This window comes from Nerophis ophidion, linkage group LG11, assembly GCF_033978795.1.
Source record: "Nerophis ophidion isolate RoL-2023_Sa linkage group LG11, RoL_Noph_v1.0, whole genome shotgun sequence".
In the NCBI taxonomy this organism is placed as follows: Eukaryota; Metazoa; Chordata; class Actinopteri; order Syngnathiformes; family Syngnathidae; genus Nerophis; species Nerophis ophidion.
The window spans coordinates 43,031,366-43,164,477 of record NC_084621.1 but is presented as its reverse complement, the minus strand read 5'-3'; the positions used below and the strand labels follow the sequence as shown (position 1 = coordinate 43,164,477).

The 133,112-nt window shown below is 41.0% G+C and overlaps 7 protein-coding genes across 12 annotated transcripts in view; 2 read left to right on the top strand and 5 right to left on the bottom strand.

The window, feature by feature from the left end:
- The window catches only part of LOC133562144 (zinc finger protein 665-like), a 21,296-nt gene extending 14,809 nt beyond the window's left edge, over window positions 1-6,487 (bottom strand). Inside the window, exon 1 of the mRNA XM_061916056.1 lies at window positions 6,033-6,487. Coding sequence (XP_061772040.1) covers window positions 6,033-6,435 — 403 coding nt within the window. The 5' untranslated portion in view covers window positions 6,436-6,487. The remainder of the gene's footprint in view (window positions 1-6,032) is intronic.
- Window positions 6,488-12,578: 6,091 nt separating this feature from the next.
- Window positions 12,579-20,537, bottom strand: si:ch211-261d7.3 (uncharacterized). The gene is made up of 4 exons (XM_061916046.1): window positions 17,846-20,537; window positions 17,003-17,592; window positions 16,500-16,922; window positions 12,579-14,092 (listed from the first exon to the last, which is right to left on the bottom strand). Exons 2-4 carry the CDS (start codon window positions 17,259-17,261, stop codon window positions 13,296-13,298), a joined length of 1,479 nt encoding a protein of 492 aa, XP_061772030.1. The 5' UTR covers window positions 17,262-17,592; window positions 17,846-20,537; the 3' UTR covers window positions 12,579-13,295.
- Window positions 20,538-21,775: 1,238 nt separating this feature from the next.
- LOC133562140 (trypsin-3-like) lies at window positions 21,776-22,960 on the top strand. The gene is made up of 5 exons (XM_061916055.1): window positions 21,776-21,916; window positions 21,996-22,158; window positions 22,235-22,488; window positions 22,561-22,697; window positions 22,772-22,960. Exons 1-5 carry the CDS (start codon window positions 21,877-21,879, stop codon window positions 22,919-22,921), a joined length of 744 nt encoding a protein of 247 aa, XP_061772039.1. The 5' UTR covers window positions 21,776-21,876; the 3' UTR covers window positions 22,922-22,960.
- Window positions 22,961-29,704: 6,744 nt separating this feature from the next.
- On the top strand, window positions 29,705-30,916 carry LOC133562139 (trypsin-3). 2 transcript variants are annotated; one of them, XM_061916054.1, is made up of 5 exons: window positions 29,705-29,859; window positions 29,935-30,097; window positions 30,174-30,427; window positions 30,500-30,636; window positions 30,711-30,916. In XM_061916054.1, exons 1-5 carry the CDS (start codon window positions 29,820-29,822, stop codon window positions 30,858-30,860), a joined length of 744 nt encoding a protein of 247 aa, XP_061772038.1. In that variant the 5' UTR covers window positions 29,705-29,819; the 3' UTR covers window positions 30,861-30,916. The 2 variants fall into 2 exon arrangements, with proteins under 2 accessions (XP_061772038.1, XP_061772037.1); XM_061916053.1 differs by lacking the exon at window positions 29,705-29,859 and having other exon boundaries at window positions 29,889-30,097.
- Window positions 30,917-31,955: 1,039 nt separating this feature from the next.
- si:dkeyp-84f3.9 (zinc finger protein 585B) lies at window positions 31,956-42,580 on the bottom strand. 2 transcript variants are annotated; one of them, XM_061916042.1, is made up of 3 exons: window positions 42,235-42,580; window positions 41,294-41,419; window positions 31,956-35,736 (listed from the first exon to the last, which is right to left on the bottom strand). In XM_061916042.1, exons 1-3 carry the CDS (start codon window positions 42,235-42,237, stop codon window positions 32,407-32,409), a joined length of 3,459 nt encoding a protein of 1,152 aa, XP_061772026.1. In that variant the 5' UTR covers window positions 42,238-42,580; the 3' UTR covers window positions 31,956-32,406. The 2 variants fall into 2 exon arrangements, with proteins under 2 accessions (XP_061772026.1, XP_061772027.1); XM_061916043.1 differs by having other exon boundaries at window positions 42,295-42,580.
- Window positions 42,581-43,257: 677 nt separating this feature from the next.
- Window positions 43,258-59,591, bottom strand: LOC133562132 (uncharacterized). Of its 2 annotated transcripts, XR_009808844.1 has the most exons (3): window positions 59,266-59,591; window positions 45,547-50,366; window positions 43,258-45,230 (listed from the first exon to the last, which is right to left on the bottom strand). XR_009808844.1 is itself a non-coding variant. In XM_061916044.1 (2 exons), the coding sequence occupies exon 2, from the start codon at window positions 45,171-45,173 to the stop codon at window positions 43,689-43,691; it is 1,485 nt and encodes a 494-aa protein (XP_061772028.1). In that variant the 5' UTR covers window positions 45,174-45,230; window positions 45,547-45,774; the 3' UTR covers window positions 43,258-43,688. The 2 variants fall into 2 exon arrangements, 1 of the variants encoding a protein (XP_061772028.1); XM_061916044.1 differs by lacking the exon at window positions 59,266-59,591 and having other exon boundaries at window positions 45,547-45,774.
- Window positions 59,592-79,875: 20,284 nt separating this feature from the next.
- Window positions 79,876-129,917, bottom strand: znf1035 (zinc finger protein 1035). 3 transcript variants are annotated; one of them, XM_061916040.1, is made up of 6 exons: window positions 129,513-129,917; window positions 128,336-128,446; window positions 123,355-123,386; window positions 119,444-119,553; window positions 88,960-89,021; window positions 79,876-88,882 (listed from the first exon to the last, which is right to left on the bottom strand). In XM_061916040.1, the coding sequence occupies exon 6, from the start codon at window positions 88,845-88,847 to the stop codon at window positions 80,337-80,339; it is 8,511 nt and encodes a 2,836-aa protein (XP_061772024.1). In that variant the 5' UTR covers window positions 88,848-88,882; window positions 88,960-89,021; window positions 119,444-119,553; window positions 123,355-123,386; window positions 128,336-128,446; window positions 129,513-129,917; the 3' UTR covers window positions 79,876-80,336. The 3 variants fall into 3 exon arrangements, with proteins under 3 accessions (XP_061772024.1, XP_061772023.1, XP_061772025.1); XM_061916039.1 differs by lacking the exon at window positions 123,355-123,386; XM_061916041.1 differs by lacking the exons at window positions 119,444-119,553; window positions 123,355-123,386.
- Window positions 129,918-133,112: the final 3,195 nt, after the last annotated feature.

Here is a 133,112-nt window from a genome sequence, read left to right as displayed (position 1 = left end):
GATACCTTGGTTGCCATTTTATCACAGGAAAGATTAGCCTCAAGAATGGAACCTAGGTAGGTGATCTCCTCCTTCCTGGTAATAACAATGTCACCCACTTTTATAGTGAAGTCACTGACCTTCTTAAGTTTGATATGGGACCCAAATAGGATAGATTCCGTTTTACCTAAGAGTATTGTTGTCAGCGAGCCAGGTGCAAATATTGAGGAGTTCCGCACTGACGATATGTTCCACCTGTGACTTGTCCTTGCCGGATACCAGCTGGGCCGAGTCATCCGCAAACAGGAACAGTTCACAGTGGCATGCTGATGGCATGTCATTTACGTATATTAGGAACAGTAAAGGTCCTAGTATACTGCCTTGGGGGACTCCACAGCATACTGAGAGGGGAGGGGACATGGTGCCGTTCACCTCTACAACCTGTTTCCTCCCCTCCAAGTAAGATTGCATCCAGCTCGATGAGGTTTCGTCGAATCAGATTGCTCGGAGCTTATCCAACAGTATAGCGTGGTTAACGGTGTCAAAGGCCTTCTGAATGTCCAGCATGACCATGCCGCAGTATTTGCCCGCGTCCACCTCATGTTTGATGTGGTCGGTCAGATAGAGAAGGCATGTGTCAGTGGAGTGGTTAGTTCTGAAGCCGGATTGGAATTTGTACATTAGTTTATTAGTAGCAAGGTATCTATCAACCTGTTCATAAACTATTTTCTCCATTACTTTCGAAATGGAACTGAGAATAGAAACAGGTCGGTAGTTACCAGGTTCTAATTTGCTTCCTTTTGTATAAAGGGGGGTTACTCTTGCTATCTTGAAATCCTTGGGTACTTGGCCTTGTTTGATTGAAAGGTTTATTATATGAGTGATTATTGGGGCAATGGTGGTGGCAGAGTTCATGAGGAATCTGGAGGGGATATTGTCAAGGCCGGTGGCCTTGTTTGGGTGGAGCGCGCTCAATTTATTAAGCACCTCCTTAACTGAGACCATTTGTAATTTGAAATTGTTGTTGACTACTCCTAGCTTTCTGTAGAAGGCTTTAATGTGTTCTACACCAAAGCGACCAGAATGTTGGGATAGCCTGTTTACGAGAGTTGTGGCTATGTTGGTGAAAAAGGTGTTAAGTCATTCATTATTTTTAATTTATTTTGAAATTCATTATTAGCCTGTGGAAAAAGTTTATTTTGATGTTTACCTCAGAAGACTGAAAATAGAAGAGGCATTAAATTTGTATCCATCCATCCATCCATCCATTTTCTACCGCTTATTCCCTTTCAGGGTTGCAGGGGGCGCTGGCGCCTATCTCAGCTACAATCGGGTGGAAGGCAGGGTACACCCTGGACAAGTCGCAATTTGTATTTAAATTTTATTTGATATGCAATTGATATTTTTTTATTATTATTATTATTTGAAACTCGATTTTGCATGTCACTATAAAGTTACATAAGCCTTGCTTGTTCAATATTTAATGCAAAACGTGTTTGGGTCCCTATTAAAAGGTTAATTTGTTCAACCTTGGCCCGCGGCTTTGTTCAGTTTTAAATTTTGGCCCACTCTGTATTTGAGTTTGACACCCCTAGCCTAAACTATAGTCTTAACAAGCTGCTCTGCTTAGTTCGGCCTCTGCCAGTACGTCTCTGCAGCACCCAGCATTGTCCTACCCACAGAACCATCTGATTGGTTACACGCAGAGCGGTAACAGCCAATCAGCAGTGCATATTCGGAGCGCATGTAACAGCCAATCAGCAGTTTGTATTCAAAGTGCATGGAGTCAGTGCTCCTGAGCAGAAAGGTGTTTAGCACGTAAGGCAACGGACTCTCCCCAAATTAGTTAACACCTCTAAGTCAACTACTAGTAACATCACTATGAGCCTGTTGACGTTCTAGAAATATAAGCGGCAGCTCAGCTCGCTTGCAGTCCTTGAGGTGAAGGCTAATTGGCTTTTAGCGTAACGTTAGCTCATTTTGCGGGGTGTTTGCGTGCGTGTGTGTTACAGACAGCAAAGCTCTGTCTGTCTGAGAGAAAGGAAAGCATTATTGACCTACAGATAACAACTATGTTATTTCACTTTACTTTTTTCTGTGTTGAAGCAGCAAAAAAGGGCATTATGTTAAATGGGGGCGGAATGGCGTAGTGGGTAGAGCAGCCGTGCCCGAAACCTGAGGGTTGCAGGTTCGCTCCCTGCCTATTGACACCCAATCGCTGCTGTTGTGTCCTTGGGCAGGACACTTCACCCTTGCCCCCGGTGCCGCTCACAATGAATGAGGGGCCGTAGGCGCAAACTGTCAGCCACGGTTCCGTCAGTCTACCCCAGGGCAGCTGTGGCTCCAGATGTAGCTTACCACCACCAGTTGTGAATGAATGATGGGTTCCCACTTCTCTGTGAGCGCTTTGAGTATCTAATAATAGAAAAGCGTGATATAAATCCAACCCATTATTATTACTATTATTATTATCAAATGAAGAGTTTCGGTCTCTGACAGTCGATACAATAATGTAACTGTCATAAACCCTACATGAACCCCATGGTGTTCAGGGATTAGTAGTCTCTCCTATTGCCATTGTACTATTTTTTCAGCTATAGTTACATTAATCATTAGTAATGTAGCAGCCTAGTTTTGAATGGTTGGGTCCCTGCTATCACATATTGATAAAAATATAACATTTGCATAATTAAAATCAACTACAGGCTTCCCAAATGCTGTAATAAATTAAGCATGATGAGTTGAACATATGTCAGCATGTTAGTTAACAATACTGCAGTCATCTAACCACTCCTCAAAAAGTCCAGCCTAGACCCAGAAGTGCTGGCCAACTACCGACCAATCTCCAATCTTCCATTCCTCTCAAAGGTGCTGGAAAAGGTAGTATCTGCCCAACTTCATGATCACCTTAAAACCAACAACATTTATGAAAAACTCCAGTCTGGTTTCCGCTCTGGCCACAGTACGGAGACTGCTCTGATCAGGGTCACCAATGACTAGCTGATGACTGCTAATGCTGGCTCACCATCTCTTCTCATCCTCCTTGACCTCACTGCAGCATTCGACACTGTTGATCACCGCATCCTCCTATACCGCCTACACTCCACCATCGGACTCTCTAGCACTGCCCTAAACTGGTTAACGTCCTACCTCACCAGCAGAACAGAGTTTGTCTCTCTGGCAGAGGCAAAGTCGGACACACTCTCTGTCACCTGTGGTGTCCCTCAAGGATCAGACCTCGGCCCCACCCTTTTCACACTCTACATGCTCCCCCTTGGCCGTGTCATCAGCCAGCACGGAATATCATTCCACTGCTATGCCGATGAACACTCAACTCTACCTGAAAACCTACCCAACCCCCTCTGCAGCCCTGCCATCATCCACACCTACCAACAGCCTGGAGGAGATAAAGGCGTGGCTGAAACACCATTTTCTTCAACTAAACAGCTCCAAAACTGAAGCCATTCTAGTCGGCACCCCACATCAGACTCAGTCGTACACCATCACCAGCATCACCTTCTCCGGCCACGACATTCACCTGCCATCCTCTGTCACTAATCTGGGTGTTAAAATGGACCCTCACCTGACCGTTGAGGCTCAAATAAAACAACTGTGCAAGACCTCCTACCATCTCAGGAACATTGCAAAACTCCGCCCCTCACTCACTTTCTCTGATGCCGAGAGGCTCCTCCACGCCTCTGTCTCCTCCAGGTTTGACTACTGCAACGCATTTCTTGTCTGGATCCCCAGCAAGAAGATTCAGAAGCTGCAGTACATACAACATAGTGCTGCTAGGATCCTGATGAGAGTGTGAAAACATGACCACATCACACTAACTCTCAAATCCCTTCACTGGCTTCCTGTTCCACTCAGGATTTAATTCAAATCCTCCCTAACTCACCAGTGCCTCCATTGAAATGCCCCCCTCTATCTCAAAGAACTGCTCACCCCCAAATCCTCCACACGACACCTCCGCTCCAAACAGGCTAACCTCCTCCAACCTCCACGGACAAAGCTACGAACTATGGGAGACAGGGCTTTCTGCTCCGCTGCTCCCAGTCTGTGGAACGCTCTCCCTGACCACCTGAGGGCACCTCAGAGTGGGGATGCTTTTAAAAAAAGGCTTAAAAACCCATCTTTTTAAAAAAAAAAAAAAGCCTTTTTATAGACATGCGTACTGGTTCTAGCTATTGGGCTGTTTATAGTTTTATATTTTATTTATTTTTATTATTACTATTAGTTACTATTTTTTTTTTTTTACATTGTGGCACTTTGAGGTTATTTGCTCAACGTAAAGTGCTTTTTTTTTTACAAATAAAATCTATTATCATTATTATTATTGTTATTAGTAATAGTTGACAACTAAGTTATTTCACTTTACCTTTTTCTGTGTTGAAGCAGCAAAAAAGGACATTATGTTAAATGAAGAGTTTCTGTCTCTGATAGTTGGTACAATAATGTAACTGCATCATAAAGCCTACATTAACTCCATGGTGTTCAGGGATGAATAGTCTCTCCTATTGCTATTGTACTATTTTTTCAGCTAGTTACATTTATCATTAGTAATGTAGCAGCCTAGTTTTGAAAGGCTGGGTCCCTGCTATCACATGTCGATAAAAATATATCATTTACATAATAACAATCAACTTCAGGCCTCCCAAATGCTGTAATAAATTAAGCATGATGAGTTGAACATATGTCAGCATATGGCCCACCTTTTAACTCTTTTTTTCAAACGCTTACTTACAATAAGTCATTATTTTGACTTAGTAAGTCATTATTTTGACTTAGTAAATTACTAAGTCAAAATATTGACTTAAGTCATAACATTCTAAGTTTAAGATTTTTTGCAAAAAAAAAAAGCTCCTCTGTTCGATCATGACATATCTTGTCTTTGCAGACTATTCAATTGAATATAAGTTGAACAAGATTTACAAACAATTGTATTCTGTTTTTATTTACGATTTACACAACGTGCCAACTTCACTGGTTTTGTACATACAAACATCCATCCATCCATCTTCTTATGCTTATCCGAAGTCGGGTCGCGGGGGCAGCAGCCTCAGCAGAGATGCCCAGACTCCCCTCTCTCCAGCCACTTCATCCAGCTCCTCCCGGGGGATCCCGAGGCGTTCCCAGGCCAGCCGGGAGACGAAGTCTTCCCAACGTGTCCTGGGTCTTCCCCGTAGCCCCCTACTGGTTGGACGTGCCCTAAACACCTCCCTGGGGAGGCGTTCGGGTGGCATCCTGTCCAGATGCCCGAACCACCTCATCTGGCTTCTCTCGATGTGGAGGAGCAGTGGCTTTACTTTGAGTTCCTCCCAGATGACAGAGCTTCTCACCCTATCTCTAAGGGAGAGCCCCGCCACACAGCGGAGGAAACTCATTTCGGCCGCTTGTACCCGTGGTCTTATCCTTTCGATCATGACCCAAAGCTCATGACCATAGGTGAGGATGGGAACGTAGATCGACCGGTAAATTGAGAGGTTTGCCTTCCGGCTCAGCTCCTTCTTCAGTACAACGGATCGGTACAACGTCCGCATTACTGAAGACGCCGCACCGATCCGCCTGTGAGGGAAGAGTGGATCGTGAGATCGACATACAAACATGCACACAAATATATAGTTGTTCGCCTTCTTTATCAAAGTGGTGACTTTTGCAACTATTATGACAAGGAGTTATTTTGCAGCCCTACTAAAAAAAATATTGTTTGTGCTCTGAATGCCTCAGAATGATTTGCATCAAACGGGCCCTTGTATTTAGTTACGCGTTACTGGCTGTCTGGAGGAGAACAGATCGCGTCATGCGATAACCAGGGCAAACTGAGGTACCACGGTATGACGTTATTATAGCGGTTTTAGAGTCGCTGACGTTTCAGTCAAAAAGGTGAACTGGTGAGGTGATTTAAAAGACATTGGAGAGTTACGGTGGGATCATTAAAAGTATGGACTGGACATGTAGCTTAACTTGTATGCTTCAATTAGCTTAGAGTAGACCAAAGCTAAAGCTAGCAGTAAAACAGAATAGTGTATAGAGTATCACGCTCGGCGTACCATACTTGCTCTTTTCCTCCTTGTGAGTGTGGGACTCTTCGCCGCTGGAGTCTTCTGTCTCGGAACAATCGAAAGCCCGCTGCTCACCTCCCGGAGACTCGGCCATTTTTGGCTCCAATACTCTGTCCTTCGGTGACTTACATGTTTGGTCGCCTTTAGCCTCACACTCAATTATCTCAGAATGGCTGGGGACAGAAACTCTTTCGTTGTCAACATTTTCACTCTTTTTCCTATATTGGCTTACTCCGGGATTTAAAAAAAAAATGTTTTCCGTCTGGTTCGAGTAACCTTTTAGTCCCGGTGCGTCAGTCCTGCTCGCAAATGTGTGAACATCCTCCAGCAGGGAGTCCCGTCGTTTTGGAGACTCTGGTGGTGATATGGCTGCCATGTTTCCTCCACGCATCCCTGGACCTCTTGCATGTTGGTAATCAAGCTTACACTGAAATTGTATTTCCGCCTAGGAACTTCAAAATAAAACATAATCGCTTTCTTACTTTCACAATAAACACAGAAAAAAATCATCAACAAAAAACATCATGGTCAGTCTATGTTCCAGGCATTGAATTTCGTTTCATGAAAAACAAAAAACGTTTGGATTATTTGAATATTATTTTGAAATTCAAAAATAAAAACATTTTTGTTTTCAGTGTCAATCTGCAATAACAATTTTCAAAGTGTTTTTACTAAATAAAAAAAATGAGTAAAAGGCAGCAGGAACAAAAAACTGACTAAAAATAGAGTCCAAACCCAGAAACGGAAGTTGATTTTTATGGGCTGTCGAGAAAAAAATTCAATCTAAAATTAAAATAACTTTTTTTTTAGATTTTTTTGAAAAACACACACTATTTTCACCCTAAATTACTTGTGTTTTTCAAAAATCCATGACCAAAAGATGGCCCATCACACACAAAAAATATCACCATTCTCATCATCATCATCTTGCTTTCCTAAATAGCCTCTAATCCTCTCCGAAATGTTAACAAAGACTTAATAGCCATAATTTGTCACTGTCCAATCGTCTTTGTCGTTGCCATACGAGAATACACCCACCCAAAATGCCCGAATGATATCACGTGATGGAAAACCGGCCATACTTGCCAACCTTGAGACCTCAGAATTAGGGAGATATTCAAAACGCCTGCTGTTAGGGTGTGTGTATGTATGTATGTATATGTATATATATGTATCCATCCATCCATTTCTACCGCTTGTCCCTTTTGGTGTGGCGGGAGGTCGTGTGTGTGTGTGTGCATATATATATATATATATATATATATATATATATATATATATATATATATATATATATAATATATATTTATTTGTATATATAATTTGTTCATGTATCTACATCTGTATATAAATATATATACACATATACATCTATATATATATACATAGTTTAACACACATTCATTTCTGGCGGCCCGCCACGAAAGAATTACGGCCGCCACAAAAAAATAAAAATAAATAAAATATGTAAATAGTATATAAATGTGTATATAAAGTGTTGTAATTATATTCCAACTCCGCGTTCTTCTTGGTCATCGCATCTCATAAGATTGACAACACACTGTCCAATGTTGTCACAAAGATAAAATTAGTAATATTTTTGGTTCGTTTAATAATTAAAACAAATTTACATGATTGCAATCAGTTGATAAAATATTGTCCTTTACAATTATAAAAGCTTTTTACAAAAATCTACTACCCTGCTTGCATGTCAGCAGACTGGGGTAGATCCTGCTGAAATCCTATGTATTGAATGAATACAGAATTGTTTTGAATCGGAAAAGTATCGTTTTTGAAACGAGAATCGCATTGAATCGAAAAATAAAAAACGATTTATAATCGAATCGCGAGCCCAAGAATCGATATTGAATCGAATCGTGGGACACATAATTTGCAGCTCTAATATATATATATATATATATATGTATATACACACACACACATATATGTATATTTACTGGATATGCATTTATAGATACATACATATATTTACATGCATATATATAAATATATATATATATATATATATATATATATATATATATATGTATATATATATATATATAATAAATACTTGAATTTCGATACATTGCTTAAGAATGCTTCTTACTAAAAAAAAACAAAAAAACACTCACCTTTCACTATTTGAGTAGCCTCTGCTGTGCCATTTGCGTACTGGCGTGCAATCTCTGAATTCGGGAACATATCTTTCACGGATTTGTTGAAAACATCCGCAAATGAGAACGGGATGTTGTTTGCAGCTATCAACATTGCCATCTTCGTCTCGGCATAAGTTACACCCTTGGGGGTCTCCATTTAGCAAGGTGGCCCATAATACTGGGCTGTGACTGGTGCTGCATAGCCGCAGCCTTGTGCTTCTCTGACCGTTCATTAGTGATTATATCTATTCGGCCACCGTGTTCAATGGAGAAGTCTGATCTACAAAATTTGCAGGCAGCATACCCCTTCCCCTTCGAACTATCCTGGATGAACTTAAATTAATTTCTCCAATTATTTTGGAACTTGCAAGCGTACTTCTTCTTACTTTTCGTCGCCATGTCTCTTCTTTTGCTTCCTCTTTTGTTCTGATTGCCGCGCTTGGCTTCGAGGTCTAATCGTTATCATTGTCCGGCCAGAAACTACACCCAGTTACAGATGGTTTAGCAATATTGTTGTCCAGGTAGAAATCGGGAGAGTCATGAAAACGGCGGCCCCCGGAGATTTTCGGGTGGGACACTACCGGAAAAATCGGGAGGGTTGGCAAGTATAAATCCGGCTGGTCAAGTTTGTTGCTATAGCGGCAGTTCTCAACAAATGTTATCTCAAAGCACTTGGTGGAAAACTATACTCTAAGTTACTTGTCGTTTTGTGTGTGATTACCGATCAATAAACAAAAAAAATCCCAATTGGTACAGTAAGTATTGACAAAATAAGATAGTGGGTTCCCTCCGGGTACTCCGTCCTCCTCCCACCTCCAAAGACATTCACTAGGGGATAGGTTGATTGGCAACACTAAAATTGGCCCTAGTGTGTGAATGTATAAATGAATAAATATTTCAATTCAATTCAATGTGAGTGTGAATGTTGTCTAACTGTGTTGGCCCTGTGAAGAGGTGGTCACCATGTTGCAAAAACACCATTGACCATCTACAAGAAGCTGGGCATCACAGTCTTTTTCGATCAGTTTAATTGTTGCTCGTTATGGTTCTAATCATATCTACAGGTGTTTTCATCACCTGATTGAAAATTCCTTATTCAAATTCTATTCTTAAGAGATATGATTTTAAAGGGGTTGAATAATTTTGTCATTGAGATATTAAGAGAAATGGCACTGTTTTGTATGTTACAAAATATAATGTAATTCAAGTTGCTTTTGTCTATTTAATGCATTTTTTTTTATATATGACTATAAACAAAATACGGAATAAATGTCTAACTTGCCAAAACACCAAAATTGTGTGGGGGTTGAATAATTTTGATCACAACTGTATTTATACATACAGTATATATATTATATATAGTGGGGCAAAAAGTATTTAGTCAGCCACCGATTGTGCAAGTTCTCCCACTTAAAATGATGACCGAGGTCTGACTGTATATATATGTGTGTGTGTATATATATAATGTGTGTATATATATATATACACACACACATATATATATATATATATATACATATTTGCAAATATACATACATACAAACACACACACATATATATATACACACACATATATTTACATACATATAAACATATTTGCATATATATATTTACATATATACATATATATTTATATGTATATATACATATATACACACACACACATATACATATATGTGTGTGTGTATATATGTACATATATATATACAAACCCAGTTTCCATATGAGTTGGGGAATTGTGTTATATGTAAATATAAACGGAATACAATGATTTGCAAATCATTTTAAACCCATATTCAGTTGAATATGCTACAAAGACAGCATATGTGATGTTCAAACTGATACTTTTTTTTGCAAATAATCCTTAACTTTAGAATTTGATGTCAGCAACACGTGACAAAGAAGTTGTGAAAGGTGGCAATAAATACTGATAAAGTTGAGGAATACTCATCACTTATTTGGAACATCCCACAGGTGTGCAGGCTAATTGGGAACAGTTGGGTGCCATAATTTGGGTATAAAAGCAGCTTCCGTGAAATGCTTAGTCATTCACAAACATGGATTGGGAAACGGTCACCACTTTGTGAACAAATGCGTGAGCAAATTGTCAAACAGTTTAAAAACAACATTTCTCAACAGGCTATTGCAATAAATGTAGGAATTTCACCATCTACGGTCCGTAATACCATCAAAAGGTTCAGAGAATCTGGAGAAATCGCTGCACGTAAGCGATGATATAGCGGACATTCGTTCCCTGAGGCGGTACTGCATCAAAAAGCGTCATCAGTGTGTAAAAGATATCACCACATGGGCTCAGGAACACTTCAGAAATCCACTGTCAGTAACTACAGTTTGTCGCTCCATTTGTAAGTGAAAGTGAAAACTACTATGCAAAGCCATTTATCAACGACACCCAGTAACGCCGCCGGTTTCGCTGGGCCCGAGCTCAGCTAAGATGGACTGATGCAAAGTGGAAAAGTGTTCTGTGGTCTAACGAGTCCACATTTCAAATTGTTCTTTGGAAACGACTGTTCTGGGTGCAAAGTTGAAAAGCCAGCATCTGTGATGGTATGGGGGTTGCATTAGTGCCCAAGGCATGGGTAACTTGCACATCTGTGAAGGCACCATTAATGCTCAAAGGTCCATACAGGTTTTGGAGCTACACATGTTGCCATCCAAGCAACGTTATCATGGACGCCCTTGCTTATTTCAGCAAGACAACGCAAAGTCACTTGTTACAACAGCGTGGCTTCATAGTAAGAGTGCGGGTACAAGACTGGCTTGCCTGTAGTCCAGACCTGTCTCCCATTGAAAAGGTGATGAAACACAGTGGTGAACATGCCTTTTCCCAACTACTTTGGCACGTGTTGCACCCATGAAATTCAAAGTTATTTGCAAAAAAAAAAAGTTTATGAGTTTGAACATCAAATATCTTGTCTTTGTAGTGCATTCAATTAAATATGCTGTTGAAAAGGATTTGCAAATCATTGTATTCCGCTTATATTTACATGTAACACAATTTCCCAGCTAATATGGAAACGGGGTTTGTACATACATTTATATACACACGTTTATGTATATATACATACCGTATTTCCTTGAATAGCCGCCGGGCATGTAATATGTGCCTGCCTTGAATTACTGCCGGTCAAACTCGCTCCCCAAATTTATAAGCGCATGCTTACTTTTACCGCAGGGTCAGATTTGTAACGTCACGAGTGACGCTTCCCCTGTCGTCATTTTCAAAATGGCGGAGGAGTTCAATTTTGCTTTTACGATGTGTAAACCAGGGGTCTTGTTCCACAGCCACAGATCCTGGGTAGGATTTTTAAACAATTTCGAACCTTTTTCCGACTTTTCCTCAATTTGTCCCCCACTTTCGCTGGTTCACTTCTGGGTGCCTTTTGTTCATTCCCGGGGGTCCCGGGGCTCGTGCAGCTCGCTGCGGGACTTCTGGAACTCCATCCTGGGTGTGATTTTTAACCCATTTTGGACCATTTTCCGACTTTTCCTCAATTTGTCCCCCACTTTCGATGGTTCACTTCTGGGTGTGTTTTGGTCATCCCCGGGGGTCCTGGGGCTCGTGCAGCTCGCTGCAGGACTCGTGGAACTTCATCCTGGGTAGGATTTTTAAACAATTTCGGAACTTTTTCCGACTTTTCCCCATTTTTCCCCCACTTTCGATGGTTCACTTCTGGGTGTCTTTTGGTCATACACCCCGCTAGCACCAACCCCCCCCTCTCCGTGCGTCGGTTGAGGTGGGCGGGGTTGGGGGTGCGTGTATAATATAGCCAAGAGTCATGAATGCATGGCATTCTGGGTAATTCTTATGTTGCGTTTGTAATGTGTTACAGAGCCGATGTTCTACCGAAATGTGTTTGTCATTGTTGTTTGGTGTGGGTTCAGAGTATGGCGCATATAAGTAAGAGTGTTAAAGTTGTTTATATCACAACCTTCAGTGTAAACGGTATGGCTGTTGACCAAGTATGCATTGCAGTCTCGTATATGAGAAGCAGCGAAATGCATGCGTCCGGCCGGCACGCAGATAGCATGGTGTAAAGGTGGGCGTGATGACATGTTGTAGAGCAGTGGTCCCCAACTACCAGGCCGCAGAAGATTTTTTAAAATTTTTTTTTAATCACACTCAATTTTTTACTGCATGCCATTGGTAAGCGCAGAGGTGAGAAGAGGTTTTAAAATTATTAGCGCCTTTTTACTTTTACCGCATGCCTTGAATAAGCGCAGGAGTGAGAAGAGGTTTTAAATTAATTAGCGCCCCAGCGGCTATTCAAGGAAATACGGTTTATATATATATATATGTGTAGGTATGTATATATTTTTAAACATTAAATTAATAGGTAAGCAACCCAATGAATGCAGCCCATGTCATACTTTTATTTGAGCGTTAGTACATTTCATTGAAACAATAGCTATCTACAAAATATAGCTTGTGCAAAACTATAAAGATGGCAATATGCAGTTGAAGACAACTATCTGCAAACACATCAATGTGCACCCCATGCAAGAATATAAATTCCCTAAATATTCATGTATATTTTCAATTCATTATGGGGCTGGACTTCTGAAGCCTACTGCAATGCTTATGCTTCAGGCATGTACGCCATGACAGGCAAGTCTGGAATGGTTTGTCCCAAAAATGCACTGAACATGACACATTATTCATCTGCCAAAGCTGTAAAAAGACTCACTGTGGAACTGTTAAAACACAGGCATACATTAGCAGGTATGTACGATATATGGCAACAAGTACTTGACATTACAGTTACTGTACACTTTATACAAGCTCTGCTGAAAAGCATGACCTTAAACAGCTCCTACAGTATCTAAAGAATTTGTAAATAAGTGATGTTTCGTTGCACAATACATTATGTACATTAAAATTTAAGGCCACCCTATAATCTCATGTGTCTAACAGTGCTTAATGAGGACTGTTTGAGGTGCACAAAGGGAGGTTTGAAGCAAAATATTTCTACCGAAAATAGAAAAAACAAGAAATATTGTCATCTTCATTCATTAATAAGTATGCAAAGTGTGTGTGCTTTTAATTTACCTCTCCCCCCTTTTTTTGTTCTTAGCGTCGTCTCCTGCGCCTGTGATCGAAAGCTCTCCCTCGCCGTGTTTTCGGCACGCTTCCATTTAAGTCTGTGGTGGGATGAGAGGCAAAAGTGGCTTGAGCGTCAGGTAGCAACGGCAAAGGGACCATGGTTCCAGCGGAAGGACTGTTTGGATGCTGTAGATGTAGTTTTGGTTGTCGTTGTTGCACTGCATGCTGCTGATGTTGTACTGGCTGTGGTATTTCCACCTGCTCCAATTGCTGCTGTGTCTGAGCCACCTGCGATGTCTGCGACTGTCGCGTCTGCTGTATACGTTGCTGCTGCTGCTGGGCCTCCAGCACTCCTAACAGTCTTTGCAGGAGGACATTGTTCTGCTGTAGACTGAGTGCCAACGCCTCTTGAGAAGCCACAAGTGTTCTCATGTCTTGGGTGAAACACTCTGCGAATTCCCGTAGGCTCTTCTCCATGCGGTTCCCAAGCTGAATCGCTGCTTCTCCTAACCCCCGCAGCTCGTCTTCAAGCCAGGAGCTGCGAGGCGGGGCTTCAAACGGACCCTGTTGTGCACCCAGTGATGGCTGAGGACTGCTGGGCTGAGGGCTGCCGTTTAGAAAAGGGGCGCTGTAGAGCGGGGAGGGAGGCAGCCACCGTTCTGAGGGTGGAGGTGGTCCGATGCCCAGACCAAGTCCTAATCCTAGTTTGTCCTCCAAGCTGTTTTCCTCATGTTCGCAGTCTGGCTCTCCCACATCTCTCTCGTGCTCCGGATTGTCCTCATCTTTTTCTAAACAGTCTCTCTCAGACCCCTCTCCTCCAATACCTGCACATATTGAAAAACTATTAGATGTGGTTTCAAAGTAGCTCATGCGCACTTTTCCACAGCACAAGGAGCTGAATGGCAACATTCCAAGGAAACCAGGTGTCCATCCATCCATCCAATTCTCTACCGCTTGTCCCCTTTCAGCCGCACTCAAGCGGGGTGCGGTACCTCCTGGAGTGATCCATAAATGGACCATACAATATCCTGGTTGACGTGTTGATAGTAATAACTAATGAAAAGTCACTAATGCCAGGATTCAAACAGTGTTGTAATTTTTAGAAGGAAGTGGCCACAAGAGTTGCTTGCCAGAAATACATTTGGACCGACAAATGGATTTGGCGCTCTACATTTATGCAGAGTATGGATGTAACGATAAAAAGGTAAGAATAATATTGTCCCGCAGTAATGGTTATACATTGGTTATATATGGTTAACATTTCTATTTTAAATTAAAATGATTGAAAAAACGTGATTAATAACTGCTCTTTGATAGACGCACATGTAAGCTCGCTATCTTACATGCCAACACGAAAACAAGAAACAATGACATCTTTCCGCATAAACAAACAACATACCCCAACCTAAACTAATATAAACACATTACTGTCTGGGCAACTAAGATATTCAATTGTGCACATTGAACCTACAACCTGTGCTCTCATAGACAGAGTAATCGTTCAATATACTCAGACGAATACGATGCATTTAAGGACTGCAGAACAGAGTAAAACACCACAACTCCCACCAGAAATAATAATGAATAATAGATTTAGTTTGTTACGCAGTCTTTATTTAAATAAGTCTTAAAAGTGCTACAGTACAAACCAAAATTTAAAACAATAAAAACTGGGCAAATAAAACAGATACAATACAAAGACTAAACACTATGAGTGAATCAAAAGAAACAAAACGTGCAAACTAGTGGCTTTTCTAACATTGTGTCGATTTATTTTACTTATTTAGAATAAAAAAATAAGCTGGTCAAAATAATTCAGTATGTATAATAACTGATAATTTGTCACGATAATGGTTGTGTTACATTTTTATATTGTTACATCCCTAATTGATTGTTTTGAATTATAAAATATATGCTGTGAATTCATATAAAGCTAATTATAGTACTTGAGTTACTAGAATTGACAATGAACAATTTGATATTTTGTTAAAAGTTATATAAGGATATTTTCTTTATTTTATATTGCTTCTGCTCCAGCCACCCCCACGATGGATGTTAGTACATGTGTTCATGTTCTGTCTCTTTAAAGTGGAACCGCATTTTTTTTTTACTTTTGACTATCATGCATAATCATTATGAAAGACAAGAAGACAAAAGTTTATTTTTTTTTGCAGTCTAACATGTAAAAATCGGCTTGTTTGAGGTAGCTCGCAATGCAGCTAAAAGGGAGCAATCCAATCCATTCTACTTCTAAATCACTTTAAAAATGCATTTAAAAACCGGCAACAACACTTAATTTACTTTCCGTAACCTGTATAAAAACCAAACTGTAGCGACATTGTTATTGTCAGAGCCAACACTTAGGAACTCTTTTTCCAGCAGTTACACTTGCTTCGGTATTAGCCGTAGAAGCTAACTACTGAAAGAGATAGTCTGGCTTCTACAACACTAAACGCATTTGAGTTTGTAATGCCCAATACTGCGATAAGACACCAATCTGTACTGACTGAAAACCATGAACAATCATATTACAGTATCTATAAAGTTGTTAATCCTCATTTGTCCAAAAATAGTCATATTTATTTTCTATTACCAAGTCTGCCATGGTTAGGAAACACTTGCGTTTGATTCTGGAAGTAGGAACACACATTTGTTGTCGGAAATGAGATGCTATGGAAACGGAAATAAAAGTGCTAAGGAATTCAATGATTGAAATGACCAAAATGCAGTAAATATTCTACATTACATATTGATATAAACATGTCTGTTACTACATTATATGTATATACTTGCAGTGTATATAGAACATTTGAGGGTTGTGAAGTTGTTTTAGAGGGCCCATTAGCCACATCTTTCAAGCGTTTATCATCTTTAAAATCATTAAAAAAAAAAAAAAAGACATTCATGTTCTTGTCTCTCATGATTGTGAATAGGCGAAATTCCAAAAAAGTGTGGTTCCTCTTTAAGAGAATGCATCTACTCCGGTTGATGAAAGCTACATGTTTTATCTTTGTATTGTTTTGCTTTGCATTATAGGTTATGCATAATACTCCTGTGAAAAATATAGAGCTACGTGGATTAAACTTTTATTTTGATTTTGCATGGGAGTACTGTGGCAGTTCTTTTAAAGATCAAGTGGAGCAAAGGTGTAAACGAAGGCACCTTCGAATCTCGCACATGCACATGCACACAGCAGTTCTGTGGCAAACCAAAGTAAGAGGCATACTTTACCTGGGTCAGATTCAGGGAAGCATGGGAAACTTGGCCTTGGTCTGGAGTTTTGATTTTGCCGGCCGTGTTGATGCTTGGGGCTGGACTGGGAGGACTGTCCGAGCAACGACACCTTGCTGGGCGGCAAGGACCAGCTGCGGTGGCGGGCGTCCGCTAGCCGGCCCCCGTTGCGTCTCTTCAGATCATCCCAACGCTTTTTAACTTCACGGAGAGTACGCGGCACCCTGGACACGGCGTTGACCCTCTCGAGGATCCCAGCCCATATGCGCTCCCGCTCTCGCCGTCGGAGCCTCCCCGCCGGGCCGAACAGTTCCCCTTCACATTGGGTGACCTCTGACACCAATACCTCTAGCTCGGCGCCGCTGAAGCGACTCTTTCTTTTCCCTGCACCGTTGGCTGCCAGTGCGGCAGACATTGCTCGGTCTGTAGCGGAAACAAGCAAAATATTAGGGTTCAAATTCCAGGGTGAGATGAAAAACATTAGAGATTATTTGATGGTTTACTTTGCTCAATTGACATGAGGTCGTCTGAGGACATGCCAGGCGCCATCAAGTTGGGGTGCACCACCACCACGTTGAAGGGCAGCAGACCCCCACGCACCCCACTGCTCTGGTCACAGCTGTCTTCCGAGTCGTCGTCATCCCTGGGGAAGCCGTTGTCAGACGCCCCCCCTCCAGAGTGTCCCTCGGGAGACTCCACTTTGATGTGCATGGGAGGTGATTGCTCATACAGCAGCCCCCCCTCCTCGCAGTACTCCGTCATGGGTTTAATGGAGACCTGACTGAGGGGCCAATTCTGGTACTGACGAGTGAGGCCCCATTAACACCGGTTGAAGGTATCTCTGGGGGCTTTTCAAATACTTAAGACATGACAACTACTACATTGGAGAGCTATGAATTCCCCATTATGCTACCAATCCAAGAGATGTCAGATGCCATTGTAGGACAGTGTAATTGTCCCAAGGCATGTGGCCCTGACAGCCTAACATTGTATTAGGATCATGATGTTATGTAAATGCCTCAAAGGGAGGGTGTGTACATTTCACCGGAGCCCGACAGCGGTGCATCATCTAGCCTCGGAATCGCCTCCAAAGCTGAAAGACAACAAGCATACGTAAAACATTCCTAAAATAAGCTACTTTAAAACACATTTATGTTCGCAAAAGGCCGCGTCGCTGCGCAGTTTTTGACTGCACTCCAACGTCATAACATGGTGATAGCGCCAGGAAGCTAGCTGTTAGCCTGTTCGCTAACACACGTTCTGTCAAAGGGGGCAGATATGACGTGTCACAAAGAACAGAGTGGACATTGTTATTCTTGAAATGTAAACTTTGCCGCTGCTCCTACCTCATGACACCGCCGCGTTGTGAAGGGAGGGACGGAAACAGAATCCAAAGCACGGTCGGTGCAGCTGTTAGCTCTGAAACGGGAAAACATACTGAGGACCATCGCGCTCAGATGACGTCACGCGGAAGCGCCGCTCCAATACCTTCAATGTTACACAACTTTATCACAAGAAAATCAAAAATGACTATTAACTGTAAATGTTACAATGGAAATAAACTGCCGACTAACAACAGTCAAAAATAAACATTATTCCAAATAAATACATTTGGCTTTGTGTCTATTTGTTTGTGGGCTTTCATACTAGGATTATGAAAATCCATCAGTCTCTTGCTGGATTTTCACACTGAAAATTTCTAAGACTACAGTCGTGGCCAAAAATATTGGCACCCATGCATTTGTCAGATAATGCACCGCTTTTCCCAGAAAATTTTAATTACAAGTGCTTTGGTATTCACACATTTATTTATTTTTTTTGCAATGGAACAACTATAGACTTGTTCCTTTACTTACACAATTTTATAAAATATCAGAAAAACTGTTTAACAACCGGGCAGCACAGTGGCGGAGGGGTTAGTGTCTCACAATACGAAGGACCTGAGGGATTTTCTGTGTGGAGTTTGCATGTTCTCCCCGTGACTGCGTGGGTTCCCTCTGGGTACTCCGGCTTCCTCCCACCTCCAAAGACATGCACCTGGGGCTAGGTTGATTGGCAACACTAAATGGTCCCTAGTGTGTGAATGTAAGCGTGAATGTCGTCTATCTGTGTTTGCCCCAGCGATGAGGTAGCGACTTGTCCCGCCTTCCGCCCGAATGCAGCTGAGATAGGCTCCAGCAACCCCATAAAGAGACAAGTGGTAGAAAATGGATGGATGGATGTTTAACAACCGATTGGACAAACTCAGGAATATAAATTAAAGACTCAGACAACTAAAGAGCCAACATCCATTCATCCATCCACTTTCTACCGCTTGTCCCATACATTCAACACCAATGGCATTAATCGAAATAACGGAAGAGATCACCAATGCAATAGATAGTAATTATGCTGCTGCAGTGTTTATTGATCCATTTGACATAATCATAACATCTTAGTAAACAAATTAGAATGGTATGGCATCAGAGGGTTGGTCTTGAACTGGGTAAGAAGCTACTCAACCAACAGGAAGCAATACATAAAACTAGGCAAACCTTTCTACAGAGCTAAACATATCTTGTGGCATAACTCAGGGTTAAATATTCTGACCAAAATTGTTCAATCTTTATATAAACGACTTTTGTAAAGTTACAAAGGACTTAAAGTTATTATTATTTGCAGGTGAGACGACTGCGTTCTGTGCAGGGGAAAACACACAAAAGCTAATACAAATAACAGAAGAAATTAACAAATTAAAAAGATGGTTGGACAAAAAACAGACCGACTATCTTTGAATCTCAGTAATACTAAAATACTATTCGGTAATAGAAGAATGAAATGTCAAACAAAATTACAAAATAGACGCAGTAAGATATTCCATTCATCCATTTTCTACCGCTTTTCCCTTTCGGAGTCGCTGGAGCCTATCTCAGCTGCGTTTCGGGCGGAAGGCGGCGTACACCCTGGACAAGTCCTCACCTCATCACAGGGAGTAGATATCGAAAGGGTAAAAGGAAACACATTTTTTGGTGTAACAATAAACTATAAAATAACTGGAAACCTCATGTAAAAATAAACAAACTCAATAATGAATAAAGCTAAATATATTACCATATCTGAGTTATTGTGTAGAAATATCAGAAACTAACAACAAAAGTATGCCTCATTCACTAACAATGTTACAAAAATGATCAATTAGAATAAATAAGATTTGCTATAGAGAACACTCAAACCTTTAATTTATTGAATAGACAATAAGAAAAAAATAACGATTTGGTGCATTTGCAAACAGCTAGATCTGTTGTGTAGGACTAGATGTTACAATGCCCTAATGCATACCTGAGACACCTATGCCACTCTGTAGGATGGTCAAGTGAGTAAAGGCATCCTCTGGGTTATCAAGTGGGCACCCCCCTTCCTCAGTGTTTTGCTGATATGCCTCCAGAGGTTTCAGCACTAAGTCCCAACGTCCCAGGATCACTCCCTAGATGCCATTAACTCACTTGAAAGCCCAGGTGCACAAAGTACAAAGTATAAAGCAAACTATAACCTGCTACCCAAGAATGTACAACAATTATTCTTAAAAAAAAACCAGTACAACTATAACCTCTATAAACATCTGATTGCACATACAACACTGAAAACATTTAGCATAACAATATTTGGAATTAATTTATGGAATTGATTAAGCAAAGATGTCAAAGTACTAATATAATCCAGTTTAAGAAACAGTTCAAACTTAGTGTTCACAAAGTACAAAGAAGAATCATAATTAAAATCTTGAACATTCTCTTAAAAAAATAGATAAGCTCATTCATCTCTAAGGTGAACCATGAATTACCTATATAAGAACTTCAATTATTGTGTATATGTTTGTATGTCTAATATTTATGTATGTATTTGATATTTTTTTACTTATTGTATATTAATCTATTTACTAATTTTTTTCACTGTTGTATTACAAATAGAGAACAAACAAATGGGATAAAACTGCTACGATACGAAAAGGGGTGGGATTAAATAAGCTCTGCTTCTTCCTACTACTTTCCTACTATGTCCTGTAATGAAACAACTGATGTTACAATGTGATGTTTCATATTGTAATAAACTGAAACCAACCAATGAAGTAGAGGAGATCAAATACCTCTGAGTCTTGTCCACAAGTGAGGGAAGAGTGGATCATGAGATCTACAGGACGATCAATGCAGCATCTGCAGTGATACAGACCCTGTATCAAATTGTTGTGGTGAAGAACAAGCTGAGCCATGAGGCAAAGCTCTCAATTTATTGGTAGATCTATGTTACTATCCATACCTTTGACCATTAGCTTTGGGTTATGACCTAAAGTACAAAATCACAGGTATAACCGGCCAGAATTACTCTCCTCCGTCTCTCCCTTAGCGATAGCATGAGATGCCCCGTCATTGGAGAGGAGCTCAGAGTGAAGCCGCTGCTCCTCCCCATCAAGAGGAGCCAGATGAGGTGGTTCTGGCATCTGGTCTGGCCCATAGGAGACCACGGGGAAGACCCAGGACATGTTGGGGGGACTATGTATCCCAGCTGGCCTGGGAATGCCTCGGGATCCCCTGGGAAGAGCTGGACAAAGTGGCTGGGGAGAGGGAAGTCTGGGCTTCTTTGGTTAGGCTGTGCACTTGCGACCCGGCCTCTGATAAGCACAAGAAGATGGATGGATGGATGGATGAATGGAAGATTGTACTTGTGTACATGAGCTTTCATTATGTTTAATTATGAGTTAATGCACATGTTAACATCATCCTGTTAGGTGAAGCAATTTTTAAGGTACACAAATGACCTGGACTGAAGATTACAGGAATGTCTCTCAAAAAGTACATCCTTGAAGATTGTACCTCTATTTTTGCGAGTGTAGTATCAGGACGCAAAAAGAGTCGCGGGTCAGTTTTTACGGGGTCACGGAATAATGCTGAAAACTATTGCAATTGCAATTTTTTGGCAGATATCTTTTTAATTTGCATATAATGCTTTTTTAATAAATGCATCAATTCTATTTTCCACCACTTATCCTGTTGGGGTCCCCCATGGATAAAAAACATTCACACCAATAGATAATTTAGAGCAAACAAACTAATGTGCATGTTCAAAAAATTAACATGCTGTTATCTAGACTGTGAGGCAGCAAACTAACTACTATTCCACTGTGCTGACAGCAATTATGGTTCTTCAGCTAAAAACGTGGAAACCCCGTGATAGACCAGGCTTGTGCACTTCCCAGGTGGGTTAATGATTAATAATTCTGTACAGCACATGGGAAAAAACCACAAGAGGGTCTTAGATAAAAAAGTTGTCAGTGTAGACAGTTTAGCGGTATATAAACCCACCACACTTGTTCCCCACTTGTGTCGCTGCTTTGGGTTCAGTCATGAAGTACTTCATTGTTCTTGCGCTGTGTGCTGCAGCTTGTGAGTATATTCCCCAGCGGGCATTAAAATGTTATTTGATTTTGAAATGTTAGATGTAAATGTTTTGCTTGCATTGTAGTTGCTGCTCCCATCGATGATGACGACGACAAGATTGTCGGAGGATATGAGTGCAGAAAGAACTCCGTGGCCTACCAAGTGTCTCTGAACGCCGGCTACCACTTTTGTGGAGGTTCCCTGATCTCCAGCACCTGGGTAGTGTCCGCTGCTCACTGCTACAAGTCGTAAGTGAACGCCTGACCTTCCAGAAAGCTGCCGCCACGACTTCCACTTCGGCTAACCGCCGCGTATTTCCACCAGTCGCATCCAGGTGCGTCTTGGTGAGCACAACATTGAGGTCAACGAGGGCACCGAGCAGTTCATCAACTCCGCCAAGGTCATCAGACATCCCAAATACAACAGCCGCAACCTGGACAACGACATCATGCTTATCAAGCTGAGCAAGCCCGCCAGCCTGAACAGCTACGTGCGCACCGTGTCCCTGCCCTCCAGCTGTGCCGGCTCAGGCACCCGCTGTCTGATCTCTGGATGGGGCAACACCAGTGGCTCTGGAAGTCAGTAAAAGCATCCAGACTTTCACTTGTGTCTTATCGACACTTACACGTGGGTTCTTACCTCCTCTTCAGACTACTACCCTGATCGCCTGAGGTGCCTGGATGCTCCCATCCTGAGCGACAGCAGCTGCAGGGGCTCCTACCCTGGTCAGATCTCCTCCAACATGTTCTGTGCTGGATTCCTGGAGGGAGGCAAGGACTCCTGCCAGGTATGAGTGTACACATCATTCCTTTTAAAAGCAAAAACAAAAAACATTTGTGCTGAATTTTTGTACCTGTGCAGGGAGACTCCGGTGGACCCGTGGTGTGTAACGGCCAGCTGCAGGGTGTGGTGTCATGGGGTTATGGCTGTGCCCAAAGGAACAAGCCCGGTGTCTATGCCAAAGTCTGCAACTACAACTCCTGGATTCGCAGCACCATGTCTTCCAACTAAATAACTTCTGTTTAAATGAAATAAAACAATTAACATCCATATCATCTATTCATATATTGTATGTTTGCACCTAATATAGGACACAGCAAGCAGGAAGAATCATCTTTAAATGACCACAGAGTAAATAAGAATAAATGCACATATTATGCACCTACATAACACAAAAAAATATATAGAACACTTCATTGAACCAAAACAATCCATGTTTATGTATGGAGACAGTGAATACTTGTATTACATGTCTATCTGTGTAATACATTTTGGTGAATGACTGTTTAACGATTGTAGATTAATTAACAAGTACATATTGGCAATATTTGACTCCAAAAAGAATTACATTATTGTTAGGGGAATATTTTCCCCCCTTTAAAGCAAAGTGGAACGCTTTCATAGTTACTAGCTTTAACCTTGGTTTTGCTCGAAGAAGATAAAAACAAGTGATCTCACACAGTTTATTATCTATACAAACACACACATATTATTTCCTCTAGTTTTAATGTTGTTAGGATTTACTAAGTGCGGAAAGTGAGAGGAAAAAGTGTTTTTCGCCAAGGTAAGCAGAAGGATGGACAAAAGCGTATGCGGAGAGTGACGAGTTTAGAGAAAGCTCCAGACAATAGATGGGTCGGTCCTCTCTGCAGCGCTGGTATTGTTGTTTGTTGTACCTATAATTGTTTGTGATTATACACATGGTTAAAGGCTTACTGAAACCCACTGCTACCGACCACGCAGTCTGATATGTTATATATCACTGATGAAATCTTAATATTGCAACACATACCAATACAGCCTTTTTAGTTTACTAAATTGCAGTTTTAAATGTCCCGCGAGGTATCCTGTTGAAAACGTTGTGTAATGATGACGCGTGACGCCACCGGTGGTAGCGGACATGTTCTCCCAGCACCGATCACAGTTCAAAGTAGTCTGTTTTTATCGCATAATTACACAGTATTCTGGACATCAGTCTTTCATCCAAAGGCAAAACCCAGTAACTCAATTTTGGTCAAAACTGAGCTAATAACAATTTTGGAGTTACTAGGTGATATACTTTACCTTAGTGTATGCGATATTGTAATTTGTTCCGTGCATGGCAGGACCTAGCAACTACCACATAACCATGTAGATACAACAGAAAAACCTAGTATCTCAAGGGACCAATCAGATTGTACGCTGTAGTCATGTGGCAAGATGGCGGCGCCCAGCAGCATATTCACTGATTGAGGTTCTCAGACGAAGCTTATATGGTCCAGCGACTTACTTGTTTTATTCGGAAGTATGTCTTGGAGCAGAGGAAAAAGATTAGTGGCTCTAGCCCTGGAAAATGTAAGGTGAGTGAAATTAATCCCTTATTTTTGCGTAGAATGGCTATTATAATTCTCATAATACGCTAACTGACTGATCGACGGGCCCACTTGGTTTATTTAATTAACATAAGTACATTTTAGGGGTAAGTAATTGCTCCTCCTTTTGTCTGCTGGCAGATTCAAATCCACAATCTGTGAATTATGTTAGCCTAAAGACGATAGTCGAAGTCGATCGCGACTTATGAATTTACTCGCTCGGTTTTCAAATTTTTTTTTTACCTAATTCCGTTCAAGCCGTGGTGCTAAGGGGCGTGTGAAATGTAAGTGTATCTGCAAGCACATGAACAGTTAGAATAAAACCCTGACTGAGGTAATTGACAGGGAGCCGGGCTTAACTATAAGTTCAATGTGGCGTGAGTTTTGCGAAACACGACAAAAGGTTTCCTTTGAACTTTACAGGCAAGTCTTTGAAAGCGAACGGATAACTTTTGTCAACCCTCACAGCCTATAAACAGCACTGCGTCGAATCAAGTAGCATGGATGATCATGATTCGCAAGCATGTGAGGTGTGCATTGATGGCCGCGCCCATGAACGTGCGTACAAAACGGCTCGAATTGAGTATCAAAAGGAAATCCCCCCGGAGTTTAATGTTTATACTGTCGATATGCAAAAGGTAATACTTTTGCCCAAGCTTTCGACCAAAGAGAGCTTCTTTGTTAGTCGCCTTATTGTCTTTAATAAAACATTTGCACGAATGGGGGCCGACGGTCAACCTGATTATGTGATATTATGGCACGAGGGGATAGCTGGAAGATTGGCCAAGGACGTTGCAAGCACCTTCATTAAATGTATTCTTCCCCTAGCATACTCTTTTGGGCAGATAACTGTGGAGGTCAAAATAAAAAATGGACGCTGAACACGGCTCTTGCCCAATGTGCAAACGCAGAATGGGGCCCACCCGAGCTTGTGATAAAATATCTGGAGAAAGGGCACACGTTCATGAGAGCAGATTCAATCCATGGCTCAATCGGCAAGAAAATGAAAGCTCAAGAAAATATCTATACGTTTGATGACTTTGTAGATCTTTGTAAGACAGCATCCAGAACCATCAAACCCGTTGTCATGGAACATCGTGAATTCTTTGAATTCAGCGGAAAACAACGTGCTCGCAGTGGGAATAAAACAACGATGCCGCTGTTGGGGAATGTACGTGAAATAAAATTCACCAAAGGAAGGCGCTCTATGCAGTACAAAGTGGACTTTGCTGACCATTACACTGAAGTTGATTTCTTGACATCGAAATCCGATGTCACAGCGGAATTTCCCCCCCAGACGGACAGAACCACGTGGCATTCCGCCAGCAAAGAAGGAGGGACTAGTTAAATTGTTACACGTTGCTCCTCCTGCAAAGAGGCTCTTCTGGTTGGATATTCCTGACCGAGATGTCAGTGACTTGGCAGGATCCGTAAGATAAACAGTATTGACTATTAAAGCGGCAAATTGGCTTAACCCTGATAAAATGCTGACGCTCCTGTCATGTGTGCATGTAAATGTGGATATATGGTTCAGTCGAAATGCAACATTGTAGTTCCCATAGTGACACGTTCGTTTTATGTTCTAGAAACATCTTGAAAAAATAAATCAGTGTATTTTTCACTATACTAGGATTTACCTTTGTATTATTTCTGATGCCTTCCATGATTTACTATGACAAAACCCAGTAACTAATTTTCCCGCCAAATTTTAGGGACATTCTGAACAAAAATTGCAGGCGGGAATTGCGAATACCAATTAAGATCAACAAAGCAGAAATCAAATCTCTGTGGATGGATGGGACTTTAATATAAAATAGATTGGTTGTCCTTTGTTTTATCAAAATCAGCTAGAAGTGAGTTACTAGGTTCTGCTTTTGTGTTGCTGAATCTTTTGCAATTTGTTCAATTAATAACGGAGACTACAAAGAAGAAAGATGTTGGTGGAAAGCAGTGTATTGCAGCCGGCTGTAGCAACACAAACACAGCCAGTGTTTCTTTGTTTGTTGTGAAGCTTTAATATGGAACAGAGCGGTCAAGCGAACATGGTTCTCTACCACATGTCAACCGGCAGGTTTCGGTGAGAAAATTGTGGTAATAAGTCAGCTCATACCGTAAACATGAGCAGGGCTAGTGTCGTTCCTCCTGCAGCTGTCAAAGAGGCAGCTGCGACTTTCTTGGCTCTTCCATGGCCTCCCTTAGAGACACTGGCGGTCACCACACCCCTCTGACTTTCAGGTATGACCATATAATCTCACTAAAACACTAGTAACACAATAAGCAGATAAGGGATTTTCCAGAATTATCCTAAAAAATGTGTCTAATAACATCTGAATCGCTCCCACTGCCCTAATCTTTTTTTTTTCTTCTAGTCCTTCACTCTCACTATCCTCATCTACAAATCTTTCATCCTCGCTCAAATTAATGGGGAAATTGTCACATTCTCGGACCGAATCGCTCTAGCTTCTGGTGGCCATGATTGTAAACAATGTGAGGATGTGAGGAGCTCTACAACCAGTGACGTCACCCGCACATCGTCTGCTACTTCCGGTACAGGCTAGGCGTTTTTATTAGCGACCAAAAGTTGCGAACTTTATCGTCGATGTTCTCTACTAAATCCTTTCAGCAAAAATATGGTAATATCGCAAAATGATCAAGTATGACACATACAATGGACCTGGTACCCCCGTTTGAATAAGAAAATGTCATTTCAGTAAGCCTTTAACTTATTTTTGACAGCCCTACTAAAAATACAATCTTTGTTGACAAGATTACATCATGGTAAGGTTCAAAGTACAAAACCCAAAACCAGTGAAGATGGCTCTTTGTGTCAATTGTAAATAAAAACAGAATACAAATATTTGCAAATCCTTTTCTACTTATATTCCATTGAATAGTCTGCAAAGACAAGATATTTTATTTTCGAAATGAGAAACCACTTTTTTTTTTAAATAATTATTAACTTAGAATTTAATGGCAGCAACAAATTGCAAAAAAGTTGTCACAGGGACATTTTTACCACTGTGTTACATGGCCTTTCCTTTTAACAACACTCAAATGTTTGAAAATTGAGGAGACCAATTTTTGAAGCTTTTCAGGTGAAATTATTTCCCATTCTTGCTCTATGTACGGCTTAAGTTGTTCAACAGTCCGGGGTCTCTGCTGTCGTATTTTAAGATTCAGAATGCGCCACAAATGTTCAATAGGAGACAGGTCTGGACTACAGGCATGCCAGTAGAGTACCCACACTCTTATTTTTTAACTGCATTAGGCCCGAAAATCCCTTATCATACCATGGAGGCATTGCGGAGATATTAGTAAAACAATCTTGCCGTCTTTCATACTGTACTCTGGGAAATGAGACGTTTGGAATTTGACCCATTGGTGACATTTTTGCCATTGATTCAATTTCAATTCTTGGGGTGACTATTTGATTCAGAATCCATTCTCAAAGCAAACACAATCCTTGCAATATATTATTTGGGATCAAAATGATAAAAACATTTTCAAAACAGGTAACAGGTTAAAAATAGCCTCACAGCTGCTGACATATAAACACAAAACGATTAAGTACAAAAGTGGCCTCAAAAAAAACTCATTTTAAAAGGTGGTTAAAAAATAAACATCAAAAAATACATTTTAAAATAAATTCTGGAAAATTATGAATTAAGAAATAAAATAAGTACAAATTGTGATTCAATTGTGAATAAATGTTTTAATACCCCTAAAAATGCTGTTATGGGTCATCAATGAGGCTCACAGTTTCTTGGTATAAGACTATCTGATTCATGTTGTAATCAATTGATGTAATGATTATCATTAGTTTGTGTACAGTATATGTCAATATTATGGCAATATGGGAGACGTTTTTGTACATCGGGGACCTGGAGGATCTTTTGATTGGGTCTCGGGACTGGAAAGGTTGTATAAAGCTGCATTACATGTATGTCAAAAACAAGATATTGTATTAGTTGTACAGAGGACAAAGCGTTAATATTAGTGTTGTGCTTGTGAATGTACACGCACGTCTCTTTTAAACATTTCCCAAATTCTAAAACGACGCCATTAGTTTGGCTGTTTGCGCTTAACTTATCAAATGCTTGCCCTCCATTCCAGATGTGCTTTCACACATCTTACAGAGAGAGACAGAGAGAGAGAGAGAGAGAGAGAGGTAAACCTGGAAACATGTGACCTTGCCTAAACAGATAAGAGAAGGGCAGCAGATTTATGATTTTCATGATTATATGATTTTAACATCTTTATAAGCCCTTCACATTTATCAACTCTTTATATATTCTTAAAATACTTGACACACTCTAAAACATACATTTTAACATGAAAACTTAAATGTAATTAATGGTACTTTAAGATCTCTGATAGGTGAACCAGAAAAAGGTGAGGGAACACTATACTTGATGTCTATTAGCTGCACTTTTGCATTGTTCAATACATAATTTTTTACAATGTTGCAATGAGGTCACAACATAAAATTCATAAGGTTTTAATCTCCTGGAGAAAGACAAGCTCAAGAAATGAACATTCAAGTTGAGTGTTAAGGATATCACAGAAATGCTTAACACAATGTCTACAATTCATAGATCAAAATTAAAAGCCGTATTTTGTGTTAAAAGTAAGACTGTCAAGCATTGTTTTTGTAAATGGCTCAAATAAATTGTAAAGTTAGTATAAAAGGCAGATACTAAAGAAAAGCTGCTTTGTGAAATGTGAAAATACTGTTATTATTTAGTAATAGGGTTGTTTAAAAATTGATCCACATCCGAACTGCAATTGACAATATTCCAAAACATATAATAAAGAAATACTTTAAGAATATATTTTTAAAAATATGTTTTTTAGGCCATCTCCTTGCTCAGTCGCTACACATATCCGTCAGCAGCGAAGAGGCGCTTTTGTAACCGGTTATCTGTTTTGAAAAGGTTTTAATTTTCATACCAAATATTAATTTGCGAGAATCGTTTAGATTGCAGTCTGAAGCGATTGTCACCCCAAGAATCGGAACCGAATCGTGAGTTGTGGAGATTGAGTCAAAACAGACATTCATTTTGACTATGTATTAAAAACAAAAGGGAAAACCAATACTTGAAATTATTCCTAAAATACTACCTTATACTGAACTTACTGTACTCATACGAAACACAATATAAATCAAAGCTTTTTGGAATCAAAATATTTCTTGCAGCCCTACCTCCAACTTAGAAATCTGTAAATTACCAGAGTAAAATGACCAAAAGAAGTGGTGATTGAGTTGAGGTATAATCAGCTACATACTGAAAGTTATTTACACACACAGTGAAATTTGTGATTCGATAACCTAAAAGATCAATCTATAAAACTGAGCTTATGTTTAAAGATTTGTCTTACATGATGCATGTTGGAATCTGAGTGTAACTTGAAAAAAAGTCTGCTGCTTTCCAGGTGTGTGTTCACACACAGTGAGTCAAGATAAGGTTAGAAAAAGTGTCAGATAGGAGAGAAGCAGCAGGCTTTAAAAGGTGCTGCAGGTGAAGTGAGCAGACACTGAGGCTCAGACTAAAACCACCATGAAGGTTTTAATTTTTCTGGCTCTGTTCGCAGTGGCTTGTAAGTATTATTCTGGGATATTTCGTATTATGTGTCCAATATTCTCTGTAAAATACATTGGTCATTCATCAACAGTTGCTGCTCCCATTGATGATGAGGATGACAAGATTGTCGGAGGATATGAGTGCAGAAAGAACTCCGTGGCTTATCAGGTGTCTCTGAACGCCGGCTACCACTTCTGTGGAGGTTCCCTGATTTCCAGCACCTGGGTAGTGTCCGCTGCTCACTGCTACAAGTCGTAAGTGAACGCCTTACCTTCCAGAAAGCTGCCACCACGACTTCCACTTTGGCTAACCGCCGCGTATTTCCACCAGTCGCATCCAGGTGCGTCTTGGTGAGCACAACATCGAGGTCAACGAGGGCACCGAGCAGTTCATCAACTCCGCCAAGGTCATCAGACATCCCAAATACAACAGCCGCAACCTGGACAACGACATCATGCTTATCAAGCTGAGCAAGCCCGCCAGCCTGAACAGCTACGTGCGCACCGTGTCCCTGCCCTCCAGCTGTGCCGGCTCAGGCACCCGCTGTTTGATCTCTGGATGGGGCAACACCAGCGGCTCTGGAAGTCAGTAAAAGCATCCAGACTTTCACTTGTGTTTTATTGACACTTACACGTGGGTTCTTACCTCCTCTTCAGACTACTACCCTGATCGCCTGAGGTGCCTGGATGCTCCCATCCTGAGCGACAGCAGCTGCAGGGGCTCCTACCCTGGTCAGATCTCCTCCAACATGTTCTGTGCTGGATTCCTGGAGGGAGGCAAGGACTCCTGCCAGGTATGAGTGTACACATCATTCCTTTAAAAAAAACCCACACAAAACATTTGTGCTGAATTTTTGTACCTGTGCAGGGAGACTCCGGTGGACCCGTGGTGTGTAACGGCCAGCTGCAGGGTGTGGTGTCATGGGGTTACGGCTGTGCCCAGAGGAACAAGCCCGGTGTCTATGCCAAAGTCTGCAACTACAACTCCTGGATTCGCAGCACCATGTCTTCCAACTAAAGGGACAAATATCTTGGAGGGACTATTGTCCCATTAAACAATTGATGACCCTTGAACTTATCTGAGCTTGTCTTAATTTTGTAATGTTCACTGCAACATTGTCACTTGAAACTTGAGCTACATCAACACATCATAGGACCTGTCAGATCAACAAGCATAATCCCTAAAATATGCCTTAGTTTAGCTAAAATCTTCAAAATATACAGGTATCTTATCTAAGTGACTATACCACTCACATTTTAGAAACATTTATGTGTATAGTATATCTTCTCAATGTCTAACATCCACTTTAGTAATAAAAGAGTGGACAAGGATTTTACTAACAGCCTGTGCAGTTCTGGGGAATTCCAGTGTTAGATAACATAGTAATATAATATACAACAATGATACATATCTTATATATTGACACTTTGGACACAAGTTAAACATGCCCACTTTAAGATACACTCACTTGTGTTGCTGGATATTTAGACAACAATGGCCATGTTGACTTATTTCCCCCAGGACAGTAAATCCACACTGCTTCACCAAGCTACAAACACTGACTACTCTAAATTATATTCTAGTTTAATTACTATATTTCTATTCAATTGGTGGCCTGGGGGCCAAATACTGTCCCATGAATGACACCAGACAGTCCCCCCTTTCAACACCTGCGAAGGACTAACATTTCTGCAACAAATTCCTAAGAACACTAAAGCCTTCCAATGTAAACACATTGACAGATTCTTGCATTGGCATGTTAACATTCTACAGAGCAGAGTACATCCAGTAAACATTTTTATTTTATTCACTTGAACACTTGTATCATATTCTGTGCGGAAACGTTTTCAAAGAAACGACTAATCACAAATGTCCACTTCGCTGGTTCTCAAAGTATGAATAGTGAAGGAAGAAGCGAGTGATTTCTAAAAATGTGGACCCTCGAACAATTTAGTTGAACACCTCTGGTATTGTCACTTAAGATATAATAAAACAGTCGCCGAAATTTGAAGGGTGTACTCACTTTTGTAAGATATTGCGTGACCAAATGCTTATATTCTTGGTGTTTTGATGTCTAAACAAATGTATCAAAAAAGTGCAGGAGTGACATAATGCTAATACAAAACAGACCTTTATTGGTGATGACAAACATATACTGCAGGATTAAAACCGGAAAAATGTAACTATCAGCAAATGAACACATGAACTTACAAAAATGAACTAATGCAGTTACACTTTTGGGTAAAGGTTGTGTTAACTATAGCATATGTACATGTCTTAAAAGCCTCTTGCCTGACATTATGTTGACATTATAGTCTGAAAGGATAATGCAGCTGGAGGGGATAAGATTTGAGATGTTATCAATAACTGACAGTATGTTGTGTACAATACATACTGCAATGTCATGTAAACATATTGTGATTGTGGTTCCATTATGTACAGCTCTGTCAAACAAAATGTCGTAGCTCTTATTTTTACAATCAAATAATGGCTACAATGTGCTCTAATTCAGTCCAAAAACATTTCATTTGATATAAAAAGTTATCATGTTATATCCTACTTTTTAGACCAGACCTCTGGCATGCTCCAAATAATGCTGATAAATGTCTGAAACTGCTGTATATTCCTTACCACACATAGCACACATAAGGCCTTGTGAAGACTCTTTTTGGGGGGTTGAAGGTTTGTCTACAGTTCTCAACGATGCGTTTGGCTTTTTTGTTACTTTGCCTTCAAGTCTGTGGCACTTTGATGTTTGGTCTTGTGTGATATTCCGTTTTTTTGGACAATGAGCAGTCGTATCCAAACCAAGATCATGATCTTGATGAAATGAATTTAAAGTCAGTATAGGGGAATATTTTTGTTGCAAGTCTTTGTCTTGTGGTGGCAAAAGAGAGTTGTCTTTCTGGACTGCTGACACAGGGTCCTCATGTTCAGGACACAGCGTCATTGCATGATGGTTTATGGTCGGGTTATTAGATGTACAATTATCATCTAAGAACAGGTTAAAGTCACAGTCTTTGTGCATGTCGTCTGCTGAGAAATGACAAAGCTGGTGACCGAACAGCAAATCAAGGGTTTTAAAACTACATCTGCACTGATCACAATTATAAGGCAGAAGCACGCTCTTAGACTTTGACAGAATCCAGCGAAAGTCCTTGTGCTCGCTCATGTGTTGTTTGTACGACTGGACAAATCTGAATCCTTTGGAGCACAAGGGACACTTGAAGCGTCCTTGTCGCTGACGGTGGATTCTCTGATGACGCCACAGTTTGGTCCAGTTTTCAAGAGTCTTGCCACAACAAGAGCAGGCGTAACTTTGCTGGGGATTGTGAGTAAGCATGTGGGCTCGGAGCCTGCCCATGTGCCTAAAAAGTCGGCCACAACTAGGGCATAAATACTTCCTGGGGTCCGATCGGTTGTCCAGTTTGTTCAACTTGGACACAAAACATGAGAGCTGACGAGATGGTGCCGCTTTTGACCGGAACATTTTTTTTGACTTGGAGGAACATATTTTGGAGTTAAGTAGGGAAGATGGTAGTTTGAGGATTTCATAATTACTTTTGAGATTGGAGTCCGATTTTTCCTCTGATAAAAACTTATGTTTCGCTTCGGTGTACTCTACTAACGCCATTTCCTCTCTCGCTGCAATACCGGAGACATTTTTCTCGCCATGGCACTGACCACAATGGGCATTAAATTCAGACAGCTCACCAAAAAGCTTTTCACAAAGCAAACAAAGATAAAGGTTTGTCCCAATGTGATCTTTCATGTGTTTTTTTAATTTTGGCAGGGTGTCTATAATAGCTTTGCAAATGGGGCATGTGTACATTAGCAAAGACTCTTTTGCTATTCGTTTGCTGGGCTTGCTGCTTCTAGGTCTACATGTATGGTTTTTCGCATTGCCGTAGTGGCTGAAGGACTTTCTACAGCCTGTGCAGTTGTACTGCTTCACCGACCAATGGGTCATCTCATGCCCGCGGAGCAAATAGCTGAGGGGAAAGGCCTTGTGACAGAGATCACATTTGTAAGGTTTTTCTCCGGTGTGGGTACGCTCGTGCCTTACAAGGGCAGACTGAAACCTGAAGGATTTCCCACAGTATAGACACACTTTGCTTTCATTCTTGTCAGGGTCCAAAGCTCTCTTAGGAGTTTTACCGGGAATGACATCTGTGTTTGTGTTTTCCATTTTCAAAATGCCTTCATGTTCCAGCGCTTCCGCATGAATCTTCATGTGGATTAGATATTCGTCAGGGGAGCAAGTCTTCCCACAAGACGTACATTCCTTAGTTGAGATATTCTTCTTGTGTGTCTTTAGATGCAGATTTAAGTTGGAGTTCTTGCTAAAAGTTTTGCCACATTCAGGGCATACAAAGGGCCTCTCTCCTGTATGAACGCGTTGATGTATGACTAACTGAGACATGAAATTATATGTACGACCACAGAAACCACATTTCAACAGAGTTTTTGACCCTTTAGGGATGTAGATGACATTTATGTTGTTGTCCGTATTTGTGTCTTTGTCTGCTTTAGTATTTGATACGTGTAGCGAAACATTCGATAATCTCCGTCTCCTCTTGCGTCCTCTTTTGCGCCGGAAAATGTTTTTTTGATGGCTGGGCTCTTGTGAACCAATCGTCATTTTGGTATTTTGTAAACATGTACGGTTATTTATTGACTTTGACACAGGACCCAATTGATCCAGCTCTACTACTGTGTTCTCAAGTTTGATGTCAGTTTCAGGGAGATCTGCAGAAGGTGCTACAATGTCATTGCAACCTGGCCCTGTCTCTTGTGGAAGGCTGGTGGTCTCTAAATTATAGAGATTGCTCTGAGACTCTGACTCTTCAAGATCATTCTCATCCACTGGCTGTCTTTTTGGGTTTTCAAATACCGGACTGTCTTTGTCATCGGAATGAGCTTGAGGATACTTGCTATCCATGTGCTCAACAGTTTGTCTTACTACAGACTGCAGGGACAAGTTTTCTCCATCTCCATTTGGTATCACCTGTACATTTGCACACTTTTTTCCCACCTGTTTAACGGTGTTTTTTGCTTCAGGAAAAAGGTACAGGTGGCTTGAGTTATTATTCGTGTGACGCTGCTCTGTGTCCTGAACTCCCTGCTTGACTATGTCTTCTACAGCCATAAAGTGTGAGTCAGTGGATAAGCAGGCCAAATTGGACACTATAGTAGGGACCTTCTGATCGATTCGCAACTTTGATCTTCTTCTTCTTTTATTTCTCTTTGGAGTCTGTGAGACCTCCATTTCTTTTGGGTCAGCTATAACATCGGTGTTTTTATCCATTGCTTGTTCCCTGTTACTACTCCGTTTTCTAGAACTCCTAAGGTTATTAACAATTGGAACCTCTGAAAATGTGTGTCTCCTTCGTCTGCCTCTTTTTGGTTTCTCCAGCAATGAAACATCATCTTCAGGTTGTCCAGCCGATATTTCATATGTTCCAGGCGTCTTATCAAGAAGTGAATCACTTAAATTGTTGGACACAGTGTCACCATTGTATGTTGGCTCTGGTGCTGCATGGGCGATATCTTCATCTTGACCTGCCACGAGTCCGTCAACATTTGCTTTGACTTCGATCTCATTCAACAAAGGTTTTTTCTTTTCAGGACGGCCAGGTTTCTTCCAAACACTTACATGTTGTCTACATCTTGATTTGCACACACTTTCAGGAGTCAATTCCGACTCCCCTTCCATCCCTACCTCTGAGACGATAGGTTCATCAGATTGCTGGATGGTGTCAGCAGGTTCTACAGATTTAAGAGTGTATAATGGACTGGGATCAGTTGAAGTTTCACTCATATTTGTTACTTTAGTTTCCTCGTCCCATTTGGAATCCTGACTCTCCTCACTACACATTGTACCACCAGGTTCCTGTGGGAAAACACACAGAAAGACATTACATTAAAAGCATTATCGCATTTCTTAAGTATGCAAATACAAGTAAAAACATGCAAATGTAGTCTATGTATAACGCATGCTTGAACATGCGTCCCCAAATGCCCTCTGACGTCGAGCAGCGCTATCCAGTAGGCTAAAAGCCCAGGCTGTTAATCCGCTGTCCAGCGCATCTCTCTAAGGCATCAGGGAGTGACATGCACTCAACTTACTTCTGCACTGCTAAGCTCGCTAACATCTATTCATAAAGTATGCACAATATCTGCTTCAACAAAAGAAATTTGTACCTAGAGATGTGACGTCCGCAAAAGAAACCAGTCTTTTGAACAGCTTTATTAAGTGAATGACGACAACCATTTTTGGGCAGCCGTTTTTATGCAGGCAGATCGGCAATTGCCCACACTACAAAAGCATGCCACTTAACTGGCAACGAACTACAAAATAAGTCTGATTCAAAAGAAAGCGTAGCAGCATTTAGATTCACTTTTCTGATGCATTGTTCTGATGTGGATATGTAAAGTAGTTTAAGTGTACACACACCAGGTAGGGGACTACCATTTTTGCATTCACATTTTTATTACTTCGTACTTTTTATTATTATTTGATTTGTACTTTTTATATACATGTATACATTTTATTCATACTTATTATTTGTGTAATTTTTTCCTGTATTGTTAAAAAGCTTTAGTGCTACAAAGTGTATCAAGTGAAGGAAAATTCCAAAATAGTGATGTCGCTGCCAAATCATGGAAATAAGGTACCATCTCATGTATTGTTTACAATGAAAACAACTAAAATTAAATTATAATCAATATGTCAGGGTACTTTCTACCAATAGAGTTTAAAACTATTCTGATTTATATATTATCTTATAAAGGCTACCAGTGATCGTTTCCCTGATACAAAAAAAAAGAAAAGTTAAAAAACAATGAAAAAAAACGCAAAAGTAATGAGCTAGTATTTTGAATGACTCTTTGAGAACGGCTGTTCATCATCTGGCTCCCGTCAAAGAGGGAGGTCAGGATTATTACAACTAAAAGGCATTGTAGAATTGCATACTCTGATTGACTGATATTTTGAACATCACAAATAATCAATCAATGTTTATTTACATAGCCCTAAATCTCAAGTGTCTCAAAGGGCTGCACAAACCACCACATAAGGGCAAGGAAAACTCACACCCAGTGGGCAAGGAGAACTCACACCCAGTGGGACATCGGTGACAATGATGACTATGAGAACCTTGGAGAGGACCACATATGTATATTATATATAAAATAATAATAAGAAATAAAGTTCTTCAGAAGGACTTACAAAAGTTATTTGTGTTCACATCTGAAGATGAGAATCACAGAAGGCCGTATGACTAAACATCCAAGAGCGCAAACAAATTTGAAACAAATGTGCTTATCTGTTGCTGGTGTGAAAGCATGGAATCCTCTAAAGAAAGACTTTAAAAGTTGGAAGAATATTTTTTTATTTAAAAAGGGTTATAAAGAGACAACTGGCATTATATCAAATTGATTTTTATTTTGATTGGACGTGTCGTGAAAATGCTTTAACGAAAGTTAAAAAATATGTTGGAGTTCGGGTGTTGGTGGAGGGAACAGTGATAAAGTCATCTAAAATTGTTTGTGTTAAAAAAGGGGGCAGATAATTATATGAATATTATTCTTCCATCTGCTCCTTTATGATCATGGAAATTTATCCATCCATCCATTTTTACCGCTTATTCCCATTGGGGTAGCGGGGGGCGCTGGTGCCTATCTCAGCTACAAAATAGGGCGGAAGGCGTATTACACCCTGGACAAGTCGCTACCTCATCGCAGGGCCAACACAGATAGACAAACAACATTCACACACTAGGGCCAATTTAGTGTTGCCAATCAACCTATCCCAAAGTGCAATGTATAAGAAACAAAAAACCATGATAGTGTGAACTGTACATGGCTTGTAAATAAGCATTTTCATAAAAGGAATACAAATAAATGATGATGATGATGATAAAGATCCATAAATCCTGACAATAACAGCAACTGGGCTTGAACTAAGTTGGCATGAACAGTAAAGTTGCAAAACCCCTAGGTGGTCACTACTAGTTGTATCATTTTAATTTCATTTTAATTTCATTTCCATGTTATCTTAAATAGAAGTACAGACAATTAGATTGTCTTCTGCAGTCGCCAGCTATATTAAATATATGTAAAATGTAATTACATAATTCGATGTCAAAATCACAAAACCAGCCTGTTTTATATAATTATTTATTACAACTGTGTATGCTGATCACCTAATCTGTGATCGCAATGCTTTATGTCTGCATATTTCAAAACAAATTGAAGAGGGAAATTTGCTAAACATGTAAAATACAGTACAAACTGAGGTAAATCCATATTTTCAAGAGTAATTAAAAATCCACTGCTACATGGATGCTCAAACAAATACACACATTATGACACTTTTTTTTCGCCACACAGCAGAGCGTTCATTGTGACATAACATTCTTTTGCCCCAAAATAACACTTTAGTTTGCATTGACTAAAGCAAGCTATAACAGACTACTTCAACTTTAACAACCTCCATCACATGAAACCCTGATGACAATGCAATATGAAGTATAAACGATAAACCGTTGAATATTAAAAGTATGTGAAAGTTTGACGCCTACTTTGTTTACTTCCATGACGAACTCCGAATCATACCAAGCAACTAGAATGCGCCACACATTGAGAAGTGCGGAAAGAGTGTTTTGCATCTCGCCCATCAATAAAAGTACATTCTATCCATCATGCAATGTAATGGATACGTGTTTAATAATGTCTACAAAGTTCAATGAGCAGGAGGTGTGTTATATGAGACAGGGTGTTGACTTTATTTGTTGGTTATAGTTCATTTACACCATGAGTGAGGAAAGTTGTTTGGATTGGGTCATACATATAGATAATCTGTTCAAGTCACTTTCAAAGGAAATTTGTGGTCATTGACTGTTGCTTCTATTTTCACCCTCAAGATGGCGGCAATGTCACTCCAATTCAATCCAGAGGGAACTAAATTTAAACAAAAACACGCCATGGGACAGGACAATCTTCATGTTAAAATTGGGATGTCTCGCGAGCAACACTAAAGACTCTGGTGGGCCACACTTGCTCCGAAGGCCATAGTTTAGACACCCCTTGTCTAGGTGCATCGATTTAAACTCTGCAAATTACCATAACCTGAGGACTATACAGACTCATTTCTGTAATTTCTGACTCCAACAATAATATAATTAGATGCATGTTTTGGAGTAATCCAAATACAAGGCAAATAAATTGTTCAATTATCAATCATTTAGTACAAAATAACAGAATCTTTTTTTTATTTTCAACAGAAAACTTTCCTGCGTAATTTAACACTTTTTTTTTTTTTACATCTTTCTTAAACGTCCTGCTTAAGTTAAAAAACAGCATTAATTCAGTGTCCAGTTTATTTATGATAGAGTAGGTCTCCAACTTTTATCACTTTGATAAGAAATACAATGTGAGATATTTGTTTTTCATTTATACAGTATGTAAGACTTGCAACATTTAAATAGTTCTTGATTCATGAACTTTATAGAGCATTTCTTATATATTCTTATTTTTAAACCTTAAATTTAAGAGGTTATTGTTAAGGGTAGAATTGTGTTTACATTGATAGATTGTTTGTTCGCATATACAGTGTCATGAAAATGTATTTGTTCACTTCTCAAATGTTTGCATAGTTTCCCCATTTTAATGTTTTAGATCATCTAATAGATGTAATTATCAGACAAAGATAACCCAAGTAAACATGTAATGCAATTTTTAAATATTGATTTGATTTGACAAGGAAAAAAATTACTCAAAAGTAGTCCTGTGTGAAAAAGTAATCGCCCCTTTAACCTGGTTGTGTCACCCTTAACACAAACAACAGAAATTAAGCGTTTTCTATAACTGTCGTTCACATCTATCTTCGTAGAGATATTTTGGCCCACTCTTGCTTGCATAATTATTTAAATTCAGCAAAACTGGAGAGTTTTTGAGCATGAATACCAATTTTAAGGTCATGCCACACCATTTCAATGGGATCCATGATCTATGACTTTGAGTAGAGCGCTCCAAAACCATAATTTTTTTTTTTAAGCTATTCAGAAGTTAACTTGCTGGTGTACATTATTTTTGGCCAAAAAAATTCTCCTTCAGGATTTTCCAGTAAAGAGCACAATTCATGGTCCTATCGATCTCAGCAAGTGGCCCAGGTCCAGAAGCAAGAAAGTCACCCCAAACCATCACACTACCACCATGTTTGACTACTGGTGCGATGTTATCATTCTAAAATGTTGTTCCAAAAAATTCAACATTCGTCTCGTCAGTCCATAGAATATTCAGTCCGTAGAATATTTTCCCAAAACATTTTTGTTTTTGCAGAAGTAAGACAAGCCTTTGTGTTCATTTTGGTCGGTAGTGGTTTTCGCCTTGGAACTCTGGCATAAATGACATTTTTGCCCAGTCCCTTTTTTATGGTTGAGTTGAGATGCCTTGAGTTCCTTTGTGACCTCCTGATTGAGTCGTCACTGTGCTCTTGGCGTAATTTTTGCAGATCGGCCACTTCTAAAAAGGTTTACCACTGTTCCATGTTTTGTCCATTTGTGAACAATGGCTCTCACCGTGGATGGCTTGATTCCCAAAGCTTTAAAAATAGTTTAGTAACCCTTTCCAGACTAATTAGGTAAATTACTTTATTTCTTATCTGTTCTTGAATTTCTTTGGATCGAGGCATTTTGTTGCAACTTTTTAAAAACCTTTGGCTGACTTAAATTTTGTCAGAGAACTTATTTTTATGTGATTTCTTGATTAAACAGGTCTGGGGGTAATTAAGTTTGACTGTAGTCAATGAAAGTAAACAGAGATCCAAAACATTTAATTGGCTACAGTAAATTCATGATTTAAAAAAAAGGGCAAATATTTTTACTAGTAGGGCCAGGTAGGTTTGGATATCTTTTTTCCCTTACAACATTAAATAATTTAAAAACTGCACTTTTTTTTGCTTTGGTTTTCTTTGCCTAACATTTAAATTTAAAACATTTAGTGGGGAATATTTTTATTTTTAGAAAGGGAGTAAATATTTTTTTACGGCAGTGTAGTAGCTCCCAAAAATGAGTACACACCTCACATTTCCGAAACTATTTCACAATTATGTTTCCCTCTTAGTATTAGAGCAGTCAGTGTACAGTTTATGTAGCAGCATTGCATCATTGTCTACTGACAATGACTCAACACACCATTATTGTCTATATTGCTGGTAACACAAGTGAATACCAAAATTGTGTCCGAATGACAAAGAAACATCACAGTGATAGCATCAATATATGGGGTTGTATGAGCACTTTCAACACTGGGGACCTGTGAATCAGTTATTGAAGGAAATGCGAATTCTATTGTTATTGTTATTTCTGTTGCAAGTTTATGCAGGCTTAGTATGACGGATGGATAACAGACGGACGGACAAATGAACACATATCCTACACACTAACCTGTTTGCTGTCTGTTGGTACAAGAAAGGAGCTTCGAGGACGCGATGTCACAGGTGTCAACTCAGAGACTGTGTATTGCTCACTGCTTCTTCTGCTGAAGGAAATTTTACTCCCCATGTCAGGAGTCTGTGAATTAGACAGTGTATATTACAAAGTTGTGCGTCATGAAAATATATACTGACCTAACTTTATATAACATATAAAGATATGCCGTGAGGGTACCTGATACATATAATAAGATATTTTAGTCATTTGGAAATAGGTTAACAGTGATAACAGTCGAATAAATGTGAACGTTTTATTTCAAACCCTCCTGCACTGTGTTGGTATTATTGTTGTAAGCACAATACCAATGGCGCGCATTTTGCAAATCTAATGTCAAATCAAATCAAATGTTAATAGGATTCATCACTATACAGTGTACATCCACGACTAAACTACTGACTAAACTACGACCACAACTTGGTTTACTATTTATTAAATAAAATAATGTAGTCTTACCCCGAACTTGAAATAGGCCACCCAGCCTGAATCCACACTTGGTAGTAGTTTAGTCAGTAGTTTAGTCGTGGATGTACACTGTATAGTGATGAATCCAATAAACATTTGATTTGACATTAAATTTGCAAAATGCGCGCCATTGGTATTGTGCTTACAACATTATACAGCAACCCATGCTTGTTGAAATGTTTGCACAAACGACTGAAATGCTAAAAGTATTTGACTGTGTCAAATGGAGCTGGTCAAAGTTAATTTGGTCCACCTGACGACTTTATGCATTAACATAATAATTGCAGCCGTTTTTCAAACAATTGCAAGGTTTTGTTAGGTATTTTTCCACCCTAATTTAGCATTAATAATGGCGTTCTCAACGTAGGCCAGCTAGCAAAAAATACAAACGACATTCGAAGCACAAAAACCGTCACGTTGAAAACGCTCACCATATTTGCTGATATTGTTCAACGACTGTAGATGAAACAGAAAGAAATAAAGGTGCTTGCCTGAGCGGAAGAGAGTCAATGTTTGTTCCTTCGTGCTAATGCTGCACTGACCACTGCTTGGCTAGCTAGTGCTAGCTAGCTCAAAGCAACCAAAGCAACCATGTTTTACAAACATGTAACCACATTAATTACTCTGACAATTATGTCTACAAAGTAAACCACACTTTGTCATCTGTTACTGACTTTTAAGAAGCCGTGTGTAAATCGATATGATGGTACAAAGCACCACGGGAGACTGCCAATCACCACCTGCATTGAAAGTGTGTACTTCACATGCCGTCGGAATTTGGGATTGCGTTGGAACTTTTCGAAGCGTAACGGAGGGTTTTTTTAATCACATAAAAGTGATGTGTATACCAGTTATGTTCAAATATGTTTTAATTCATATGCTCGTGTCCGCCGTAGAATCTCTTGCACAGTGCACTAAAACATGGATTTGTAACTCTTGAATGACAACCTCATTGTGGCGTAGTATGTGCGTAACTTCTAAATGGTGCGTTTGTTAACGACGCCCTCTGCTGCACAGATTAGAGACACAAACAACTACAACAACTGGGGCAAGACTGGACCAGTTACTATTATTCTTTATTGACGTCAACGTGACATTGTTATAAATAAAATCAGATGCCATTTGTTTAACGCTACTTGATATTGCAGGAAATATTTGCTATTTTAAATACCTACTGCATAAAAGGCTGGTCAAATAGCCTTCCTTGCATTTTTTTTTGTCAAATGTACAATGACAAATATATATTCTATTCTAAATTTAATCTGATGCAAAAATGTATGTTTCTCCCAAGTTTAGAATCAAACTCCCAAGACAGACTGTCAATCTGGTGCTGGATAGGTGTATTTAAGAGTATCAAAGACCATTTCAATTTAATGATAAACACATTGGATAACAAGGAAAGTGTGTTGAAAAGCTTGATTGTTACTGTAAATATACAAAAAAAAACCTGCGAATTTGAAAATATATTTTAATACATGTTTATTTGAAATACAACAGAGGGAAGTAGTATGCCATGGGGGTGAATTCATACAACCTAACACATTCGGATCACGCTAAAACATATTTAGAAAATAAAAGAACAAGAAAACTATTATACATTGCCTTGCTGCATGGTGCAACCGCACACACTTTGATCACATAATCCATCATTATCATAACTTGAAAGTATAAATACACTGGTAAGTATACATAACTTTTTTGGTGGATGTTTGTATTAGTGTGGGTCCAGCAAATTTAAAATGCATATTTAGTTCTATCCAAACTACACGCGTACAAGGATGCTTAAAAGTTCAAAAAGTGTCAGAAAACAGGATATTCCTTTGGAATGGACACAACCAGATGATATTTGGGCCAATATTAGCTCAATGTTGGACATGTACACTGGTCAAGTTTTAATTGGGACAGATGAGGTAACCTGGTAGATCACTTCAGCGGGTTTCTCTGGTTGGCTCTCCACAATGTAACAATCGTCTTCCAGATCCCCTCCTGCATCCTCAGCAGCACCTTGCCCCTTGTCGGTGATGACCTGTTCTTTCGTGCCGCCGACTGGGAACGTGCAATTTCTCTCACCGTTGACCTGAGTGACGTCAGGATTTGGAACCGCCATCGTGTTGATGCGCCTGGGCTTGATGAGCTTGCCGAGCCGCCCGTGTTTGGCCATAAACTCCTTGGCTTTGGCACACTTGTGCCTCTGGAGCTGCATGGTGCTTTCGAAGGGGATGTAACACACTCGACATTTGAACTCATTCCCATCTGAGGGGGTTTGGATTGGTTGGCTGAGGAAGCTCATCGCTGCAGACGTGGAAGAATGCTTCCAATTGCTTTTGATGGACGCATATGTGTTATGAGGCGCGTTGACGAGAGAATTCTGCTTTTTCATCTGCTGGGACATCGAGGCGTGAGGTCCCTGAGCGGATCTGCTGTATGTTCGGACGTTTAGATTTTTCAACTGCAGCGCTGAAGTGACTTGAAGCACCTGGCTGCTTTTGTTCCTGTTGACGGCGGACGTCAGGTGATGCCTCGGCGACTCCTGAGTCAGGTCGATTGACGGAATCGGGCTCTTGTAATTGAGCGGCCTGGCCGTGACAAGTTTCAATTTGGTCTGAGTGATGGGGGAGTTACAATCATGGAAGCGAGGCACTAACTTTCGGCTGCAAAGCAGCATCCCACATCCAATACAGCCGGAAACTTTATCCATGACGTGGATGCTAGCGTGAGAAACAAGCGTGCGCTTGGTGATGAAACCCTCGCCGCATTTAGCGCAAGTGTATGGCTTCCACTTGTTAAACTTGCGGACTGTCTGCACCAACACCACAGGTTGGTATAGTGTCCAAAGATCCACTGTGGGTGAGCCTACCCCGGAAAACATGTTTTTCATATCTATTCCTTTTTGGCGAGGCTTTGAGAACAAGGATGACGATGGATTCAAGGCAGGCACTTGGGAAATCTGCGGGGAGCGCTTGGGATTTGTAAGCAAGGAAGCGGATGCCCCAGGTGCTTGTAGTGATCGCTGCCCCAAGGAAGTTGTGGGACCACCATCCGCTTTTTGTGAACTCCACACGACTTGACCTGACTTGAATCGTTTCAGCTTCTCCTCCTCTTCAATGTGCTTCTGAAATCTGCGCTTTCTTATCGTTTCGTGATCCAGCACCTGCTGTCCAGGTTCGTGAGTGCTGTTGTGGAGCAGCATATCGGCATATTTGCTGAACTCCGTCCCGCAGGAGCAGATGTGATTTGCAGAGGGGCAGATGTGCTCCTCCAAAAATGTCCGACTGGAAAAGATCTGCTCACAGCAAAAGCAGATCCCGCCAGTGCTCAAACCGACGCCCGGGCTGGATTTCAGAGCCTTTGGACGATATTTTTGATCCATAGTGAAACCAAGAATGGATGTGTTCGCTTCACTTCAACGTGGACCCTTCTGTGGTACCTGTGAGAGACATTCAATATCAAAAATAGAATGATGTGAGCACTCTTACTTTCAGGAGGCTCAATAATTGTGATGTTCATATTAGCCTAGCTAAGTACGCTAGTGAGTAGCTAGTTATATATATATAAACAACCAGACGCACAATTCAAAACTTGCAAAAAGAGGTAACAGTGGTTACACGATGGCGATGTAAGGTAATACATTTTGAGCACATTAGTTTGATTGATAGGCGAGAATGTTATTCGGATGGACCGTCAGCATGCTAAAAATGCTAAGTAGAGCCGTGGCCGGCTAGCTCACAACAGCGCTGTCTTACCTTGCTAGGATATCGACAGTACCGCCGAGTTGAGACTTTACTTGGTCACCCTTTCCACAAATGGGGCACAAACGAACCGATGTCCTTTAGGGGGAAGCTGCAATGCCGTGCTTTTGGCACAGATAGCGTCTGACCAGTGACCACACCATGAAAAGAAGAGTTTCTGCTTCTTCGACGAATGGCGCGCTTTGGTCCAGCAGATCCGGTGTTTACTGGCTTATACTGCCCCCTACTGACGGAAGGCTGCAAGTACCTTTGATTATCATTTTAACGTTCAGAAATACCGTCGATTGTGTGCATGAAAAACGTTGTCTTATGTTTAAATATTTTATTGAAACGTTTATTTATTGAAAGGTGTTTAATTACAATTGTTATTGTAATTATTGATGTTATTTTCATGTCAAATGCCTGTGTGACGATACTTAAAGACGCATGCACATCCAATTTGAGCAGGAATTTTCAAAGCGTGAGGCATGACGAGGGAGGGACCAGAAGACTTCCAAAGAAAATTAAAAGCCAAACTTTTTGTATAAATGTATGAATGTTCATCTCCAACAACGCAAATACACAAAGTTTTATGACCCTAAGGTGACTGGCTGCCAAATTAACATTTAGCATACTTATATCAGCTGTCATATGACACACACAAATATATTACTGCAAAATTAGCTTTTAAAAAAGTAAACATGCTAATAGCTAACATATACACATGTTTCTAATGCCCTGACTTATCAAGACTTTCAGGGTGAATGGGGGAAAAACAATAGGGGCTCGGCCCGGCCCTAATCATATAACTCCGACAGCGAGAATAAGCAGTTTCATGACCCTGAGGTGACTGGCTGCCAAATTAACATTTAGCACTAATATCAGCTGTCGTATGACACAGACAGGAATATGACTGCAAAATTAGCTTTTAAAAAAAGTAAGCATGCTAATACCTAACATGTTTCTAATGCCCTAACGCATCAACACTTTATAGTGAATGGAAAACAAAATGGGGGATGGGGTAAGCCCTATCCATCCATTTTCTACCTACCACTAGTCCCTTTCATGACAGGAGGGTGCTGGATTCCGTCTCAGCTACATCCTGGACAAGTCGCCACCTCATCGCAGGGCCAACACAGAATGCCCTTATCATATAATATTCTATGTGGTGCTTTGAAACCCCCCTTCTTCCAAGTAGTACATAAATAAATATGCAAAGCTTTAATCAATTGATATATTTAATAACATCCAGAACAAGCTAGCTACATTACAACTATTGGATAAAATTTGATCTCTAATTATTTACAACCTTTAACCTGAAATACCGTACAGTACTTGACAAAATGGTTGTACACACATGGAATATTTCATTTTACGACAGAAAACTGCTATAAAGCCTAACATGTTTCTCCATTTCATTCAAAAAAAACAAAAAAAACAACAACACAAACATCAATGTAATCTATTTACATTTGATACAAGTACAATGCAAAAAGTGGAATTTTCTGAAATACACCTCATCCATTTTACAACTTAGTAGAAAAGAAATTAAATTAAGTCAATAATTCTTGCGACTGATGCGTCACATTTGTAGCCATGATGCGATGGATCCTCCTGCGATGGTTTTTCAGTGATTTCAGACTTGGGTATGTTCCGTTACAAATATCACAGCGGTGTGATTCTGACTGTTTGTGAGTCAGGAGGTGCCTTTGCAGAGTCTCAACTGTTCCAAACCAGCGGAGGCAAACGGGGCAACGCACAGGCTTGATGGCAGGTTTGCAGGCGCCGCTCCTCTGGTGAAATAGAAGACTGACCATGTTGGGGAATTCAGAGCTACACCGGGAGCAGCGATAGGCTTTGGGCACAGTTTGAGGCCGGCTGCCCTTGCATCGGTTCCATGCCAAGTGCCTTCGAAGGGAACATCGGGAGGCAAATGAATTCCCGCATCGCGCGCATACAGACCGTTGCTTTTTCCCCACGCTCACCCGCACAGGGACTGGTTGTTTTTGTGGAGGCTGATGCACAGGAGGAGTTGGAGGCTGTGGTTGAGGGGGAGGTTGTTGGATCCGTAATACAAGGGGTTGTGACCGTTGTGTATGTATCCCCTTCAGCAGTTGGTGGTGAGGATGCATGTGGATCTGCAGGTGAACTTCATAGTCGGACCAGGAATTGACAGTCTCGCCACAAGTTGGACAAGTGTAGGATTCCTGTGCATGCTTTTGTAGATGCTCTAGAAGCAGTCTTGGAGATGTAAATCCAACCCCACACTCGCAGGTCACTCTCCTTGGCAGCACAGAGGGGAGGGACATCATGCCCCAGTTGTTAGCATCATTATCCGAGCTCTCTTTAGCACCACCTGACAAAATGGGCTGTACCAGCTGTTGGTTTGTGTGCTGTTGCAACTGACATTTTCGCCTGTGCGCCATCATATTGTCTTTACGGTTGAAGGTTCTTCCGCAGACAAAGCAAGGATACATTGGCTTGGTGCCACTGTTTTGTGAAGGCATCCACTGACCACCACCACCACCACCACCACCACCACCACCACTCGGTGATACAGTTCCAGGAGCCTGAGGCCTCGACCCACAGAGGAGTAAATGCCTTTCCAGGGTAGAAAGACGACTGTAAGTTTTTTGACACCTGTGACAAGGGTAACGTTGGACACCATCACTGACAATATAACTCTGATTACCCATCGCATCAGACTCAGACTCCCCCGGTTTAAGGTTGTTAAAAGTGTTCAGTGAGGGACTAAGGAGTTCGGCTTCATCATCCAAAGGCATTGTCCACTGGCCTTCATTGCTGCTGTCATTATGAACTGACGCTGCATCCAAGTGACTGTTTTCCATGACACTATGCTGATCCCTCGTTGAATGCGTGGGCAGAAACGGTGGGAAGCTTTTGGCAAAACCAGACCAGGCCATATCGGAAATATACGACTTTTCAGAAGTGGTAGATGTCACCTCTACTTTAAGCGGACTGGGTACATCAGTGCTAACACACATGTTTCTGGAAAGTTGAAAGCGATCGTCCCTCGGTGTTCCTGCTTGACTGCTTGATCTTAAGGCTAGCATTTTATCAGCGGTGCAGTGAGATACCTGGATTGGGGCCGTTTTCGGACCCTGACACTTATGCTTCTTCAGGTTGTACCTGCGGGCATAGTTGTGCTTGCACACCGGACAATAGAAGGATTTTTTTGTATTGTTTAAGCCATGTAATGGCATTATTTTTGGAGCTAGTGGCAACGTGCTTGACAATTGATCAGACTTTTTCCCAGATGGAGTGCATACATGATTGTCAGTGAAAGGCAGCTTCCCAATGATGAGTTGTTTGCAGCGACGACAACACTTAATCCTCTCCTTTTTGTGCAAGAAGTGATGCTCGGTTAGTCGGTCTGAGTTTGGAAATGTGCGACGACATCGGCCGCATTGATATTTCCCAAAGAGGCCATTGTTGCTAGAATCTCTGAGCTTCTGACGGGTTTCTAGAACCACAACGGGTGAGAGCATTTTTGTCAGAGAGACTATCTTCTTCCTGCTGCTATCGATAATTTTGCTAATAGTTGGCGCTTTGGTCTTGATGCCTGGCTGTGCAAGCAATCGCCTAATTTTTGCCACAGAGAGATCTTTGATAGGTTCAGGTTGGGGTCCAGGTATTTGGACTGGTGTGATATCAGTAATATCAACTGGGATGGCTTCTTGTTTGAGGGTTATGAACTCATTATTTTCATTTGGACACGGAGACACTGAGTTGCACTTCATGTATGCAGATGCCAGTAATTTCATTACTTTGTCTTTTGAGGCCAAACTCCCTTCTTCACCACTGATAACAGGCTTCCGCAAGTCCTGGCTCTTCTCTTCGACATTTTCGACTTTCGCATTGATTGAGTGACTTGTTGCCAATGTTTGGTCACATTGTTCACCTATTTCTGGCGCTGTTTGATGTTCTTGTGGAGTATTTTCAACTTTCGCATTGATCGGGTCACTTCTTGACAATTTTTGGTCACATTGTTCACCAATTTCTGGCGCTGTTTGATATTCTTGTGGAGGATTTTCAACTTTCGCATTGATTGAGTCACTTATTGCCAATGTTTGGTCACATTGTTCACCAATTTCTGGCGCTGTTTGATTTTCCTGTGGAGGAATTCCTGGAGCTGCATCTCTTTCTTCCAGTCTTTCATTTTCTCTATGCTCTTCTTGAACAAGAGAGGACCCTGAAGTAGATGGACAGCTCGGGACAAATTCTTTTTGAACAAGAGTGGACCCTGAAGTAGATGAACAGCTCGGGACAAGTTCTTCTTTAACAAGAGAGGATCCTATAGTAGAAAGACAGCTCGAAACAGGTTCTCTTTGAACAAGTGAGGACCCTGAAATAGACTGAGAGCTCGGGACAAAATCTATCATTGGGCTTGGTGTTACATTCTCAGTTAGACCAATATCAGCCTCTAATGCACCTGCGAGGACTGTACCGTCTGGCTTCTGCGGTCTCTGTGCTTGAGAGACATGCAATTGCTTATGTTCAAGCATAAGACTGAAGTCATGAAATTCCTCGCCACAATCACAGATATAGAGAGATACTGAGGAACTGTGCGCCTCACTGGACGGGTTTTGGCTGGCCGTCAGGGTGTCGTGCGGGCTCATGTCAGTCTGTGTCGTAGTGGGAGTGTTGACCTTAGGGAGCGTGTTGGCATGGGTTGCTTGGTGCACGAGCAAAGAGGCCAGACCACTGAAGGAAGCCGAACATGCCACACAATGGTAAATTTTGGACGGTGACGAATTTCCCTGGAGTCCAAGCATCATGGCAGTCAAGAGGGACTGTTCATGTACTGTAATTTCCTGTAGAAAACACAAAGTCATGTTAGTTATTGCATTTTCAACAATAAATCATGTAGCATTTAATGCAATGTCAAAAAAGGTGTCTATTCTAATCCATCCTAATTCTAGATTATGGCAGGCTGTAGGTAATATGTAAAATAAGTACAATAAAAAAATCCCAAATAGTTAAATGCCTGTTAATTTTAATTTCAATCTTCTAAAACTGTTTTTGAGCACAATAAGAAACATGTTTCATGTACCGTAAGATTTTCTGTTAAAATAAAATCGATATAAATTTTTTTGGGTCCCTTGTATTTTGAAAAGTATTGAAATACTGTACATATTGGTACAGACACCAGTACCAAAATGTTTGAATCAGGACCACCCTAATTTTACAAAAGTAACACCCATTAAAAAAAGAACACTGAGGACAGTAAACAAATGCACGGTTTATAAAATCACAAATGGTTAAAATTATGGATCTGGTGAAATTTAAAACCCTACAGGTAATATTTAAAGTCGGGCTGCAACGATTATTTTCGATAGTCGATTATTGCTCATGATCTGCTGTACGTGTTTGAGTTTGACGTTGAGTCCAGGACTTGATTTTACCTCCTTTTTATTTCAGTAAATACTAAATAATACTAAAAATACTGACAACTGAATGTTTTACCTTATTCCACAAAGTTTATATAATCAGTGAAACACAGAATAGACTTTAAGTGCTAGATATCCTGTAAACATGACATTCAGAGGAAACATTTGTATTCAATACTGTTAGGGTTATTTAGCTTCAATTTTTTACCTAAGGGAATAAAGTGTAAACTTAAACATTCATGGATCTCAATCAATTAAAATTATATTAAGCAACTTGTCAACAACAACAAATCTTTGAATGGTAATAAGTGTCATTTGTCAATTTTCTTGACTAATAATTGCAGTCCTAATTCCAAGCAATAAATAATCTGCTATCACCAAACATTCAAAAAATGTTTGTTGACAGAAATTGAACTTTTTATTTATAGGTAAATATTATTTATAACAGCCTATTGCACACACTACTCTTAAACACATATGGTACATATCGGTAGGTGAGATGAGTGTGGAATCAATCTCACAGAGCAACATCATAAAACAGTTTGTTTTTTTTCAAAGTAGGAGGGAAACATTATATAGCTTGTGTGTGTAATTTAATTTTTGAAATATGTGTGAAATAATGGGCGAGTATGTAAATGTGAGCAGATGAGGATGAAACTAAGTATGATTGTGTAGCATGTCATACACAACACATTGTTATATATGAGGTAATTTAATCTTGATTGTAATTTAATTATGAATCACATTATGTACAAAAAACTAAGGTAAAAATGTTTAAGATTGAGAGAATTTTAATTCGAGCAATGTTTTTTCCTGTTCCTTTTTGGACACACTACTTGTTATATTTTGTTTTGTTTATTATTATGTGTGAAGATAATTATAAGTAATGTTTTGTTTGAATTTATCTTGACATAGCTCATTTTTGATATTGTTGTTTTCAAAATAAATGCAATAAAATGAAGAAGATAGCTTCCAGTCCCTTGGTGAACCTTCAAATACATTACTACAATGTACAGTGTGTTTTGTTTTTTCTTCTTAATTTTGGATGGGTGGGGGTGACAGGAAAGGAAAACTGTGTAATAAACAGAATAGAAACTAAAATGTACGTATTGATAACACCACTAGGTGACAGTATCACCCTGCAAACACCTTCCTGTACCATCGCCACTATGTGCCTGTCTGGCATCTTTAGAGGGTGAGTAGTTTTACAATATTTTAGCTTTTATAATACAGTAATTAACTACTTTTTATACCTAGTGGTATAATACTACTTAAAACATTGTATTGTTAAGAAAATGTCTAATTTTTTAATGGATTTTTTTTTATTAGGACAGTCAATCAGTATCACAGAGCAGATTGTGTTTGATTTTTAATGTTCCATTCTATAAGTGTTATGTTCTTTCAGCTCATATTGTGCTATTTATTAGAACTAAAACCCAAAACATCCAAAACAGACAACCTTAATGTCGTCACAATCATGCTGAACTCCTAACAGTTTTGTAAAACGTAAATATATATAATGATTCCTGTTCGTTGCAGGTGTGATCTGAAACTACAGGAAACATTTGGTTGAATTAATTGCTTCCAAAGTAGGATTAACTAGTTCTTAAATACATGGTTTCACTTGCTTTACACCTTCCTTTCTTGTGTTTAAATAGATAGATAGTACTTTTAAAATGTTTAAAAATTAAAAATGTTATGGTCAATACAAATATGTAAATATAATTGTGTGGTATTAGTAAAAAGCAGATTGTGTTAATTCTTGTGATTAATACCTTTGGATACAAAAAATGTAAAAAGTTTTTAGAGGGTTCAAATTAAGGATGAACAATATGGTCGGAAATCTATATCGCAATGTACAATATATTGAAGCCTCCTGGAATAACAGTACATACCACAATATAATATTTGGTGGGTACATGATAGAGGTGGGGGAAATAATCGATTTTTAGATGCATTGCAATTTGGACATGGACGATTATAAAATCGAATAGTAAAGGTTAATAATCGATTTACTTATTGTACGTTAAATATTGCAGGCAATTCTAAAATTTGGCTGAATACAGCGAGGTACCCCACCGAGAGATCCGACCAGCTCCTTTATTCTAGGGCATCTAGGGTCCAGTTTTGCACACATTTTCATTAATTTAATAAATGTGGGAATTAATTTAACTGTTTCTTACTACAAATTAATTGTTTTTTTAAGTTGCAAGTGATAAATGCTTATTTAGTGAAACTAAAATAAATGTAAAACTGCATCAATATACATAAGTTAAAGATGCATCGATAATCGATTTTTTATCGAATCGTAGTTCCTGAATCGTAATCGTCCTCGAATCATGAGGTGCCCAAAGATTCACACCTCTCGTAAATGATAATAGAACCATTTAAAAAAACTATTTAGAGAAGATCCTGATTTGGCTGCTGACATTTGGTAACATATTGATTTATTTACAGTTGTATTATTTTGTCAAAACTATTATTGATCTACTTGCTAATTTACGATTAATTTCTTGATTCTTTCTGTTGGAACAAATGTTTATCTACACTTCAGGTAAAATGTAATAAAAACGTATTATTCTATTGCTTGGATACTTAACATTAGTTTTGGGTGATAATACAAATGCAAGTATCGATCCAATGCTAGGGTGCAGTATTGGTCATACTAATACTTAGAATGTTCAAGATCATTGAATGCTTAAACTTTTGATCACAATTATAAATCAGACAAAAACGTAATATGTTGGTGTAAAAATATCAAAATATTTACATAATGCTCTACTATTGGCCTGATTTAAATCCTTCTGTTTTTGCCCATAAAGTCCTCCTGTGTCAACATACTTATTTCCTCAGTTTGTAATCAATAACCAAAATGACAAAATATTTTTGATAAGGAAAAAATCCTGATCTGACCTGTGTAGTATGAAACATTTATTGATAGTATACTTGGTGTCGTTAGTCGATATTTGAATCAATCCACCCACCTTTGTTTACTTTCAAGAGCTCTAGCTTAGCGGGTAGCACGGTTTATTGTGCTAAAGGTGCGTTATTCCTCGTCCTCCAAAGATAACACTTGGAAGAATTGTTTTATTTGCCACCATGGAGGTGAGTATTACGGACTGACAAGTGGCTTTTGTGTTGTGGACGCATTTGTTCACTGGCAAATTTGCGGGATTTCATCAACATACATTATCATGAAATGATAGTATTAAAAACTCTATCGTCAAATTAACAGCATTTATATAATACTTTAAATGAACCAGAGTTCATACTTTTCCTCCCACTGTATAGTGTAGCTACCCTCATGGCACGTGTGACATTAGTTCTGTTTCGTAAAACTTGTGAACTTGTGAAGGTTTGACCGTCTCAGGATGGGCCTGCTTGTGTGTGTTGACAGCTGGAATTTCAACATTAACTGTGCAAAAAAAACCAACAATCAATCCAGTTGATTTGAACTTGTAGTTTTTCTATTATTCTGCTTGATGCATTCTTGCTGATAATTGTGTTCAATAAAGCGATTGATGGTGACGACCTCATCATTTTTATAGCGTCTGACTGATAACACAATATGTATGTATTAGGGCTGGGCGATATAGCGATATAATCTATCGCGGGTTTGTCTCTGTGCGATATATAAAATGACTATATCGTGATATTCAAGTATACGATCTTACGCAGTTGCTTTTAGTTGCTGTCATTACACTACAGGCTCTTCCTACTCTGTTGTCTCTCCTCACAGACAGCAAACGAACTTTCTTACATACGTCACATGCTGTCACGTAAGACGTCACATACGTATACGCCCTTGCGGAGCAGAGAGGTAGCGGACACGTTAGCCGTGGTGGGAGTGATAATACGAGAGAAAGAAGGTGCAAATCTGGTAACAAATGAAGGAAGAATTAATTCCAGAGAAAAACAGCAGGGGGTCCATCGTCTGGCGGTGGTTTGGCTTCAAGTGGGAATATGTCGAACAGACAACCGTAATTTGTCAAGTGTGGGGAAAAGCGTAGCTATAAAAAGTAGCATTACTGCTAATATGTAGTATCATTAGAAAAGTCACCTGCTAGATAGAGAATGAAGAGTGCTTACTGCGCATTTCAACATCTCCGTTCATATTTGATTTCTTATTATGCAGCTCATTTTAATTTGACAGTTATTGTAATAGCTTGTGTGACATCATGCGCAAAAGTGCACTTTATTTGCTTTAAACTATTGTAGTGGCGTTCTGTACAAAAAGTGCACTTTAATTGAGTGTTGTTTTGATACGTCATCTTAGTGACATCATGCACAAAAGTGCACTCATAGCTTGTTTTAGAATGTCTTTCTGTTTTGGAAATGACATGAATGATAGTGCCACTGCTTAATAGATAGAGAGATAGTACTTTATTGATTATAGATAATAGATTAATTAATAGTTAATAGTAATACAATTAATAGATAACTATTTAATAAATACAGTTTTGGTCAATTGATTTAGTTGTGATTTCCTTCTCTGCATGAAAGTGTAAAATGAGCATATATTAATGCAGTATGAAGAAGAATGTTTTAATCCATCCATCCATGTTCTACCGCTTATTACCTTTGGGGTTGTGGGGGCGCTGGTGCCTATCTTATCTACAATGTACACACATAATCATCATACTGGTGTGATCATATGTATCAAGTGTTCATTCAAGGCTAAGGCAAAATAAAGATATATATCGTGTATCGCGAAATGGCTTAAAAATATCGAGATATTTAAAAAAAGGCCATATCGCCCAGCCCTAGAATGTACGTATTTTCTATGAATATATTGAAGTCTCTTGAAGTATCTGTCTATGGTAGATTTGACAGGGAGCGGCCACATTTTAGGGTTACTCCTTTCAGACCGCACATTTTAGATGAAGGCGAGTGGGGACAGACAGACATCTAGAGGGAGAATGCGGCCAGAATCCACACAGCTTGCTCCCTCTTACACGCATGGCTCCAGCCCAAGACTGAACCTCCACCACACGTACAATCACTTATTAAAAGTTAAAAGTTTTCTTTTTGTACATTTTAATTTATAATTTTAATTACCGGTGAATAACTTATATTTACACTTCTTTGAAGCCCTCAGATTTATTAAAACCAGTGGTAAAATTTACATGACAGAAATCCTATGGTCAACACTAATGTTGCCTTTACAGAAAATAAAAAAGGTGATTTCTACTAATGTTACATCCTATGGTAAACATGTTGTGAAATGTAAACAAATCAGAGGCATGACCAGTGGCATGCAATAAATGATTATCTTTGAAGAGTAACTGAACGTTTTATGGAATTTTGCCTATTGTTTACAATCATTATGAAAGACATGACGAAAGTTGTTTTTTTAATGCATTACAAATAATAAATAAATGTAAATACAAGTTCACTTACAGCTGAGCCAATGGGACCTCCACTATTTCGCCCACAAAATCCAATAAATAACCATTGCAAGCAGAGCCAAAGGGAGCTCCCCTATTTCGCCCATAAAATCCAATTAATAACTATTCGAAAACTGCCAACAATACTACATTTACATTTTGTGATCTGTATATTAACCAGGTATTAGTGATATTGTTGTTATAAGCGCTAAGACCGTGATCATCAAGTGGTGTGCTGCTTTCTTGCTTCTTCTAAGTTTATTCTAGATCATAAGTCATGCAAGTCACTTGGACTGAAGAAGTCTGGATAGGTAATCCGACAAGTTGGTACCCTTTGACAGCCATTTAGGACTCGAAAATGGCCAGAACGATACGAAAAAACGATTGTTCCCCCCACCGAGCCCTGTTTCCTTGTGTGGATTATAAGACATTCTTTATTTATTGGGAATATATGAGCATCCAAGCAGTCGCCATCCTAATGACAGCATACCTACTACAGTAAGTGATATTTGATCATATTTGGTAGCCCTCATGAAGTCTGCAGTGAGTAATAATCAGTGACAAAAAAAAAGAGTTTTTGAAATGAATGCGCCGCATATACTTAAAATGATCAAAATACGTGAATATTAAATATTATAAACGTGCCCGCTACTGCATTACATATATACTTACATCATGTATATACAACTTCAATAGAAGTGTTTGAATGTTTTAAAGGCTTTGGAGGTGGAATTTTGCAGCTCTTTTAGGCTCCATTGTAAGCAGACCTATGATTGCATTTATTTAATAAAATACAAATACATCGTCAAGTCTTTCATGATTGTGAATGATAGGCAAAATTCCAAAAACAGTGCAGTTCCCTTTTAAGGTTCCCAATATGTGCAATGCATTTATTACAATTTATTCTTCATTCCAGAATGCCATGGATAAAACATTTAACATTTAAATCCTAAGGTGTTAAGGTGGAGATGTGCATGATGCTTTTTAACTAGGTTTGATTCTCATTAACAAGTAGGGGATCTGACTTTAGTTACTAGATGGCAAAGGTGTTCTTTTTCCGACCCATCAGTTCCATCCCGTAATTTGCTACTGGCCTCCACTGCAGTGGGACTGCAGCTATAAAATATTTTTAGTAATTGTGGCATCTATCAATTAATCACATAAAATACACTTTATAGCCTCAATGAGTTTTTAATAGAATAGAGTTGAACTAAGATTTGTTTTCTTTGCCGTAACCAACATTTTTTATATATAACGGTATAGCTCGATTGGTAGAGCGGCCGTGCCAGCAACTTGAGGGATGCAGGTTCGATCCCCGCTTCCGCCATCCTAGTCACTGCCGTTGTGTCCTTGGTCAAGACACTCTACCCACCTACTCCCAGTGCCACCCACACTGGTTTAAATGTAAAATTTAGATAATGGGTTTCACTATGTGAAGCGCTTTAAGTCACTCTAAAAAAAGCGCTATAAAAATATAATTCTCTTCACTTTATCATCAACATTAAAATTGCATTTTTAACAAGGGATGCATTAATAAAATGTAAACTCTTCCCTTTTAGCCGCCACACATCAACGCTTTTATGTGCACCCTATTACAGCAGCCGTGTGGAAACTACGTACGCGTATTTACAGTTCCGGGGGACTCCATGCGGATAAGATTGTATACACCCATCCATCTTCTACCGCTTATTCCCTTTGGGGTCGCTGGTGCCTCTCTCAGTTACAATCGGGCTGAAGGCGGTGTACACCCTGGACAAGTCGCCACCTCATCGCAGGGCCAACACAGATAGACAGACAACATTCACGCTCAGATTCACACACTAAGGCTCATTTTAGTGTTGCCAATCAACCTATCCCCAGGTGCATGTCTTTGGAAGTGGGAGAAGCCGGAGTACCCGGTGGGAACCCACACAAAAAGATCCCGAGCCCGGGATTGAACCCAGGACTACTCAGGACCTTCGTATTGTGAGGCAGACACACTAACCATACACTAACCCCTCTTCAACCGTACTGCCTATTCTACACTAAAATATTATTTGTAGCAACAGACCATAAATGAAAGCGTTTTTAGTTAAGCAATTTGAATCCCTTTTAGTAATTCTAACGCTTTATACCTATTGTTTTACTGCGGAGGCCACTAAACAACAATCGAAAGTATTGCAACCTCTCCAATGTCAACAATAAAACACAGCAGGTAGCATAAAATGCACGATGCAAGTATTGTATGCATGTGCACCTGGCATGGTGCCTGCTGATCGGCTACCTTTGTTCTTCAAAAATAGGTTTGGTTCGCTGTTCTGCTTCTTAAATAATAAGGCATTTAATGGATTGTTGGCTATCATAACTTGCATTTGATTTGCATTTGTTTACAATTGGGGATCGCGTGATGGCGTTTGAGGTGCAAACACACACACATGCACGTTACTGTACTATTATTGTTATTGCGCATTACTTGAACGCATTTGTTTAAGGGCGAAGTTTGGAAAGCACGACGTGAAAACATGCACGTATGAAAACATCATATAGCGAATACAATGGCGGAAAAAAAATATATAATATGCATGCTAGGCTAACGCCATTTAAGGCTGGTAAATGCCGGCGTATCTGCTAACATAGCAATGCTAGTGCTCAATTAAAATTCAACGCTCTGTACGTCGTGTCGAGCTTTAACCATTTAACAAGGATTTGGTATTTTAAAACGTCTTTGTTAGGCAGTATAAGGGGCGCTAGTGGAAGCTAAGCGAGGGGAGGGGAGGGGAGGTGGCTGGCAACCCTCCCGGGAGAGGCCACACACACAACGGATATTAGCACGACCGATTGTAGCTGAGATAGGCGCCAGCGCCCCCCGCGACCCCGAAAGGGAATAAGCGGTAGAAAATGGATGGAGCTACCGCCGTTTATTGCACCACAGCCAGAAGACTCATTCAAAGACTCACCCTTCACTCGAGCATGGAGGTGACAAGTCTTTCGACGATCGATTCCCTCCACGCTGGTTCCGGAGACATCTATTCGCGTCGCTGTGTCTCTGCCGCCAACGCTCGCAGAATCTGTGCGAGCTAGCTACCAGGCAGAAGAAGAGGAGGAGGAGGAAGAGGAGGAAGAGCAACGTCCAACTGCGAGGTTGAAAAGCAAGGATCCGATAAGGCGCATGCGCGACAGACGCGCTCCTGCAGTGCTTGGCTGCTTGTCCTCCTGCTGCTGCTGTTCCTGTTCCTGTTCCCGGGCAGCTGGGGGGGCAAGTCTTGCTCACGTGACTGCCTCAGCCCGCCTCTAGGTGTCCACTGTTCTGAACCACCGTTGACTGCATTGTCTTTGTATGGAAACACCAGTCAGCCATTTTATTTGAGAAATTACACAGTTTGGCAACCCCTGCGCCCGCCCAACCCCACTCCGCCAAGAAGGAGGTTTGTTGGTTTTTGCTTTACATAACCATCCATCCATCTATTTTCTACCGCTTATTCCCTAATGGGGTCGTGGGAGGCGCTGGCACCTATCTCAGCTACAACCGGGCGGAAGGCGTGGTACACCCTGGACAAGTCGCCACCTCATCACAGGGCCAACACAGATAGACAGACAACATTCACACTCACATTCAAACATTAGGGCCAATTTAGTGTTGCCAATCAACCTATCCCCAGGTGCATAACAATTGTCAAAATCACAGTCTTCTCCAAAGTGGGCTGTGCAAACAACTTGCACTGAGCCTAGTCTATAAAATCCGCCACACCTCCCTGATACCGAAGTACATGTCAAACTAAATGACCGCCATAACCACAACACCAGGGGGAGCTCCACAAACCACGTTAAACCCAGATTCCGATCTAACAAAGGTCTTAACTCATTCTCTTTACCGACGTCCCACTGGGTGTGAATTTTTCCTTGCCCTTATGTGGGCCTACCGAGGATGTCGTAGTGGTTTGTGCAGCCCTTTGAGACACTAGTGATTTAGGGCTCTATAAGTAAACATTGATTGATTGATTGATTGATTCTCTTTCTATGCCACATTAATGTGGAATGCACTCCCAACAGGTGTAAATGTAAGTGCATCGCTTTCCTCCTTCAAAACCGCTCTAAAACAACACCTCCTGGCAACTTCAACCCTTTACTAATACTCGCCTCCATTTACATCCCATCTCCCCAGATCGTAAATAACCTAATGTAAATAATTAAATGTATTACTAATGTATATACTTGTTCTTATGCTGTCTGAACTCAATATGTTCTCTGCTGTCTGTACTTATCCTACTAAGTAAGACCTACCCTGTTTCAATGTCCATTTCTCTGTTGATGACTGAAGTACTGATATCAACCAAAGATCCTTATTCCACCCCCCGGATTGTAAACAATGTATATATTATGATGATTTACTTGTGTGATGACTGTATTATGCTGATAGTATATATTTGTACCATGAATTGATTATCGTGGACCTCGACTTAAACAAGTTGAAAAACTTATTCGGGTGTTACCATTTAGTGGTCAATTGTACGGAATATGTACTGAACTGTGCAATCTACTAATAAAAGTTTCAATCAATCAATCAATTATCACACACTTGGCTCACTTTCTAACTGTTAGGCTAACTGACACAGTGTGGTCATACTTGCCAACCCTCCCGATTTTCCCGGGAGACTCCCGAATTTCAGTGCCCAGGGACATCCACCCTCCCGAATTTCTCCCGATTTCCACCCGGACAACAATATTGGGGCCATGCCTTAAAGCCTTCAAACCTGTCATCTGCGATGAGGTGGCGACTTGTCCGGGGTGTACCCCGCCTTCCGCCCGATTGTAGCTGAGATAGGCACCAGCGACCCCAAAGGGAATAAGCGGTAGAAAATGGATGGATGGATAAACACGTCGTTACGTCCGCTTTTCCCCCATACAAACAGCTTGCCGGCCAACTCACAGAATATACTGTATGCGGCTTTTACACACACACACACACACACACACGCACACACACACACACACACACACACACACACACACACACACACACACACAAAAGTGAATACAACGCATACGTGATCAACAGCCATACAGGTCACAATGAGGGTGGCCGTATAAACAACTTTAACATTGTTACAAATATGCGCCACACTGTGAACCCACACCAAACAAGAATGACAAACACATTTCGGGAGAACATCCGCACCGTAACACAACATAAACACAACAGAACAAATACACATAACCCCTTTCAGCACTAACTCTTCCGGGACGCTACAATATACACCCCCCGCTAACACCAGATCCCGCCCCCATCTCCCGAACTCGGAGGTCTCAAGGTTGGCAAGTATGAGAGTGGTAGGTTGGTCAACAAATCATGATGTCTCTGTGAAACAAACAGTATGTTAGGTTATCTTGTAACAAATGTTTCCCTGAAGTTTTAGGTCCAGGTTCTCTCTACTGTTGGATTCTACTTTCATTGGATTCTAAAGGCACATCTGCATCAACATTATTTAAACAGGTTAAAAATGAAAATTACAGCATTGGTCTCATTGAGTAATTAGCTATGAAGAAGCCCCGATTGGTAATTATTCGCTCTTCTTATAGTCCATAGAGCAGCAAGTCCTTTGGGTCCTGAAGGACAAGGCGAGGCCAAAAGAGTCTTCACAAAGGTGGAGGCAAGACCAAGGAATAATAGTCCAGGTGGCTTTGCCACAACAAGGCCATCAGGAAGCGCCTTAGAGAAGCCATCGAACATTTATGGGATGCATATATTTTAAACTAATATTAGTTTTAAATTTACAGTATTAGGGATAGCCATAACAGCTTCATGGTGTTTTCACAACAAGATGGCCTTGCTAGGAGCTAGGCTGACACATGGAGTGTGTGCTCCAGGCAGAGCAAAGGTTGAATAGGAAGTTTGACAGAGTGAACCTACATTTTGTGTATTGAAGTGTACATTTCCTAAAATATTTTAACAATAAGACCATCAACCTAACAGCCTGGCATCCCTAGGTGGAGAGGACGCCGTCATCGTCCTCGTCGAACATTCCATTTCTTACACTGCAGACTTCAGGAACAGTTCCACTCACCATCCATCCATCCATCCATTTTCTACCGCTTGTCCCTTTTGGGGTCGCTGTAGCTTATCTCAGCTGCATTCGGGCGGAAGGCGGGGTACAGCCTGGACAAGTCGCTACCTCATCGCAGGGCCAGTTCCACTCACTCACCTGCAAAATCTCTCTGATAACTCTGTCATTGTTGGTCCCCTCTTACACTTAGACTTAGACAAACTTTAATGATCCACAAGGGAAATTGTTCAACACAGTAGCTTAGTTACAATGATGGAAAGTGTAAGGACGGAAAGGACAATGCAGGTATAAATAGACTAGGTATAGCAATGTAAAATATAACATATCTGCAAATATATACAATAACAAAGAACTGACCTATGTGGACTGGAGCCTAAAGAAACCATCTTCTAATCAGGGTAGCAAAGATTGTGGTGCCAACCACCCAACCATATCTCTTATTACTTTGTATTCTCAAAGGACAATACTTTAGAAATTAGTATAGATATACCACCCATCCTTTATTTACTGTATATAATCTACTTTACTCCTTTGGGGGACAGCATAGGAGGTGTGGAGTTTGCACAGGCCCCTATGTGTGTGTGTGTGTGTGTGTGTGTGTGTGTGTGTGTTTGCTTGCTCCAGTTTACTCGCACATTTCGAACATATGCATGTTAGGTTGACTGGAGATTCTTAATTAGCCAGTGATGTGAATGTGAGTGTGAATAACTATTGTCCCCTGCCATTGGCAGGCGACGAGTCTAGGGAGTACCTCGCCTCTCGCCCAAAGTCAACTGGGATAGGTTTGAAGGTACCCCCCACAAACCTAGCGAGGATTAGCGGTATAGAAAATGGATGGCTAGATATCAGAGTTTGTGTCTTGCTTTCAACATATGCATGAGTGCAGCTCACACTGGGGTGCTGGAGTTCATTAAAGGGCCCCTTTAATGTTGACAACAGTGGGACTTATTTCATAGTTCTGGACCTGAAAATTATGGTTAGGTGTGAAATACTTCCCAAAATAGGTACAGTGGTGATTTTACACTTGTTTTTCCAATTACTTTCAGCACATTTTGGAACGCCCGGTCTTAGCTACAAAATGTGGGTAGGCCTGCATCAGCCTGCTGATGTCTCCTACAGAAGACTGCAGGAGGCAATATCAAATTGTCTAGTATGTGTTTTGGTAGCATCTTCAACTTGAATCACGATATTTTACCATAGAATTTGAAGAAATTATCAAATATGGTTGTTAAAGAAGGGGTCAATCTACATACCTTTCCAAATGATATCATTATAAGGAAAGTATGAACCTCTCCGGTCAAATTGACTCACGCAAAATGGGGCGGACCAAGTGAGAGGAATGTGATTTTCATTGTAATGATTCTGACTTTGAAGAAGAAGAGTTTTGGTCAGTCTAGATGGAAAAATGTAAAAGACTCAAGTCAAATATGATCCGCAAAATCAGAAGACCGAATCAGAACCTGGGGTGAAATGAAAAAAAGAACATGTGATATTCTGAAACGGCACATGATCTTCTCCTTCAGGAAACTGGACGACATTGCAGTTTTTCAACATTTAAGCCCAGACACACCTCAGAGATGAAAAATTTCCCGCTGCTAGAAATTAAAGTGACAGAGTGGCCTGTAGGACATCCTCAAGCAGAAGGTCACAGAACTTAGAGCCCCCAGCTTTCACTATGGAGATACATTTCATTGCGGGAAACATGAATGCCTACATGTACAGTGACATTTTGAAGTAGAACATTTCCTTCCGGAAACTGTATCGTGGGACAGTATTTCAACATGATTAGGAGCCCAAACACAACTACAAGAAGACCACTGCCTTGCTAACCCTATTGATCGTCTGTGGGTCATCCTCAAAAAAGAGGAAAGAGCACAAGGTCTCGAACAGCCACCAGCTCAATGATGTCCTCTGAGTGGAAGATGACTTTCACTTAGGGGCGTAATCACCTCTGTTTCCAGTGGTTTATACATTCATGGTTGTACATGAGGTGTTTCTGAATTTACACAAACATTCCAAGCTGTTTACCAGTGCTATCTGGTGGGCATTGGACCAAATCTGGTCCACGAATGATACCAGAACAGCCCTAAGTACAGTAAAAAACTTAAACACTATACTAAAGCACTCCTTTGTATAGAGAAACTTGGACAATGGTAAACACAATGACAGAGCCTTGCATTGACATTTTAAATTTCGGAAACGTTAGTGTCTTCTGCTGTGGACACTTGCATTTTAAATATCAGGGATATTTTGTCTGTAAATTGTATTTCTGACTAAACAAACTCTCCTTTCTAAACTGCCACCTTATCGTGGTAGAGGAGTTTGCGTGTCCAGATGATCTGAGGAGCTATGTTGTCCAGGGCCTTCTATGCCCCCTGGTAAGGTTTCCTAAGACAAACCATCTCCGCTTGAGATGGTTTCCTGTGGACGGGACTCTCGCTGCTGTCTTGGATCTGCTTGAACTGAACTCTCACGGCTGTGTTGGAGCCACTATGGATTGAACTTTCACAGTATCATGTTAGACCCGCTCGACATCCATTGCTTTCGGTCCCCTAGAGGGGGGGGGGGGTTGCCCACATCTGAGGTCCTCTCCAAGGTTTCTCATAGTCAGCATTGTCACTGGCGTCCCACTGGATGTGAATTCTCCCTGCCCACTGGGTGTGAGTTTTCCTTGCCCTTTTGTGGGTTCTTCCGAGGATGTTGTAGTCGTAATGATTTGTGCAGTCCTTTGAGACATTTGTGATTTGGGGCTATATAAATAAACATTTATTGATTGAGGTGAAGGATCAGACAAAGACCAGCCCAAAGACTGTTATGAAAAGTAAAAAAAGAGGACCTAGATTTCCCTCGCCGCAGGTCACAGGGGCTCTCCTCTGGAGCCAGGCCTGGAGGTGGGGCAGGATGGCTAGTGCCTGGCCGGGCACAGCCTGAAGAGGCAACATGGGTACCCCTCCAATGGGCTCACCATTCAAAGGGGGGATCATAGAGGTCGGGTGTGATGTTAGCTGGGCGACAGCCGAAAGCAGGGCCCTTGGCGGTCCAATCCTCGGCTACATAAGATAGCCCTTGGGACGTGGAACGTCACCTCGCTGGGAGGGAAGGATCCAGAGTTGGTGCCCGAGGTGGAGAAGTTCTGGCTAAATATAGTCGGACTCACATCGACGCACAGCACAGGCTCTGGAACCAGTTCCCTCGAAAGGGGATGGACTCTCTTCCACTATTGCGTAGCATGCAGTGAGATGGGCTGGGATGGCAATTCTTGTTTCCCCTCCAGGCTCAAAGCCTGCACGGTGGACTTTAAACCCAGTAGACGAGAGGGTAGTTTCCCTCTGCCTTTGGGTGGAGGGGACGGGTCCTGACTGTTTGTGCTTACGCACCAACATTCAGCTTAGATAACCTCCTCTTTTTGGATTCCCTTGTTCTACTGGGGGACTTCAACGCTCATGTTGGCAACGACAATGAAACCCGGAGAGGCGTGATTAGGAAGGATGGCCGCCCGGATCTGAACCCTAGTGGTGTTTTGTTATTGGACTTTTGTGCTCGTCACGGATTCTCCATAAAAAACACAATGTTCAAACACAAGGGTGTCCATATGTGCACATAGCACAAGGACACCCTTGGCCGCAGTTCCAGGATCGACTTTGGAGTTGTGTGATCAGATTTGCATTCTTATGTTTTGGACACTCAGGTGAAGAGAGGGGCAGAGCTTTCTACCGATCACCACCTGGTGGTGAGCTGGCTCTGATGGTGGGGCAGGATGCCGGACAGACCAGGCAGGCCCAAACGCATTGTGAGGGTCTGCTGGAAACGTTTAGCAGAGTCTCCTGTCAGAGAGAGTTTTAATTCCCACCTCTGGGAGAACTTTGAACATGTCACGAGGGAGGCACTGGATATCGAGTCCGAGTAGACCATGTTCCGTGCCTCTATTGTAGAGGTGGCTGATTAGAGCTGTATCCGCAAGGGGATTGTGGTGCCTGTTGTGGCGGTAATCCTAGAACCCGCTGGTGGACACCAGCAGTGAGGGATGCAGTCAAGCTGAAGAAAGAGTCCGATCGGGTCCTTTTGGCTCATGGGACTCCAGAGGCAGCTGACAGGTACCGACAGGCCAAGCGGTGTGCGGCTTCAGCAGTCGCGGAGGAAAAAAACTCTGACATGGGGTCTAGCACCTCCAAACTTTAGAAATTATTTCTGGGCCTGCAATATTAACAATATTCTGTACCTGGTCCGCTGCGACTCCCCAGCCGCATGTCCACCTTGGGCTCACATAGAGGTGGCATCGTCTAATGGTTCCCTGCACGCAGTGATTTACTCACAACTACACTTATGTCCATTGGAGACCTCTCTAAACCCAGTTGTTAAAAATACAATTGAAATTTGGACCCAATTTAGAAAACATCACGGCTTACACAAGGCTTCCATTAATGCTCCGATTTTGAACAATCTCACCTTTCTCCTTGCCCGCTCCGATCCCGCGTTCCGCGTCTGGTTGGCTAATAGCCTTAAAATTCTCAATGATCTGTACCACGATGGGGTGTTCTCTTCCTTCACTTCTCTGTCAACAATATACAATCTCCCTAATACTAATTTCTTTCGATACCTCCAAGCTAGGCAATTTTTAAAAAAACAATTCCCTCATTTTCCCAACCGCCCCCCCAGATGCTGAAATCGATCGGTTTCTCTTCTTTCACTCTGACCAACGAAGTTTGATATCTGCTACATATAATGAAATTGGCCTTCTAAATCCACTTAACACTTCACTTCACTTGCCATGACCTTGGGGCACCTATATGGGCAGTGGAGAGAGGCTCTGAGGCTGGTACACTCATCATTTATACGTGCCAGGCATGGCCTAATACAGTGTAAGGTACTGCATAAAGCACATTTCACCAATGCTAGACTGGCTAAAATATACCCCAACCACAGCGACGCTTGCAACCGCTATAGACAATTTGCATATATTCTGGACCTGCCCAAAACGTTCTACTTTTTGGTCTCCTAATTTTGACACTATCGGGCAGGCTATCGATAAAACAATAACACCCAGCCCGCTAACTGCCCTTTTTGGCGTTCTGCAGGTGAACGGCTCACCTGCTACCGCTCGTCATGTCATTGCATTTACGACTCTGCTGGCTAGACGTACAATTCTCTTTAAATGGAAGCTTGCGTCTCTGTCAAGCCATAACAGTTGGACACAAGATCTTGTCTTGCGGTGTCTGCAATTAGAGAAGCTTCGGTTCTCACAGAAAGGATCTGTGTCATCTTTCCATAAAACTTGGGGCCCCCTCTTAGACCTTATTAGATTGGTTGCTCTGCTGACCTCAACTGCGGATGTTGTGGATCGGTGGAGGGAATACTTCAAAGACCTCCTCAATCCCACTAACACGTCTTCCTATGAGGAAGCAGTGCCTGGCGAATCTGTGGTGGACTCTCCTATTTCTGGGGCAGAGGTTGCCAAGGTAGTTAAAAAGCTCCTCGGTGGCAAGATCCCGGGGGTGGATGAGATCTGTCCGGAATTCCTTAAAGGTCTGAATGCTGTGGGGCTGTTTTAGTTGACAAGACTCTGTAACATCGCATGGACATCGGGAGCGGTACCTCTGGATTGGCAGACCAGGGTGGTGGTTCCTCTCTTTAAGAAGGGGAATCGGAGGGTGGGTTCCAACTATCGTGGGATCACACTCCTCAGCTTTACCAGTAAGGTTTATTCAGGTGTACTGGAGAGGACGCTACGCCGGATAGTTGACCTCGGATTCAGGGGGAGTTGGGAGTTTGCCCAACCAGTCTACATGTGCTTTGTGGACTTGGAGAAAGCATTCAACCGAGTCCCCCGGTAAGTCCTGAGGGGAGTGCTCAGAGAGTCTGATTGTGGTGGTCCGCTCACTGTATGATCAGTGTCAGACCTTGGTCCGCTTTGCCGGCAGTAAGTTAGACCCATTTCCAGTGAGGGTTGGATTCTGCCAAGAATGCCCTTTTTCACAGATTTTGTTCATAACGTTTATGGACAAAATTTCTAGGCGCAGTCAGGGTGTTGAAGGGATCCGGTTTGGTGGCTGCAGGATTATATTTTTGCTTTTGGCAGATGATGTGCTCTTGATGGCTTCATCTGGCCAGGATCTTCAGCTCTAACTGGATCGGTTCGCAGCCGAGTGTGAAGCGACTGAGATGGGAATCACCACCTCCAAGTCCGAGTCCATAGTTCTCGCCCGGGAAACGGTGGAGTGCCATCTCCAAGTTGGGGAGGAGATCTGGCCCCATGTGGAGGAGTTCTAGTACCTCTGAGTCTTGTTCATAAGTGAGGGAAGAGTGGAATTGTGAGATCGACAGGCAGATCGGTGTGGTGTCTTCAGTAATGTAGTAATGACACAGTATAGATCCGTTGTGGTGAAGAAGGAGCTGAGCCGGAAAGCAAAGCTCTCAATTTACCGGTCGATCTACAATCCCATCCTCAACTTTGGTCATGAGCTTTGGGTTATGACCGAAAGGACAAGATCACGGGTACAAGCGGCCAAAATCAGTTTCCTCCGCCGGATGGCAGGGCTCTCCCTTAGAGGTAGGGTGAGAAGCTCTGTCATCCTGGAGGAGTTCAAAGTAAAGTCGCTGCTCCTCCACATCGGGAGGAGTCAGATGAGGTGGTTCAGGCATCTGGTCAGAATGCCATCCAAACCCCTCCCTAGGGAGGTGTTTAGGGCACATCTGACCGGCAGGAGACCACAGGAAAGACCCAGGACACGTTGGGAAGACTGTCTCCTGGATGGCGTGGGAATGCCTCGGGAGAGAGGGAAGTCTGGGCCTCTCTGCTTAGGCTGCTGCCCCTGCGACCCGACCTCGGATAAGCGGAAGAAAATGGATGGATGGATGGACTAAACACACTGATTAAAAACAAATGTCCACTGCATAAAATGCTGGTTCTCAAAATAAGACTAATATCAAAGTTTCCTTATACAACCCTTATTTACAAATGTCTCAAAGGGCTGACAACCCACTACGGATCCCATATCAGAGCAAGAGAAAAACTCAACCCAATGAGAACAATGTGAATAGTGAAAAAAAAAGCCCAGTACCCCCAGTCCTTAGTTATCTGAAAATGTGGCCCACAGAACAGTTTCGTTAAATAGCCTTGCTGTACATGGACTACTTTACATTATATCAAAGTATCATTTCAACATTGTTGTCCCCTGAAGAGTTACAAAGAAATATTTCTAAAAATGTGAGGGACGTGCTCACCTTTGTGAGGTACTATACCTGCATATACAAACACTTGAACAAACATATGGGGATATTGTTTTCAATTTCCCATTGCTAGCTCATTACCAGGCTGTTGTGCACATTTGTTTTTAAGCTGCACCCACATAATTTTTCGAACAAAATTCTAGTCTGTATATGTATTGGTCGCAGGTGTACATGATCAAACAAGTATTTACACAGACACCTGCGTTCATTCGCAAATTTAAGAAAAGATGGTGCCTGTAACACGCGTACAGTACAGCCTTCCAGAGAGCGCCTTTTTCGTCCGCCCTTTTGGGGCCTGTTAGTGATGGATTTGTCCTTTTTTCAATAGCCCGGTCAATCTTCTTCGGCTTTAGGGTCTACCGTGTGCTTTTTGTTGAGGTTCCAGGGAAAAAACATATTTAATCAACCCGGAAGTGATGACGCGGATTGGCCGGCAGGGAGAACACAACATGCCAGGTAAGCTGTGTCCCCTTTTTAGTTTTAATTACACAGTGAGATTGCGTAACTGGTGTTTCTAAAATAATGGCCTTGACTGCCGGCGAGACATGCGAGAGAATAAAAGTCACACCGGAAAATCTATAAATTAGCCACAGCATTGTTCTAAAAGCACATGTTTAAAAAGTTGGAAAAATATAGCGGCTCGTGTACAGTATACCCTAAATAAAAAGGCCTACTGAAATGAGATTTTCTTATTCAAACAGAGATAGCAGGTCCATTCTATGTGTCATACTTGATCATTTCGCGATATTGCCATATTTTTGCTGAAAGGATTTAGTACAGAACATCGACGATAAAGTTCGCAACTTTTGGTGCTGATAAAAAAACCTTGCCTTTACCGGAAGTCGCAGACGATGACGTCACAAGTGTGAGGGCTCCTCACGTCCTCACATTGTTTATAATGGGAGCCTCCAGCAGCAAGAGCTATCCGGACCGAGAAAGCGACAATTTCCCCATTAATTTGAGCAAGGATGAAAGATTTGTGGATGATGATATTGATAGCGAAGGACTAGGGGAAAAAAAAAAAAAAAAAAAAATTAATGCATTGGGAGGGATTCAGATGTTTTTAGACACATTTACTAGGACAATTCTGGGAAATCGCTTATCTTTCTATTGTGTTGCTTGTGTTTTAGTGAGATTAAATAGTACCTGATAATTGGAGGGGTGTGTCCACGGGTGTCTTGAGGCCAGTCTCTGAGGGAAGTCGACGTCAGCTACATGGACGGCGCAAGCTCAGTTGATTTCCGGTAAGAGGCGACTTTTTACCACAATTTCCTCACAGAAACCTGCCGGGTGACAAGTTCGCTCGACCGCTCTGATCCATAGTAAAGCTTCACCTCCGGGAATTTAAAACAAGGAATCACTGTGTGTTTGTGTGGCTGAAGGCTAAAGCTTCCCAACTCCATCTTTCTACTTTGACTTCTCCATTATTAATTGAACAAATTGCAAAAGATTCAGCAACACAGATGTCCAGAATACTGTTTAATTGCGCGATGAAAAGAGACGACTTTTAGCCGTAAGTGGTGCTGCGCTAATATTTCCCGACAGTCTGTGGCGTCATCATTCTGCGACGTTTTCAACAAGAAACTCCGTGGGAAATTTAAAATTGCAATTTAGTAACCTAAACTGGCCGTATTGGCATGTGTTGCAATGTTAATATTTCATCATTGATATATAAAATATCAGACTGCGTGGTCGCTAGTAGTGGCTTTCAGTAGGCCTTTAAGGTAGATTTCCCATTTTTTGCGGGAACACCCAAAATAAGACACTTAAACTTTTTAATTTGACCATTAAACTTAAAATATTCAACAGGATTCATAACTGCAGACTACTGTATATCTTGCTATTGCAAGCCCAGGAATGCAACATTGGTTTGACTTTGCTCAGCAGACCTGCTGCGGCAGCATTTGGTTTGCTGACATAGGAACTCTACAAAGACAGAAACTTTGTTTTACTTCTTTTTACAGACTTTAGTACAGCTATACAGTGGAAGAAATAAGTATTTGATCTCCTGTTGCTTTTGTATGTTTACCACCTCACAGAGATAGGATCAGTCCACAGTTTTATTGTACAAACCCCGTTTCCATTTGAGTTGGGAAATTGTGTTAGATGTAAATATAAACGGAATACATCCATCCATCCATTTTCTACCGCTTATTCCCTTTTGGGGTCGCGGGGGGCGCTGGCGCCTATCTCAGCTACAATCGGACGGAAGGCGGGGTACACCCTGGACAAGTCGCCACCTCATCGCAGGGCCAACACAGATAGACAGACAACATTCACACTCACACTCACATTCACACACTAGGGCCAATGATTTTCAAATCATTGTCAACCCATATTCAGTTGAACATGCTACAAAGACAACATATTTGATGTTCAAATTGATAAACGTTTTTTTTTGCAAATAATCATTAACTTTAGAATTTGATGCCAGCAACACATGACAAAAAAGTGGGGAAAGGTGGCAATAAATACTGATAAAGTTGAGGAATGCTCATCAAACGCTTATTTGGAACATCCCACAGGTGTGCAGGCCAATTGGGAACAGGTGGGTGCCATGATTGGGTATTAAATTAGCTTCCCAAAAAATGCTCAGTGTTTCACAAGAAAGGATGGGGCGAGGTACACCTCTTTGTCCACAACTGCGTGAGCAAATAGTGAAACAGTTTAAGAACGTTTCTCAAAGTGCAATTGCAAGAAATTTAGGGATATACGCTCCATAATATCACCAAAAGGTTCAGAAAATCTGGAGAAATCCCTCCACGTAAGCAGCATGGCCGGAAACCAACATTGAATGACCGTGACCTTCGATCCTTCAGAAGGCACTGTATCAAAAACCGACATCAATCCCTAAAGAATATCACCACATGGGCTCAGGAACACTTCAGAAAACCAATGTCACTAAATACAGTTCGTCACTTCATCTGTAAGTGCAAGTTAAAGCTCTACTGTGCAAAGCGAAAGCCGTTTATCAACCACATCCAGAGACGCCGCCGGCTTCTCTGGGCACAAGATCATCTAAGATGGACTGATGCAAAGTGGAAAAGTGTTCTGTGGTCTGACGAGTCCACATTTCAATTTTTTTTGGGATCATTTCGACATCGTGTCATCCAGACCAAAGGGGAAGCGCACCATCCAGACTGTTATCGACGCAAAGTTCAAAAGCCAGCATCTATGATGGTATGGGGCTGCATTAGTGCCCAAGGCATGGGTAACTTACACATCTGTGAAAACACCATTAATGCTGAAAGGTACATACAGGTTTTGGAAGAACATATGCTGCCATCTGAGCGCCGTCTTTTTCATGGATGCCCCTGCTTATTTCAGCAAGACAATGCCAAACCACATTCAGCACGTGTTACAACAGCGTGGCTTTGTAAAAAAAACGTGTGCGGGTACTTTCCCGGCCTGCCTGCAGTCCAGACCTGTATTCCATTGAAATTGTGTAGCGCATTATGAAAGGAGACCCCGGACTGTTGAACGACTGAAGCTCTACATAAAACAAGAATGGGAAAGAATTCCACTTTCAAAGCTTCAAAAATTAGTTTCCTCAGTTCCCGAACGTTTATTGAGTTTTGTTAAAAGAAAAGGTGATGCAACACAGTGGTGAACATGCCCTTTCCCAACTACTTTGGCACGTGTTGCAGCTATGAAATTCTACGTTAATTATTATTTGCAAAAAAAAAAAAGTTTATGAGTTTGAACATCAAATATCTTGTATTTGTAGTGCATTCAATTGAAGATGGGTTGAAAAGGATTTGCAAATCATTTATTTCGTTTAGAAGCATTTAAGTCTCACCTTAAAACTCATTTGTATACTCTAGCCTTTAAATAGAGTCCCTTTTTAGACCAGTTGATCTGCCGTTTCTTTTCTTTTTCTCCTATGTCCCACTCTCCCTTGTGGAGGGGGTCCGGTCCGATCCGGTGGCCATGTACTGCTTGCCTGTGTATCGGCTGGGGACATCTCTGCGCTGCTGATCTGCCTCCGCTTGGGATGGTTTCCTGCTGGCTCCGCTGTGAGCGGGACTCTCGCTGCTGTGTTGGATCCGCTTTGGACTGGACTCTCGCGACTGTGTTGGATCCATTATGGATTGAACTTTCACAGTATCAGGTTAGACCTGCTCTACATCCATTGCTTTCGTCCTCTCCAAGGTTTTCCTAGTCATCATTGTCACCGATGTCCCACTGGGTGTGAGTTTTCCTTGCCCTTATGTGGGCCTACCGAGGATGTGGTAGTGGTTTGTGTTGTGGTTTGTGCAGCCCTTTGAGACACTAGTGATTTAGGGCTATATAAGTAAACATTGATTAATTATATTTACATCTAACACAATTTCCCAACTCATATGGAAACGGGGTTTGTAGAGAAACACAATGAGAAAATATAAAAAAATAATTCAGAAAAAAATCATTTGTATTTGATTACGGGGAAATAAGTATTAGATCCCCAACCAATCAGTAAACATTCTTACCCCCACAAACTGGTCATGTGGCCATGAAGCAGACTAAATAGCCCTTCAGCAAGAAGCCTTTTGAGCAAGAGACCACAGTCTGGAGCGGCTTGCAAGATTTCCTTTCGCTGGGTATATTTCTGATAAAGGTTAGGGACCGGCCCAAATTTACACAGGAGTTTGTTATTAAATCTAATTGAGATGGACCCACAGTCACCAAGCTCTTGGAACATCGCCTGGCTCAGCTGGAACCGGTCATAGACACCCAACTTCCAGACGAATGGGCAGGATTCCGTTCTGGATGCAGTACTGTTAAGCAAATTGCGAAACTCAAACGACTTTTGATGACAGCTTTGAGAAATGCAAGAAGGCAGATGTAATCCTGGAGGACCTAACTGCAGTCTATGACGCTATGTGGAACCAGAGCTTGACCTTTTAACTACTTTTGGTCACACCCAAATGCCAACAAGTGTGGTTCATCAAAAACATCATAGTCAACCGCAATATCCTCCTCAAGGACACGGTACTACACAGTCTACCAAGTCCATCCATCCATCTTCTTCCGCTTATCCTAGGTCGGGTCGCGGGGGCAGCAGCCTAAGCAGGGAAGCCTAGACTTCCCTCTCCCCAGCCACTTTGTCCAGCTCCTCCCGGGGATCTCCCGAGGCGTTCCCAGGCCAGCCTGGAGACATAGTCTTCCCAACGTGTCCTGGGTCTTCCCCGTGGCCTACCGGTTGGACGTGCCCTAAACACCTCGTTCGGGTGGCACCCTGACCAGATGCCCAAACCACCTCATCTGGCTCCTCTCGATGTGGAGGGGTAGCGGCTCGACTTTGAGTTCCTCCTGGATGACAGAGCTTCTCACCCTATCTCTAAGGGAGAGCCCCGCCACACGGCGGAGGAAACTCATTTCGGCCGCTTGTACCCGTGATCTTGTCCTTTCGGTCATGACCCAAAGCTCATGACCATAGGTGAGGATGGGAACGTAGATTGACCGGTAAATTGAGAGCTTTGCCTTCCGGCTCAGCTCCTTCTTCACCACAACTGATCGATACAACGTCTGCATTACTGAAGACGCCGCACCGATCCGCCTGTCGATCTCACGACCCACTCTTCCCTCACTTGTGAACAAGACTTCTAGGTACTTTAACTCCTCCCCTTGGGGCAGGGTCTCCTCCCCAACTCGGAGATGGCACTCCACCCTTTTCCGGGAGAGAACCATGGACTCGGACTTGGAGGTGCTGATTCTCATTCTGGTCGCTTCACACCCAGCTGCGAACCGATCCAGTGGGAGCTGAAGATCCAGGCCAGATGAAGCCATCAGGACCACATCATCTGTAAAAAGCAGAGACCTAATCCCGCGGCCACCAATCCGGTACCCCTCAACGGCTTGACTCCGCCTAGAAATTCTGTCCAACAAAGTTATGAACAGAATCGGTGACAAAGGGCAGCCTTGGTCCAACCCTCACTGGAAATGTGTTCGACTTACTGCCGGCAATGCGGACAAATCTCTGACTCTGATCGTACAGGGAGTGGACTGCCATAATAAGAGAGTCCGATACCCCATACTCTCTGAGCACTCCCCACAGGACTTCCCTAGGGACACGGTCGAATGCCTTCTCCAAGTCCACAAAGCACATGTAGACTGGTAGGGCAAACTCCCATTCACCCTCAAGAACCCGGCCGAGAGTATAGAGCTGGTCCACAGTTCCACGACCAGGACGAAAACCACACGGTGCGCTGGTGCCTATCTCAGCTACAATCGGGCGGAAGGCGGAGTACACCCTGGACAAGTCGCCACCTCAGTGGCCTAGTGGTTAGAATGTCCGCCCTGAGATCGGTAGGTTGTGAGTTCAAACCCCTGCCAAGTCTAACCAAAGACTACAAAAAAATGGGACCCATTGCCTCCCTGCTTTGCACTCAGCATCAAGGGCTGAAATTGGGGGTTAAATCACCATAAATGATTCCCGGGCGTGGCACCGCAGCTGCCCACTGCTCCCCTCACTTCCCAGGGGGTGAGCAAGGGGATGGGTCAAATGCAGAGGACAAATTTCACCACACCTAGTATGTGTGTGTGAGAATCATTGGTACTTTAACTTTTAACTCATCGCAGGGCCAACACAGATAGACAGAAAACATTCACACTCACATTCACACACTAGGGCCAATTTTAGTGTTGCCTAATCAACCTATTCCCAGGTGCATGTCTTTGGAGTGGGAGGAAGCCGGAGCACCCGGAGGGAACCCACGCATCACGGGGAGAGCATGCAAACTCCACACAGAAAGATCCTGAGCCCAGGATTGAATCTAGGACTACTCAGGACCTTCGTATTGTGAGGCAGCCGCACTAACCCCTATCACACCGTGCTACCCCTGGATTGGCTATTGACATTCAAATACCATCTTCAATCAATCAATCAATGTTTATTTATATAGCCTTAAATCACAAATGTCTCAAAGGACTGTACAAACCATTACGACTAGACATCCTCGGAAGAACCCACAAAAGGGCAAGGAAAACTCACACCCAGTGGGCAGGGAAAATTCACATCCAGTGGGACGCCAGTGACAATGCTGACTATGAGAAACCTTGGAGAGGACCTCAGAGTCTCTGACTCTTGAGTCTCTGAAAGATGAAGAGTTATCCAGAAACAGTTTCCTTCGCCAGCGAGCAGGGTCATCCTTAATAGCTAACACATATTCTCTGATCTACAGTGCTGGAGAGCATGCTGTGCCAGTGTAAAATAGACACTACATTTAATGACACACTGCGGATTATCCATGGCTGGCCGTGGCCTACCTCATCAGATGTTCTTCCTTGTACTATCCCATGTCTCACCCACAGCCTTGTAAACAGAGCCTCACTGGACTCTAGACATCGCCTACACAATCTTGTCCAGAACACCAAACCGGACCGCCAACGCCTACCTTCTCGCTGTCCTTTCTCCAATCACGCGGCAACTCTTTGTAGCGCCGTCTTAAACGTCCTTGATGCTTGGAGAGATTGCTGGCAGAAAATCAAGCGCCCTACTAAACTCAGTGTACCCAAACACAATGTTGCCACCTGGTGCCAAGCTAGCCCGGAGGGAATGACTCATCCTAAATTGAATACTAACTGTTGTTGGGTGCTTCAATCACAACGTGAGATACTGCGGCTGTGGCCACCAGCAGACTCTGAGGACCCACCGACCAGGCTGCACAGTATATCATATTTGAGTGCCCCATTCTTAGCCCACCAGACAACTCAAATATCAACCTGATCAACCGAAACTCAGATAGTGTACTGTTTGTGAGGACTGAACCAAGCAGTGTAGATGTCAATCGAACAAGAAGAACCCTAGTTACACAGTTTGCTGTAATGGATTTGAGAACCTCCTGTCTTCAAAACACCGAAGAGTTGTGAATGGGTCGATCCAGATGAACATGACCAGAAGCTACAAACCCCGTTTCCATATGAGTTGGGAAATTATGTTAGATGTAAATATAAATGGAATACAATGATTTGCAAATCAATTTCAACCCATATTCAATTGAATGCACTACAAAGACAAGATATTTTGATGTTCAAACTCATAAACTTTTTTATTTTTTGCCAATTTATAATTAACTTTGAATTTCATGGCTGCAACATGTGCCAAAGTAGTTGGTAAAGGGCATGTTCACCACTGTGTTACATCACCTTTTCTTTTAACAACACTCAATAAATGCTTGGGAACTGAGGAAACTAATTGTTGAAGCTTTGAAAGTGGAATTCTTTCCCATTCTTGTTTTATGTAGAGTTTCAGTCGTTCAACAGTCCGGGGTCTCCGCTGTCGTATTTTACGCTTCATAATGTGCCAAACATTTTCAATGGGAGACAGGTCTGGACTGCAGGCGGGCCAGGAAAGTACCCGCACTCTTTTTTTACAAAGCCACGCTTTTGTAACACTTGTCTTGCTGAAATAAGCAGGGCGTCCATGATAACGTTGCTTGGATGATAACATACGTTGCTCCAAAACCTGTATGGACCATTCAACATTAATGGTGCCTTCACAGATGTGTAAGTTACCCATGCCTTGGGCACTAATACACCCCCATACCATCACAGATGCTGGCTTTTGAACTTTGCGCCTATAACAATCTAAACGGTTATTTTCCTCTTTGTTCTGGAGGACACCACGTCCTCTGTTTCCAAATATAATTTGAAATATGGACTCTTCAGACCACAGAACCCCTTTCCACTTTGCATCAGTCCATCTTAGGTGAGCTCGGGCCCAGCCAGGCCGGCAGCGTTTCAGGATATTGTTGATAAATGGGTTTGGCTTTGCATAGTAGAGTTTTAACTTGCACTTACAGATGTAGCGACCAGCTGTGGTTACTGACAGTGGTTTTATGAAGTGTTCCTGAGCCCATGTGGTGATATCCTTTACACACTGATGTCTGTTTTGGATGCAGTACCGCCTGAGGCAGTGGTTCTCCAATGGGGGTGCGTGTACCCCTGGGGGTACTTGAAGGTATGCCAAGGAGTACGTGAGATTTTTTAAAAATATTCTAAAAATAGCAACAATTCAAAAATCCTTTATACAGATATTTATTGAATAATACATGCAATATTCAGTGTTGGACACCTACATTTTTTATGGACATGTTCCATAAATATTGATGTTAAAGATGTATTTTTTTGTGAAAAAATGTTTAGAACTAAGTTCATGAATCCAGATGGATCTCTATTATGATCCCCAAAGAAGGCACTTTAGGTTGATTACTTCTATGTGTAGAAATCTTTATTTATAATTGAATCAACAAGTTTTTCGTTATTTTTATATATTTTTTTCCCAAATAGTTCAAGACCACTACAAATGAGCAATATTTTGCACTGTTATACTATTTAATTAATCAGAAACTGATGACGTAGTGCTGTATTTTACTTCTCTTTTTTACAACCAAAAATGCTTTGCTCTGATTAGGGGGTACTTGAATTAAAAAAAATCTTCACAGGGGGTTAATCATACCATCACAGATGCTGGCTTTTGAACTTTGCGCCTACAACAATCTAAACGGTTATTTTCCTCTTTGTTCTGGAGGAAAAAAGGTTGAGAAGCACTGACCTGAGGGATCAAAAGTCCGTAATATCATCGCTTACCTGCATTTATTTCTCCAGAATCTCTGAACCTTGCAATAGCTCATTGAGAAATGTTGTTCTAAAACTGTTCGACAATTTGCTTACAAAGTGGTGACCCTCGCCCCATCCTTGTTTGTGAATTACTTAGCATTTAATGGAAGCGGCTTTTATACCCAATCATGGCACCCACCTGTTCCCATTACGTTCCTGGAGTGGCCTAGCAAGCCACTAGACTAATCCAGCGAGCTGAAACTTCAAGTTGCCAAGTGACAGCATCAAAACATTTAAATCTTGGGAGTCTATCTGTAGACTAAATTCCTTTACAACCCTGATAATCAACAGTGGAAAAATATCTGACCTGCATGCTTTTACTCAAATACAAATATCACTCAAAAGCAAATTCATTTATAGGCTTTGTTTTTTTTAATTGTTGATTTTTTATTCCTTGTTTGGTTCATCGAATAGTAATGATCTGGATGCATGCTCTGTGTTACGATGCTAAAATTAACTCCCTTTTTAATCTGGGATTAACAGAGCATTAATATTGTTTAGCATCCACTAAACATTGAACATTTGCAGGTTTTGTCATACACTGCAAAAAAGTTTACTTGCCTTCGTATCCTCCAACTCACCTAAAAAAGGTTCAATAGCAATCAATATGTGTATTGGTTAAATGAAACAATAGTAACATTTATTTTTCCCACCAGAAAGGCAACAACAAAACATAAGTGGCTTTTGTAATGGATTTAATCAAATGCATTAAAAATTTAATTTGACATCATCTACTGAACAATATGCAGTTTTTCAAATTTGTCAATAATTTTTTACACTTAACAGAAATAACAAAACTGAAAATCACAACCATAAACAAAATACTTGTCATTACCATGTAAGAACAAAAGCAAATATATTTTTAGAACAAGAGGTCATGGTCATCAACGGGATAGACTAAAAACAGGCTCCAAAATCTGCAAAATAAAGCTTGATCCAGGGCATAATTATTATATACAATTTTACAGTTGAAAAATATTGTACAAGACGTATATGAACAAATAACTTCAAGAACAATTGTGGCCAATGTATTTGATACAAAGTCAAATTTCCATATTTACAAAATCCGTACTGTCCTAAAGTGAATATAACTTGTGTGGATGTCTATTACAGTTTTTGAACGGAAACTAGTACATTTGCTATTGTTTTGAGGGCAGGTGTGTAAGTTGATGTTCCTCCAGTAAGTGAGGAAAAGCGAAAGCTTTGTCACATTCTGTGCATTCATACACAATTTGCCCAACATGACTCTCTTGATGCAGTTCAAGCTGAGCAATGCGTGCAAATGACTTGTAGCACATATCGCAGCGATGCAGCCCTACCTCTGTTTCAGCGTGCTTTCTCATGTGCTGCGACAACTCTTGTGGTGTGTTGAACTTTTGACTGCACTTGGAACATTTTAACAGTTTTTTGTCTGGTGGAGCCAAGTTTTGGTCAGGCAGGTTTAAGTGCACCTTTTTCACGTGATTTCGAAGAGAATGCCTCCAAGCAAAGGTCTTCTCGCAGTGCGTGCATTTGAATTGGTTCTTAATTTGCACATTGCCGTGTCTTGTGTTCTGATGCTCTAATAAAGCACTTTTTGAAGAAAACTGCATCGCGCAAGCTGGGCAGTAGTAATTTTCCTCCACGGTGACGTCAACTTCCTCCTCCTCAACAGGCACCTTGTAGGTAGTTTCAGCACAAGACTGTTGCTGTTTATGGGTACATGGGTGCTGGTGGAGAGCATCACGTTCCAAAAATATCCGGCCACAACCTGTGCATTCAAAATTTGGTGAGGATTCACTATGGCTTTGCTCATGTTCCTTAAGCTTACTTGCAGAGGAAAAGGTCATTTTGCAAAATTTGCACTTCAGGGTCTCAAAGGGCTTATGAGAGCTCATGTTCTTGTCTGTTACAGGATGCTCATTTTCGTGGGTTTTCAAATGGCTGAGCATTTGGTCAAAAGAGGAACAGGTGGTATTGCAGTGGTTACATACATGTGCATGATCAGGCTGCGACTCTTGATGGATGACTTTGTGCTTTTCCAGGTGAGATGCATGCAGAAAATGTTTATTACAATCTAAACATGGAAATGGCCTCTCATTGGATATCCAGCATCCATGCTCTGAGAGATCCTCTGGGTCTTTGAAGCGCTCATTACACAAACCACAGCGATATTTTAGCTTGGCTTGTTCCAGTGAACTTTCTGAAGGAGAAGCAGCCCTATTATTTTGCTGCAAAGGTTGCTTGTTTGACACTGGGTGTGTTTTCCTGTGCTCAGCTCTACTACTCTTGGACAGGAATACTTGATTGCATATGTCACATGGAAAGTTCTCTTCCCGGTGTGTAGACAAGTGTTCTGCAAGCTGTGAGGGTCCCGCAAAGCTGAGCTGACACTTGGAGCAACGATGAGGACGACTCTTACCATGACTGTGTTTATGTTTCCGCAGGGCAAAGTGGGACACAAAGCCTCTTCCGCACACCTGACACTGCAATTCAGACTTGTGCATTCGTTTATGCTGCTCCAACTGGGACGCCTGGAAAAAACATCTGCCGCATTCTGAACATTCATGAGGTTTTTCACCAAGGTGACATTTTTGGTGATCCTCAAGGTTTTCCGAGGTTGGGAATGTTTTTCCACATACATGACATGGGAAGTATGGCGCAGAGTCACTATTGTCACTATTGCTTCCATTGTTGTCGCTGTCACTGGTTACACTAGCTTTACTGCTGCCCTCAGTGGTCTGAATGTTATTCAGCTCATTGGGATGCCATTCTTTGTAGTGTCTTTTTAGAGACTTTTTGCTTAAGTATGCCTTCTTACAGCAATTACATGAAAATGTATTTTTGTGATGGTCTTCGCCGTAATGGTAGCAGAGGGACTGTTTTGACCAAAACCTCTGACCACAGAGTTTGCAAGGGAATGGTCTTACTGGGTCATGGAATGTTTTGTGGGTATCCAATTCAGATGAAGTGTAAAATGACTTGGGACAGTCAGAGCAGGAGAATTCCTTACGTAGACCATGTATCTTCATGTGTTTATCAAGAATTGCTTGGTTAGAAAAAAATCGCCCACACTTTGTACAGGTATTGAGCTTTTTTGTTTGCTCCTCCCTTCCATGGTCCTCTAGGTGACTGATGAGCATCAGGCCATCAGTAAAACTCAAATCACATTCAGAACATTGGTACTGAACTACTTTCTTCTCATTGTTTCCACTGCTTTGCACCGAAACTTCATTTGGGCTTTGTGAGTCAACTTTGCAAGAAAACTTGGTTTGCAAAACGCCAGTCCCTGTCGTTTCTGAATGGTCTTTGAAAAGTAGAATTGACTCTGGAACTTCCAGATCAAGATCTGCTTTTAGAGGGCTTTCTATATGCCTTGCAGCGCCATGTCCTTGCCGACATTTCCTGTTATGGTTTCGAAGTAGATTCTTATTCCAAAAGCCTTTCTTGCATATTTTACATTTAAAAAGGCTCTCCTTAGAATGTACACGAGAATGACCTTTGAGTCCAGCTTTATTTCCAAAGGACATATTGCACACTTGGCAAACCAGTGATTCAGAAACATTGCAAACAATTGCTGTGTCCAGTTTACAAGTCACATTAATGCCTTTACTGGACTGCTTGTCATCTAATAGCTCTTCGTCAATAATTGGTAGCTTTGACAGATGATGTTGAAGAGGAGCAGGAGACACTGTTGGATCCATTGTTTCCAGTTTGTGTGAACTCAAAAAATGCTCTTGAAGCTGAGAAAACAAAGAAAACTGTGAACTGCAGTATGCACAAGAAAAGCCCTTCAAGCTTTGACTGGTTGCTTCTTTGTTCTGTCCAACTGCTGACAAGTTGGACATTTTAGTGCAGTCCTTTTCATGATCCACAGGTTTGTTTGCGTTTCCCTGTTTCATGGAGCATTTTCGAAAATGACGCTGCAAATAGTCCCGTCTGATGAATCGCAAGCCACAATCACAGGCAAACGGCTTTTCTCCTGTGTGCAGCCGGGTGTGGACCAGCAGCTTTGCGTTGGAATCAAAAGCACGAGGGCAGTAGCTGCAAGTGAAGTTGTGCTTTTTATTATAATAGGGCTGAAGTTTCTTCTGAAGTCTGCTCTCTTGGAGTGGCTTGATGGAATTTTCTGTTGTTGGAGTTTCCTGTGGAGTATTTGTTTCCTTTGAGACGTTTCTGCATTTTCTCATCTTCCGATGACTTTTCAGAGATTTTTCATGTGAAAAACCTGCATCACAACGAGTGCACTTGAATAATTTCACAGTATGGAACAGTGTCACATGGCGGGAGAGTTTAGATTGAGCTGGGAAACTCTTAGAACAGATGTCACAATCAAATGTGTCTTGTGTAGCCTCATTTTCACTGGGAAACTTGTTTTGCCAGCCCTTGCCAACTTCATCTAAGCTTATTTTGGGGATGCAGACTGCCAACCGTAATCGTTTTCCTTTACAATGAGACTGGTGTACTTTAAGATAATCATGTCTTGAAAAGCAGCTGTCACAAGCTTTACATCGATAAGGATTTACCTCATTGTGTGTCAAAATGTGACGTCGCAGGCTGCGTGGCTTAACGAAGGTTTTTGTGCAGAATTTGCATTTCAACTGATTGCCGACTTTTTCTGGGGATTGCTGCGCTTCCTCTTGGTAACCCGGCATTTTCAACAGACTTGTAAGAGTATCACTTTCAGCATTTGACTTTTCCTTCTTGGAAGCAACATTACAGTTATCTTCATGATCCAACTGCAAGTGCATTGCTGAAAACCGTTGGCCGCAATGCGTACATGGATACGGCTGAACACCAGTATGTGTCACACTATGTTTAAAAAGTACAGATCTGAACCTAAACCTGCGAGTACAGTAAGGACATCTAAATGGAAACATCCGGGATGCATGGGACTGGGATGCATTTTTATTTGCATTTAGGTTTTTCTCTGTGGCGATTTTGCCTGCGTTACCTTTAGAACATGAGCCATTGTTGCCATTGTTGAGTTCTGACTTTTGTACACATGTCTTCTGATGTTCACTTAATTTATTTCCTCCGAAGTATATCCCACAATTTGAGCAGCAACGCAGAGTATTTAACTTGTGGCCCTGGTAATGATTTAACAGGTATAATTTCTTAGTAAATGATCGGGAACATATGGAACACTGAAAAGTAGACCCCTTGGTAAGGTTTGGTTTCTGTTTGAGACGTAGCTTACACCTTCTGATGTGATTTTTCAGGTTCAATTCTCGAATGAAACGTCTTCCACAGAATGTACATGAGTTAGGTTTATTTGCGTCGAAGTGTTCCTCTGGGATGCTTTGGTCGGCATTATCATTAGAAGATGAGCCAATGTTGAGTTCTAAATTCTTTACACATGTCCTTTGATGTTCACCATGTTTATTCAATCCATAGTACATCCCACAATTCAAACAGGGACGCAGAGTATTCAACTTGTGGCCCTGGTAGTGAGTAAACAGGCGTAATTTCTTTGAAAATTTTCGGCAACAAATGGAACACTTATTGGTAGACCCCCTGACAAGGTTTGGTCTGGGTTTGGGACATAGCGCACACTTCTTGATATGATTTTTCAAGTACACTTCTCGAATGAAACGTCTCCCACAGCCTGTACATGAATAAGGTTTCTCTCCTGTATGTTTGTCCATGTGGTTTAACAAATATCGGCGGGCAATAAATGTCTTATTGCAAAAAGGACATTTACATGATGTCTTAATGTGTTTTAGGCAGTGTTTTCGGAGTACATAGACATTGTCAAATTTTTCTTTGCAAAGGGAACACTGTAGATCTTGTTGGTCACTTGGTTCTTGTTGAGATTTCAAAGACTGCAGTGGTTCCTCTTTCAAGAGAGGTGCCTTGCCTTTTGCAGTTTTATGTACTTTTAGATGTCTAAGGAGTTCTGCAGCATTCTGAAACTGTTCTTGACAGTCTTCACATGGGAGACTTTTTCCTTTATGATATAAGTTAGCATGCTGGATAAGATGCCTGGAATTCGGAAGGACCTTTTTGCAAAGTGTGCACTCTATTGTCTGATGGACAATTTTGTGACCCAATAGGTGGACACGTTTTTTGAATCCTCTTGCACACTGCAAACAGCGGTATGGTCTTTCACCTCTGTGACAGCTTTCATGTTTCTTTAATGATTGTAATGTGTCGAAGTATTTTTCACAATATTTGCAGGTCAGTGAAAGATCCGCCATTTCTTCTTCAGATTTCACAGCATTGTCTTTCTTGCTTTCATCAGTCTTTGTGCTGCTGGAATGTGTAAGTTTAGACTTTGTGGACAAAACAGAAGACTTGTACTTGATAATTTTGCCAGTAATTGCAGACTCATGCCTCTTCATATGTTTGTAGAGTCCAGATACTTGCTGGAAAACTGTTGGACAAAGGGTACATTTGTAGGAGTGTTCATTTTCTAATGTTGATTTTGATTGCATTTTAGTTTGTTTGTTTTCCAATGGTATTTTTTCCTTCTCATTGTCCTTTGATTTTTTTGTTTCCTTAACATTGAGTTTCTCTTTGGATAAACGGGTAATACAGTCTCTGAGGCAGGAGGCTTTTATGTGCCTGTATCTGTTGCCTGAAGCAGAGAACGTAGCATCACACAGTGGACATCTGTATCTATTACCAATTTTGTTCTTTTTATGACCAGCAGCCAATTTGACACAGTCCCGTAAATGCCTAGATCTGTTGTAAGAGTACATGAAAAGTCGTGGGCACAAAGGGCATTGATATTTTCTGTTTTTTGTTTCATTTTTGCAATTGGCTTTTACTTTGTGTTTTTCAGTGGCGTTCTCACTGTATTTTTCAGCAGGTTTCTCCATGTAATTTTTTGTTGATTTCTTGGTACTATGATCCTGCCAAACAGCGGAACTTTTTCCTTTGTGTATCCTGTAAACATGTCTTTTGACTTTCTTTGTAGTTGAGAATATTTTGCCACATTGGACACAGACATGACCTTTGGAGACATCAACCATGCTCACACGACATTCAGGCAGATTCTCATGTGGTGTCCTTTGTGTTAAGACTTGTGGTGGTTGTAATGTAGCGTCATGCTTTTCTCGACTGATAACTTCATGGTCACTTGGTTTTCCATCTGGACTTACTGTTTTTGCAGTTTTGCATCTACCAGGTATAGTTTTGTGTTTCATCAAGCTAGAATTGTGTGAAAAATAAGTGCTACATGTGTTACACTTATAAGGTGTTCCGCCAGTGTGACGCCGCATGTGTTTCAAATACACAAGCGTTTGTGAAAATGTGAAGTTGCAAAAGCTGCAAAAATAACGCCCTTTCCTTTTAGGCATGTGAGAAGCTGAAACACGTTTACTTTGTTTAGCTATCTCACCCAAATGTTTGACTGATTTGTCAGTCATTAGATATTGATATGCTGTCCTGGAAAACTGGAAGTTCGGCACTGAATGTTGACAATGGTGATGTTCAATTAAATGATCGACAATATGGGTTTTGTGCTCACAGACTGCACAATGGTACAAAGCACTCTTTGAAATGACAGGCTCAATTTTGTCAATGATTACAACAGGTTGCAAGCATCTTCTCATTTGTATAGATGATTTTAGAGTACCTTGATTTTCTGACTCTTCCATGCTGTAACTGTTTGGTCTGAGGATACATGTTTCCTCTTCTTGCTTTGAGTCACTTGAGTCTTCTCTTGACAGATGCTCACTTCCCTTGAATGTGTCCATCCCTTCGAGTGACATATATCCTGTTAGCTTTTCTTGTTCTTTGGTCACAAAGTTTTGATGAAGTGACATTTGCTGAAATGTTGAGGAGTTTTCATTTGGTCTTCCCGAATCCTTATCCAGGCAGACTAAAGCATCATGGTTTGAGTCGCTTTTCTGTGAGCACGTGTCTAAATCCTTTGGAATACCATCCTCTTTGCACATATCCAGTTTGGAGAAGTTACTTGCAACACATTTGGAGGATGTGCTCACCTTCTCTTGGACACCCAAACTTCCCTCTTTGACAAAAACGTTTGTGTCTGTACTTGAGCAGGGTAGTTGTGGGAATACGTCTTTGCTTGAGTTATTGGAATTTAAAGAAAGCTCTGAATTACTACAATAACTCCGCTCATCACTGGCATCATTCAAATGACCACTTATTGAGGCCGTGCTCTGAGCGTCATCCAGAACAACTGTTTTAGAATAGTGATTCTTAGATAACTGTAACCCAGAACCAACATATTGACTGTTGCTCTCAAACATACTTATGCAGTGCAACCCAAGTGGATGTGAGATTTGAGGCCTTTTGGGCTGTAATTGATTATCCTGAGCATCTGTCTCAGGCTGTGACAGCATGTTTTCCATTCCCACGTTTCGATCATGAACACTTGAAGATGTGATTTTTGTTTTTTTATGTACATTGAAGGTTTCTTCACACAGGGACTCCAATTCTTTTTTTTTGTGTTGTAAATGACTTGTTGACTTGTCATCAAATGTCAAAATTTCCTTCTTCTCATCAATGACTCTCGAATATTCAACTAATGCATGTGATTTTTTTTTTCCCCCTTGTAGGACATCACTCCTTGGCTGGTCGCAAAGTGTCATATTTACTTTTTGGGGATCAATGTTATCAGGATTGTCACCCAATGAATGAGGTTCTTGGTTTTCCAGTTGGAGACTGTCACTCCCTGCCAGATCACTCTGTGTGTTAGATATTTTTTGCTGCTTAATAGCATTTGGGTTGTCATACCCTTCATTTTCAGTTTTGCATGTCCCCTTGGTAACTGTCGCTATTTCATCTATATGCTCTTCCATGTTTGCAAATAAGGTTTTTGTACATGCGGGTAGTGTAATCTGCTCATTCGTATCATCTGGGTGATTCTCTATGGCAGTCAAGTATTCACTGTCGCTTACTGATATGTCTGAATAGGGTCCTTCGCTGTGACCTTTCTCTGAATTTTTCGCTTGTTCTTCAATTTGACCTCCCAATTTTTCATCAGCGTCTTTAACTGACCCAATCTCTTTGGTTGAAAAATCAGTTTCTTGTACACATTCACCCATATTTTCCCCATCGGTCAATTTTGATGATTCTGAGTCCATGGCATTAATTTCATTTGCAAATGCCACACTTTCAGTGTGAGCGAACAGCCATTCAGATGGACTTAGTTTTTTAGTAGAATCAGTTTCAGGCTGTTGAATTGGTATAGCTGAAGGAAACTTACATGAAGGCTGTGTTTCACTGACCTCTGAGTCTGAGCAACTACTAACGTCCGAATAGTCCTCAAGCAGGGATGTAGCTAAAAGTTCACAGTTTTGCTTGAGTCCTTGTAATTCAGTTGAAAACGATGGAGGTCCAGATGATGATAATCCATTTGTAGATACATTTTTAATGTCAGCATCTCCACATTTCAACAAGGGATTCTTTGACATTTTTTCTCCATCTGTTTGCCAAGAGGGTTCCTTAAATAAGTTTTCGTAACCACAGTCAGAACCGGAATTTCCAATATTGGAATTTGAGTAATAGTTTGTATCAAATGTCGACTGTGGTATAGGGTCAGCAAGTGAAGCTGTAGAGTTGGGAAACTCTTGCTGTCCAATGAAGTTCTGTATATGATGTGGAAGACTTTCTTGTGGTTCAGATGTCCTAAAAGTCTTGGGCTCGGATGATACAGGTGTAAAGTTTTGAAAATATGAGTCCCACTCATGAGCCATTATCCTCGAGGTTTTAGAGATTGTGTATATTCCCCCTAAAATGAAAAAAGCATGACATTATTAAACATTATACAACAAAAATCCTACAATGAATAAGATTATTAAGTCCCACCTTTTCTTGATTGAAGAAACAATTGGGCTGTTTAAGATAAGGGTGACATCTAATGTCGGAATCTGAAAATTTAAAGAAACAGCATTTGAAAGAACAACCCAGTAAATGTTTAGCAGTCAATCACTTTCTTACACAGAATACATGATTCCTGCCTAAAGCAGAGTTTCCAATGCTCCAGGATTCTGTGGAAGGCTTGCCCAGAATTGCCGTTGTCTACAGACGTTCTGGCGGAAGCAAAAATGATCTCCAGGAATTTGTCATTAAAATTGTGAAAATAAGAAATAGTGTGAATGATATGGCCCTATAAAATCAGTTTTATTTTTTTTATCCAAATTATGTTTAGTTATCCACCTTCTACACTTATTGTACTACCATAAAGTGTGTTCTTTTTTTTAAACATATATAATAAATAACATTTAATAAAATATGTTAATGAAATGCAAAATCCACATATTTATTGGTGAAATACTTCATTGGACAATATTGTATTTTAAGTCAAAGCATAATAATTTCTCAACATTTATGTACCAATAAGTGCTTGCTTATGTAGGGCACTTTTGGAAACCTTTATTTTGTTAGTGCAGTCCGACCGGATAATGTGTACAGCACTGGTATGGTGGAGGCTGGAGGTGCGGTGCACTAAAGGGCGGTGGGTGGCTGCTATATTTTTGAGTGTATGCACAACTCGAGGCAATTGAGAAATAAATGACGAAAAAAAAGAAAAAAGAAAAAAAGAGTGACTCTCAAGCTAAGGACGCCGTCCTGTCTGTAATTAAAGATTGCAATAGTGGTGCAGTTTACAACAATCCAAGCTGATCAGATGTGTTGAGGGAGTATAGGTTGTCCTGGCTTGCATTAGCGCTCTAGTTTGTTTGCAGACTTACTGTATCTGATGTTTCAAGTGGCTGTTTTGACATTGTTTAACCACGGACGAGATAGTTGACTGTTGTGGGGACACATGAGCAGTCCCGAGCACATGATTTCCCCAGACAAACCTTTCTTCTCATGATGACAGTATTTTTAGTCATATCAATGTAAATTTCTGTGATATCCCACGTTATACAGCAGATTCAGGATTTATTGGCCCATTTTGTGATTCCTTCCGCGACTCCTTTAAATCATAGGGCCCGTGAATTTATCATAACTGTCAGATTCCCAGTTTGTCTGTATCTTATTTTACAAAATGCAACATTCTCTTACAATTGTCCCTTAATTCATGCCCTCCAGTCAAAACACTAGCTAGAACCCAATGGCGTCTATGACAAAACTGATATGACTTGTGGTAAAAGGTTTGTGACTTGTGGTTATTGTTATTCTCGCAGCATTCAACTGATCAGTAGTGTTAAAAGATGTTTAGCATCTCATCAGAGTAGTTTTCATCAGTTCATGCTTAGACGTAACTTGGACAGATTTTGTCTGGGAGCTTGCTGCCAAGGTTCTGACTATTTATCCTCTAACATGAGGAGGAGCATACAGTATGTACAGGAATGAATGCTTATGTTATTTTGTGGTGTAATACAGAATGTGTCCAACAAATGTTAACCATACAATCAAAACGTTTATACACTAAATCCAATCACATCGAATCGTTCATACACTAAATCGAATCACATCGAATAATTCATACACTAAATCGAATAAAGCCCCCAAGGAATAGATGAACAGGATGTGAGCGAACGTAGCGCACGAGTACAAAACTTCACAAACTGCTAAAATAGACTTAGAATTTATTCATTGTTATTATTATTATTTTAGTCGGTTAAGGAAATTAAATATATATGGAAGTCTGAATAGAAGTGAGAAACGTTTATGTATACTGTAAGAAAGACTTAAGAGTCCGTCTGCTGATCTGAAAAATAGCCAAAGCTTTCAAAGAGCTGAGGGACCATCTTCAAAGTCCAATGCTGAAACAAATAATGAAAACAATAAAAGGTAACTTCCAGAGCTTGACATTAATGATGTCACGTCGCCCCGAGGACGGTAAAAAAAAATGCACGGGATGATGGCTTTAAAAATTTTTTTTCTTTTTGTCTTTATGTATTTAATTATTTTACATTTTATATGGGCTTCACGGTGGAAGAGGGGTTAATGTGTCTGCCTCATAATATGAAGGTCATGAGTAGTCAGGGTTCAATCCCGGGCTCGGGATCTTTCTGATTGGAGTTTGCATGTCCTCCCCGTGACTGCGTGGGTTCCCTACAGGTACTCCGGCTTCCTCCCACTTCCAAAGACATTCCCTGGGGATAGGTTGATTGGCAACACTAAATGGTCCCTAGTGTGTGAATGTGAGTGTGAATGTTGTATGTCTATTTGTGTAGGCCCTGCGATGAGGTGACAACTTGTCCAGGGTGTACGCCTCCTTCTGCCAGATTGAAGCTGAGATAGGCATCAGCGACCCCAAAGGGAATAAGCGGTAGGAAATGGATGGATGTATACATTTTATATTAAATGTCTTAGATTTTCCTCCCTCTGAAAATCCTATGAAATGTTTAACAAGCCATCCTACAATAATACAACAGCTATTAATGTAACAACAAATCAATGCAATAAAACCAATATATTTTAATGATGTTTTTTTCATTATTTTAGCGATATGCTAATGTATACTACTTTATATAGATTCTAAAAGAAACACAAAACTTAAAAACTAAATTATTTACAATTGCAGACACAAGGTTTTGTTCAGCTTGACCACAGAGTTGAGAAGGAACAAAGATCTTCAATATTTGTATGTGAAAATCACAAAGAAATCTTCTGGGGGAGGATGACCCCCCTACAGGTATTTGGTTTACTAACTTTCAGCCCCACCTAAAACAAAATTCACCAGCCACCACTGATTATGATGCATTCTCATTTCAGGCAAAACACAAGACAATACTCTCTTAACAGTATAACTGCAACCAGTAATAAGTCTTCAAGTAACAATATTCAAATACTAACTTTGTTGGGTAAGACAGACTTTGGTTTTATTCTGAATCCTGTGAAACAGATCGGTGGTTTTAGCTGATATAAAGACTTTCAGGTGTTTATATATGTTTAAGTATTTGGCAGACACTTTTATCCAAAGCAAAATACATGAAAAATACATACAAAATAATCACTGTAAACATGATCATTTACAGGAAGAATGTAATAGAAAATATCAATACAAAGTGTCAAGACAGAATAAACTCTGCTGTTGCAGCAACAGAGATACAGTCTATTGGTCCGTAAGATATATAGATATTTGGTATATTCATACATTGTTTACGTAGGATATACACTATATGTAACGTAATCATATTGTTTCTTCAATTTAAAATAACTGACCATTTTTTCCCCCTTCTCCGGGATTATTATTCCCAGTTTTGATCTTGGACGTCTGGTCACTTATAGCATAGAAGAATATTCTATTATTGTTAAGCAAACTATGAACACGCAGAAACATGTGTCCTTTATCATAGTTACACGTATGACAAAAAAACGCATGAAAATCAGTGGTATTCAGTGAGATAAAATGCGCTGACAGTTCATTGCTCCTGCCTAAAATAGCCCCCCTAAAATAGGCCTAGTGACACCCCTGGTTTAGAGTTCAAGTAAAACTAGCCAATTTACAAGATTGCACTTAAAATCTGTTTTTTACGAATAAGTGAAACAAAGAAGAATATTTCAATTTTGTAATTAAAACATTTTCCTTAAGTGCAGATCGAATCGAATTTAATCATTATTCAAAAACTTTAAGAATCAAAATCGAATTGATTCAGGAAATTGGCCATTATACCCAGCCCTAGTGTCAGCAGAAAATAACTAAATATACTACAGTCCACTAATTTGCATGACTCATTGTTTGGTTGACTAATCACCGAACAAATATATTTAAATAATTTAAAGAACTCTTTCTATTTTCATGACGTGAGGATAAATATATTTAAGCAATTTAAAGGAATCTTTCTATTTTTATGACGTGATGATGTTGGTTAGTTAGATCAAATAAACCACTGACAAATTGAAACAAGTAAACAAACAAGATACAGAGAACGCCGTGAGACATGGGAAAAGGAGACATACAGGTAAGGATGATGTTCGAAAACCGGTTCTCCCGATTGTTCGACAAGAAAAGAACCGATTCCATGGATTCGAATAACTTTTTGGGAAACGGTTCCTGTTATCGAAGTCATTATAGTAAAGAAAAGGATTTGGTTCTTTATTCAAAACCGTGGGAACGAATCCCGTCTCACAGGAAATGACGTAGCTCAATCATTCAGTGGCAGACACAGAAGCAGCAACAACAATGGACCGGAAAAAACGCTCCAAGGCATGGCTTCACTTTACTAAGAAATACGATGACGAATCGCTTATCTGCAAGTATTCTTTAATTCTGGCCACGTGGCCGGTTTTGATTGATTGATTGATTGATTGAAACTTGCACAGATCAGTACATATTCCGTATAATTGACCACTAAATGTTAACACCCGAATACGTTTTTCAACTTCTCCAGGTGAGTTGCTGATGTAGCAACGCAGACTAGAGGCTGGGCAACCGAGCTCGCTGCAGGACATTCTTGTTGGTGACGTACTCCACCACTTGATCCCCATGATGTAACGCAGGCGACCTTGATGGAATCGCTCCACCAGCCTAGTCTGCTTGCAGTATAGCGCCGAGGTCTCGCAACCGTGCATCAGGGTAGTGATCACTACTGCGCGGTAGATCTGGATCTTTGTTGAAAGAAGGACTGAGTGGTTCTATAAACTCTTGTGCAGGCGTCCGAATGTACTGCTTGCCCGGGCGAGTCTGTTGTCATGGTCGTTACTGGCGGTTTTGTTGTCAAAGATGATGCTGCCTTGGTACGTGAAGTGCTCCACCACCTTTAGGGTGGTGGCCTCAATGTTGATTTGGGAACGGCTGTAGGCTCATCTAGGGGGAGGCTGGTACAGTACCTCAGTCTTCCGCAGGCTGATGGTGAGGCCAAAGGTCATGGCAAAAACAATGTATCGACAATGTATTGCAGGGCATGCTGGGTGTGGGCGAGAAGGGCACATTTGTCTGCAAACAGCGCAGATTGAAGGAGTTGCCATCTGTTCTGAAACGGATGAAGTTGCCGTCCGCCAGGTCTTCCCTCGCCTCCCTCAGCATTGTGCTGAAGACCTGGCCTGGGCCACCTGACATTCGTGCAGCTGGCAGAGAATGCTGAGGAACTTTGGAGGGTAGCCCAGACGCTTAAGTATCTTCCATAGACCCTCCTTGTTCACTGTATCCAAGGCCTCGGTCAGATCGATGAAACCTTCAAATAGGCCCAAGTTTTACTCCCAGCACTTCTCCTGGATCTGACAAAGAACGAAAATCATGTCTGTTGTCCCCATGTTGGCCCGGAAGCCACACGGACTCTCTGATGCGTTATCCACGGCAATGGTGGAAATAGGCCTGTTGAACAGGAGACACGCCAAAATCTTGCTTGCTATAGCGAGAAGGGTGATGCCATGATAGCGGGCACAGTGATTTCTCTCCTTTGTTCTTGTAGACACAGACTATGATGGCATCTCGGAAAGCCTGAGGCACTGAGCCTTGCTCCCAGCACTTGGTGAAGAGGTCATGGAGACAGTCCGTAACCTTTTTGTCGGTGTGCCAATAAACCTCTGGTGGTATGCCGTCGATTCCTGGGGACATTGCCGGCCGGATTCATCTGTTGGACCACCTTCTTTATTGTCGGCAGATTGTCAAGTTCTGTCTTCACTTCTGCTTGGGAAATCTTAAGCTACGAAGACTCTCGCACTTGCTGTTCGTAACTGAAGAGGCCGCTTAAGTGCTCGGACCAGCGGTGCATGAAGGCATTGTTGTACGTCAGAAGGGTTGCGCCGTCTGGAGAACAAAGAGTGGCCTGGATCAGGTGAGAGGGTCCGTACAAAGGTCAGCATACAACTGCGTTTTCCTGGCGCGATATGTAAAACAGTCGTTCTTCATTGTGCATAGTCTGTTCTGCGACATGTTGCAAGCAGTACAGTACGTGGTCCTAAAGCTGTTGTTGTCAGGGTTTGCCAGGAGGTGTTGATGGCGGTTGTATTTCTTTTCGAATAACTCCTGGACTTCTGTGTCTGATTCATTAAAACCAGTCTTTGTGTTTTCTGGTTGAGAAATCCACTACTTCTGCAATAGTCACTTGAAGGACCGTCTTCAGTTGTGTCCACCTTTGGTCTTTGTCAGCGCTAACTTATTTTTTCAAGTTTCTCCCGCAGTCTGGCTTGGAAAGTCACCTGGTAGAGCGGTTTCCAGAGTCTCTGAGCATTAAGTGTCTTTGTCTGAGGGCCTTTCTTTTTTGGTAGAGGTTTGAAGCTGAAGGTTACTTTGTACCAGAGGAGACTGTGGTCAGTGAAGCAGTCAGCACTGGACATAACTCTAGTGTGCTGCACACCTCTTGCGTCATGCTGTCGGGTCAGGATGTAGTCCAGCAGTTGCCAATGCTTGGACCGCTGGTGTCTCCAGGTGGCTTTGTACCTTTCTTTCTGCTGGAACATGGTGTTTGTGATGGTTAGCTCATGCTGACAGCAAAACTCCAGCAGCAAGCGACCGTTGTCATTGCAGTTTCCAATACCATGTCTGCCCAGAACCACTGTCCAGATGCCAAAGTCTCTTCCCACCTTCCAGTTAGTCACCGAGTATGAGGACTTCATCTGCTGGGTTGACTTGCCAGGGGAGGTTACGCAGGTCGCAGTATAACGCCTCTTTCACATCCGTCTCGCCCTGCAAGATTGGTGCGTAGACGATGAGGTTAGCGAACATGTTCCCTTGTTTGGGGAGGCGTAGAAACATGAGTCAGTCACCCTGGCCGATAGACAACAAACTACACAGCCTGCCTATCTTTATATAACTGCAGGAAGGCGACGCTCTTCCTTCATCTTCCCAGACCAGTAGAATTTATAGCCAGTTCCATGCTCCGTCAGCGAGCCTTGGTCTGTAAAACGTACCTCGCTGACAGCTGCAATGTCGGTATTCAGTCTGGCAAGTTCCTTGGCAACGAGTGCCTAACGCCTCTGGGAGCGGTCACTGTCTTCCGAATCTAGCATTGTGCGTACATTTCAACACGCGGGTTTCAAAATCTTTCCATGTTATTTGCACCGCTTTGGAAGATGCCCTGCTGACCGCGGCTAGCCAGCTGTGCGGGGCGAGACAAAACTATTTTTAGGCCACCTTTTCTCGGCCTTTCCCCGTGTGGAACAAGCAGAGCTATTCTAAAGAGGGCTGCTTGGTCACTCAGGGACCTGCCGAATTATGCGGTTTGTCTCTTGTCAGCGTCAAAACAACTATACACCTGAGCCGCCTACACGTGTCACCTTACACCTGCTGTCTTCGCCGCTTTCCCATCGCTGTAGGGCAGGGGTCGGCAACCCGCGGCTCCGGAGCCGCATGCAGCTCTCTGGAGCTTTTTCAAAAATATATGAAAAACGGAAATGATGAGGGGAAAAAAACATTTTTTGTTTTAATTTGGTTTCTGTAGGAGGACAAACATGACACTAACCTCCCTAATTGTTGTAAAGCACACTGTTTGTATTAAACATGCTTCACTGATTCGAGTATTTGGCGAGTGACGTTTTGTCCTACTAATTTTGGCGGTCATTGAACTCACCCTAGTCGGTTTACATGCATCACTTTCTCCGACTTACTCAGACGTGATTTATGCCACTTCTTTTTCTTTCTCATTTTGTTCACCAAACTTATAAGAGTTTTGTTGATGTTATTGACTTATGTGGAGTGTGCTAATCAAACATATTTGGTCATTGCATGACTGTAAGCTAATCAATCCTGACATGCTATTTAGGCTAGCTGTATGTACATATTGCATTACGATGCCTTATGTGTAGGTATATTTGAGCTCATTTACTTTCCTGTAAGTCCTCATAATTCCATTTATATCTCATGACACACTATCTGTATGTAATATGGCTTTTAATTTTTTGCAGCTCAAGACAGATTTGTTTTTGTATTTTTGGTCCAATATGGCTCTTTCAACATTTTGGGTTGCCGACCCCTGTTGAAGGGCTTTGGACTCCTCTCAATCTCGCATGCGCTATTTTTTAAGTGGTAAGTGGCTTGCCCACACGAAATCCACTCTTTAGGCCAAGAGACGTTCTGCAGTGGCTCAGCGAACATAGGGCTGTAGGTTTGACCTCAGAGTTTCCCTCTCCTAGACGGACTGCCAGCCAAGGTCAACGAGCTCAGTCTGCCCGTCACCATTTTGCAGCAGCCCGTGTTCGCCAGCACAGCCAATAGAGTTGCAGCCCATCTCCTGCCTGTGCCGCCGTTGGGGACTATAAAACCAGAACTGAAACCGTGTTGGCTCCTGAACTGCCAGTTTCCAAAACTGCCGTAAGCTGGGCTATATCCCCAGCCAAGGGAGGCTAAAGGGTGCACTAACACTTGCCCAAGGTGTACACCCAGGGTTGTGGAGGGAAGGAGATGCCTTACTTCTCTATTTAAGACCGGCAGCAAGCAAGGTCCAGCCAAAATTAAACAATGTACAGGCATATCTTGGCCAGCCATATGGGGGTTTGGGGGGCTGTGTCAAACAGTAACAATTATGTTACTGTTGTATTGCTCAGTGGCCTAGTGGTTAAAGTGTCCGCCCTGAGTAGTTCGTAAGTTCAAACCCCGGCCAAGTAATACCAAAGACTATAAAAATGGGACCCATTACCTCCCTGCTTGGCACTCAGCATCAAGGGTTGGAATTGGGGGTTAAATCACCTAAATGACTCCCGGGCGGGGCAGCTGCCCACTACTCCCCTCACCACCCAGGGTGTGATCATGGGGTGATAAGATAAATGTAGAGAATAATTTCACCACACAGTGTATGTGTGTGACAATCATTGGTACTTTAACTTAATTGTTGCTTGCTGTAAAAATTCAAGTGGTTTATCAAGGCAAAACTGTCGTCGGGTAACCGTTCAGCACCTGTTATTAATCGCAGGACAGAGTTTCTTTGCTTCTGCTCCTCTGAAGGACAGAATAAACCTTTTGTGGTTCGCTTTGTTACAACTTCCCTTTTCATGTGATTATGCACGTGTTCACGAGATCTCGTAAAAGGTCCGCACAATCTTGCTGCACAACAGAGCCACAAGAGCGGTGGGGATTGCTAGACGGAAGACGGCAGCATCCTCCCATGGTGAAGCTGTCCAGCAGCCGTTTCGCATTCAGTGGAAATTCAGGGTTAGAAGAAAAGGTAGTCTTTGCCACACTCCGTAGCCAAAACAAATCAAACAGCGGATGGCGACTGAGTATAATTCCCCATTCGTCCTTTTTGTTCTTGACCTTTCAACTACATTTGACAATATAGCCAGGGGATTCTCAAACTAAACTCACTAGACCCTGTCGGACAGCACACCACCTGGAATCACTGTTTGTGCTCCCGAATGGGCACTATTTTTTGAATGTATGTTTGCTGATGGATAAAAAGGGCACACGCTTCACTACATACTTTGAGTTGTAAGTCAAAGTTAAGGTCCAAACTGATGAGCATCTTCAAGCCATAATGAATGGATCAGATTTGCATAGCGCTTTTCCAGACACTCAAAGAACTCCACAGTGAGAACGGAGAACCTAAAATTAATTCACACATTGGTGGTGGTAAGCTATATTAATAGCCACAGCTGCCCTGGCGTTGAGTGACAGAGACAAACGTGGAAACTAATTTGCGACAACGGCCTCCTCAAACAGCACCAAACACTCATTCAACTATGTGAGCGGCTTTTGGCGCAAGATGGGTGTAGCCTCTTCCACAAGAACACAACGCCAGTGACTACAATGGCGAAAGGCGTATTCATACTAGGAACCCTCAATTTTCTGGACGGACGCTTTTCTATCAGAGCCACGCCGTCCCGCTTTCTCCCTCAAGCCAAATGAGGCTCCGCTGTGCATGAGGAAGCTCTACAAGACCTGGCAGCAAGAAATAGGTGTAAAAAAAATCTATAGTTATATCCATAAATATTGGAACCTTGACACAATTCTAATCTTTTTGACTTTAACCACCACTAAAATGGTTTTGAAACTGAACAATATGTGCTTTAACTGCAGAATCTAGAATCTGTTTCCGAAGAGCTGTCACTATCAGTGGAATAAATCATCCTTAGGATGAAACATATAAACAAACCCATCAGAGAGACAGCAAGAACATTAAGTGTGACTACATCAACTGTTTGGAACATTCCCAGATGACCACAGGGAAGACCAAAGAATGCTTTCCCCAATGAAGAAAACTACAACATGCCAGAAAAAAAATTGCAGGGGGCACAAATGCAATATCCATCAAAGACCTCTCTGTTCAATGGGCAGATGAGACAAATATCAACTTTTACCAGAGTGATGGGAAGAGAACAGTATGAAGAAGGACATACACTGTTAAAGATGGTAGGGGTAGTGTCATTGCCTGGGAATGTATGGCTGCCAATGGAACTGGTTCCCCTGCATGTATTGATGATGTTGTGTCCGCTGTCTACAGTAGTAAGATACATCCCGAAGAGTTTCAGACAATATTATCTGTTCATATTCAAACAAATGCTTCAGAAACAATTTGTTTGACAGTGCAGATTGACAATGATACTAAGAATCATGTGAAAGGAACTAAATAGATCTTTAAGGCAAAATATTTTAATGTTACGCACTGGCCAAGTCAATCACCTGACCTGCATTTGATTGAGCATACATTTTACTTGCTCAAGACAAAACTGAAGGAAAAATATCCCAAGAATGAGCAGGAACTGAAACCAGTTGGCCTGGCCAAGGATAAAACCCAGTGTCTGAGCTACGCGTTCCAGACGTCAGGTTGTAATTGACTGCAAATGATTGATAAGCAAGTATAAAAAACTAAAAGCCTATTCTTAATTGTAATTTATTACATTCTTTTTTAGAGGCACATACCGTAAATTCCGTACTATAAGCCACTACTTATTTAATACGCTTTGAACACTGCGGCTTATGATACGGTGCGTGTAATTTGTGGATTGTTTTTCACTAAAGACCATAATGTTTTGTATTTTACAAATAGTTTTTATTAAACACAAGCAAAGACATTGAAATGGGGTGTGTTATTGTTTGTAAAATGGCGCCATCTTTTGGATGAGTTTGCTCACTGCAGGAGCTAAGGTTTGAATGTCTACAGTATTTTATGTTTAGTGCATTCAACCGGAAGTAAACGTTTTGTTCAGTCATCTATTCGTCCATAGCGGTTCTACTCATATGGAGACTTCACTCGTCGCTCCATGCAATGTTTGTCAGCTTTACAATATACCTAAAACTATTCATGCTTTCTAATCTATGTCTGTATGAGTGTTTTCATGCATGGTTGTACAAACAGTTGCAGATCTTAAACCCTACCTGATTTTTAAGTAAATTCTCACAAATTAGAGCTGAAAGTCTGCAGTTAAACTACACCTTGTTTGTTTATTTCAAATCCATTGTGGTGGGGTTTAGAACCAAAAAATTAGAATGGGGTAAGTGTCTCAAAACAATATTTATGGACCTGTCTGCTTATGAAATGAAGAACATTTTAAGTTCTGAATTTTTGTTAGTTTTTTTATTACCTAGTAATCTAGAACATAAGTTTTGAGTGGATTTTGATTAAACTTTTAGGAAAGGTCAGAATTGAGATAAGGAACAAGTGATCATTCTCACTGGCACTCATTGAGGGCGGACGCTTCCTTTCCCTCTCCCTTATCTCTCCTGCTTGCTTCTTTGTATTGTCTTAACTTTCTTGTTGCCTCTTTTTGCAGTGTTCTCCAAATTTAAACAATGTAACTAATTAACTGGCCTCTCAAAATTGAAAAGATCTTGGGTTTGGGGGAAACCTGCTTGTCTTGACGGAGCAGTTGTTGCTGGACACACAACAGACTCTTGGGAGAACAAGGAGTGCCGCTTGCCTGGCAACCCTTTCAGTTGAGGACGTGAAGATATCCACCTATTCGGACTTATGACTTAGGGCTTACTGCTGATTGGAGTAAGCGTTGCTCTGGTTTGTCGAAAAAATTGGAAGGTGCTGGCAGCCTTCAAACTACCCCAAAGCCGCCACAAACGATTGGAGGATGCGGACAGAACTGTGGACACTCTTGTTATTTGGATGATATCGCACCGTCTGCCCTGCAGTATGAATTTGAGGACCAGTAATAGACAATTAAGAGTGAAAAGCTAAATATTAAACAAAACATTATTATTGGATTGTTTCCCTGGCTTCGAGACTCTCTTTAAGGACAGTGCAGCCAAGACACAACAAACCCTCTTCTTGTCTCTCATGGACACACACCTGTTGTTGACTTTGGACTGACTGGCGGCTGCAAGAACACCAAGGTCGTGGAACAGAGACACACTGCAGCCTTACACAAACACATGCATCCACAAAAAATATACGGCACACACACATACCACAACCCACATCTCACGCCTTGGACGCTTGAATCCCTTAGGAGTGTTGGACGGCTGGACACCGCTTGAATAGCAGCAGTCTGCCTCCGTAGCCCCCAACCCCTCCCCTCTGTTGCAAGTCTCGAGTTGTACGTTGCAATATGTATGTGTGCTTTGCTATGGATTTTTTTTGCCCAGTCTAGATTGGATTTTTTGTGTCTACCTTTTTGCCCATCTTTTACGGGGCCCCTTGTGGTGACCCATAAGCTTTCTTGTTCTGTAACCCTTTACGCTGTGTTTGTCTAATCTTGAACGGGTTTGTGTTGAAAACACAAATATTGTTGTACTTGTGACAATAAAGACCATACCAAACCTTACCATTAAATTTTGGGAGTGCTTCTGATAATTATTTTTCAAAATGATTGGTAATCACAAAGTGTTTTTGCAGTTAATACTTTAACAAATTGGATCAGTTTTTTGAGAGAACTTAAAGACCTTTTTGTGGTGAACTTGATGCGGCTCAGCCTACCCCAGACTCCACCACCAGCGGATCTCAGGTAAGTTGAGTTTGAGACTCGGGTCCTAAAAGATGATGATGCGGATGACACATTGCCGCCGCAAAAGTTATACTTTAAAATAATATTTTGTTATATGTACAAACCCTGATTCCACATGAGTTGGGAAATTGTGTTAGATGTAAATATAAACAGAATACAATGATTTGCAAATCCTTTTCAACCCATATTCAATTGAATGCACTACAAAGACAAGATATTTGATGTTCAAACTCATAAACTTGATTTTTTTCCCAAAATAATAATTAACTTAGAATTTGATGGCTGCAACATGTGCCAAAGTAGCTGGGAAAGGACATGTTCACCACTGTGTTACATCACCTTTTCTTTAAACAACACACAATAAATGTTTGGGAACTGAGGAAACTAATTGAAGCTTTGAAAGTGGAATTATTTCCCATTCCTTTTTTATGTACAGCTTCAGTTGTTCAACAGTCCGGGGTCGCCGCTGTCCTATTTTACGCTTCATAATGTGCCACACATTTTCGTGTGGACTGCAGGCGGGCCAGTAAAGTACCCGCACTCTTTCGTTACTACGTTTTGATAGAAAACAGGTCTGGACTGCAGGCGGGCCAGTAAAGTACCCGCACTCTTTTGTTACGAAGCCACGCTGTTGTAACACTTGTCTTGCTGAAATAAGCAGGGGCGTCCATGATAGCGTTGCTTGGATGACAACATATGTTGCTCCAAAACCTGTACATACCTTTCAACATTAATGGTGCCTTCACAGATGTGTAAGTTACCCATGCCTTGGGCACTAATACACCCCCATACCATCACAGATGCTGGCTTTTGAACTTTGCGCCTATAACAATCCGAATGGTTATTTTCCTCTTTCTTCTGGAGGACACGACGTCCTGTTTCCAAATATAATTTGAAATGTGGACTCGTCAGACCACAGAACACCATTCCACTTTGCATCAGTCCATTTTAGGTGACTTCGGGCTCAGTCAAGCCGGTGGCGTTTCAGGATATTGTTGATAAATGGGTTTGGCTTTGCATAGTAGAGTTTTAACTTGCACTTACAGACGTAGCGACCGACTGTAGTTACTGACAGTGGTTTTATGAAGTGTTCCTGAGCCCGTGTGGTGATATCATTTACACACCGATGTCCCGCCTGAGGGATCAAAAGTCCGTAATATCATCGCTTACGTGCAGTGACTTCTCCAGATTCTCTGAACTTTTTGATGATTTTATGGACCGTATATGGTAAAATCCCTAAATTCCTTGCAATAGCTCGTTGAGAAATGTTGTTCTAAAACTGTTTGACAATTTGCATACAAAGTGGTGACCCTCACCACATCCTTGTTTGTAAATTACTTAGCATTTCATGGAAGCTGCTTTTATACCCAATCATGGCACCCAACTGTTCCCAATTAGCGCACACCTGTGGGATGTTCCATATAAGTGTTTGATGAGCATTCCTCAACTTTATCAGTATTTATTGCCACCTTTCCCAACTTCTTTGCCACGTGTTGCTGGCATCAATTTCTAAAGTTAATGATTATTTGCACAAAAAAAATGTTTATCAGTTTGGAAATCAAATATGTTGTCTTTGTAGCATATTCAATTGAATAAGGGTTGAAAATTATTCGCAAATCATTGTATTCCGTTTATATTTACATCCAACACAATTTCCCAACTCATATGGAAACGGGGTTTGTAATATGTGGCTTGGCCCGCCACAAATAAATGTATTGGAATTATTTCTTCTTGTATGTGACCTAAACCAACCAACCCTCTGTTGAAAGTTAACATTTTGCTGCAATCTATTTACGGGTTTCTCATCAAAGATGGTATAATGCAAGCATTACCCAGTATTCACAAGTCACTGAAACAACGTTGAGAACTTGTTGAATTAGTCAGAAGTGCTACTGACAGTTTGGTTATGTTTGGGGTTTCCTGTGTTTAGAATCACCTTTACTGTCCTGGTGCTCTTGTTTTGTCAGTGTTTCCTGTTTGGTCCCTGTGTTTTGCAGCACCATTACTTTATTTTCCATGTCCTGTCAATACAAATAATTAAACAAGGAACGGGTGTGTTAGTTCCACCTGGGTCCCTCCTTCAATGTTGGATCATTCTTGCTCTTCCTTTCGAGACAAATGCTTCGTGTGCTGTTTTGGGTTCCCCCTACTTTGGAGGTAATATATTGTGCTTTGCCTGCATTTCGCCTGCCGTTCTCTACATCTTTGGGGTCACGCCAAAGCAACGCTCACCACCCCGTGACAGTAGTGATCCAGCCAGTGAGTGACCCCGCAGAGATTTGGCCAATTTGAAGAGATGTTTTGCCTCTTTTCAAACTCCCTCCCACCCATGCCTGTCGTCTGTTGGCCTCTTTGGGGTTTGTTTGGGATCTGTCACTTGAGGGGGGAGGGGCTAAGGTCAGCTGTGCGACAGGGGAGGCACAGCTCTCACCTTTCCTAGTGAGGCCACCGCAGATGCCGCCATCTTCGTCTCCTGCCGCGCAGCCGCCGCCTTCTTCGTCCTCTGCCGCGCAATCGCCGCCTTCTTCGTCTCCTGCTGTGCAGCCGCCGCATTCTTCGTCTCCTGCTGTGCAGCTGCAGCCTTCTTCGTCTGCTGCGGTGCAGCCGCCGCCTTTTTAGTTTCCTGCTGTGAAGCTGCCGCCTTCTTTGTCTCCTGCTGTGAAGCCGCCGCCTTATTTGTCTCGAGCGGGCTCCTCGCCGTAGCCTTCTTAATCTCCAGTGGGCTCCTCACCGCCTACGCGACCTCTAGCTTGTTGGTCACACAATCGGCCATCAGGCGGCTACCTTGTCAGGCTAGAGTGTGGCGCACTCAGCAACTATTGCAGCTGCTGTTGCACCGTGGCCACTTGCATCTGCCCACAGATGTGGCCATTCTGAAGGCACCTGTCTCGCCAGATGCAGCGGTGTACAAATCGCCGCTGCCACCAGGCTCTGTCCCGCTGGCTGCGGGGGTACATGACCTGGACTGATGGTCGGCTTTTTGAAGCAAGGGCGCAGTTTGGTGACCCTCCGCCATTCCTCTCTCCACCCTCCCTTGGTTTTGGACTTTTTGATAAACTTAATGTCTGGAATCTGTTTTAGGAAGGGGGGCTACGGTCAGAAGTGCTACTGACAATTTGATTATGTTTGGGTTTTCCTGTGTTCAGAATCACTTCCTGTCCTGATTCTCTTGTTTTGTTAGTGTTTTCTGTTTGGTACCTGTGTTTAGCAGCACCTTTACTTTCTTTCCATGTCCTGTCAACACACCTGTTCCTTGTTTAATTAGTTCTATTAGTTCCACCTAGGTCCTTCCTTCAGTGTTGGATCATTCTTGCTCTTCCTTTAGAGACCGATGCTTCATGTGCTGTTTTGGATTCAACGGCTCTTTGTAGATAATAGATTGTGTTTTACTTGCATTCTGCCTGCCGTTCTCTGCATCCTTGGGGTCACGCCTAAGCAACGCTCACCACCCTGTGACAGAATCAGGTCCTGACTTTGAGCAACTCAAACTAAACTATGGAACAACATGCTTTTGGACGACATGGAAATAAACTAGTTGAGATGGCTGCAATGGTGGGGGATGCCGGACCGACCTGGAAGGCCCAAACGCATTGTGAGGGTCCCCTGGGACGTCTAGCAGAGTCTCCTTTCAGAGTTTCAATTCCCACCTTTGGAAGAACTTTGAACATGTCACGAGGAAGTTGCTGGACATTGAGTCCGAGTGGACGATGTTCCGCACCTCTATTGTCAAGCTGGCCGATTGGAGATGTGGCCACAAGTTGGAGGTAGTTAAAAAGCTCCTCGGTGGCAAGGTGGATGAGATTCGCCCGGGGTTCCTTAAGGCTCTGGATGCTGTGGAGCTGTCTTGGTTGACAAGACTCTGCAAAATTGCGAGGACAACGGGGGCAGTACCGCTGGATTGGCAAACCAGGGTGGTGGTTCCCCTCTTTAAAAAGGGGAACTGGGGGGTGAGTTCCAACTATTTTGGGATCACACTGGTCAGCCTTTCAGATAAGGTCTATTCAGGTGTACTGGAGAGGAGGCTTTGCCGGATTGTCGAAACGCGGATTCAGGAGCAACCCTCTGGTTTTTGTCCTGGTCGTGGAACTGTGGACCAGCTCAATACTTTTGGCTGGGTCCTTAATGGTGCATGGGAGTTTGCCCAACCAGTCTACATTTGCTTTTTGGACTTCGAGAAGGCAATCGACCGTGTCCCTCAGGAAGTCCTGTGGGGAGTGATCAGAGAGTATGGGATGTCGGACTCTGATTGTGGAAGTTCGCTCCCTGTATGATCAGTGTCAGAGCTTGGTCCGCATTGCCGTCATTAAGTCTAGGCGCAGTCAGGGCATTGAGGGGATCCGGTTTGGTGGCTGCAAGATTAAGTCTGTGCTTTTTGCAGATGATGTGGTCCTGATAACTTCATCCTGCTAGGATCTTCAGCTCTCACTGTATCAGTTAGCAGCTGAGTGTGAAGCGACTGGGATAAGAATAAGCACCTCCAAGTCTGAGTCCATGGTTTTTGCCCGGAAAAGGGTGGGGTGCAATCTCCGGTTTGGGGAAGAGATCTTGCCCCAAGTGGTTTAAGTACCTCAGAGTCTTGTTCACGAGTGAGGGAAGACTGGATCGTGAGATCGACAGGCTGATTGATGTGGCGTCTTCATTAATACGGACGCTGCATCGCTCTGTTGTGATGAAGAAGTAGCTAAGCCAGAAAGCAAAGCTCTCAATTTACCGGTTGATCTACGTTCCCATCCCCAACTATACTCATGAGCTGTGGGTTATGACCGAAATGACAAGATCATGGGTCTCCCTTAGAGATAGAGTGAGAAGTTCTGTCATCCGTGAGGAGTTCAAAGTAAAGCCGCTGCTCCTCCACATCAAGAGGAGCCAGATGAAGTGGTTCGGGCATCTGGAAAGGATGCCACCCGAACGCCTCCCAAGGGAGGCGTTCAGGGCACATCCGACCGGTAGGAGGCCACGGGAAAGACCCAGGACACTTTATGAATTCTATTTCTCCTGGCTGGCCTGGGAACGCCTTTGGATATCCCGGGAGGAGCTGGACAAAGTGGCTGGTGAGAGGGAAGTCTGCTTGGGCGGCTGCCCCCGCGACCCAACCTGCCAACCTCAGATAAGCGGAAGAAAATGGATTGACAGATGGAAAAAAAAAACCAAGTTGACTTTATATGCTTATTTGTGTTTCATTGTAGCCTCATCCATCCATTTTTCTACCACTTGTTATTTTCGGGGCCGTGGGGGGTGCTGGAGCCTATCTCAGATGCGTTTGGGCGGTAGGCCGAGTACACCCTAGACAAGTCGCCACCTCATTGCAGGGCCAACACAGGTAGACATACAACATTTACACTCACATTCACACACTAGGGCCAGTCTAGTGTTGCCAATCAACCTATCCCCAGGTGCATGTCTTTGGAGGTGGGAGGAAGCCGAAGTACCCGGAGGGAACCTACGCTGTCGCGGGGAAAACATGCAAACTGCACACAAAAACACTAACTCCTGTTCCACTGTGCTGCTCTATTTCATTGTACCCATTAAACCATATCCAATTGTATCTACAATTTACAATCTTCAAGTATGTGAAAACACAGTTCAAACATCACAAAAATGCCACAAATTCAGTCAAACATTTTGATTATTCCCCTCTGAATACCTTCGGCTATTTTTGGAGAGTGACATCACTGTAGTTACGCTTCAGCACTCTAACCATGTTATCAGATCAGTCATACTGAAAATACGCAACAACTGGAAAGAGATGTTGGTGTTTATCATTTACAATCCTTTAGGAAGGGAAAACCACATAATCTAGACTTTTTTATGCATTCGAAATAAATAACTATCCAAGTAAATAAGTAACAATTGAGTCAACAGATTGAGGGTCCTCTGTTGCACTGATTATACTCTCTTTAAAAAACATCCAGGATACTAGATCATTGTTTTTCCAAAAGTAATTGTTGCCTCTCACAAAGTCTGCTTGATTTGTGCTGTTGACAGCGAAAAGCTGTTTTCAAACGCAACGTCACACGATCACGTCTTCATGAGATTGATATTATTTTGATCATATCTATTTAGCTAGATAGATAGATAGATAGATCTTTATTGTCATTGCACAAATACAACAAAACTGTGTTTTCAGCACAAACCCGTTCAAGATTAGACACAAACAAACAATGTACAGAGTTACAGAACAGGATTGCTGATGGGTCGCCACAAGGCGGGGCAGATGGGAAAAAGGTAAAACGCTGGGGAAGGATGAGTAAAAAAATACAATCTAGACTGGGCTCCAAAGGGGGCCCAGTCTGGAGTGGGAAAAAACCTCCATAGCAAAGCACATATACATATTACAACATACATCTCGATATCTAGGAAGGGTGTTCGGGGTCACGATGGTAGGCCGCAGCTCTCAGGCGCAGACCATTCAACATCCAGAGGAAAAAAAAAAACTTCTATCCACAAACTTTTGAAGTTTTGTGGTGTCATTAATCATATGTATATACATGATAATAGCTTCAATATAGAGACAACTTGTTTTTCTACTCTATTGATACTTTAATCAATGTTGGGTTCTGAATGAATGTTGGTCATTTCCCAAACAATATTCCACAACATAAATACAATGTTGCATCAACATGCTTTTTGACGGCATTTATTCAATGTCAGGTTGTAACGTTGAGTTCACTATTAAAATTTGGTCATTTCCCAACCAAAAACATGGATCCAACATTAGACCTTAACCTTGTCTCAATTTACATATACAACTATTTTGCAAAATTGTTTCTAAGCCAGTTTTAAAGGGCAACTGCACTTATGTATTTAATTTTGATTATCACTCGCAATAATTATGAAGACATGATGACAGATGTATTTTTTAAAAATGCATTCCAAATAGTAAATAAAGGCAATTAAATGTCTGCTTACAATGGAGCCTATGGGAGCTGCTCTATTCTGTCAATGAAGCCTGTAAAAAACATCCAAACATATCCATGAAGGTTTTATATTGGACATTCTACCGAATTGAAGCAAAGTGCAGTCCCATAACCAAAAAAAGGGTTTAATAAAACACTTCTTTTCAAACATGCAATTTTACTTACTTTATAATATCCATCCGTACATTTTCTACCGCTTGTCCCTTTCGGGGTCGTGATTTGTTTAAACCTAGAGCATTAATTGAGATAATGATAAAATAAATAAATACAATATCATCTTTCATAGGGTACTTTGGGGCACAGCTATATGTTTTAGGTATTTTATTGTGAAAAACCTAAAAAAAAATTAAAAATAAATCTTTACACGAGGTAAGTAAGCATGGTATTAACAGAGTAACATAATAATTCATATTATTTGAAGGCTATGATTCGATAGTGACAAATTTGGGGGGAGGACAAATATTCCCAAATATTCTGAATATACAAGTTGACTGTTTTTATAGAAATGGGTACTTCAGATTTTGTCCAATACATACACATTAAATACAAAGTTTTGAGAATATAACTTACAAATGTTTTAAATATTTCCAATCTCACTGTGAAGCAATTCGAATGGCCCATATACATGATGTACTGTAAGTATACAGTATATGTAATGTATTAATAAGCACGTTTTGATAATACCCTTTAATATTCATGTATTTTGCTCATTTTAAAAGGGGAACATTATCACCAGACCTATGTAAGCGTCAATATATACCTTGATGTTGCAGAAAAAAGACCATATATTTTTTTAACCAATTTCCGAACTCTAAATGGGTGAATTTTGGCGAATTAAATGCCTTTCTATTTATCGCTCTCGGAGCGATGACGTCAGATAAGTTCAGTTTATCGCAGCACCAAGTAGACAATCTGAAAATTCCCGCCATATCAATTCCTATATATGGTCGTAATTATTTTAAGTACACTGCGCACAATAAACGCAACATTATTAATATTGCTACTACGGATAATTTTATCAACAACTCCTTAAAACAGCCCACTACCTATAATATGGGCTTTCTAAACATCAGATATTTGTCTCCCAAAACGTTATTAGTTAATGAGGTCATTAGAGACAACAACCTTAACGTCATCGGTCTTAGCGAAACCTGGCTTAAACCAGACGACTTTTTTGCGATAAATGAGGCATCCCCTCCTAACTGTACGAATGCGCATATTGCCCGTCCCCTTAAAAGGGGAGGGGGGGTCGCACTAATATACAACGAAAACTTTAACTTTAGTCCTAACTTAAATAATAAATATAAATCGTTTGAGGTGCTTTCTATGAAGTCTGCCACACCGCTGCCTCTGTGCCTGGCTGTTATCTACCGCCCCACAGGGCCCTATTTGGACTTTATTAGTGAATTCTCAGAGTTTGTTGCTGATCTAGTGACGCACGCCGATAATTATAATGGGGGACTTTAATATCCATATGAATACCCCATTGGACTCACCGTGCGTGGCGCTCCAGACTATAATTGATAGCTGTGGTCTTACACAAATAATAAATGATCGACGCATCACAGCGGTAATACGATAGACCTAGTGCTTGTCAGAGGTATCACCATTTCCAAAGTTATGATACTCCCGTATACTAAAGTAATGTCCGATCATTACCTTGTAGAATTAGAGGTTCAGACTCATGTTCGGCAAGCTAATAATAATAATAACTGCTATAGCAGCCGCAACATTAATGCTGCCACAACGATGACTCTTGCTGGCCTACTGCCCTTGGTAATGGCACCATTCCCAAAGTATGTGGGCTCTATTGATAACCTCACTAACAACTTTAACAACGTCCCGCGCGAAACCATTGATAGTATAGCACCGCTGAAGTTAAAAAAGGCTCCAAAAAGGCGTACGCCATGGTTTACTGAAGAAACTAGAGCTCAGAAATTATTATGTAGAAAGCTGGAACGCAAATGGCGCACGACTAAACTTGAGGTGCACCATCAAGCATGGAGTGATAGTTTAATAACTTATAAACGCATGCTTACCTTAGCTAAAACTAATTATTACTCAATCTCATCCGCATTAATAAAAACGATCCAACATTTTTGTTTAGTACAGTAGCATCGCTAACCCGACAAGGGTCTCCTTCCAGTAGCTCCACCCATTCGGCTGATGACTTTATGAAGTTCTTTAGTAAGAAAATTGAACTTATTATAAAGGAGATTATAGACAATGCGTCCCAGCTACAACTGGTTTATAGTAACACAGATACGACTGTATATACGGTGGATACTGCAAATATCCAAAATATTTTCTCTCGTTTTGATGAAATAACATTAGAAGAATTGTTACAACGTGTAAATGGAATAAAACAAACATGTTTACTTGACCCACTTCCTGGGAAACTTATCAAGGAGCTTTTTGTATTATTAGGTCCATCAGTGCTAAATATTATAAACTTATCACTTTCTTCGGGCACTGTTCCCTTAGCATTCAAAAAAGCAGTTATTCATCCTCTCCTTAAAAGACATAACCTCGATCCTGACCTCATGGTAAACTACCGACCGGTGTCTCACCTTCCCTTTATTTCGAAAATCCTCGAAAAAATTGTTGCAGAGCAGCTAAATGAACACTTAGCGTTTAACAATCTGTGTGAAACCTTTCAATCCGGTTTCAGGGCAAATCACTCTACTGAGACAGCCCTCGCAAAATTGACTAATGATCTATTGCTAACGATGGATTCTGATGCGTCATCTATGTTGCTGCTCCTCGATCTTAGCGCTGCTTTCGATACCGTCGATCATAATATTTTATTAGAGCATATCAAAACACGAATTGGTATGTCAGACTCAGCCCTGTCTTGGTTTAACTCTTATCTTACTGACAGGGTGCAGTGCGTCTCCCATAACAGTATGACCTCGGACTATGTTAAGGTAACGTGTGGAGTTCCCCAGGATTCGGTCCTTGGCCCTGTACTCTTCAGCATCTACATGCTGCCGCTGGGTGACGTCATACGCAAATACGGTATTAGCTTTCACTGTTATGCTGATGACACCCAACTCTACATGCCCCTAAAGCTGACCAACACGCCGGACTGTAGTCAGTTGGAAGCGTGTCTTAATGAAATTAAACAATGGATGTCCGCTAATTTTTTGCAACTTAATGCCAAAAAACGGAAATGCTGATTATCGGTCCTGCTAGACACCGACCTCTATTTAATAATACAACTTTAACATTTGACAACCAAATAATAAAACAAGGTGACTCGGTAAAAAATCTGGGTATTATCTTTGACCCAACTCTCTCCTTTGAGTCACACATTAAAAGCGTTACTAAAACGGCCTTCTTTCAACTCCGTAATATCGCTAAAATTCGCTCCATTTTGTCCACTAAAGACGCCGAGATCATTATCCATGCGTTTGTTACGTCTCGTCTCGATTAATGTAACGTATTATATTCGGGTCTCCCCATGTCTAGCATTAAAAGATTACAGTTGGTACAAAATGCGGCTGCTAGACTTTTGACAAGAACAAGAAAGTTTGATCACATTACGCCTGTACTGGCTCACCTGCACTGGCTTCCTGTGCACTTAAGATGGGACTTTAAGGTTTTACTACTTACGTATAAAATACTACACGGTCCAGCTCCATCCTATCTTGCCGATTGTATTGTACCATATGTCCCGGCAAGAAATCTGCGTTCAAAAGACTCCGGCTTATTAGTGATTCCTAGAGCCCAAAAAAAAGTCGGCGGGCTATAGAGCGTTTTCCGTTCGGGCTCCAGTACTCTGGAATGCCCTCCCGGTAACAGTTCGAGATGCTACCTCGGTAGAAGTATTTAAGTCTCACCTTAAAACTCATCCGTATACTCTAGCCTTTAAATAGACCTCCTTTTTAGACCAGTTGATCTGCCGCTTCTTTTCTTTTTTCTCCTATGTTCCCCCCCTCCCTTGTGGAGGGGGTCCGGTTCGATGACTCTGTCCGGTCTCGACTCTGGACAGCCAGGGATCTGGCTGTCCAGAGTCGAGACCCAGGATGGACCGCTCGTCGGGACCCAGGATGGACCGCTCACCTGTGTATCGGTTGGGGACATCTCTACGCTGCTGATCCGCCTCCGCTTGGGATGGTTTCCTGTGGACGGGACTCTCGCTGCTGTCTTGGATCCGCTTTGAACTGAACTCTTGCGGCTGTGTTGGAGCCACTATGGATTGAACTTTCACAGTATCATGTTAGACCCACTCGACATCCATTGCTTTCGGTCCCCTGGGGGTGGGGGGGGGGTTGCCCACATCTGAGGTCCTCTCCAAGGTTTCTCATAGTCAGCATTGTCACTGGCGTCCCACTGGATGTGAATTCTCCCTGCCCACTGGGTGTGCGTTTTCCTTGCCCTTTTGTGGGTTCTTCCGAGGATGTCGTAGTCGTAATGATTTGTTCAGTCCTTTGAGACATTTGTGATTTGGGGCTATATAAATAAACATTGATTGATTGATTGATTGAGAACGTGACGTCACCTAGGTAATAAAGCCGCCATTTTCTCAAACACATGACAAACACCGCATCTCAGCTCTGTTATTTTCCGTTTTTTCGACTATTTTATGGAACCTTGGAGACATCATGCCTCGTCGGTGTGTTGTCGGAGGGTGTAACAACACTTCCAGGGAGGGATTCAAGTTGCACCACTGGCCCAAAGATGCGAAAGTGGCAAGAAATTGGACTAAATTTGTTCAAAATACGAGGGTGTGGGGAAAGCCGACGAAATGGTCAGTCGTTTGTCCCGCACACTTTACCGACAAAAGCTATGCTATTACAGAGATGGCAAGATTGTGTGGATATCCTGCGACACTCAAAGCAGATGCATTTCCAACAATAAAGTCAAAGAAATCTGCCGCCAGACCCCCATTGAATGTGCCGGAGTGTCTGCACATTTTACCGGCGGTGCTAAGGCAGACATGGCACAGAGATGTATGGATAACCTGTAGATGCATTTCCAACGATAAAGTCAACTAAATCACAAAGGTGAGTTTTGTTGATGTTGTGCTAATTAGACATATTTGGTCACGGCATGACTGCCAGCTAATCGATGCTCACGTGTTATTTAGGCTAGCTGTATGTACATTTGAAACTATATTTACATCCAGCATTTCCCTCCACCCACATTTAATGCCAAACAAACACTTACCAATCGATGGACTTAAGTTGATCCAGTGTCACAAGATGCCAAACTTCCGATCGTTGGTCTGCACAGTCTACCGGCGATGCTAAGCTATAGCTATTCGCTCAATAGCTTCATTTTCTTCAATTTCGTTTTCGCTATCTGCCTCCATACTCCAACCATCCGTTTCAATACATGCGTAATCTGTTGAATCGCTTAAGCTACTGAAATCAGAGTCTGAATCCGAGCTAATGTCGCTAATGAGTCTGAATCCGAGCTAATACTTTACTTCACTACTTTGGGGATATTGCAACAACATTGGACTCTGAAAAAGGTATTTTAAGAGTATCAAATCAAGGCCCAAACAGGCCTTCTGAAAACTTCAGTGCAGCTCATCAAGTTACCTAAAATACCTGTGTAAAATTACTTGAAAAGATGACAATAACAATTAAAAAGTTGTCAGAGGAACTTGAAGAGATAAAGAAATCTCTAAACTTCATGGGTGAAGAGATTGCTAAGGTTCTAAAGCAACAATGAAACATCATGGGCCTCATGGAGGAAGTGAAGGAGCTGAAGGAGAATGTGATCCAGAGAGACAAAAGGATTGAACTTTTGGAGCAGAGATGTGAGGATTTAGAGCAACAATCACTTGTCAATGACATTGTGGTCACAGGACTAGAGCTGAAACACCGCAGTTATGCTCGAGTTACAGCTGGGCTGAACCAAGGTGAAGATGCTCCTACGGAGGAACTTGAAACTCTTGAGCAAAAACTCCTGGACTTTGTCAGAGGTAAAAACATCATCGTTGAGAAACAAAATATATCAACATGCTATTCATTTCCAAACAAGAATGTTAAAGCAAGACCAATAATAGTGATGCAGATGGTTAACCAGAAACACACAATGGAGCTGCTGAGACAGTCCAAAAAGCTAAAGGGCACTGGAATTTATCTGAATGAGCACCTGACAAAGAAAAATGGTTAAATTGCAAGAAGTGGCCGCATTCTCAGGAAAGAAAATAAGATTCAATCTACATGGACGAGACATGGAAAAGTCTACATAAAGCCAAATGGATCGGATCAAATGAAGCCAATATGGATTAAAAATGTGAAAGACTTGGAACAATTTAAATAACTTGTTGAATCAGGACAACAAATGTTTTTTTAAGTTATATCGTATATTTTAGTACATTATTGATATTTTGGTTAAACTTCTTTGGAGGATGACTAATAATGAGTTTGACTTTTATATTTCTGACGAGGAAGAAAGCAGTATAGCTGGGCAAGAAGATATTCAAGACAGGATAAGCTGTAAGGAACTAAATTTAAGTTATTTAGAAATTAATGATAATAAAGTAGGAGAATTTTGTAATGACATTGATCCAGAAATTAATTTAAGTGGATTACATAACATAAATGTTTCATATTACTCAGAGGATAGTTTTAAAAATGTGGATTTTAAGGGTTTTTCGCTTATTCATTTTAATAGTAGAAGTCTCAGGGCTAATTTTGAGAAGATACAAGAGTGTTTGGAATCTTTAAAATCAACATTCCAAGCAATTGCCATCTCAGAGACATGGTTGACGGATGAAATTAATGATATGTTTATATTAGAAGGTTATGATTTTTATAATATAAATAGAAAAAATAAAAAAGGAGGTGGTGTTGCGTTCTATGTACAAAAAAAATATTACTGTGAAATTATCGACAGTCTAGTTATGGATGATGTTATGGAGAGTATGACTATAAAAATACAAATAAATAACGAACGTAGTGCATATTTGAGTTGTATTTATAGGACACCTGGGTCACATGTAGAGCTTTTCCATGACAGCCAACTAAAAGTACTTGGAAAACTAGCTAACAAGAAATGTGTCTTTGTGTGTGGGGATTTCAATTTTGATTTATTAAAATGGAGAACCCATAAACCAACTAAAGACTTTTTTGAATGAAATGTTTACTTATGGTTTGCAACCAATAATTGATAAACCAGGCAGAATAACGCGAGAATCTGCTACCCTCATTGACAATATTTTTACAAATATCCATGACATAACTACAGGTGGAATACTCCTTAGTGACATCACAGATCATTTTCCAGTGTTTGTGAATATTCAAAGTATGATTGTAAATAATATAGCACAAAAAACATTGTTCAAATTAACAAGATTAAGGACACCTGAAAGAATACAAGCATTTAAGAATGAGCTTTCAAAATGTTTCTGGGAAGGGGTGTATGTTGAAAATTGTAATGATTCATACAGGGCATTTCTGTTTAAATGGTTAGAACTTTATAATTCCTGCTGTCCAGTCGTGAAGTCCACACCAAAGAAAGTGAGTAAAAATAAGCCTTGGATGACGAAGGGTCTAGTAATGGCCTCCAATAGAAAAAATGTTCTGTATGATAGTTACTTTAAAAATTAAACTGAACAAAATGAAAGGGAGTATAAAATTTATAAAAATAAGTTGACTTCTATTCTACGAAATCAAAAGAAAAGTTATTATAACGAGAAATTTGAAGATAGCAAAAATAATATTAAACAAACGTGGAACACAACCAGGTTTTAGGTAATAGATGTAAAAATCATGAGACTACGAGCTACTTTATAAATGATAATAATATAAAACTAAACAAAAAAGAAATGATAGTGGAAGAATTTAATGACTATTTTGTTAATATGGGCCCTGCACTTGCAGAAAAAATACCTGTTTATGAGGACACAGGCTTGACTAAAAACACAATAAACCCTCATTTAAAATCAATGTTTTTGAGTGGAGTAACAGAAGTGGATATTATTCAAACAGTAAGAGCCCTTAAAAGTAAAACATCTACAGACATACATCAGATAGATATGGTAATTATTAAATAATGTATTCATTTAATTGCTAAGCCATTGGCTCACATATGTAATCAATCATTCCAGTGTGGATACTTCCCAGATGATATGAAGATAGCAAAGGTTATTCCTGTTTTTAAAAACGGAAATAAGCATCTTATGGAAAATTATAGACCGATCTCAATACTCACTCAATTTTCAAAAATTTTAGAAAAGCTTTTTACAAAACAGTTAAATAATTTTCTGGAAAAAAAACACCTTGCTTAAGCAGCAGCAGTATGGTTTTAGAGAAAATCGAACAACTACGTATGCAGTAATGCATATGCTAGAGGAGGTTGGTACTGCTATGGATAATGATGAATTTACAATAGCCATCTATATTGATTTAAAAAAGGCCTTCGATACCATTGACTACAGACAGTTAATAAATAAGTTGGATAAGTACGGCATCCGAGGGCCAGCTCTGTCCTGGATCAAGAGCTATCTAGAAAATAGAAAACAATGTGTTCAGGTGGATAATACAATATCTGGATTTAAAAAATATAGTTTGTGAAATTCCTCAGGGTTCTATAATTGGTCCTAAGTTATTTAACATTTTCATTAATGATTTTTGTGATGCATCAAGTTTCTTAACATTTTTTATGTTTGCTGATGATACAACTATCCTTTGTTCTGGAAAATCTTTTAATGAACTTTTGGTAAAAATAGAACAAGAAATGACAGTGCTTAAAAACTGGTTTGATATGAATAAATTATCACTTAATATTGCTAAAACTAAATTCATGATATTTGGTACCAAAACTGAGGTATCTAATGAAGTAAATATTAAAATAAATGGAGATAAAATTGAGCATGTCATTGATACTAAGTTTTTGGGAGTTATAATTGATTATAAATTATCATGGAGACAACATGTAAATTATATAAAAACAAAAATATCAAAAACACTTGGTGTTTTGTACAAAACTAAAGAATTACTTAATTATAATTCTTTGTTAACAATTTATTATACTTTGATACTTCCATACATGACATACTGTGTAGAAGTCTGGGGAACCACTTTTAAAACCATAACTAATGATATTGTTTTGCTGCAAAAAAAAGCTGTACGGCTAATAAACAAAGCAGGATATTATGACCATACCCATCCATTATTTGTTAAATCAAAACTTATGAAATTTCAAGATATTGTTTATTATAAAATAACACAGATAATGTTCAAAGCAAAAATAAATACTCTTCCTGAAGGAATTTAAAAATACTTCTCTCTACAGACCAGCAAATACAATCTAAGAGATGAATCCAAGTTTATTTTATCAAAAGCAAGACTAGTGGTTAAACGTAGATGTTTATCTGTTCTCGGTGTTAATTTGTGGAATTCTGTTGGTAAAGAAATAAAAATGAGTGACTCAGTATTTAATTTCAAAAAGAACATGTCACAATGTATTTTAAAAAGTTATGTGAACTAGAAATTTATGTTTGTTTGGTTAAATGTTGTATTTAGAAGGTATGTATGTTTATTTATAAAAAAGTGTATGTGTGTAGGTACATATTTTTGTATTGTTTGTTGGGGGGCAGCTTGAATGTGGATGCTGAATGACTATATTTCTTTTTGTGTTGCAGAATTATTAGAAAAGGTAACTTAATTGAATGTAAAAAAAATTATGTTGGGCATATAAGCTTTTTGGCTTCTGCCTGTTTCAGTCATGTTATTCATTTTTGAATCGTGATCTATGTTTGAATATGTTTTTGTTAGACTGAAAATAAACTGAAACTGAAAGCTATATCTTACGCTGCGATCCGTATTGGCATCACTGGATGACAACACAGGAAAACGGACGATGGCTTCACAGATAGCGAAAATCAGGCACTTTAAAGCTTTTTTTTTTAATGGATTTTATGGGCAAGGGTAAAATTTTGAAAAAAAAATTCAAAAAATAAAATAAGCCAATGGGAACTGATTTTTATTGGTTTTAACCCTTCTGAAATTGTGATAATGTTCCCCTTTAAGATGTACAATAAAGTTTGATGAGCAAGGACACAAGGAAACAGCTAATCAGTTTATCATTACAACAATGGCACGCAAGCTTGTGATCATGGCGTCACTATTAATAGTTTGTCTGCGTTATTGCTTATAATAACAATGACTAATACTTGGTTAATATTGTTGTTGCTTTTTGGATGTTTTTTCTTGGGTTTTATGGGCGGAATATAGGACTTCCCGTTGGCTCGGCTGTCAGCAGACTATTATTAACAATAATTTACAAGTTAGAATGCATTTAAAAAAACATTATTTTTCATGTATTTCAAGACGATTGTGAATGATAGCCAAAATTCCCCAAAAAGTAAATTTCCCCTTTAAAAGACATGTATGTATAATCAACGTTGTGGCAATGTCTTGTGTCTGCTGGGTAACAAAGACATTTGATTTGTCAACCAATTTATTATACTGTATATTCTACCTCCATCCCAATATCCTGGGAGCTGGAATTGCTATTAGCCACTAACACTTGCTCAGCACCAACTGACACGGTCAATTGTTTTTTGTTGTTGTGTTGGCCCAACAACATTCAACATGTCCCCCGACTGGTGCAAAGAAAAATCTCAAAGGGCATTTTCACACTTCACACTCGTCCCCTAAAGTCCTGTATTTTTTAAAACACAAGCCTACCATGCTCGGGTGCCAAGTCCGGGACTGCTGGAAAAGGTTGTCTCAGTTCAGAAAGACCTTGGTACCATTCAGTTGTGGTGAGAAAGCAATCCAACGTTGATACTCTCCAACTGCCAAATGAACAAACACATTAACTGATCCATACAAGACAAAGCGAACTACAAGAGTGAAAGTACCAAAGTGATCATGCAAAAATAAGAACCCGGTATTTCCCCAAAGTCGCAAGAGTGAATGGGCCCACACAAGGGGAAAAAGGCAATTGGGAAAAAGGGGACGCAAATCTCTTCTATTCCCTAAATCCAGTGGCACATGTCAGATCTACAGGGCCTAGCGCCACCACACCACTAGTGAGAAACCATAGACCACAAGGGAGAAATTTGTGTCGACTTTGTTGGACAATTATGAATGTTGTATTAAACACTGATGTAATGACAGAAAGCACATAATTTTTGGGAACTATTTGTAGAGGTAGAGTGCTACTGCATATTGTCATTTCTGCACATTGCGTCACTTGATGCAATGCTCTTGACTTTTCTCGGAAGCCAGCCTCTTCCACCTAGGACCATATATGCGGGTATGGCTATGAGATACCGAGTTGGACATCTGACGTTGCACGAAAGAAGAACTAAACGCAACGCTCTCTATCAATTGGTGGCCCATGGCCCGACATACATTTTTAAAATAATTTTACTGAATTCAGGATTGACTGCTGTGACACTTTACCCATGACTCTTCTTGGGGGGGTAAAGTTGATCCCTTTAAAAGGCCTTAAATTAAAATTCAGGCTTGGACTAATTAACCGGAAATTAAATAAAAAGTTGTTCTGTAACTTTTCCGGTGTTGGTAATCGCTGTATGCACAGATTACTATGGCTGCAAGAAGCAGACGGTAGGGCTGGGCGACGGTATGATCGTGATCGTTGATGGCGATTAATTTGAGTTTGATCACGGTGATCAGCTGTTGGCATATTTCCTCGATCAAACGTGGCGGAAATATCTGTTATAAGTTACCGCATTAAAAAACTGTAGGGAAGCAACAATACGTCGGTATAATCCTGCATGAGACAATTCACATTTACTGAACGTGATCGTGTGTGTGTCTGTGAATGTGTGTGTTTGTGTACGTTTGCGTGCAATTGTGTGAAAGTGTGTTTGATTATGCGACCATCTCGTACCACCATCGCAAAAGTCAGTCTCCTCACAAATAGGGGTGTAACGGTATGTGTATTTGTATTGAACCATTTCGGTACGGGGGTTTCGGTTCGGGGGATTCACGGTGGCAGAGGGGTTAGTGCGTCTGCCTCACAATACGAAGGTCCTGCAGTCCTGGGTTCAAATCCAGGCTCGGGATCTTTCTGTGTGGAGTTTGCATGTTCTCCCCGTGAATGCGTGGGTTCCCTCCGGGTAATCCGGCTTCCTCCCACTTCCAAAGACATGCACCTGGGGATAGGTTGATTGGCAACACTAAATTGACCCTAGTGTGTGAATGTGAGTGTGAATGTTGTCTGTCTATCTGTGTTGGCCCTGCGATGAGGTGGCGACTTGTCCAGGGTGTACCCCGCCTTCCGCCCGATTGTAGCTTAGATAGGCGCCAGTGCCCCCCGCGACCCCGAAAGGGAATAAGCGGTAGAAAATGGATGGATGGATGGATGGGTTTCGGTTCGGTACGAGGGTGTATCGAACGAGTTTGTAAACTAAAGTCTTTAACAAGCTACTCTGCAGCTGCCTCTGAGCAGTGAGCACCCAGCATTGTCCCGCCCACACAACCATCTGATTGGTTACATACAAAGCCAATCAGCAGTGCGTAATCAGAGCGATGTAACAGCCAATCAGCAGTGCGTATTCAGAGCGATGTAACAGCCAATCAGCAGTGAGTATTCAGAGCGCATGGAGTGAGTGCTCCGATGTCGAGATGAGCAGATATGTGTTTAGCAGGTGAGCAGCTGACATCGTACACTCCCCAAATTATAAAAAGTACTTCCCAGTCACAACTATTACAAACATCACTATGAGCCCGTTGACCTTCTAGAAACTTAAACTGCAGCTCAGCTCTCTCATAGTTCTGGGTTGAGGTGAACGCTAATTAGCTTTTAGCGTTACATTAGCTCATTTTGCTGAGTGTGTGCGTGCCTGTGTGCGTGCCTGTGTGCGTGCGTGCGTGTGTGCATAATAAAAGTCAACTACAGGCTTCCCAAATGCTGTAATAAATTCAGCATGATGAGTTGACTTGAAACTGTTTAATGTTGCACTTTTTATATGTAGAAGAAAGGTTTTGTCATTTTATTTAATCAAAGCAACAACTTGAGGCAGTTTAATGTGGATTTACGTGGGCAGAATTATTATAGTGTTCCCAATGTTAAAAGGATAAAGTTGTTGTTTATAAATTTGGTGAATGAATAACCAAAAAATTTACATTTTGTTGTTTTCTTACTGTACCGAAAATGAACCGAACCGTGACCTCTAAACCGAGGTACGTACCGAACCAAAATTTTTGTGTACCGTTACACCCCTACTCACAACCCAATTAATGTTCAATCGCGTTGTGGCTTGTCCCCTGACATAGCTCGAAGTACAGCCCAGAAGATCAAAATAAAGCTTTATGACTAACACTGGCATAGAAGTTGAAACACAACATCTAAAAAAATCAGTGACTTTAGTTTCACTATCTGCTGCAGCTCACTAGTAATCCTGCTCCATGTGCAGACTTTCATGCGCTCAGACAACGTCAATGTCACTGTTTTGGTCCCGAATGGGAGAATCAATACAACCACCAATTTAATCAGAAAAGGCATTTTTATATCTAAATATCTTTAATTAGACTTTTTGTTTATATGTCTGCAGATTCTACTCCTCTGATACAACATGTGCTAAAAAATTTTTTTCCCTGCTGTAGGAGTAACTAGCACAATAGTACCGGTATAGCTGGGTTGCAATCATGTGACCTAGAGGCACATCCGGGTTTCAGTAGATGGTCCGGAGTCCCGTTAGGCTTCTGTTTATTTACCTGAATCAGTGCAGATTTGGGCATATTTTAAAAGGTTTAAAGGTAAATACATAAACGATTATGAAAAAATTATAAAATGGGATAAAGTGGATTTATACATTCTTAATAAAAAAAAGTTTTTCGTGATTTGAACCATTTCTCATCACCAAGACGGTATTGCACGCTCCAACCTCACTTCATTTGACACTCACGGTATTTAGAGAAGTATTTGGATCCACATCATGTATTTACATTTGGAGGGGCCCACAAATTAAATATTAATCCGTGAAAGACAAAATTGGGATTATTCCTGCATTGTTAGGTTTGAATGATTAATTGAAACTTTTATTAGTCGGTTGCACAGTACAGTACATCCAACCATCCATCCATTTCCTACCGCTTATTCCCTTTTGGGTCGCGGGGGGCGCTGGCGCCTATCTCAGCTACAATCGGGCGGGAGGCGGGGTACACCCTGGACAACTCGCCACCTCATCGCAGGGCCAACACAGACATATTCCGTAAAATTGACCACTAAATGGTAACATCCGAATACGTTTTTCAACTTGTTATGGTCGGGGTCCACGATAATCAATTCATGGCAACATATTGGATGGACATAGCGTGCTTTGCGGCTGTGATCGTGATACTGTTTGCAGTGGATTTCTTGTTACAAAAATTGTTTCTATTATCTGCAATTCATGTCTGCAGTTGTTTATATGGTGTGAATCATATTTTGTCACATTTAACTATAAACGTCCCATTGTTAAGCAAGGTTTGCTAGCGATATCAAGATTCAGGATATGCAGTTGAGGCCAAGAAAGATTTGATATTCTATTTTGTTATTACAATTAAGGATATTTTTCTTGATGCCAAAAAATTATCACCAAAGACGCTAAAATGTGGTCATCCTTGTCGAACACTTGGCTTACCTGCAAAACAACCACAAAAAGGCTTTTTGTGTCTGTTAAGAAAATGGACAATAAAAATACAGTTGATTGCACCACCAATCACAAAATATATGTATTAATAAGATTTAACAGGACGTTAGTTTATTTGCACAAACAGGTTTTCGTAGTTATATTAAGAAGGCACAGCAACCACAAAAGAGCATAAACTAACGTAATCTCTTGTCCTTTTCTTATGTTAAATTCTGCTATCAAACACTACCAATATGGCAAAGAATAAACTTGATTCCATCACAGAAAGTTTCCCAAACAAATCAAATGTTCAAACAAACATTTATCAAAGTGATCGCTGCAGACACGAGCGTTGTCCGATTGTATTCCACAATATGATGGAGATTATTTGTAGCAGCCATTTCTTGTGACGCACTTTAGTTTTTTTCCGCTGACCACCTTTATTAACCACTTCATTAAAAGTATTTTCAGTCAATCGAATCGAATACGTTGTGCGATTCAGAATCGATTCGCTTTTTTTTTTTTTTTTAAATCGATTTTTTTTTTTTTTTAAATCAATCCAACAAACCACTACACAGCAATACCATAACAATGCAATCCAATTCCAAAACCAAACCTGACCCAGCAACACTCAGAACTGCAATAAACAGGGCAATAGAGAGGAGACAAACACGACACAGAACAAACCAAAAGTAGTGAAACAAAAATGAATATTATCAACAACAGTATCAATATATGTTATAATTTCAACATAGCAGTGATTAAAAATCCCTCATTTACATCATCATTAGACATTTACAAAAATTTTTAAAAAAGAACAACATTGTCACAGTGGCTTACACTTGCATCGCATCTCATAAGCTTGACAACACACTGTGTCCAATGTTTTCACAAAGATAAAATAAGTAATATTTTTGGTTCATTTAATAGTTAAAACAAATTTACATTATTGCAATCAGTTGATAAAACAGTGTCCTTTATAAGTATAAAAACTTTTTTTTTATTTATTTACCGTACTACTCTGTTAGCATGTCAGCAGACTTGGGTAGATCCTGCGGAAATCCTATGTATTGAATGAATACAGAATCGTTTTGAATCGGGAAAATATCGTTTTTGAATCGAGAATCGCGTTGAATCAAAAAAAAAAAAAAGATATATTATCGAATCGTCACCCCAAGAATCGAAATTGATTCGAATCGTGGGACACCCAAAGATTCGCAGCCCTACTAATTACATACTTTGTTTTCTGCAGACTTTTTGTGATGACAAGCAAAAAAAAAAAAGAACTTTACCTCTACAAATCGCACCAAAAAGAAGCAAAATTGTGGGTCTAAAAATGGTAAATGGGTTGTACTTGTATAGCGCTTTTCTACACTGAAGGTACTGAAAGCGCTTTGACACTACTTCCACATTTACCCATTCACACACTGATGGAGGGAGCGCCATGCAAGGCGCTAACCAGCACCCATCAGGAGCAAGGGTGCGCCACGCCGTTCAGGTGTGAACTGTACTGTGCGTTACCTTTACTGTTGCACCTCTAGTAAACACAAATGTAAATATGAACAAAATGACAGTTTTCAGCTGTTAGCATACATTACTTCAATCAATCATGGTAGAAACGTCTGTTACAAGATACTGCAGTAGTTAACAGTAGGGATGCAGTACTCTGTATATTCCTGCACGGAATAATACACTTTAATTTAAAAAAAAATTGTGAAATGATACGGAAGATATGAAAAAATTTATTGTTATAACTGTTTTGCCAAATGGCCTAACCCTCACAGGCGTTCACTCTTAGCAGCAGCTGTGGAGGTTTGTACTTCATGCACATAAACAGTAATGTAGGGCTGGGCGATATATCGATATATATCGCGGGTTTGTCTCTGTGCGATATGGAAAATGACTACATCGTAATATTCGAGTATACATTCTCACGCAGTTGCTTTTAGCTGCGGGCGTACACTTCAGGCTCTTCTCACTCTTTCCTTCTCACAGACAAGCAGGCACACATTCTTACATACGTCACATACTGTCACGTCATACGTCACATACGCCCTCCCAGAGCAGAGAGGTAGCATACTGGGCTACGTTAACTGCTAACGTAGCCGTACGAGAGAAAGAAGATGCGAATCTGGTAAAAAACGAAGGAAGACTTAATTCCCAATGAAAACAGCAGGGTTTCCATCATCTGGCAGTGGTTCGGCTTCAAGTGGGAATATGTCGAACAGACAACCGTAATTTGTCAAGTGTGGGGGGAAAAGCGTTGCTATAAAAAGTAGCATAACTGCTAATATGTAGCATCATTTGAAAAGCCACTCGCTAGAGAATGAAGAGAATTTCATAACCTTAGTAACTTACCACATAGTGAAGGACCATAACTATTTGATTTCCTATTATGCAGCTCATTTTTATTTGACACTTAAAATGTCTCTGACAATCTTGCACTTTATATTTTGGAAATGACTTCAATGTTTGTGCAATTGCTTAATAACTTTAATATTTAGACTTTTGGTCAATTTACTTAGTTGTGACTTCCCCCTCTGCATGAAAGTTTATAATTAGCATATATGAATGCAGTATGAAGAATGTTTTAGTGTAGACACATAGACTCATCATACTACAGTGATTATATGCATCAAGTGTTCATTCAAGGCCAAGGCAAAACATCGTAATATATATCGTATACCACGATATGCCTAAAAATATTGCGATATTAAAAAAAGGCAATATCGCCCAGCTCTACAGTAATGTTAACAGCTGTAAAACTCCTGACTATTAGTACTACCGTATAAAATTAAAATGATCCAAAGTATGTGATTGCCGACTGCACTTTGATAGGCTTATGGAAGGACCAGCGTTAGCTAACATGAACGAGAGACAATGTGCCTTTTCCCATTAGGAATCATACCCCAATCTAAACTTGCATAAACACATTCCTGTCCAAACAACTAAGACAAAGTATTCACATTGAACATAAAGCCTGTGCTGTCTTTACAAAGTTATCGATATCAACTTTACAGTTTTGAGTTATAACAGACATCCATCCATCCATCCATTTTCTACTGCTTATTCCCTTTGGGGTCGCTGGTGCCTATCTCAGCTACAATCGGGCGGAATGCGGCGTACACCCTGAACAAGTCTCCACCTCATCGCAACATTTACACTCACATTCACACACTAGTGCCAATTTAGTGTTGCCAATCAACCTATCCCTAGGTGCATGTCTTTGGAAGTGGGAGGAAACCGGAGTACCCGGAGAGAACCTACACAGTCACGGGGAGAACATGCAAACTCCACACAGAAAGATCCCGAGCCCGGGATTGAACCCCAAGACTACTGAGGACCTTTGTATTGTGAGGCAGATGCACTAACCCCTCTGCCATCGTGAAGCCTAACAGACATCCATTCAACACAAAAAACAGAAGTAAAATTAACGAATCAACTAATTAGCATTTATTTAAAAAAATAAAACTTCAAATACAAGACAAACATAATTAAAAACTCAAATATAATGTGGCTCCAATGAAGCCAGAACAGTATTTGAGGTTTCCTCTGCCAAAAAAATATAAAAGATTTCAGTGCGTGTACAAGTACTTTTTGAGCACATTTCACAATACCGCAGCAGTATATAATAACTGTAATAATTTTGGTCACAATACTTTATTTAGCTATTTTATTTATTATTTTGGTTGTGTATATTAGAGGGTCTCCTACTTCCCCCTTAACAAAGACAGAACCTATTGCATTGCTTTTGGCTGTGATTTTTGTTCAAGTGCAAAATTTTGCTAACAGATTACATTTTATTTGTACTTTTTGTTTATTTAATCTTAACTTGTATATTTAAACGTTTACATTCCAATTAAGATTTGTTAGAATATACCATAAATACAAGTTTACTGCATTTGAAAGGGAATACTTGCATTATTATTTTGTATTAGTCCCTCACTAGTTAATTCGGCCTCAATAAACTAATGGAAATTATTTGTAGCTCAATATATCATCAAGAAAAATTTGTTATTTAATACTGTTTCTTTAAATTATTCATAGAAACACACATTAAATTAATGCCAAAGTTACTCATCTTTTCTACCTTAATTTATAAAACACATTTTATATATAACATTGAAAAGATTAACAAAAAAAAACTTTTAGTGGCTCAAACTGTCTTTGTACTGTTCTTCATGCCGCATGTTTAAATGATTTAAAAGAGTAAATGTGTTCAAGTCACTAGGAACAACAGACAATACCTTTGTTTGGTCGATTTTACTTTTTTTTTTATCGAAAAAAGGCACAAATTCCTTCTCGGTTTGTTGGTTTAGCTTCCGTCTCGCTTTTCGTCTCCAAGATGCTGACATCTATGCATGCTCCTGTCAGCCTTTGCTCGCATAAAAATATTAGAACAATTAACTTCTTTTGAGTGACGTAAAATGCTACCGCAAAGCAGAAGGGTTGGTGTATGTACATTAGCCACAGTTCAGATGTTAAAACTAATAGAGAATTATGTGGTAAAATGGACATTTTTATTTCTCACTAGTATTGTAATGTCGCACAGCACAACATGCGAGTTGGTTTATTTTAGTAAATATTTAAATGACAGTGAAATACCTACTGTATTATAAGCACAAACTTTGTAAGAAAAGTTTCAAAAGCATAACAAACAACCTAGAGACAGCTGGTATCCTCAAAAACTTGCGAGATGGGAAACCTGTAATTGATTGATTGATACTTTTATTAGTAGATTGCACAGTTTAGTACATATTCCGTACAATTGACCACTAAATGGTAACACCCGAATAAGTTTTTCAACTTGTTTAGGTCGGGGTCCACGTTAATCAATTCATGGTAAGCCGAGGTGTCACTGTATTCTACTTTAAAGCCATTGTTTTATGGCTGCTCATTTTTATATATAACTAAAGCGCCTGATTATTGACAAGTGGGGCTATTTTGAATGCGTGAAATTGGAATGCAAGACACACAACCATTTAAATATTACCTGCCTGGAGAGTGAATAAAGAAGTTCCTTGAATTCACCAACGTGCCGGAATGGACTGTTGTCAGTTTGCAGCTGGAATTTTGTCGTTTTCTTCCTTTTGGTGAATATAACCTGTGCATCAAGAAAAAGTTGTTTTAAGATTCTCAATTTCTAAAATGACTTGCTTTGGTAAACCCCCAAGATTCCCAAACACACACCAAGTTACATGGGAAGTTACTTTTCAGCAAAAACACATCAAATAATGTGACTGCATGTCTCAATGCAGAGATTGTTCCTGTTATATAGATGCGCGATTTCTGTTGTAATGTACATGTTTGAATATTTATTTAATAGCGAAGGCATAACTACACGGCGTGGCGCAATGGGAGAGTAGCCGTGCGCAACCCGAGGGTCCCTGGTTCAAATCCCACCTAGTACCAACTTCGTCACGTCTTGAGCAAGACACTTCACCCTTGCTCCTGATGGGTGCTGGTTGGCGCCTTGCATGGCAGCTCCCTCCATCAGTGTGTGAATGTGTGTGTGAATGGGTAAATGTGGAAGTAGTGTCAAAGCGCTTTGTGTACCTTGAAGGTAGAAAAGCGCTATACAAGTACAACCCATTCATTTATTTACACTGTCACATGAATTTATGCACACCTGCTGTTTTGATTTGATTGTTTGACTGAAGCTGTTATTAGTAAATTGCACAGTACAGTACATATTCCGTACAATTGACCACTAAATGGTAACACGCGAATGAGTTTTTCAACTTGTTTAAGTCAGGGTCCACGTAAATCAATTCAAGGTAAGGTAGGTGTAGCTATGTCAAATTTAAGAAATAAATACGTTTTTTATAATATGATGATCGCAAATATGGATTGTTGGGCGAAAGTGGGTCATAATTGATGGATAATTTCCAAAGAGGACTATCCAGATGGGTATTATTAAATAGGTGACAAACAAATGTGACCTGTGTTGTTAGTAGTCATGGCCTACAGCCGTGATATTATAGGATAGCTGACAGGTTAAACACGCCCCTCCAAAACAATGATGTATCAGGAGTGGCAGGACTAATTCCTTCAATTTCTCTTTCAGTATGTCGCTGGTGCCTGTCCTGGGGGACTTTAGTAGGCTAACACGCACTAGCTACGCTAGCGTAGCTACCTCGGACAACAAACAGCTAGCATTCAGACCTCACCGTTCAAGTGGCCCGTTGTCTTCTCAAGTGCTTTGTCGTCTTGCGCGGTAAAAGTCCCGTTTTTTCTTCGCCTTTCTTCTTAGTCGACGCCGGCGTGTGCGTTATCAACGACAACGGGAGACGACGGTGATCGCAGAATCCTTTTGGATGTCCTCCGCAAAAAGTCTATCCTGGCCGCCGTGCGAGTACCCGCACCACATCACCACCAACCTCCATTTTCTCCCTTTGCGGATTTTCAGACAATGTGGCTCAATGTGCCGCAATTCGTTCTTCTTTGGACCAATAACAAGGTGCAGAGAACCGATAAGATCCCGCCCCTTTTCGCTCTGTGGCTGCCGCTGCCTGAGTCGGATCATGCTCGACTGCTTCCGGTCGGAGCGGCCATTAGAGGCTCCTTGCAGTTGCAGTCAGTCCTACCCTCCCTGGTGTTCTGCCGCTGCTGTGCGCCTTTGCCAGACTCTGCGCTGCAGGGTAAAGTCATCATTGAGGTTTAAATGTGCCCACAATCTGTTTCCATACTTCAGTCTTGGTCTTTCATCAGCAGAATCACTGCTAGTGGGGCTGCTCCTGCTCAGGACTCTGTGCCCTGGTTGATACCTAAAGGGTTAATCCGTCACAGACAACCATTTTGTCAGCAGGACTGCTACAAAATGGCTGCAGTGCTTCAGACTCAGAGAAGGTTTCCTTGGGGACCAGACCCTAGTGGTTTAACAGTAACTGAACGCCATTCGCTCCTGGAAGTGTAGAAAAAAAGGCTTTCATCATGAAATTGTAGTTTCTTTATTATGCTGGTATACATTTTTAAATTGCTACATTGTGGCACTTGTTAGTGGGGCTATAAAATGAGTATACCTGCCTTTAAGAAGCAGGTATCTAGTTTAACATGTATGAATGACTGATGATTGTGGAACTAGCAAAAAAAAAGAAACCTTAAGATACCTCCCTGCTGCATCTGCTCATGTGGAGTGTGTGTGGGGTGCAGAGCAGAAAGGAAGCAAGGGAAGTGGTTACATAATCGAGTTTGAGGTAGGGTATGCTGCACCAGGTCGTTTTTTCATTAGGACAGGCGCAATAGTTTCTCCCTAGGTTCAGAAGATGGCGCTGTGGTGAAAAAAATACCATATGTTGTATTGCTTTTGGGAGCAGCACTAGCACAATATAGGTCACAGCTGGAGTCCCGCTGCAGGCAAGATCGGTCGTGGATAGTTGTCAGAATGAAGACTGTGGACTATCAGCTGTGGCAAGCCTAATCTCTCTTTTATACTTGCTTTGAATGTGGTCATAATTGGTGGATCCATTTGTGATCCCATAAGCAAAGGGATCACAATCTTTGACTGTGCCTGTGTCCCTGCAGAATACTTTCATATGCTGTGATGTAACCCAGTAAAGGAATATTCTGTTTATGTCGATTGTCCTTTCAGGGAGCCAAACCTTTATTTCAGTTGGTGTTCATAAAGAATGACACGGCAGTTTCCGTTGCAAGATAAATTTAAAGTGAAACTTTAGGGCATCGTAACCACTGTTGTTTTACGGTTGCCGTCCCACCATTTTTTAAATAAAAGGACCACTAGTTTCTCTTTATTCAGCCTTAAATTATAAGAACCACTGCAATGTACGGATGAGACTATGCAAACTTTACTTACTTTAAGACCAGAAAAGCTGACTATCGCATTCTGCCAACAATTTCCCTAATCATTGAGGGCTGAAGAAGAAGCTGGGACCAATTCCAAATGCCTTCCGGAAAACGTCATACTACACCCTGGCCAATAAGCCACACAGCTTTGTGAATGGGACACTAACCAGGAATTGAGCCTGCCAAAGCTGCGTTTCAGGTCAGCAATGACAACTTTTACACTACCAAGGGCTTGCAAACTAATAGTTCAACATTGAAAAAAACTGACAAATATATTGTTTGTTTACAAATAGGATAAGTATGTACTTGAAAGAGTATATATCTCTGATCAGGGACCCTCAGTGATACAAAGCATAGCAGATATTTTAAAACCCTGCGATTGACTGGCCAACAGTCCAAATGTACCAAGCCTACTGTTCTAAAACAGCTGGGATTGGCTACAGCTTCCCCATCACCATCAACAGGATGAACAGGGATTTTCAAAGTTAGGTGGTTCTATTCTGGGAAGATCCAGAAGACTCCAGAAGAGGCGCAACAGTTTCACACATTTGTCAATACCTAAAATTCAGCTTCTGCTGCAATGGCAGCAGGCCACAACATGCTGCAAGAATGTTCAAACTCAAACCAGGAGAAAGTAGTATACAGTACAATGTGACAACCTTTAGTCCTTTATGCCAGCTTGATCACCAGACTGAAACTTTTAGGAAATTTCAGAAATGTGAGAAGGAACAAGTCAATAGATTTTGGTGGTGATCCAGATTATCGCCACCATGTGGTACTGCAGTTGTGTATCATTCTACCCCGTTCTTTGCAGCCATTGTGGGTATATGTCTCGCCCGCTTAGCATTGGAGACAGTCCCTAACATTCCTCAGTGATTTCTTGGGGTGGCTCAATATGGCTCCAAAAATAATTTACGGACAAGTTGAAAATCTGTTTAAAGCAGTTAACATTTACAAGGCTATCATGTGGAAGGTGAGGCATTTAAGGCCAACTTGTCAGCTGTGCCTAGTTTGACCGATTCAAAAAGGGAACCAGCATCAAGAGTGGTAAGAAATGTCGAGGTTGATAGCTCCCGCAAGGCTGTAGCCCTTACAAAGCCTTTTAATAAAGACATTTTTGATCAAGGTTATGTCGTCGCTGGGGTTTGCCTGTCTGTTATTTAGCAGCACAGCTCAAAATGTCATGGGTGGGTTTTCATGACACCTTCAAGGAAAATCCGAAATGGAGCAAGTGATTCGATTTTGGGAGTGATTTGGATCACTCTCTGGATTCTAAATTTTTTAAGTGGAGTCTTTACTAATGTCAGATAAGGCCTAGCGGAGGTCTGCGCTCTCAAAGTGCTTTTCCATTTGGTCATTGGTCACTCATCCAAAGTGAGGACAACTAACCAAGTTGGTTTACATGATTGTGACCTCAAAATAATGTAATACGAACGAACAAACGAACCGTTTGGAATAAGTCTCTTTGGTGACGTTTTTTCCGTTAGTGATTTAAGCAGATATCGCTATATATGGTAAAGTTTTACCCAAAGTGCTTTGCGCGAGTCCGCCACTATCATTCCTTCTTTTTTTTATCCTCTTTTTGGGGGCAGACTGGCTTGTACATTTACATGCATTCTCTGCTGTTGACATTTCTAATACAAAGTAGTGTATATTTGTAACTTATATCTGTCAGTAGACTATATGAAAGCACTAAAACATGGCTGACTAAGTCAAGACACAGTCAAAGTGGAGGCACATAAATAAGACAGGCCACAAAATGGCGCATCCTGAAAGTAGCTTGAAGATGGTCTGTAAAACAATTTATGCAAACATTTGGACCAAAGAACCACCATTATTAAAATGTAGATAAAGTCTAGATTCCTAGCTTTGTGGCTAGTGTAATACAGTTTTACGTGAAATAATATCTAAAACACAAAAAGTTGTTCCACTGAAAATAAATCAGCAAAATGTGTAATTTGTCGTAC

Bases quoted from the DNA above. Each gene is read 5' to 3' on its own strand.
- si:ch211-261d7.3 (XM_061916046.1), bottom strand. From the start codon at position 17,261: ATGACGGAGTACTGCGAGGAGGGGGGGCTGCTGTATGAGCAATCACCT. The intron at 16,923-17,002 runs GTAAACCATCAA...TTTCCGCTACAG, and splicing joins CCTCATGTCAATTGAGCAAA to ACCGAGCAATGTCTGCCGCA. The intron at 14,093-16,499 runs GTAAAGTATGCC...CAATATGTGCAG, and splicing joins CTTCCCTGAATCTGACCCAG to GTATTGGAGGAGAGGGGTCT.
- LOC133562140 (XM_061916055.1), top strand. From the start codon at position 21,877: ATGAAGTACTTCATTGTTCTTGCGCTGTGTGCTGCAGCTT. The intron at 22,159-22,234 runs GTAAGTGAACGC...TATTTCCACCAG, and splicing joins GCTGCTCACTGCTACAAGTC to TCGCATCCAGGTGCGTCTTG. The intron at 22,698-22,771 runs GTATGAGTGTAC...GTACCTGTGCAG, and splicing joins GAGGCAAGGACTCCTGCCAG to GGAGACTCCGGTGGACCCGT.
- LOC133562139 (XM_061916053.1), top strand. From the start codon at position 29,889: ATGTGTCCAATATTCTCTGTAAAATACATTGGTCATTCATCAACAGTT. The intron at 30,098-30,173 runs GTAAGTGAACGC...TATTTCCACCAG, and splicing joins GCTGCTCACTGCTACAAGTC to TCGCATCCAGGTGCGTCTTG. The intron at 30,637-30,710 runs GTATGAGTGTAC...GTACCTGTGCAG, and splicing joins GAGGCAAGGACTCCTGCCAG to GGAGACTCCGGTGGACCCGT.
- si:dkeyp-84f3.9 (XM_061916042.1), bottom strand. The intron at 35,737-41,293 runs GTTAGTGTGTAG...GTTTTCCCACAG, and splicing joins TACCAACAGACAGCAAACAG to GAACCTGGTGGTACAATGTG.
- LOC133562132 (XM_061916044.1), bottom strand. From the start codon at position 45,173: ATGGATCAAAAATATCGTCCAAAGGCTCTGAAATCCAGCCCGGGCGTC.
- znf1035 (XM_061916040.1), bottom strand. From the start codon at position 88,847: ATGGCTCATGAGTGGGACTCATATTTTCAAAACTTTACACCTGTATCA.